General features: G+C 30.7%; 4 protein-coding genes, 2 long non-coding RNA genes and 3 pseudogenes across 7 annotated transcripts; 5 read left to right on the forward strand and 4 right to left on the reverse strand.

The window, feature by feature from the left end:
• The first annotated feature begins 23,343 nt into the window (after window positions 1-23,343).
• LOC114121141 (uncharacterized) lies at window positions 23,344-89,832 on the forward strand. Of its 2 annotated transcripts, XM_050199068.1 has the most exons (6): window positions 23,344-23,837; window positions 41,363-41,432; window positions 60,533-60,689; window positions 75,954-76,068; window positions 82,464-82,498; window positions 88,894-89,832. In XM_050199068.1, exons 2-6 carry the CDS (start codon window positions 41,385-41,387, stop codon window positions 89,694-89,696), a joined length of 1,158 nt encoding a protein of 385 aa, XP_050055025.1. In that variant the 5' UTR covers window positions 23,344-23,837; window positions 41,363-41,384; the 3' UTR covers window positions 89,697-89,832. The 2 variants fall into 2 exon arrangements, with proteins under 2 accessions (XP_050055025.1, XP_050055023.1); XM_050199066.1 differs by lacking the exons at window positions 23,344-23,837; window positions 41,363-41,432 and adding an exon at window positions 54,343-54,548.
• An 8,856-nt stretch (window positions 89,833-98,688) lies between these two features.
• LOC126549854 (uncharacterized) lies at window positions 98,689-101,497 on the reverse strand (annotated as a pseudogene).
• Window positions 101,498-103,352: 1,855 nt separating this feature from the next.
• On the forward strand, window positions 103,353-107,140 carry LOC126550416 (zinc finger BED domain-containing protein 4-like). The gene is made up of 3 exons (XM_050201904.1): window positions 103,353-103,661; window positions 103,782-104,150; window positions 104,210-107,140. Exons 1-3 carry the CDS (start codon window positions 103,442-103,444, stop codon window positions 104,419-104,421), a joined length of 801 nt encoding a protein of 266 aa, XP_050057861.1. The 5' UTR covers window positions 103,353-103,441; the 3' UTR covers window positions 104,422-107,140.
• On the forward strand, window positions 104,455-105,123 carry LOC126549855 (zinc finger BED domain-containing protein 4-like). The gene has a single exon (XM_050200246.1). It carries the CDS (start codon window positions 104,455-104,457, stop codon window positions 105,121-105,123), a length of 669 nt encoding a protein of 222 aa, XP_050056203.1.
• A 6,672-nt stretch (window positions 107,141-113,812) lies between the features above and the next one.
• On the reverse strand, window positions 113,813-115,250 carry LOC114132288 (uncharacterized). Its single transcript, XR_007604031.1, has 5 exons — window positions 114,891-115,250; window positions 114,765-114,821; window positions 114,602-114,661; window positions 114,434-114,505; window positions 113,813-114,352 (listed from the first exon to the last, which is right to left on the reverse strand). It is a non-coding gene; the product is annotated as an uncharacterized LOC114132288 (long non-coding RNA).
• Window positions 115,251-124,636: 9,386 nt separating this feature from the next.
• On the reverse strand, window positions 124,637-126,488 carry LOC126550234 (uncharacterized). The gene is made up of 4 exons (XR_007604270.1): window positions 126,389-126,488; window positions 126,150-126,308; window positions 125,775-126,060; window positions 124,637-124,726 (listed from the first exon to the last, which is right to left on the reverse strand). It is a non-coding gene; the product is annotated as an uncharacterized LOC126550234 (long non-coding RNA).
• Window positions 126,489-127,923: 1,435 nt separating this feature from the next.
• Window positions 127,924-128,672, forward strand: LOC126549856 (uncharacterized; annotated as a pseudogene).
• A 12,349-nt stretch (window positions 128,673-141,021) lies between these two features.
• On the forward strand, window positions 141,022-143,037 carry LOC114121168 (E3 SUMO-protein ligase ZBED1-like). The gene is made up of 3 exons (XM_027983390.2): window positions 141,022-141,214; window positions 141,275-141,488; window positions 141,558-143,037. Exons 1-3 carry the CDS (start codon window positions 141,022-141,024, stop codon window positions 143,035-143,037), a joined length of 1,887 nt encoding a protein of 628 aa, XP_027839191.2.
• Window positions 143,038-143,763: 726 nt separating this feature from the next.
• The window catches only part of LOC114121163 (uncharacterized), a 1,166-nt pseudogene continuing 750 nt past the window's right edge, over window positions 143,764-144,179 (reverse strand).

A 144,179-nucleotide genomic window follows, 5' to 3' on the forward strand; every position in this document is an offset into this window, starting at 1 on the left:
GTGAAGTCGACACAAAAAAAGTCAGTGAAATCGATATACGCCCCCTGCAGTATATGATGTATTATGTTATTATTATGACGAAGAAGATTTGACAAAACGTACAGAACAGTTTTCCAAATAACGTAATTAGGTAGGTACCAGCTATATACCTACGGCGTGATGGTATGCTTATATACCGCCTATAATTGTTACTAAGTCCGTACGGGTGGTGTTGAGTAGTACTACATAACGACTTGTCGTTATTATTACTCATTATATCGTACTGTCGATTATTATAATATCATGTCGTGCTCTAGTATATATTATATAATATATAATAATAATAATGACGTATATACAAAATAACGCTGTATAACGTAATAATGTAATAATGTAGCAAGTCGTCGTAGGTATAATAATATTATGTTTAAAACGTGAGATATATACATATTATGTATAGGAATAGCCGTATCATACTAATATAAGTTAATCCGTCACGGGCACACTGCAGTCGACACGCACTGCCCGACGGTATACTAGCACACAGATTCGGGGGTAGTTTATGTACGGCAGTGCAATGGCGACGGAGAGTGCGTGTGCAGCGAGCGGGTGACCGACGGCGCGGCGAGAGGGCGATCCGCGTATATACGTCACATATATATATATTATATTGTGTTTATATATACATACATACACGAGGGACTGGGGCAGTTGACTTTCGGATCGATCCGACGGCGGTGCGCAAACTTCCCCTCGCGTTCGTGCTAACTCGTATATGTAGGTATACATATATATAATATCGTACTCGCTGCACGAGAGCTGCTGCTCGGAAAATATGAACAATTAAAAAAATAAAAATAAAATAATAATAAATAAATGCCGCAATGACCTTTTGCCAGCAGACAACGGTGCAGACACCACACGACGACCCGCAACCCGTCGCCGACCCTATATATATATACATCCGCACCCAACCACCCACACTCGCCCGTCTCCGCGCGCAAAACCCTCGTTTCTGGTCGCGGTGCGGCGGGTCGCGCGCACACACATCGTGCATTATAATCCCGCGACCAGACGCGCGCGTACACATCGTATACACGCGTATTATGTATATATATATATAAAATAATATGCAGAGTATAATATGCATATATACAGGGCGTGCCTGTGCACTGCACGCACTACACGCCGCCGTCGTTATTCTGTATTATATATATAAATGTCCGGCGTATATATTTTATAATGTAAATCATGTATAACGCAGTATTTACATATTATACGCATATAATAATATATAATAGGTATATGCGCTACCGGAGTTTGTCCGTCCCGCGAGGTCCGTTAAAACAACGCGATAATATTAAATTTAAATTTATTTAATGTCGGAATTAAATGCTATAGGTATATAGGTACAATACTGTACGTCCACGATACGTATTACGACATACGACGCCAAATCTGCCGCATAAACCGTCATATACGCTCATCCTCCGTGCCAATCAGCGATATTTCAACCTACTGCAGTCTATTAAAATAATATTGTGTAATATGTATCTATACATTGTATACTACGTATATAGGTATATCGTAAACACATAACACCTGATTAATCGATTCGGACTCTATTTTTTTCAGTAGGTCAATTTGTTTTGAAAAATGTAGTATAGCTAGCGGTTGTATTTTGCAATCAAGTAAATGTTGAGATTTTTTTCTTAAGGATTACTCACTATGTGAATTGACAAATAAATGATATAAGTTGTATGGGGTTATATTGTTGTAGAACTTCTAAGTCCTTAACGCATCTAGATCGTCTTTTTCAGGTCTGATGTACAATAGTACAATATATTATACAGTTTTAACAAATTATTGGAAACAGACACATGGTTTTAAATTGTAATCGTTCAAAAATACGATTTGAAGGAATAAAGTTTATTTATTATAATATAATAATATTATTTTCTTTGTAATAGCCTACTACAAAAACCTGCGCAAATTATTATCTTTACCTAGTATATTAGCTGATCTTGCACAGTGTGTTGCCTGGGACAAATTAAATGTCAATGGACTAACGCTCTTTTATTTTACTATTTGTATTAAAAAGTATGTACCTATGTTACATTTCAAAAAAATCCAACCATTAACGTTGTCCATAATTTTCACCACTTTGTTTAACTTTAAACCCTCTATAAAGGGATGGGTTTTTGAAAATCGTTTCTTAGTGGGTCTCTACATCATAAAACTAAATTACTGACCAAATTTCTTACTCATAGCGGTTCCGGTTAGGCGATGAATCAGTGAGTGAGTGAGTCAGAACTTGCTGTATATATTATATAGATTTATGTAGTACCTAGGTAATAATAAATAGTAAGTATAAATATATCTTCACATTATATACACAATACGCATGTTTATGGGGGGAGTTAATACTGTATTACGACTAATAGTAATTAATAGTAATTTAATAGTACATAGAAAATATACAGATTTTTAAAATCCGGGAAAATTGTTTTTAAATAACTTAAAATAAAAAAACAGGAAACAATATGCGGACTCACCATGTGTGATATATTATATTATAGTATGTTAATGTAATAAAACGTATTACTATAATAATATGTTATTATATTATTTATTCCAAAATATAAGATCAAAAAATAAACAAAGAATAATTCACTTATAAAATTTAATAGATGATTACAAAACGACTCAATAGAATTAAAATTAAATAAATAAATTTTGAAACATTATAGCTAATCAGCTCTTAATTCTATTTACTGGAATATTCAAAACATTATTAGTTTCAAGTATTTATATATAAACAATATTAGTAGATCTATTTTGGTGAGAGACGTGAAAATTTAAATAGTTCAGTATATTTTGTGAATAGTCTACGTTTTCATTGAGTAATCTATGTAAGAATTTTAAAATAATTACCTACATATCTCAGACAGCAAAATTGCTCATATTTAGTATGTTTAAAAAAAGCTTATAATGTAAAGTGAACGAGATGAGTTATTTTCGATTTTTAAATTAATGTGTATTGCGATAGGGAGCTATTATTTTTAGTTTTTACAACGATTTTTATTCGATTAACGTTTTTAGATAAAGAATAAAAAGTTTAAAAAACTTTCATATTGTCCATTGATTGGAATATGATCGCAGGATGGTACTTTAAAAGATAATTTTGCCGGTATAAGCTTGCGAGACAGTATAACAATGATAAAGAAATTTAAGCAAGCACGCTGTTTTAACAAACTCAAATAAGCCAAAATTGCTTATCATTGAAATCTTCCATTTGTATTGTTTTCATATTATAATTTAAAAACATTAAAAAAGTTATATTATTTTTTGTTATGTAAGCGTGATGGGCATTCTTATGATTAAATTGATTTAAGTTAACGATACGGATTTCTATAACAGAGTAGAGTTTTGTTCTTAACTATATATTATAGGAAGATACTTCAAAAATGTATAGTATATTTATATTTACACCGTAAATTTGACGTTTGTAATCATTTGAGAAAATAAGTTAACTTGAATAATAATCTCGAAACTTTTAAAATTTAGTTTTGTATTATATTGTACAAAGGACAACACAATACTTATACGTATAATTAGCTTCAGGTCGCATAATTCAAGAAGAACTATTTGTAATTTTGCGTGTTATTGTGTATTACCCGATATCTTCAATTTTTAAAATAGTGACTAATGTCTGATAATCTGAAATGTATTTTTTTCAAGCATGACGAATGTAGTATGGTTTTGTGCAAAAGTCGATATATTTGCAGCCCCTTATTCTATTCTTAACATATTTATTATTTAACATACCTTAATGTGTATAGTATGTGTTCTTTTGTGATAAACCGTGTAAACTCATTCAATGCGATTTTGGACAATACTTAAACCCTTTATACACGCGTATTGGTTTGATACAATATGATTGAGATGTTATATTGTGCGTTGCTATATCGGTGCCTCCTATACATAGGTAAAAATACCGCTGAAAAGTAAAAATTACAGGTGATTATATTGTTACGGGGTGTGTAATAATAATAGCCATAATACAACAATGGATCGAGGGTGCCAAAGGACAGTTGATAATAATCTGTTGTGCAGGTCGGTCGCCACCGCAGGATCGTCGAGATCGTACATGGCTGGTAGGTAGACACAGGTATATATTATATAGAGGTACCTCTAACCGTAAATCGTAAATCACATTTTACGCGGGGGGCATGCGGCCCATAATAATGCGTGGCTGGCTGCACGCAGGGATCTTTGCCGTGTGGTTTTTCGACGATGATAATCTTATTATACAGAGAGAACCCCTTCTCAGAAAACAAAAAAAAAAAAAACGAACCCAACCGCGGATAAAAATCGAAAATAAATTTAGCCGTTCGTGTCGCCGACGGATTCAAATCGGAAACCCAATCATACCTATACACACCCACACTATATTATATAATATATTATCATTATTATTGTGTTTATCCGCATGTGTACACACCCGCCGTATACAGCACGTGTACCTATAATTTTCTCGTATATACGTTTCGGACACCGCGTCGTATATAGAAGTACACTGTACCCATCGTATATCGCGTTGTACGCGTACAAATTTATGTATATATATATATATATATATATAAATACAATATATATACGTATATGTAATTGCCGCTTCTTTACAGCGGTGGTAATTGCTGATGTCATTCAAACTAATTGTCTCCGTGGCTCGGGTACACATACGCACCTATTATAAGCATACACCAATATATATATATTATACAGTAGAGATGTCGGTGTAGAATTAGCGTGTAGACACCACTAGACGACGTATATTATTCTATTGCCGTGAATATTTCATTTCCGACCGACTTATAAATCTCTGTCGGCGTCCGCAGTGTACACGATTTCGTGTAGAAAACGCGTAGGTATATTAATATAATATAATATTATAACGTTATCATCGTCATCATCGTTATTATTTTTAACCTAACACCGCGTTGAATGTCGATCCGCAAAAATGTAAAACAAAATGTTTTCCATTGTGTTCGAGATCGGTCTGCAGCGCTATGAACATCGTAATACGAGCGGACATTATATTAGGTATATACTTATTAGGATTTAGGTAGGTACCTATATACGAGAGGAGCTGCGCCGAGTATTCGTGACGGAACACAGGAAATAAAAATATAATATACCGCGGTAGTTTTAAATTCTAATAGTTTTGTACAAAGTGATTATATCTGGAAGTTTCGAGTGTATAGAGTTTTATACAGCAAGTAAATTTATCGATCATTGAATAAAATAATATTATACTATAATGGGACATAACGTCATAAACTGTATTTATTTATACGTATTGACTTTAAGTTTTTAATTATTAAGCACATCTTAAGTGAAACTTATATGTAACAAACATCCGTTCAATAAAATACTACGAAATATACGAATATATTTGAAAATCATAGTCAAACAAGAATTAAATTTATAAACCGATAATATTATACTTGGCAAATTTCGATAAAAATACGATAAATATTTTTGCTACCCACGAGACTATACTACAATGTAGAAGTTTCACTTTGTACATGTATATTTATAAGTATAATAACTTATTATAACTAATAAGTAAATTCTCTAATGTATAACGTTTAAACTTAAATTATTATGTTTTGTAGTGCTTGTTAGTATGAAAGTGTTACTTGAAAACTATCCTACTTTGCATAAATGTTTACTAACTCTAATAATTATTAAAAGTTTTTATACAGGTACGGACTATTACAGTGTTATTGTGTTACGATATATGAATATTTAATGTTTGTAATATATTTGACCCGTGTATCTACTTTACTACTTACTATAATACGATACTTATAAATTTATATTTTTCATTCAAACAATGTCTTAGTAGGTACTTATAATCACATATAACCATATTATAGGTGCGTTTAATATTTTTGAAATTATTATACGTTTAAGTATTAGAAAACGAATTGGTAAACTAAAATTGTTGTAAATTAATTTTGTGAAGCGAAGTAAGTGCGAGGGGATGATTACAATCTAAATGAAAATTTTAGTCATAACTAATCATGTGAAGTTGATAGCTTATAATTTAAAACTAAATTGATTTAAATTTGATGCTATGCGATTGCGGGTAAAATAAAATTAAAACTTCATTATATTCTATAATAAATATAAAATGTCTCCACTAAAGTCCTCACGGGAAATAACTCTGAGTAATGTTGTTATTAAATAATCAATAAAATCCAAAAAGGAAATGTACCGACTACTAAGGGGAAAATATATTTTTCATTTAATAATTTGAAGTGTGATGGTGGCATAAGTTATAAAAACTCTAAAAGTACCTATTATGTCTATCGATTTTGCAGTTAATAGTTAATGTATTTATATTTTATATATTATATAATAATGTATGTACAAATTAAAATAATATAGAAATATCATTTTAAAATTAATTTTTAGCCTATATAGATAGGGTATATTAATAAAATTAAAGCTGATATTATCAATTGATAATGGATTACTCACAGTAAGTATTTATACAATATTATGCTTTTTTAGTTGTACGTTTCAATTTCGAATATTTATTAATTTATCATTAAAATTTGCATCAACAAGCTTAATACTAATTAAAATGTGCTTATGTGCTTATAATTGAAATGTTATGTCAATTAATTACATTTGCTAAACGTTGCAGCAAAAATATTTTTAAATAATGTTTGGACGTTATCGAAGTGATGTATTAATTTGAATTAATGGATATTTTAAAAACAAAATTATGTTTGCTAAAAACCACAAAAGTTAGTTTGGTGTCTTTAATAATAATTACCGTTTCTCATTAATTTCTTTTCAGCGCCATTCTTTTTGACACCTAGTCTGAGGCTAGCTGTTTTACACTATTCGTAATCCATCATTGAAATTTGAGATCCATTTATTATTTAAGGCTTTTTCGTGTTGACATAACATACAACCCTAATTAACGTCAGAGCTGTCGGGATTTCTTCTGAACACGAAGGGTGCCAAGATAAGTCTGCCGGGCATGTGTTTGTCAGAAAAAAAATATTAGGTATATAGAGAAGTATAATAACTGCGGTCGGTTTACACGATTTCACTGATGAGCCATGCATATTAACGTTTCAACGCCATATCGCTATAATATAGAACTACACTGATGTTGTAGACGTAATCTATACTATTATCTATTTATCTGTATAATTTTTATGCGCTACCGAAAATAAAAAAGAATGAAAACCATCCACTGAAATTGTCCAATGTTGAATATTATAATTATTACGTCCTGCATATAATACCACGAAAGTGCTCAAAAGAGGAAATCTCGTATTCTACAAATGTAATTTTGTACTATACAAATATCTGTAGGGAAAAATTATAAGTTAAAAATAATAATACATTATACAGTATATATATTGAAAAATTTTTATTTAATAAATTGTTACAATGATAAAAATTTCGTGAAAGAGTGATGGGTGTATTGTATAGGGCTGTTTGAATCCTCGAATTGTTTTTATAGCAAATTTAACCATATTCATCATAATGCGTATTATTATCTATTATTTGTTTTATTTTAACTGCTCAGACGCGGTACATATAGGTAATATACAATTTAATTTTACTAAATATATTTTATAATTACAATTTTTATTTGCTTAAAATTTTTAAGTTTTAATGTTATTTTACAGTTCATTAATTTTCACCTTAAATATAAGAACGATGGACATTCATTTATTTGTCCAAGAAATTATTCAGCAGTTAAAATTTTCAAGTATTATTCCATTTTATTATTTAGTATAGATCATACTACGTAACATCACTATCAGTGCTTATTATATTGAATTTAAATTTACATAATGCACCTTATACTCAATAAATCATAATATTTGACTTTTCAAAACTAAATTATTTCATTTAAAGCATTATGTTTTATTGGGAATGTAATTATTATTATTATTATTATTTTTTTAATCGCTTTATATTTGTATAATTTATTTCAATACACCTACGGCAAACGGAGATATTTAGGTATTTTTGTATTACAAACATATGGAAAATAACTTAAAATATTCCATTAGGGTATTTTTTTTAAATTACTAAACCAAATGTCTATATAAATAATAAATATTTTAGTCCCTTTTCTCTCTGTAGAAATAATAATAATAATAATAATAAAATAACAAATTTGAATTTTCTTCAAAACTTAAGTTAGTACTTAATACGATCCTTATTTAAACTGACATATTAATTTAAATATTCCCATCTTATCATATACTAAGTAGGTATCCATAAGGCATTATAATGGCTCGTATTTTTTAAAAATAACCTAGACTTGTTTTTACGAATTAATATATTTTATTCAAACGATAAGGAAAAAAAACGAATAAAACTTCGTTACAATACAAGCGCGGCATCCTGATCTCGCTGTCGGTGATCAACCGATAAGTTTAAAAATTATCGGTAACAACTAACAAGAAACATAGCATGGGAGTTATGCCTAAAGCACGATTTGTTAGGTTCTTAACGTCCTACGTGCATCGTGTACATACTTCAATCTTGATAAACTAATAGTTAACTACGAATTTATTGTTGCGCAATGATTCATTATACTAAGTTATTTTAAGTAATAATATTTAAAACAACATCGTGTTTGTGCACATTATTATAGATACTAGATATGTACTGTATGTCTTTTGAATTGAGTGGGTTCTAAACATTTCAATTCATGTTCATATGTAGGTTTGGACATAACTTGAAGCCGAGATTATTATTTTTAAGTAGGTATAACTATTAAACTATAACTATAAGCTATTTATTTTTTTTTAGATGTAGTAGCCTGAAAATGACCAAATCTAATTAACGATAAAATAGAATGTATATAATACGTATCGTAATATTATTAGTTTATAAATTCTATTAGGTATATAGTTGAATCTTAGCTTAAAAAACGAATATATTTTCTTTTAAATATTCATAATGAATGAAATAAAATATTAATTTATTTTAGATATAAGTATATTAATGATAACAGTTATACATAACTATACAGTGTATATAGTATACACACATGAAAACTTAATAATTTGTAATAAACAGGCATGTTATAATAATAATAGTTTCAACTAGTAAATTATATATTTTTATTGGTATTAATAATAATTTCATAATGTTTAAGTATTTGTGTTACTGATTAAGCTCAAATAGGGTTTATGGAAACAAAAACAGAAAATTGATCAAATTCTTTAAGGTAGCAAAAACAAATAAATTATTTATTTATAGAAATGATAGAAATATAAATTATCGGTAAACAAGTGCATTGTTTTCATGCTAGTCCATTGTCTATAATAAATTATGAATTTTTATTATTATTATTAACTATAGTCGTTTAAGTATTGTGAAATGTATTAAAAATATGATATATTTCTATAAACACCATAAATATAGGTATTATATAATAATTAGTATAGAAACATACCTATTTAGTATATTACTTTTAAATTAATAAACGATAAAAATAAAAATGAAAAGAAATCATTGTTATTATTTTATAGAGCCATGTTTTTTAATTAAATTTCATTCGTTAAAACAGCGTTTATTTGAAGCGTTCGTGCGCACCAATGGACATTCAGAAAACAAAGATACCCTATACTGGGTGTTACACAAAGAGGGGTTGACAAATTTTACCGCACCAACTTTTTTTTTAAGAAGAAAGGTATTGGGGTGTTTTGACACCTAAGACACCCTTCTACTTAACGCCTCTATCAAAACCACAAAACCCTCATTGTTAGATGGTTAGGAAAAAAGTACTCATATTTCTAGGGGAGTAATATATTTTTTTTCGAGAATGAAAATCTGTTAAGTGAGAAATAAAGTAGATGTTGACGATACTAAGTTAACGATTGTTGATAGTTGGTGAAACCAAACGCTTTCATTTGGTTAATATAGAAGTTTCAAACGCATCCTGCTGATAACTAAAAAATATTTTTACTAAAAAAAAATCTAATGTGCTCGCCAGCTGTCATATTGTTATAATATTTTTGTTGCTTTCTAACGCTTTTTTTAAAAAAAAAAAACTAACAAATCAAAAATTATTATGCGTGTATAATTATACGATATAATATATTAAATATGTAGTAAAGCTTTTAGACAGAGTAGACAGACCTATAAAAATGTGGTGTTGTTTATGTGTTTAATGAGCTCTAAGAGATGTGAATATTTAGCGCTTAGACACGACACGGCAGAGAGGTGCCATAAAAATGTCTTACTTAAAAAAACAGTTATTAATATGATATTAGTACAAAAATATCGCAAACAAAATATATATTATATGAGGTTTAGGTACTCTTATAAACATTTAACTCGGAATGTATTTTTTTGTTTTAATTGAATAATTTCGTTGTAAATTCATAATGTTGAAGATAATAATTGCATATAATTGGTTGAGTAAACTAATATAAAAAAAGATTGTAGTAATTAACATAAATAGTATGAAACACATGTAACCCATATGTAACAAAATTATCATGTGTTTCTTTATTTATTTGCTGAAATAAAAAAAAGGCATTTAATATGTTCATAAATATTGAACATAGGATAGGTACTAATAAATTATTCCAACCAAGAGAATTCAATATTTCATTTTTATTATTGTAGTGAAGACAATACCACTTATTTATTTATGCATGTTTTAAAAAATATGTTATATATATATACGGATAATACGGAGAGGGGTATATATTATTTTATTTCATTAAAATAATACTACATATTATAAAATGTTATATTTTATATAATTTTAATTTTAATTTTTATAAGCTTTTAACCAGAATATCAAACATATAGATACTTACTAATCTACATAATCTAGTAAGTTGTGTGAACTTATCATTAAGTAGAAAATAGCATAATATTATAGCATATAGGTACCCATGTAGTTAAATAATTAATTTATCATTTACTGATGTACTAAACTAGTACAATTTAAAGCTATAAAATAGCTTAAAAATACAATTGTAGAATGTAGATACTTACATGAAAAATACAACTCATTAAAATATAAGTAATACAAAGTAACACACTTTTTTATTGGTATATGGATGTACTTTCCTCATAAAGTCATAAAATATAAAGCCTTCCAAGCAATTATTATGGTTTAATAAAAATATCACGATGCATTTAATTGTACTTATAAATTAAATATACAGCCATATAAGCTATATATTTATGTACTATAAATATATATTGTATACTGTGCATAATATTTACCTCGATAAAATAATAATTTTAAATACTAAGTTAAAAAAGCGTTAAAAATCTGTTTAAAAATGATGTAGGTATCTACCTTAATTTTTAACTTTTATTACCAAATTATTTTATATTTATTTCTCATAACTTTATAAATTCATTATTATATTTCATAGCCATTCTAGACCGAGATTGAGTTGAAAATAATTATTTTATCTTTAAATATAGTTTATTTATTTTTATATTTATATTTATTAATTTCATAAATTAGTTAGATAATGAATATTTTTACACTACGTTTTCTTTTATGATTTTAAAACAATGTATTAAGTTGATTTTAATGGTATTATAATTCTTTTCATTATTCAACTATTTATTTATGTAGATAATAAAGTAGTTCCTATTTTTTTTTATTTATTATCTATATAGCTAGATACGTAATGACTAATGAATGATGAAAATCAAATTAAGAGTACAAGTATAAATTATGCCAATTATGGAATAACAATTGTTACATAACGGCTACTTTAATTGGAATAAAAAATATAAAATTTTTGTATAACATATTTAGGACTTATATAATGACGATTAATGGTCACTGTATACTGTATAGTGTATAATATATTGCAGCTCACTAAAATTTACATTCGTAATATTTTGTTAAGTAATCCAATTAATTCGGGTTTGCTTCCTGTTTATTTCATAAACAAATATTTGACTTTGCTGCCGTGTAAACGCTTCTACAGTTATAAGTTTTAAAAATATTTGATTTCAGTATTAACGAATGTTTATAATATCTTAAATGTCTTATGAGCACGCAATGCCTCAAGACTTTTAAATTTTAGAAGTGTTAATACCAAGGAAAAACTGTAATATACATTTACAATATTATTGTTATTAAGGTTTTTATTTTGTTTATTATGAGAACTAATATGTTTTTTTTTTTACAAATTTCTGTTCTCATTTTTTTTTTATATATATATATATTATTATATTATATATAGTGCAACGTCAGCTGTTTATATTTTTCAGTGTATGCGCAGCAGCCGCGTGCTCTAATAGAGCTGTTCGTCTGTTTAATTTGGGTTTAATCGAAAATGTAAACTCGCTGTCGACACGCTACGCCGGTATATAATATATACATACATACAGATATACCATATATAATGCAGTAGGCACACCGTGACGGACTTTCGAAATTACATATAAATATATATATATATATACGTATAAATTGGGGCGTACTACCCAGTCACCCAGATGGTACTGATACCCCGACAAGGGTGCTCGTTAAAAACATTCGATCCTTAATTATTATATATCAACCTAGCGCCCGGAGAGTATTTTTGCCGTCGGATCTAACGACTATATTATAGGTATACGGTGCGCACGACGAGTATAAAAACAAATGGCTTTATATAATATTATATATAATGCTATATGTGGTGGTGTTGTTGTTATTTCTTCTTTTTTTTTTTATCGAACACCTGGCGTATCAAAAATGGTCCGCAGGTATACGTATAATGATAATAATAATAATAATATATAAATACACGATTGGCCGGTCGGCCGTCAGGAACGTATTAATTTTTTAATCCGTAGTTTATTATGTACCTCAGGTTTCGTATTAATAATTGACCCATCGTTTAGGTGTCCGAAAAAAATAGGCGGTTTCCTCTTCTGCGTCTTCGTCTCGTTCTCTTTCCCTCTCTCGCTCACTCTCTGTCTATCTTCCCTTCCACCACTTTTTATTTTTCTATTTTCCTTTCTAAAATAAAATTTGGCTTCCGTCCCGACGCCTTCGGTTATTATTAATAGCTCGTGACAGTTAAACATGTGCTGGTAATAATTACTAATTAAAACTGAGATATCTCTATTAAAAATAGGACAAACGTAACCCCTTGAACTGGGTAATTTTTTCTTTCGTTTTTCTGTTATTTCGTTCTGCATAAACTTTTTAATGCAATGCGTGTACATACACTCTCGTATACCAACAAGTTTAGAGTTTTCTCCGTCATTAAGCCCTATTATATATGCCGGTACCGTGAAATGTGTATAGACAATGTACTATAATAATATGGTCGACATACACCATTCCCCGCTCAAATCGTATGTACAATTCGTTAATGTGTTTTTAAACATTATATCGATTGATACGCAGTATTGCAGTAGATTCAAAGTAGAATTTTTTTATGAAACAATTATGTTCGTTATCGATTTTGAGAGAAGCAATAGAGGTACAATTATATAACGATGCGTGGATACTTTTATTTTATTAACTAGGATTTGGGCGGATGAAATGTGCTTCACGCCACATACGATAAATTTAAATTTAAGTACACCGATAGTAACTTATTTAAATTATTTATTAATCACTAGTTAGATATTATAGGTATGGTTTTTTTCGGTATAATAATATATACCTTTATAATAGGAAATCATTCTGTTTTCTCTTAATAATTTGTTGTACACAACATGTATATACCCAACATCAATATGTCCATCAGTATAAATCGTTTTTACTTATAGCACAGTATTATATCATGATAAAATAGGGTTTTTATTTAACGCATATTTAATACGTTTATCGTATAGTACGAACGTTGTATTAAAATAGGTTATATCACATACCCATGACACCTATACGGAATACAAGACGTGCGTATTATTATGTGTGTTATTATAACCATCATATTAAATCAACATTTTATTTAGTTTGATGTAAGCGCTATAGGTATTTCTATAATCCAATATTAACATGATTTTTATTTGTATAAAACATAATGTTGTATAGGTACATAATATTACATATTATACCTGCAAGGCGGTCTGACCCGATGCCAGACTAAGATCTCCGGTTGGCTGCCGTCACCACTCACCTGCAATGTTGGAGTCGAATGGCTCATGGCCCGACACCTGAATTGTTAATATAATGAATAAATAATATGTAATCGTGTTGGTATTATTTTGAAATGTCTTAATGCGTCATATTCATTATGTGATAAAACGCTGACGATAGTCAATAATAATATGATTTGTCTTATATATATGATGTACTATACTGGATAATACAATAAATAAACATGATTATATTTCTTGTATAGTATACTTAGGTAGTTAGGTGTAGAGCTCATAGTGTTAAGTACCTATATACTCATATTGTCTATTTCTACCATTACTAAAAGTTATTTATTATAAATAATTTACTGGGTAGATAATCGATATTAAATTTTGAACGTGAAAATTATATCCACGGGCTTGGTATAGTTACTATACATGTATCACTTTTATAAAAAAAAATAGTAAATATTATATTTGTTTCTCGGCGAGTTTTATACATCACTATTGCAGTTTTTGTTTTTTTGTATATAAACCATAATATTTTATGATATAGTTTATCACCGTGTCAAATGTCAAAATAATATTATAATAGATAATATTATTACAGTAACCGTAAATTTATTCAAGTTGGTATGTATACACATTTATTACCGTGTTGTTATTTCTTATTTTCCGATTTAATTTGTTTTAATAATGTTTAGTTTATTTTTCTATTTATAGGTTATAAACTTTATAACCTTTATACGTTATAACATCCAAGCTTAACATATCGCATATCGTAAATATCTTGCGTTAAAAAAAGTTAAAACCACCAGCTGTAGATAATAATATAAAAATAAAAAAAAGTGGGCAAGTGAGTACCGCTCTGCTGTACATTAGGTGCCGTATGGATCATTATTAGGTATATATTATAGGAGTGTTAAATTTGAATCCAATGATAGTTATCATTGTATACGAAAAACGATTCTGAACGAAGATGATTTGTCAGCCTAGGATACAATTTCTAGTGGTTGGTAAAAAGGTGGTTTAAAAAAACAGCTTATATTAAAAAATATTTTGAAAATTAAATCACGTAAAGAAAACGCGAATCTTAATAACTGGTAAAATTTCAAGTATCTACGACTTATACTTTTTGAATAATAACAAATATTTTAAATCATTTGAGGATAAATCGTTATCGTTACGCTATTTCGTTAAAATTTAAATTCAAAAGCACTTAAAATTTTTCCTATATGATGCTTCGAGTTTTCTCTATAGATACTTGAAGGTAAACTTATGGAAAACTTAGTGTTGTATTTTTAATCCTTAGTTATAAACACAAAAAATTTTATGATTTTTCAACTTCAAATATTTCGCAAATATTCATAATTTTGACGAATTTTCGTCAAATTTGAACTTCAAATGCTAATAAAAAAAATTGTGCCTATGTATTCTTATAATTTTTTAATCACTATAAGAATAACATAGAGGAACTTTGTATTAAATTTTCAAGTATTTGATAGGGCCAAAATTTTTATCGACACTTCAAAAATATTTTTTCAGAAAAATTGAAAATTTCAGTTGTCTATAAATAGCTCAAAAAAAGTCAAAATATTTTGAAATTTAAATCACGTAAAGAAAACGCGAATCTAATAACTGGTAAAATTTCAAGTATCTACGACTTATACTTTTTGAATAATAACAAATATCAAAATCGTTTGAGGCTAAACTGTTATTTAACGCGGTTTTAGTAAAAATTTAATTTCAAACACTCATAAAAATTTTTTGTCTGAATCCGGTAGAGTTTTTTTTATAGATATTTGAAGAAAAATGTATGGAGAACCTTGTACCAAATTTTCAAAACTTAGTTATAAAGAAAAAATTTTATGATTTTTCAACTTCAAAATTACTTGCAAATTTTCGCGTTTTCGACAGATTTCGTAAAAATTTGAACTAAAAACGCTTATAAAAAAAAATTGTGACTAACGATTTTTAATTTTTTTTAGCTACATTAAAAACAACTCATAAGGAACCTTGTATTAAATTTTCAAAACTTTTTGGTCATCCAAAAATTTTTATCGACACTTTAAAAAAATTTCTCAAAAAAATAGAAAATTTCAGTGGTCTATAAATAACTCAAAAAAGTCAAAATTTTTTGAAAATTTAACTATATACGGATACCACTGACATTAACATTTGGTTAAAATTTCAAGTATTTTCAGTAATTAGTTTTTGAATTACAACCATAAAAAAAATCGATTTGGTCGAAAACTGGTTTTGCGTAAAAATTGCCGTTTTTTTCGTCATTTTTTTTTTGTTTTTCTCGATTTTTTTGAAAACTGTTTGAAAATGTTAACTTTTTACCTCTATAATGCACCAAGGATATTCACTTTTACATCGGAAACCACCCCCATTGTTTGAAATTGGAGCATTATTCGACTAGTTATGCTGTACACAGACACAAAAAAAAAAAAAAAAAAACACACATCATTGTAAAATCAATACATTCATCACTTCGTTCAGAATCTAAAATTAATGAATTATTATAACCAGCTATAGTGTTGATTATATTAAATTGAATATAAAAAAATTTATATTTTTATAGACGAATTAACTTAATATAATATTATACATTTTAATACATTTATATAGAAAATATCTAAAAAAAACCTAAAAGATTATTATTTTTTATGTTGACTATTGAGCTTATATTATAACGATTACCTAATGTATAATTAATACCTACCTATATACGTAGAGACTGCGCGTGTTAGAAATGCGTTAAAAGGAAGTTTAAAATCACATTGCCTTAATTTTTAATTTAAATTGTTATATTTTATTTATGTTTTTGATATCCATTGGAATAACGTTTGTTGTTTGTAAATCTACATTCTACTTCTACATTGTATGTAGAAACAGTTAATTATCATTATTATCAAGTTGTAAACATGAATGTATTTTATTCATAAGTTATGTCAAAATAATTGTCGATAAAATTTTATTTTAAATAGTTGAAAATAGTAAATATTATATTTAATGCAGAATCGCTAATTATATTTAGGTTTATAGTGCCTATAAAAATTAATTGTTTTTTAATCCAAAAGTGAGCATTGAGTTTTTTGTTGGATCAAATTAAATATTTGTACAACATTCAAAGGAAAATATGATAATTACTGAGAAAAAATAACATATAGGTAGGTACAAACTAAATTAAAATCGTAATTTATTTTGATTGGTATAATAATATGGTGAACAAATATTAAAAAAATATATATAATATGTATATTTATATTATTTTTTAATCTATGACCATTATAATAAGAAATATTTTACTAACTATAACATACTGCTGACAAGTGACATCATCAAAGAAGTAGTGTTAATACCTTTAAATACTTAAAAATGTTAAGCTATTGTTATTTTGTTTATACTTAGATTTTAGGTACTAAGTAAATATCTTCAAATTTTATTATTTTAATTTATTAATTAATTATTTCAGTTAGACAAGTAACATGATTTAAGTCTATTTAAAAATGTTCTATATACACTTTATAAATATATTATAAATTGTGTATATATTTCTTATACGTACAATATTACTAGGTGACTAGGTGACAATGGTCTAGAAAATAGAAGACAATTAGAAAATCATACTGAGTATAAATAGTTATTATTTCAAGAAAATTAACTACACCTATCGGCTATAGGAAATTGTAAAAATAAAACTGACTTAAACAAAAATAGGTCAAGTCATTCAATTGTATAAATAATACCTCAGTTATAAATATATTTAAAATTAAGTCGCACAATGTTTTTATACATACTATTAAACGCTTATTTTTAAAATGTGTTATTGTTTTTTAAGTAGATCAAGATTTCATAAATTGAGAAAATTATAAATTAGGCATAAAAGGTGAGAGACCTCTAGTGAGGTATTTTATGTGTTTGAGGTGTATAATAATAAGAAAATAATGCTAGTTGGTCTACGACCCGCCCCTGGTCTTTGTCGATTTTGCGTTTACGCCAAATTAAACCGGCTATACAAGACGTTCTTATACCGCCCCTTATCATTTAGAAATGATATATCTACAATAAAAACATTCTAGTGAACGGTAAATTTTACCATGAAGAAAAACATACTGTAGTTTATATTAATTTTTATGAACGTTGATTTAAAAACATCTTTTTATAATCTCCTTATAATAATTATCATCTGCAGGCTGTAACCGACAGTATTATTGAATTGGTTACTAAATTAAAAGTTAAAACTAATATTTGTTATTGACAAAGTGAAATGAATTCTTGCAGTATACAAGTTTTGACTGTAGTCGTGAAATATTATTTACAATTAGTTTTATTCTTAATATAAATATATGTAATATTTTTATTAATTATTATTATTTACTGATAAATTACAAGCACTTATATTATATTATTATTATAAGCCCTGGGTAGTTATATCGACATAAAGTATCAGTATTATATTAACAAAAATGTAAAGGTATACGCGCTTATTATCAATAAAAGTTTTCACGTTCAGTTTGTTTATAAACTTAACAGTTAATTACAATAACAAGATGATTTTAATTAGGTAATATGCTATGTAAACTGTAAAATAAAGTTAGTAATAAACGTATTACCTATAAGGTACAGTATTATAAAAAAAAAAATCGTGTATGGCAGCTATAATTGTTAATGCACGACTGCACAATAAACAACAATTATTATTTAAAAGTATTAAAAAATGATAAGACTAAATTACTATATTAAGTAGGTACCCTGCACATAAATCTGAAAGATATATAATACACTAAATGTGTCATAAATTGCATTACCATTACTGAAGGAAACCCATTAAAAATCATACATACATATTCGACGAACACGGTGCTATATTTATAATATATTGCAGTGAATCGTAATAACGGAAAACGGCCGGAAAGTAAAATAATTCATTTTTAAATTTGCATAATATTATAATGATAATGATTTTCAGCACAAGTCTGTTGGTTAATCCAATTACTGCAGGAACTTCTACTGTTTTAATCGCGATACATGCACTGCAGTTAACCAGCTCACGACCACTATATTATAATCACAATCCAACTATCTGTATAAGTGCACATTATACATGCTATTCACTACTACGACATAGATTCCTGAGATATTTGTATATAAATCGCATAAAACGTCACAGACAGCAATTTGTCAGTTTAAACGCTGTCAAGTGTATGTTTTTATAAATGCATACATTCAAGATCATAAAAATTGTATTTTTGAAATTCCACGGCGACGCTCGCGTGATAACTTCGATGTATACAATGAAATAATTTTTTCAAGACGATTTCGCGAACAACACGCCATTTTCGGGAATTCCTACTTCTTTTAAACTTTTGGCGACAATGTGTGTGTTTGTTTTTTTAAGGACGAATTGTGTTGGTTAAATCAACTGCTGTATGAACTTATATTGTTTTAAACACACATACTGCAGTTAACGGCTAACGAACACTATATAATCGTAACAAACTAACTATCTACAAAAGTCACACATCACATATTATTTGCTATATGACATTTATACTTATAAAGTTAGGTATAAGGCGTACGAAACGTTAAAGTAATTTGTCCGTTTTAACACTGCAGTGCGAGTGTGCGTTTAGACCATTGATATTAAATATATGCTGATACGGCTTTCCTATCTTCACTAAACATTCGCTTTTTGACCAATATAAAGGACAGAGAAACGATGGTTTTCATTCGTACTGCAAAAGCTTCTGAGCGATAAAGAAACTAACTGCGTTTAAACAAGAGTGAAAAGAGATGAAACTATGTTGCGGTTAATAATGGTAAGTACGTATATGTGTATCGGTATCTGTAATGTTAGCTAACAGACTTTTTTGGAATATCGTTTCCATAAAGTTTTACGTACATATAAATATAAATGGTCCATAGACATTCTTTTAAAATCACAAAACTCGTATTCTCTAAATTATGCGGCTATAAGAGCTTATTGGACTCGTTTAGGGACCAGATAGTATTTGAGTCCACCAACCGAACAAGTCAATGAGGTAAAAGGTTCAAGAATAAAAATGAATTCATACAATCATATCTAATGCATTGTAATAAAAATAAATAAATTTGGCCATTCGAACTTGTAAAAATTGATGATTATGTATTTAAAATGCATTTTGTCATTTGAAAAAGAAAAAAAAATAATTGACAACGATAGAAAAAGAAAATATTTTATTTTTCAAAATGTTATTTTGTTATGACTTCAAATTGTGTATAAGTATAGACAAATAAATATTTTCAAAATTATTAATACTATTTGTAGTGATCGGTCAATAAAATAGTATAAATGCGATAAGATGGGGAAAATTGAAAAGTAAAAAAAAAAAATGGAAGTATACCCTTAACAATACACATCGACTACGTTGACTCATACTTCATAGTGTATACAGCAAGGTGATGAATTTTTTTCTCACGTGTTAAAATAATATAATATAGCATTTATACTAAACTGTAATAGCACTTATCTACATTTTCATCATTTTTCAGGAGAACGTTTAAACTATTTAAATTTTACATTACTCATATGATACGTGATATCACTCATTTTAGTTTTGGAAGGAAAGTAATAATTTTTTGGTTATCGTGTATATGAACAAAAGAAAGCACAAGAAGATTAATATACATAATAACGTATTTACATAATGTAACCTTAATTTGTCCCAAAATGTAGATAGGTACTCTAACGGTTTACCTAACGATATATTATGGACTACCAGCCTATATGAGTGTAATATGGTCAACGTGCGATTGCAAGTCCTAACCGCGAGTCCGCAATAAGCGACGACTACTGCGATGATTATAGTACAAATCGAGCACACTATACATATGCTACACGACTATATATATTATATATATACATATATATATATATATATATATATATATAGTGAATAACACGTTGTTTTCGAGCATCTCATAAACTTTTGACGACGTACGGTGTGTGTTCTTTACCGGACGACCGCGACGGCGGCATAAAATAACATTATTATGTTTGTCCATAAAAATCGTTACGGCTGTCGTCGTCGGCGACCGTATATACATATAATATATACAAATGATATACATATAGGCACACATAAACATACCTACCTGCAGCCCGACTACCTACCGCCGAACTGACGATTTCTATATACGTCCGCCACCACCGCCGAAACCGGGAAGCTGGCCACACATGCGATACGAGTCGGTCGTGTTATAATATGTATATATTATAAATATATATAAAATATATATTGTACCTATACATATATTGTATGTAGCGAGACGATACTGAGTGCGCGAGATGGGCACGCTGTAGGTACGCACGCAAGCATACTTCCGGCGACCGGAACCAGCGAATAACGACAATCGTGCACCGCGCGCGATTTATATATTACATCGCATTATATTTTGTGCGACTAAATATTATATTGATTGATGAACTGATATGCGGGGTTGATAAAATAGAAAATAATTTTAATTCTCGCGTACTTGACGGTTTAATTCGAGGGAGAAGGGTACCTACACACTTCTCGGTGACGTGTGGAAATTAAGAGGATGTATCCGTACGTTGAATCCGTCTTATTATTATACAAACGTTTATAACTGTAACATTTATATAGATGTATGTACCATGTATATCTACCTACATCGGTAAACGCAGGTTCAGCCGGAACCGTTACGTAGTTTTATTAGCTGTTAATTAATTAAGCAAAACTAAACAACGAGTTAATTAATCTTTTATCAAATATATTCGGGAGTAAGAACATTAAGAACTAATAATTATCCGTGACTCGTGTACCCGAGTAAAATTGTTTGATATTTTATTCTTTTAAGCAAGTTATAACTTCAAAATATTTTTAAATTCTTTATTGTAGGTAATTATAATAATTATACGTACTATTTTACTACTAAGTATAATATTTAAGAATTGTGAACCATCAGTTTTACAGACAGACATTGCCAACTAATAACAGATTGTAAAAATAAAAAATATATTTTTAATTTAAATATAGGTTGTTACTTGTTTCACTTCAAATTAAAGTATAAAAAAACTGACCAGGGACCATATCAATTATAGCACGTATAATACATTATTATTACTTTTGAATTTAATTATTATATTATTACATTAAAAATTCAAACTATAAGTATCTATGAACTATGATAATATTAAAATATGAACCTAAACTTATACCTACTTTATGTACTATACTATACTTATATGTATATTGTATATAAAGCTGATGTTTGGGGAGAGGTGCTTTTTGAGTGTTTGTAGCAGTAATATTTTTTTCTTTCTTTTTATACTGAAGGCAATAATGTAAGAAAGGTATAGCACAGAATTATATTAAATATTTAATTTTTATGTACAACATATAGGCGTACAGGTACTTTTTCTACGTCTCTGCAGCAGACGGATACTACCCATTTCGTGTTGACTGCGATGAATAACCTCCCGACAATATAAAATATTAATAAAAGAATAAAAATAAAAAATAAAATAAAAAATAAAATAATAACGATTTTTGACGAGGAGCGAGATAAACGGTGCTGACAACGGCCAGTTCGATTTCGTCGATTTTTTTTTTTTTGTTGCTTAACATTAGCCCTCATCAATATAATATTACGTACCTATATAATATTAATGCCGAATAATATAACGAGTGAAAATCATTGCCAAGTCTATCCTCTGAAAACAATTTCATATAATTATTATAACATATTAATTTATATTATACCTTTCCGCTCGCGTCTCGCCCGCGCTGTCGCCGCCACCGCGCGCGCGCGCGAGTATACGGACGGCGGAGCGCGTATCGCGTTATCGCGTAAAGTGTCGACGACGGTCATCGCGAGATGAAGATGCGAACTTGTGGCGGGCATGAGAGAGCGGTTCGTGTGTGCGCGCGTATAGTGTTGGTGTGCGTATGTGTGTCGGGCCCGAGATACCGCGGCGGCGGTTGTGTCTCGCAGGCGCCTTTACAACACGCCGCGGCTTGGGAGGTAGCCCGCGCACCAGTCCGTGTGACCACCGCGAAGAAACCGGTTTAATCCCGGGCGGCCGCCGATACATCCGTATAGAGTGGTCCTCCGCGCGCGCAGTCATCGTGCACGTTCGTCCCGCCGCCGCCGCCGCCGTCGCTTATAATATTATTATTATATAGACGCATGACCGCCGTCGCCGCCGCCGCCGCCGCCACCGCCGCGCTCTCTCTCGCACCGTACCCGGTGCCGCCGGAGTCGCACTTCGCAGTCAGTACTCAGTACGCCGTCAACCGCACCGAACGTCGCAACCCGCGGTCGACTGTCATCACGCACCGGTGTAGTTTTATTCGTCGTCGTCGCCACCGTGCTTTTTTGTTGTAGCTTTTATTTTCGTTCCCCGCCGCACACACCCCCGATCGATAATGCCGTACGCCGTTACCGCGATCGTTTCGACGATGTCGTCCGGATAGAGGTGTGATCGGCCCTCTTTTAGACTCTTCCGACGAAACGATACTATTGCAATATAATTGCACTATTGTACCTCATCAACACGCCTACTGTTTACTTCCCGATCCGCTGTAAATCCATCGCCGCCGCGTGTGCGTTCGTGTAAATGTTTGTGAATCGTCGGCAGAACCAGCTCGGTAGCGCAGTCGTGACCGCCGTCGTCGGACGTACCTGCAGGAGGCCCAGAACGATCCCGCCGGGATACTCATTCTAAGGTAAATGCCGAACGATCACAATAATACTCGTAATTAGATAATATAATGTAGAGGATAAAAATACGTCCTGACTGCCCTAAGAATCGTCACGATGACTTTCCGCGTCGACGATGGCGGGATTATGACGCGTCGTAATACTCGACTCGTAAAAGTGCCGATTACCGACACCGTTATACCCGTGTACATAAAAAGCACTCAATCAGAGTGTCCGACGACACTCGGATTGAGACAATATATTATTGCGGGTGTGAATTTTCCGTCCCTTCTCTCAAACGTCCACAAAGGTATGATTCTTTCAATTTTTATTCTTTGAATAATTTGTCGAAAACACATATAGGTAGACAGTAGGCACACTGTAGAGTCCTCTATATATTTATATAATCCACAATATGCCTACAATAATCGGGGCAGTTCTTCTGTAATATAACCCGAAACCTAACCTATATAATTCGTCAACTTCCGAGATCTGATATTATTCTCGATTAAAAAGTGTTTAAGACCGGAGGCTTGGTCCAAAACGGATTATAAAAATTGGCGCGTATTTCTTTACTGTGAAATTCACCGCTGCAGGAGACGCGTGCAAGACATTCTACTGCTGAAAACTATCGCTCGCCGTGATCGCCGATCGAATATGATTTTTTTTTTCTATCGTGTCTACCTAAGTAATGGATTACCGCACCGCAGCTTCCGTATCTACCATGTGTACGTGATAATGTGATATGATATTATACCCTCAGGGATAATCAACACTTAAGTTCTTGCGGGCAGTATATCATGACTGTTTGCTTTTTTTCTTGCACATCCGTCAATTATGCCTTAATAGTAAACTATTTCGTTAAGTAATTTGACATTTTCGCCACCGTTTTCTCGGACGCGCATATACGTGGTATTTCCAACTACGCAGGCGTTTCTAAATGTCATATCACTCGCGAAGTTTAGTTCATGTTTCATTTTTATATATACATATATATATATATATATATATATTATGGATTACTTTAACATTATTTTCCGACCAATATCTGGTGATATTATAATGTCAATGTATAATATAACCACTCTAAAATCGAATTTCATTTATTTGTTTATTTTTATACTTGTTACGATCACTATCTATGTGATCTGTGTCTAATTTACAGTTTAATAAATTTTTTTTTTTTTTTTTAATTACGATTATTACCGACGAGGTGTATAGACTGTAGGCACTGTCTTACACTCTTATGTTAATTTCATCTCCGTTTAGATTTTTTAAACGCTGCTGTTATTAGGTTTTAACGTAATTAAATATTTAGGTACTGTCATTATATCGGTAAATGTTTTTATCTACTTAAAATAATAAGATTTTGATTAAATTCGTGACGGTTTTAAACAATTACATTAATCGAATGATGTACCTAAATTATAATATACATTCATGTAAAATATAATATCATATAACTGGTTCATAGTTATTTAAAAAAAAATTCATTAATTATAGGTTTATGCTCTTTTACACTAAACTATGATAATCCCAAAATAATTTGAAATTTGAATACATATTGTGTTTAACTATTGGTATGGCTTATGAAAGTTATTTTAATGGTTTAAATTTTCGATCGCAAACGAACTATAGGTATAATAAATATGTTCGTACTTCGTTCGGTATTCTGAGTTAAAAAGGAATTTCAAGAATGTAAATTTGTTCAACGATTACCTAAAGGTATATTATATAATATAATATGACTCAATATTAGTGGCTTGATGAACAACGTTAGCCTAATGCAATTACTCGGTCTTAGAAATTCATCTTGAATTTAAAAATTAAAGTTTTTGTTGAAGGTATAATTAATTATCATGATTATTCTTTAAATTATTGATAACTATTATATCCAGTTATAGTTTTAAACAACATATTATGTTATAGGGGGTAGTGGGTGGGTCATCGTTTAAATACTTTGTTTAGGATTTGAAATATACTTTGCACGCTACTGTTTACTATGAATTAATATATATACAATAATATATAATATGTATGTATAATCTTAAAGTTTTATTAAAATGATGTATATAGAACAATCGATATTATACAAAACATATTTATTAAACCTTAGCTATGTGTAGAACCTATATGCGATGTTATATAGTAGTTAATGCATTATATCGATTTATGTGCTAGGTCATCTTTTCCTTATACATAATATCTCAATTGTCTATGAGTACAAAAATTTTTTAACACTCTCTTAACAATGCATCCGCCGTGAGATAATATCGAAACAACGCTGAATCGCGGACACTATTTATATACTATATTCTTGCCGGACGATATAGAACCTCAAACTCCAGTGTCTAAAAAGCAAGTTTAAAATAATAAAAATAACAGCTACGGAGCTGACTGTTTACATTTTACTCATTCGTAATTTGGTGGAACATAAGTATAATAAATAATAATGTATAATATGCATGCATATTCGTAGGTACTATTTTAAATATATCCACATCGTGTGACATGTAATATTATGGACATTTTGTCTCATCTCGTGTTAAATATCAAAGTAATTGTGAGTATAAGTCATATTGAAGTGAGTTCAGGCCATTTAAGGAACTTGAATAATTTTGATTAGGACAAGAAGTTGTTGTAATCGTTCGTATGTAGACATTATTATTTGACGGCGTATTATCAATGAATATATTATAAATTCGAATTTGAATACATGTATAGTTATGATTGTGTAGGTTTATGTATACACATACATCACTAATAGTAATTAATAGGTTATATCTATTCTTGGTTCGGTTGAACGTATTGTTTATATTATAATTATAATAATTGTGTCGTTTTGGTTTAACGGTTGGTATAATTATATGGTCCGCAAGTACAGCGGCGGTGGCCAACCCCAAATTTTTTTCGTTAACCACGGCGGGCGCTGCCGAATGGAAATAATAATCACAATAAGCGCACGCTAATTTGCGAATATGTTAAGTACTTGAACACGTGAGTTTGTAATGTTTTCAAAAAACATGAACAATATTATCATATTTCTTTCCCTCCATAGTCCATACTCGTTAGTAATATAGGTACCTATATAATAAGTATAAATGTATAGTGCCGCCGCTGCCATTCCGGTTTGGTTTTAAATAAAGTCATTAAAAACAATAAAGCCATTATTTATACAAAAAAAAAAAAACCAGTTTACCCAGACCCGGTAGTTCGCAACCCCTCAATTGTTCGATACCTGTCTTCTTGTTACAGTCTATATTATTACATACACCTAGAAAACAATAATTAAGTGGTATACCTACTGGTAGGTATACTCTTCATTTTTCACCAAATGGTGTTTTGAAGCGTTAATTTTTAAATATCCATGCGATTCATTTGTAAATTTAAAATTTTTAAAATTTTTCACACTTGTTTGTTATCACTAGGGCTGGGATGTTAATGCCCTAAAAATTTCAAAAAATGCAAAAATGACTGAAAAATCTAAAAATGCATTTATATTTATTATGGCTTAATAAAAAAATTTAAAAAAAATGTATAATTAATTTTTTGTTATTTTACGTTGTTACTTGTTTTGTTTTGTTGTATTTCTGTTTTCTTAATCATTCATTTTAATCATTCATTATAAAATAATAAAATAGTTTAATATTTTAACTTGTTTTTGCTAGTACATGTATTAGCCAATAGGACGTATATAACGGCGATAATTTAAGTGGAAAGTCCTAGCTGTGATAAAATTGTTATCGACGATAATCGATTGTCGTGCTATATAAGTTATAAATCGTTCCGACACCCGTCGATAGTTTGCCGAAAATATCTTGTTAATCGCAACAATTTTCGTTCATTTTATGAACAAGTTGTGAAAAATGCTCTGAAAACTAAGAAAATGCCCTATAAATGCATTTAAGGTTAACTTTGACAAAAAATGCAAAATAAAAATTAGGTACTTTAAATTAATTAGCATCACCCAAAACACATTTTATATTTACGGAGCAACGTCTTGAAACACAAGAAAAAAAGATGCATTTACATCAAAATCTCAGCCCTAGTTATTAGTTATTACTGTGTATGGTACATTTCAATTGTTTTATTAATTATAGATTTTGGGTTGTTGAAATATATCATTTAACAAATTACTTGTATAATTAATATACGTACTTTATTCATACAAAAAGTATTGTTGCAATTGTGTAATTCTGGATTTTACGATGAGCTACGAAAAAAAAATACATACAAGTATACAATTCTTAATATTACTACTGCAATGATATTAAAAAATTTTAATGAATTTCTTTCTATAGATATTTCACTGCAGTTTACATTCTCTTCGATATTTTCATAGTGTAAAGAATTTTACACATATTATACATTTATAATTTTTTGAATTCTTAATTCATTTCCACTGAGTTTTATTAATCGCATATTATACAACCATTGTTCTTAGTTACGTCATTCTCTTGTTTTCATTTGGATTGACACGAGAATAATTAAATTTATAATTTGTGCATTTCCTTATTAAACTTGGAAAGTTTCTTGACGTGTTGTGGTTGTGAGGTGTCAAACGCCGTATTCTATACTAAGGTATAGTGTTCGTTACAGCATCACTTCTGAATTTAAATTAATTATATATATATATTTCAGTAGATATACCTACTTCATTAACAAATATAATAGTATATATAATTATATATAGGTATATCTTGGTCATACACCATTCGGTGATTCTGGTAATACATTTAAGTATGGTTATTTGTTGAACATACTATAGCTATTTATATGTGTATGCACATTGTACAATCTATATACATTATAATAATGGTATTGTAAAAAAGTGCTAATATATTCTTGAACATTTTCACGTCGTCATTTCGCCATTTCGGTGCGTGTTTGGCGAGTTAAGCTCCAATATAATCGTCTTATATTATATTTTATACCTTGGTATACTCGTCTGGAAATCCTGTTTTTGTCATTTAACACGTCGGACATTAAAAACCAATAAAGGAGCCGAATAAATCTGGTTTTAGCACGTAGATAAATACTATATATTATAAATTTTAATAGGTATATTCTTATACACATACACACACATAATATTTTGTATTAGCTGTAATACGGTTATTTTAGAGAGACGTCTACTATGCCGAGCGGGTAACTAATAATCATATGCCAATATTGCCAATTTAAAACAATGTATATTACGACATAAAATGTATTTGCCTTGATCCAAAAATAGAGCTTGAATTCAACATATTCTAGGTTTTAGTGTTAAATCTCATCCCTATTAAAAAATGCATAATATAAAATAACAAAAATAGAAATAAAAATTAATTGACACCAAATCATATAAAATATGTTATATCATTTATATCTTATGTATGGCCTGAACAATGACGCATTCGCATCTTTAGTCTTCGAAAATTCTACAGGCTATAATAGGTACGACATATCACATATGTGCACGATGGAGAATAGAGATAAACTTAACGGATAATTCGCGCCAATATTAAAACAAATTGTGGTAAAAATCGAATCGTTTTGACGACATTATCATCGCAACGGGTGGTTTTCAATGTACTTACTTTTTAAAATGTCAGAATTCTATACGTGACCGTATACCAGCCATTATTGTGATGTATATGGTGTACTATAATATTATATGGACGCAGACACGCAGTAGTCATAAATGTTGCACAGTCGGCGTGCATGTAGCTTACACACAGAGGTTTTGTGTGGAATAATACGTGGATCGGATATTTCGTAATTTGCCATGTGTCCGACCCATGCGGTGGTCGGGTACGTTATTGTAATGTAAGAACGCCGAGCTCGAATTCGAAAAATGATTTTTCTGCGTGAATCGAACAAAAACGCGTAGTTGGTGCCTACCAGAAAAAAAAATGAAACGAAACGATTGTCGGTTAAACGCTTTACAATGGTAATCGCCGCAGTGGGCTGGTCGTGTACGACGTATGTATAGGTAAAACGTTTGAACTGTTGAAGGGAAAATCTCTTTTTTTATTGTAATAGAATTGTAACTATTATATATATATATAAAAAAAAAATGTTCGTAGGTACGTATATAATATAATGTATAACATAGCCACTCATTAATCTAACAATGATGTTTCTGATCAATTGTCGACAATTCAATGGGGTGGTTTTCATAGTTAACACATGTACTATAAATTCTTTTGAATTCATATATATATAAATATATATATTATTTTAAATAACAAAATAAAAATTATTGGAACAGTAATTTACAAAAACTGCACGTGTTCAACAGGGCGGATAGTTTTTGGCTGTCGAAAATGTGAATTATTGTATTATATTTTATACATTTTCTCTTTAAGCCCCTATTGGTGCTGCTAACGAATATTAGATATAAGTATTTATCAGAGTTAATCGTTTTTTGAGTACAATAACAATATTATATATTTAAACGGTAAATACAATTTTTTAAATATCATTCAGTTCATCTGACAAATTAACAACGGGTTTTTATTATCTTGATATAATAGGTACTACATTGTTTTGATTATTTTAGTTTAACATATTTGTTGTATGATGAAATAATTGTAATTTTGAATGTTGGCTTGATCACATAAATGTATTTTTTTCGATAGTTATCATAATAATAGAGTGGTACACAGAATGAAAATGTATGTTAGCTATATCTTACTATACTTTGCAGATATTTTAAATTGCACCATTCCAGTTCAGTGTTCACTTTATATTATAACGGTTCTTGGGTAATGTCCGTCATTTCTGTAATATTAAATGTATAAAAATTTATAGTATAGACGTATTGTGTATAATGTACCTATATACTTAGTATACATACATTGATATATTAAAATATTATATATATTATATATTTACAAAACAATATTGTATAGCATTGTATACAATTTTTGATTTTGATCACAACAGTCAACAGTATATACATAAAAGTCAAAAATTCTTTTACGTTTCATATAATTGAATTATTTCAAATGTGAAATTTAATTTAATTCTTAGGTACTATTATTATATAATGATCGACATCATATTTTACATGCATGATAATATGATAAAAATAAAACATCTTGAGTGCGATGTTGGTAGCAATAGATCATATTTTAGTCGTCTCATTATTACGAATATTTCTCTATTAACAATTAATTCAACATTTGAAGCCTTATATACCTACTTATATGGTGAAATTAAATACGTGGTTATTAAAATGACTTTTTTTTATCAATTGGATGCCACAGCGTTGCTAAAAATATGATACTGAAATAAAATAATTTTTTTTCGAATGAGAGCTAACCTAATGAGAGAGTTAGGCGATCGAATTTCCCGTGATTTACATACTATAAGTGTAATCCATACCATGTAGAGTGTAGACGTGTAGTTTGTTAGGTACGACATAGTTTTACAGTCGAATGACCAATATTCACAATAGACATGCTTAGAAATATTGTGATGTACACATGAATGTTTGCACTGATAAAAATAATATTTGCATAACGTGTATTTTATCGTCAAATAATCTACTTTATTCGTTCCACATCCCGAGTTTTCTATAATAAATAATCGCAACTATATATTTGGATGCTGAGATTTATTACGCTTTTCATTAAATCCGTACGGGTTAAGTATACATAAATTATTATTTTTATTGGTAATTTACTGTACGAACGAAATAGGAATTAAAACAAAATGTACCTATGTAACATTATATATTTTGTAACATCACGATGAATGTTAAATATTAATCAACACGCGTCAGATGCGAGAGCGATTTCTCTTTATAACTTAACGTCATCATGTGCGTATATGTGATGTGTATATTATGTATATACACTTTAATACTTTATTGTATGTATAATACATACATGCACATAAAACGAGTGGTTAATTTAACACGTGTAGTACCTATCGTTTTCCAATGGAAACTGCTCTATAGATTTCACACGTAAATTATTGTTCGAAATTTTAATATTATATAGGTAGGTATGTCGCGTGCAGTTGTGTGCATTAGATTCCCTAGGCCTAGTTAGGTTGAATATTTAAACCAGTTAACAGTTACATACCCTAAGATTGCATTTAAAGCTTCCTATAGGCTATAACGATAAACTGTTTGTATAATATTATAATAGGCATAACATATCTATATCAACCAAGTAAATTATAATTTTCTGTTTACGCTTTAGCAGAGTTCTTTGGAATTATGTTTAGAATATATTTTACAGGGCACATATATTTATAAATGTGTTGAAAAGCTTAAAGATTATAAGAAACATTCAATATTATATTATAGTTATTGACTGTATAAGTAAATACAAGATTCAAATATTTTTTTTCATTATAAATTCACTGTAAACATACGAAATTACGAATTCATCGTTAATCTGTGTGCATGTTAATATGCAAATGGTTTTTTTGTTTTAATGCTATAATATTAATACAATTAAAAAAAATAATCTATTATTGAAAAAATAAAACTAAAAAGTTGTTGTTTTAAAATCATCTGATTTTGATTTGAATTACAAATGCTAAATTTAATGGCAGCGACAACATGCTCGCCCTAGTTGGAACCATTGTTATTTTAATTTAATCCCGCATGGGTTTAAAATAACATTTGAACAAAGCGAGGTTTGAAAAAATACTTAAATCGAGATTTGTTAGAAAAAAAATGTTAAAATGCATTAGCTTTTACGTTTAATTTATTATAATATATATTATACAGTATACACCCTCGCGAAACACTAAAAAATCATTACATTAATAAATTGAAACGAAACAAGTCGTAAAAATCGATCGATAATATAATAACAACTAACTAACAAATTATTTCTGCTATATTTTGTATGAATATTAATTATTATATAAACTTCATACTATAGTCCATAATAGGACATATGATATAGGTACATCCTTAACATTTAAACATTACTAATCCGGAATTTGACAGTGTATTGTAGGCGATACAACCAATAACCAGAGGTGGTATTAAGAAATTTCGCAAGCGGTTAGAACTCGTTCGAAATAAAAAAAACTACAACCGATTTGATAAATTTCATCAATTTTAGACCCAAAATTTTATGTGACTTTTCTATAGTTATGATTTTAATAGTATCCAACTAGCAAACACGATAATTATAATATTATTATAATTAACAACTAGTGGATAATACCTTATTGCTTTGTAAATATTAAATAATATTCTTTGAACAATTTGTACTTGGGTACCTATTACGAGTATACGATCTTAAATCACAATCATAATATCATACCTTATAATTCATATTTTATAATTAATAAATAAATAATACGATTATATATTGTGTACAGTATAAAAATCATAAAATTGTGTATAGACGTATAGTAAATAGTAAAATAGATAATCGATAATTTAGCATAAATTATCCTACTTTTTGTACATAGGTTAATAAATACAAATATATTTCAATTAATTATTGATAAAAATCTATTAGACTCAGTATGTATGGAGTTTTCCGTGCATCTGTGTGTGATGGATACACTTGAGCAATAATCAATGATTTAAACTTCCTTTGGTGTTCATAATAATATGAGAATACCAATAACTACAGATCGGCTGTACAACAAACCAAATAATCCAAGTATATTAGTTACACTTGCGCATTCCAGTTAAGTACATTATACACCGAATTCCAATGTATCGCCGACTTTGACGATGAAATTTGGTATATCTGGTATAGACTATAACTATATTGGTGTATATAGGTAGACAATTTCCATGTAATACATGTAGTAAAAGTCCTCATTGGTTTTTCCAAACCTATCTACTCGTATCGTAATATTTAAATAATATAATCAATTCCAATTAGCGAAGTAGAGACATATTATTATGATTGTATTCGACTATTTAATTCTATTTACAAGTAATTCCAGTAAATAATATCGGTAACTATTTGTATCTTATCTTAACGCATCATAAGACGCGTAATTTTATTTTTAGAAAACGAGTTCATCGAACTATAAGTGATTATGTGTAGGTATAAGATTTTATTTTTTTCATGAAAATTATATAAACATTTTTGTTTTGGTTTAAGACTTTAAGTAAAGTACCTAAGTAAAATAAGTAAATATGGTAACATTATATTAGGCTATGCCATTTAAATACTTTGTTAAACTTTCAGTGTTCTCATAATAATGGATAATCAACAGAATATTTTATTGATTTTTTATTCAATCCCTTTTTAGTTTTCTCAAATTCAGGAATATTTAAAAAGGTTTTCTCAGTAGCTTAATAGTAGATTATAAAAGTATTTACTTTAAAAACAATGATGAATTTATTGTAATAATAATAATAATAATATACCTATATATTATATTATATTATGAAACATGACCAAATTAAAATGTTTAAGGGCAGACCAGTAGTAGGGCCATGGCTCTATTTGGCTCGCCACTGCATCTAGAACATACTACAGTTGAACTTTCATGTCCACACGATTCTGTTCGTGACCAATTTTTTAATACTTATGTGAGTCTTTATAAACACGTAGTAATCTTAGTGAAGATACCCATATACTATGGTATATTTGTGGCGAGTGCATGACCACGACTTTTTTGTTGGTCATCAATGATCCATTTTTTGATAACCGTCGTCGTCGATGAGTTGATAATCTATATATTATATTATAAATGTTATACAGTTTGTCAGTTCAAGTCAGGAATTCAATCTAAGTAATTAGTTTTAAGATCTTCTTTAATAGTATATTAGGTATACTCGAGTGCGATAAGATTTTGGCGAAATAAGTCTTATACGAGCTTCCATCTCATCACTTATGCCTCTACTACACTTATTTAGAATTATTTGGATTTTGAGCTTATTGATATAATTTAAATCTTAAGTAGAGTTGAAATTCATATCAAATATTTATATGAGTCGAATGTTTGATCAGGATCATTTAAAAACATATATATTTAATTTTCCTAGTATATGTATTGAAAATGTCACAAACAACAAGTAAGTAGCTCTTTCTGCAGTAGCTACTCGATAGTTTTTTGCTCTGATTCTGTTATAAACTTACTGTTATACTTAGTGAGGTTTTTGAAAAGTAATATTTTCGAGTCTACATCGGTTAATAAATCTCCGAGTTGTATACGATAACTACGGACGATATACGATTTCTGCGGTTTATACCTATTATTATTACAGCCGGTGATTGAACTCGCGACGCGTAAACCCTCTTTGCGTGTACGTAACAATAACGATAACGCGTGAAATGTCATATGTGATATTATTATATTTTATAGTCATACGCAACATATATCATTTTTTTTATACATTTATAATGTGCCATTTACAGCCAACATGTAGGCGTACGAAATATTGTAAGACGAATGAAATGTGCTGGTCAGCCTCAATCTCGTCGCATATTTTTAAAATATCGCAATACACCTATATAATAGCTATACCAACTATCGAAGTTACTTGTAGGTATAGGTATAATATAAATATTGGCTTTTCGCGTTGTTGTATAGGTATATTTAAAACGTGTAGGAAAAAAACGCGACGGCGGTGGAAAAAAAGAGAGAAACGCGCGTGGGGAAGCTGAGTAAAAAAAGTCGTTCCGTGGGGGCATTGTGATGAAAGCCGTTTGTTTGGTAAAGAACAGGCTACCGTCGGGTGAAAAAAAAAATAAGAAAAAGCAAAACAAAACAAAACTGGCGCGATGACACTCGACGGCGGCAGCGGCGGCGGCGTCATGATTTAAGACTCGGCAGCGCCGCTGCGCAAGTGCGTATAGCGTTAATATTTATAATACGCGTTCGAACGTCACACAAAGGGCGATTGTGCGTGTGTGTATAAGTCTCCATGTGTATTACAATAATATATAATATACGCTGGTACGTGCGGAGAAAAACACGGGAGACGATTAAAATCTTTCTCCCGGTTTGTTTTATATTATATCTACTAATATTATTGGCTCTCGTAACCCGGTATAGCGGCGGCAGCATCATCAGCATATATAGCACCCTGCCAACACACACACACATAATATACACACATGCGATGGTATCGCAGTCGGCTACAAACGCGTATAAATATAATAATATATAATATTTTTTTAATACGCGCACACTGCACGGGGGCGAGAGCGTACCTACCTATATAGAAAAGATTCCTCTCCGGTACATATATATAATGATAATAATAATAATAATAATAATAATAATACTGTTAAAGTGTCTCGTATATGCAGGGAAACTCGTTGCCTGGTTGAATTATTATAGGTTCGCGGGCAGGTAAGTAGGTAGGTATATACTCGAACGCTGTGAAAATGAGTTTAAGCAAACGATGACGACGACGACGACGCACTAATGACTTCATGCCTGTACATAACCATCGCCACCGTCGTTACAGTATGCGGTAAAGCGGTATATACCCGGTAGTTTAAACCTACGACAATGATAAGTTAAGACCAGTACACTTTTTCGATTGTTGTTTATTTTATTTTATTTTTTATACGTTAACAAAATGAACAAAACTATTATCCAAAGTTTTTTTTCTCGCTAAACGGATATTTTTTCTCGTTGTTCGCCATTGTACAGAGGTACCTCTTACCTATCGTGCGAAGTTGTGTGGTAATGACAACGGGATTTGTACAAACTGTTATTTCTTTACTAATTTAATTGTTTCAAAATGCAATGAATAGCTGCAGAAAATTATCGCGTGCACAGTTACTTACAAAAATAACTAATAACCCACACGTAACCACTAACTACGCATATCGATGTTCGAGTACATAATGTAATAATAAGGACGTTATGAAATATGATGAAGATTTTACGTTGACACAAAATTAATTACATTACAAAGTTAAATTATAACACGAAACCACGAAGGCAAGTTTTTTTAATGGCTTTAGTAGTTTTAGACTGGCATTATTAATGTCACGTCGGGCTAAGTATCAAAACATATAAAATTAAGTTTTGTTATTATTTAAGGAAAGATTTATCGTTTCAGATTGAAAAGATAAAAAACTCATCCGAAAATTAAACAGAAACTATTTATTTTACATTCTATATCGGTCTTATTATTTATAATAATCTGTATGGAATTCTGCATTATTTGACCTCGGGGCTGTGTATAACTGAGATTAAAATATAAATATATATTATGTTAGTGTGAAATAGTAGTTGCTTATTTTAAACCGACGTTTGTTTAAATTTATAACTCTGATTGTCATACACGGGCTACACATATCTTACGAGTTACGATACATAGATTCATTGTAGGTACGTACTATGTAAATATAGGTATGTTTAAAATAATATTTAAGCAATTTATTTTATTTCTTCATGGGCGTGTGTTGTGAACTCGTGCGAATTCACCTATAACTTAACCTATAACTATCGCACCTATTACACAATCCAACCAACCATCGTGTAGTTCGTAAAATATAAGCTACCTACCTATCTATTATAATATGCGATTGAAACGGCGCGATAATAATAAACATTTTCATATATCTATTATATTATCCACAAATCATATCATATTAATCAATTACCCAAAGTATTGTATAAGAATCATTTGTGTAAGAATATGCAATTGTGATGAGAAATATTAAATTATACGATTAAAATCAATGGATATGGAAAGATAGCGTGCATAATATAATCCGCTGTGTTGCACCGGGTCTTCGGTCTGACGACATTGGTGGACGTTGACGTGTATAATAATCCTCACAGTTTTTGTCACACGAAATTTGAAACACCCTTTACGACCGCCACGGGAATATACGAACGAGCGGGAAATCGTCGTCACTATACATAATAATATGTAGGTATATAGTATAATATACAGAATACAGATGTTATATTATGTATCGTATAAATAGGTACCAGGAGTGTCGTAATATAAGTATATTATATTTCTAGTTTGGCTACTGCACATTATATTATATTGTAATAAGGATTAATAAGGGACACTGTCGACGAAATATACTTTTAATAACTTAATATTACACTTATCTCTTTAATAATATTACCTATACATAGAATACGTATATTTAACTTGATTTAATGCGTTTTAAAAAAAGTACCAGAAATATAATATCATGTCGTCATCAATAACTTTGTCTATTGTCTTAACAAATATCTACATAATGGTTGTCGGTTGATATGTAATAATAAATTAATAAATAATAATAATATTACACAATAACATAACATCTGTAATATCTGTAACGACTTTATATTTATTATTTTGCAGTCTATATTGTAACAAGAACACAGTAATAATCACATGGGCGTAGGTAGGGAATATTTTCGGAGGGGGTTCTGGTTTTGGTTTTGGTTTGGATAATATACATTAAGTTTAATTCACAATATTTATTTTAAAATTGTTTTATCTTTAATTTCAGGGGTTGTTTGAATATCCAAAACCCCCCTTACCTTCGCCAATGAATAATTGAGTATTTTGGTAAAATAATAGACTGTACTGTAAGACGCACATCGTCGTCGTGAAACAATAATTTATTATATACTTATTTCTTAGCACTATCAATCAAAAGATTAATATTTAATTTAATGATTTAGCATATTCGTATATTCGATGTAGTAAAATCGAATTAAAAGAGTACATATAAGGTATAACAACCATAAAGGAGTGCAAGCAGTTGCCAGTTTATTACAGTGCTTAAAGGAACTCATAAATATAATGACGAGCGAGCATAGAGATCAACGGAAAGTCTTCCTGCTTTCTTCAACGTACTGCTCTCTCTCTCTCTCTTTCTCCCTCACACACATATATATATATACACACACATTGCCGTAATCGCAATTTTTATTATTTTAAAAAATTACTATTAGATGTTTTCAAAAATGTATTAAAATTAGTCCCATCTGATCTTAAATTGAAATTTTTAATTTTTTTGATTAAAGCCATTACAAATGAGTTTAGAGTAATAAATATAATTCTTTATCATATTATTATGCAAAAATACCTGATATAAAATAATCGACTACCGAAATTGTTTTTATAATAATTTTTTCCGGAAAGTGATGCGTCACTCATACACTTGCCACTTACACCCCTTCCCAAACCACGCGTCTTTGGGTACACCCCATCTAAGGGAGTAAGACGTCAGCTGTGCACGATGTCGCACTATATATATTATACGACATATAATATACATACAACATATATATAGTGAGATGTATTTTATCCGTTACCTACCTACGCATATTGTTCATGTCGAGTAGACGTCGCACGCGACCGTTTTCTTTTTATTTCCGTTTCCTGCCCGCTGTACATAATACATATATACGTAAAGTATATATATGGTGCGACGCGAGCGAACGGATCTAGCTGCGTGATTTATGTGAATTTGCTCGGATTTCCCAGTATTTTCTTCTGTATAAATCGAGATAGAGAATGAGGAGGAAAGAGCATTAGACTTCGTGTATTATGCGATTCGTTACCCGCCGTCTTACGGTCGCGTGCGTTCTGTTGTCGACGTGCCTCGCAGCTGTGGTAATTGCGCTACGTCGGCCGAAATATCAGAGCTTCTTTGCGGTTTTCTTAGAGCAGCCTAAATGTGTCTACGGTTAGTAAGCAGTACAGTATACGAACCGATTATTTTGTTTACGGCGTTATAATATATTATATAGGAAATGGCTGAAAGTGACTTGCACAAGTCGAAAAGCTTTATTTTTCCAAGAAGAACAAGCACAGCGATGTTTCGCAGTATGCCAGTATATTTTATTACGCGGAATACTGTTTATTATACGGCCAGGATAATTCCCTGTGGCCTAGTGCAGCATATTGAGGTAACTTTAAATCGACAAATATTTATTGCCGTGATAGCTTACAATATTATAGGACAGTACTATACACAGTCCAAATTACAGACTCTGTAGTAAAGTAGATTCGGTTATAAAAATTTTAAACGCTATGCAAACTATTTTTATTTTAGATAAAGATGAGTGGTGCGATGAATATATTAGTTTTACAATGATATGTTGTTTTTTGTGTTTGAAGGTAACTTTTTTATCAGAAAAAATTGTTTCGATATTTTATAATGCTATCTTCTGATAGTAAATTGGATTTGGATTTATCCAGGGGAAATCAATACTAAAAAAATGTCTAATTTACTTTTCGAAATAATCGAGAAAAATAAAAACACAAAGACTACAGGAAGCAAAGTATAGTTGTAGTAGTAGTAGCAGTAATACTAGATTTATTTGTTTTGTATTCCTACTTATTGAGTTTATAATACAATATAACAATATAGGTATATATATATACATTATACACGAGGCAATCAATAAATTACTGTAATGGTAATAGGTAGTAAAGTATTTACGCCAACATATACTATATAACTTACTATATTCGCATATTATCGTTTCATGACGAGATTTTTAGACGATGTCGATGAAATCGAGGAAAATACGGCGATTAGCCCGAGACGGATTAACACGGTGGCACGCGTGCGACGTAAATAAAATAAGCGCTCGCGCTCGCGGTTGTCACGAGTGAAACCGATGTACGACGCGGAGAGAAAAATATCTCATTTTCTTATCCGCGGGGTTCCAATTCATTACACAGTACATACACACATATACAGTATACGTGCGTGTGTTCTCGTTATTATTGTTGTGTTACAACAACCTTCGGACCGGTTGATATCTTGATTGCCGCGTAAATTTATTTTCTTTGTACACGGGTACGTATATTATATGCGCGCTCGTTCGTCATTTTAATTCTCGCGCGGGCCCGGCGAAAGGACTCGATATGTCATAAAGTATACTCACAATAATATTATGTAAACACGAAAATGCACAACACATACATTTTAAAGACATATTTACATAAGGAGGGGCAAGACCGTTACTTCAGGGGAGTCCATGGGTCCGGACCCCACCATTTTTTTTTTCAGTTACGGCCATGGGGAAAAGTTACTTTTTTGGTTTCAGAGTTTCTGTCCCAATGGCATATAAATATATAATACATACGTTTTGAAAAAATGATTATTATACCTAATACAATTATTAATAATATGATAGAATATGTACTATCAATTATTGCTTGATTAAAATTGTAAAAAAACATTTCGTACAACATTTGTTTGTGAAATAATAACTGTGTTTGACACTCTAAGAATTTGTATTGAATTATATAACTTTTATGGATTTGAAGTAAACTTATAAATAATCCAAATTTGAAATTTTAAGTTAACTGTTATTTTTTAAGTATCTACTCGTTCAGCATTCTAAATACACTCAACTGACACACATGGGTTATAGGTACTTATAATATTAGTAAACTAGCTAATTAGTATACCACCAATTTGCTAAAGCAAACACTGTACATTTCAGGGCTCTGGTCATCTCATCTACTACGGTGTTGTTTATACTTTATACATATAATCGTTATATTATACACACTGCACGATGAATTTTTCTATATAAGAGTATAGACTATAGACATTATACTTTTCTGACATATTGTACGCTATTGTTTTTCATTTTTTCTCATACTCACGATTTCTTTTTTCTTTTTTAGGCTCTGGGATCGAAATCGTCTGATGCTTCTGCCAACAAATGTTTTAGCCGATGAAAATTATGTAACCGAGGTAAGTTGACTATATATTTAAATATTTTGATTATGTTACGAAAATATGATATAGGTACACATACTCGTGGGTTTACCTTATATAGAGTAATTTCAAAATCTTGTGCTGTCGAAGTATCAATGCGTTACATATTATACGAGAAATAATTTTAATTAGCGTGAGTCATAAATGTATTATACATTTGTAATCGATAATTATCATTAAATATGTCTGTTGTCGTTTATAAAACGCATAGAGTAAAAGACGTACAACATATCATTGATTTTAAAATCAATGACAATATTAAACTGAGCTGCGGAAAGGACGTCGCAATTAAGGCATGTTTGTACTCGGTATGCCGCTGGTTTTAAATTCTAGGAATAGACGTTAAGACAAATACAAATCCGCACTGTGTCCATAATGGTCATTCGTGATGAATATTAAATGAGCTGTCTATTGGCGGTTTCCAATGACATTATTAGTTTATAAACGTCCTTGGATCTTGACGAAGGTTGAACAAATACACGCGGGAGAAACGTCGGGAGCAATTTCAAACGTTTGCCCTGTGCAAGACATCGTTCAATGTTTTAATTAGAAATTATTTTTTGACAGTTGATTTAAATTAAACAGCTGGGACAGTGCCAATATTTAGTAGGTTAAATGCGACACTAATAGGGGCGTGGTTGTACTTTTTCATATATCCATATGCATGCTCCCCAAACCCCAACATGAAGGTACAATGCACATAATATTGTAATATTATGTTTAGTTGCGTGATAGATATATAATGAAGTTATGCTCGTGTATCGGCACCAGGTGAAAACAATATAATATAAATATATACTAAAACGGCATTTTTTTCCGTTACGTAATAAAAATAATAATAATAATGCAAGAATATAATATAATAATATGTATTTAATAGTTGTACCATGTGTATTATTCTTATGTGCGCCGTTGCGCACGCAATATCTAAAAAATATTACTTGTCGTTTTCTACAGTCACCTGGGTTCAGGTAGTTGAATTTATAATTCGGATAAATTTGCCTTCTTCTGCTGCAGCTACATCGACAACATCACGATCATGTTTTTTTAATAGTCGTCACTGGAGTATATAACATTATATATATTATTATGTGCTTACCGCCGTTACCGAAGAATCATTAATCATGTAATAATATCTTCGTTCTATTGAGTGAGTTTAACCTGCAGTAGTATGACACTACAATCGCTCAAAATAGGGATTAATCAAATACCTAACCTTATATGTGCATTATATATAATACTATGGGCTATAGTATAGTGATACGTGGCGGGGGATTATTTTGAGACAACGGCCTGTAAATACTGTCAATTGTCATGGCTAATCTCTTTACAATACTGATTCACTTAGGATAGTTAAATTAAAACAGTCAGAAACCCACCCATCCACCCACCAATCAAAGAATGTCTGCATGTCCAGAAATCTTTTCAGAATAATCGTTGACATACTTTTTTTTTTTTGTAATTATTTATATTTCTATTTCTCATAGATGTATACTACAAAGGTACATTTAACAATTTTTCAGTTTTTTTTTTTTATACAACGTAATAGGTATATCTCAAAATTAACTTGGCAAAAAAGTAATTGGAAAGATATTGTATTTTCCAGTAAGGGATGTTTCTAATAAATATTTTATTAATTAAAATAATATACAAATATGTAATAAAAATATATTCTATTCACGTAGGTTATATTTATCGACGGTATCCTAATGGAAATTTTTCTTGAATACTTCGTATATTGTACTTATTTTGTAGTAGTAAAACCTTGATTTTGATTTTTCGAACTCATTCATTCGATATCTGTTGAAAGGACCAGAACCATAGGGGACATGACCCCGGTCCGAAGTGTTAATTCATGGTTAAAAATATTATATTTGTTTTTTCAAATTTATATCCTAAGGTTTTAATATTTTAACCATATACGTTATGTATATTTAATAAATATTATTTATATATTGTTAACGTTAATGATAACAAAAAAATAGTCTATTGTAATTCATATATACTTGGTTACTTGTATATGATGGCCAACCATACAATGATAAGTGTCACTAGGATGATTGGCACAAAAAAAAAAAAAAATAACTAATAAAAAAACCTTTACCATTATAATAATTACATTGTTATCGTATAGTAGAACTAGTAGAAGAATAGGATAATCTACGGAGAGTTTGTTTTTCGTTATATTATTATATTATGCAGACGTCGGACAAGTGTGCCTAAAGAAATTCTAGACGGGTGTATTATTTTTCTCTCATTATAATAATTACTAAAACACTGTAGGTATACATATTATATACAAATCAAATTGTCTTCAACAATTTTTAATTTTCAAATACATATTTAGTTCAACTTATAATTAGATATTTTCTTTGAATACACCATTTAAGACGGTAACTTTAAATCCAAGCATCGATCGACGTATAATATAATATATTTATTACGTATATAAATAATATTATATTAAATTACGTATATTTTTAATGCTGTTAAAAAAAGAGCGAGATGGTTTTAAATATCTTCTAAAATTCCTATGTAATAAGTGATCAAGTTTCTCGCAGCGGATATTGATGTATACTAACACATACTTTTTATATGAGACCACTTTATGAACAAAAACCTGCAGTGTGTTTGCGTTTGTAACAAAATTCGCCTTAGGTTCCGACGAGTGTGTATTTATGTAACCTCCCCTCGTTTAAACTCGACCGCAGTATCACGCGTATATAATATATATATATACTTATATTTAAATATATTACATTGTATGTATATACTTACAGAGTGATCCATTTAACTTTGGCTACACTAAATTTTCAAGTCAAATTTAGTATTTTCGAAAACAATGGTTTTATATAGTAAGAATTCTTAAAATAATTATAACACTGTAGGCACTATTTTAGTTTTTTTAAACCAATTAATTTTTTTAAATTTTATAATCAGAAATATAATACTACATTATTTAAAGGTTTGATTTAATAATAATAATAAATATTTTTATGAAGAGTGGATTTTAATATAACTGCGAAGTTTTCAGATGGTGATGCTGTTTTTTATTTTATTCAATTCGATTATAAACTTAGTACTAAGGTAATTATTAATAAATGATTTTTTTTTTTTTTAGTGCTATGGTTTCGGTTATAAAATTTAAAATATAGTTTGTATACAATTAAAAAAAAAAAAAAATAATAACACTGAAAAAATAGTGAAAATAAACAGTTTTATAAATACTAATAAAAAAGAACAATTTTCAAGTGTAACAAGTTAAACGGATCACCCTGTGCATGGTACCATATACTCGACTGCTGTAAACGTTTTGGCTGAGCATAATTCAAAATCGCGATTCCCGAGTGCGTTGTGTGTTTACCATGATGCACATCACTCGAGTGGGGACGTGACGCCACGACGACGACGGGGTCGCACATCACTTGGGGGAATTATAGCGATCCGACGTTTTATCCCAATCGATATCAAACAACCGCGGCGGCGAAGGCAATGGTCGGGCACATAATATAGTAATATACAACGTTATAATAATAATAATAATACCGACGAGGGTCTCAATCGAGTGTGTGTAGTGTGTACCTATGTGTGTTATTTCTTTTGTCCGACATAACAAAATTTCCTGCCGTTATGACCCGCAGGTAAATCGTGTGTAGATACATATGCGGTATACACTACAAATATTATACCATACATAGTATATAATATGTAGTATTTTATTATTATTATTATAGGTATGGCAACAGTTCTTCGTTTATTCCAAAGCATGTGTACTACAGTAATACAACTATAACGTATAGGTATAATAAGTATACACTTGTGGCGCGCATCACACAATCTTACGCGCGAGGCCAACGAGCCAATGAGCTGCGCGTTCTCATATAATTTATATACACACTAGACGGATTACTTTATTATTATTATTATTGTGATACGTACGCGATGTTTCAAACGCGTGCACTATGCTGTGGCGTGCATTTCTCAGTCGATTTTTGTTAGTATTATATTCGGTGTTGTTGTTTCGTCTCGTTATTCTGACATGTATAATGTATATATATATATATATAATGTATATAATAGAACCAGCATTGGGAAGTATATAGGAAAATATAAAACCGCGTAGTAGACATTATATTATGTCCATGGCCACATAATGGTTGTCGTAATTATATATTTTATAATATTATAAATTGCAGAAATCACCTAATACCTATAATAACTTATACTTATATTATTTATTATTATTTATCAATATTCAAATTTTGGACGATTTAATAGAAAAAAATTCCTATATATGTGAATATCTATTAACGTGAGTTTATATTTTTCGTTGTATTATAGTATTTACAACCCATATACTCCGCCGTGATGCCCAAGTTGTGCGCAGGGGGAGCGTTCAAGTCTCCGCGGGATAATTTAATGGTCGGCGGTGTTCCATTTTGTAGTACAAATAATTATAATAACACTCGTGGTAGATATGTAGTACACCTATATATATTGTTATATACAATATGTATACCTATTATACACGCGCGGGACACAATGCTTGTCGTATATACATACACGAAACGTTATTTATTTTTTGACCGACAACGGGGGCGCAGTCATATAGACGTCCATGTTTTGCGCCCCCCGCGTGCCGCGTGACCGGATCGGCGCGAGACACGACCTGTTAATTAAGACATCATTCACACGTGACACATATATAATATACATATACGTATAAAACCCTCCCCCGGCAACTAATTAATCACGGAAAAGAAAAAAACCGTATTTCGAATAATATATTACATAATAAGGTAGTAAGGGCGACACGTCTTCTTCGTATACTTACCATAATAATATAATATACATAGTTTAAGCGCGTCGACATATTTCCGTCCGTTTTTGTCGGTTATATCACACTCGTGGTAATATTATAACGAACATGTCCGGCCACTAATAACGCGACCCGGTGTACACGTATACTTATATATATATGTACCTATATGCACTGGCAGTCGTCGTCGTTGGGTTTTCAACACATAATATTACCATAATCTCGTGACACGACACTCTTCTTTTGTGCAGGCGCGCGCGCGCACACACTAGAGAGCTCCCGTCTGCCGCCGTTTGTACATTATTATTATTATCATCATTATTAATATTCCGACCATAGTGTAATATTATAATATTATGTACATACTCTGCCGCGTCGGTGTATGTACCGAGAAGTGTTTGGTCCATGGGCCGCCGGACAGAAAATGAAGACGTGTCGGTCTCGATGATACATCATATTATTATTTTTCTATTCGTCGGTTGTCGAATAATAATGTAATATATATAATAGCGATTATTGCTGTAACATACTAGGTAGTGTTCTCTTCGTACATTATGCACCGTGTCCGAATGAATATAAAATAATATAATGTTATATATTATTGTCGTACAGCGTTGCGCAGGTGATCCGACGACAATGCGCGCCGTCGTATATTATACATGGATGCTGGATGAGGTATATAATACACGCGTAGGTACCAATCGAACACGCGAGTACCGTTTCTGTGGCACGCAAAGAGAAATAATGTATTATTAATATATATATATATACATATATGTCAGCGTGATTTATATGTACGAATTGTGTTCGCATTGTGCGAGTGTAACGTATAGGTATGCGAGAGTCGCGCGTTCCAGTCGAATCGTTTCCACCCGAGAAGAATCTCAAAGTATACGTCTTATACCAAAAGCGGGATACTATTATAATATTATATTATAGGCGTTTTAATACCAGTTGTTACGTATTTGTTTATTTATTGTCGTCGGTTTTTGAACATATTGTTCGATCGTATATGTATATTGTATACAAATACGGCCGGTGCACCATGATGCGGCCGGCATTACGGTGAATAACGGCTCGCGTGTGATCTATTTGCAATATTGTAGGAGCATATGAGTCACGAGTGTGTATCGGAATTGGAAATTTTCACGTTTTACGTACAGAATTTAAACCCTTAAAGGACGATTATATTATTATGACGTGTCTACATGTTTATGTATCCTACATTGTCGCGTTCTCGGTGATTATTCTGTTCGATTCCTCATATGAATATACTTTATTGTTTTTTACTCTGTTCTATTCTTGGGAACCATTCGCTAATAATAATATACGCGATACTTGTAAGAAAAATACACCTCGTTACTGTATATACGTATACCATATCATGCCTATGTATAAATACATATATTGCCATATCGGTGCACAGAAAGTACCTATATTATACATTTATACACATCAATTTATCATGTGTTATCCGGTTAAAACAACGTGTCATCAGCGATTGGTACGCCTGGTGAAGATTTAGCGACTAAGCAATACATTTTACTTGTTTACCATGCTGTACCTATATAGCATTATATTATATCGACATTACTGTACATACATATATATATATATGTATAAAAACACTGCTATATATAAAAGTAGTTTATTGGACGTCTCTTTGTGGTCGATAGATCAAATCTGCAGTATCACCGTATAGACTTTTTAAACTCTAAGAGCTATGGAACAGGAAGCACTCGAATCGGGCATAAACAGTAATAAATTTACCGGCGACGTCCTAAGTCCACTGTCTGCAGCGGAGACTGGTCAAACGAAGGAGTATTAGCTAAAGAATAGGAAAAAAACAGTGAAGACGTTAAAGTGGAAATTTATGACTCCGAGCTATTGAGTTTTCTCGGTTGCACAATTATACAGTTATAATTAACTTTTGTACAAAATGTGAAATGTTTGACAAAAGTTTCAAAGTGCCAACGGTGATACAGAATAACATGTAGAACTAACCAGGTTCTATTTAAAATAAACAGTCTCGTGGGATGCATTCCTCGAGCAATTTTTGCGAATGTCAAGTATAATTTGATCGTTATTTTATTTTAAATTCGTCATAGAGTATAATTTACGACAAACTTTCGGACGTTGCTTCAAGTATTATAGTAGCGTGGCGTAACAAATCACATCAAACAATAAACACTGCGCAGGCAACACCACTGAACAATAGTATACAATTCATATAATATATTATAGGTTTTATAATAATACTGGTATAATATTACGATGAATTTTACCTAGATGCTTGTAGTCGGCAAAATTATAGTAAATATAAATAACGAGTTAACTTAATAAACAAAATAAAACTGATCCCGGAAAGCTATTATAATAATATATAGGGCACTCGTCGTAGTACCTACTTTGTATTCTTCAGTATCAAAGGCTTCGTCGAATTGTTTCACTTTTTTTAATTTAATGAATAATGATATACGGTAGTATAGGTACGTCTCGAGTATTGCAATGGCTTAATTAGAGCTAAGTTAAGTGGAGGTCAATATCGTCTTGTCACAAGGATAATGGTATAAATAAAGTAAACATATAAAAATAATAATATAAGAATACTTTATAGTTTAAACTGTATTAACTTCGAGAGAAAACTATTATAAAAAATAATACTGTCATCATAATACTTTATTTTCTTGGATTTAGAATAATTGTTTCATGTAGTGAATATTTTAGAATCAAATATAGGAATTTATAACAGTAGGTAATGATACTAGAGTTGGCGCGGTAACGAGAAAACTCTTGAAATTATAATTGCACTCTATTTGAAATTTGGTAGTTCTATATTAACGTGATTTATGAATATTTTGTCTTGCAATAACTAATAGTTATGAAAAAAAAATACATAAAAAATATTTAAGTTTTCTCAGATAATGATAATATATTGTTAAAATAATCAATATAAATAAATGTACACGAGATTTCCCGTCGGACCTCCCCTTCATTCGTGATTACACCACTGAAGTGAATATGCACAATACGCATGTCTATTAATTATACATACAGTTATTTTGAAGTTATATCGGATCATTCGGACCTGATAATTTGTACACGTGGGGAGCGGGGTGGAATGAAAAGAAACGGAATAATCAAGTGGAAACTCGTTATTGGACCGCGTCAGGTGTTACCTATACTACGATATAGATGAAGTTGATTGCAAGCATACAGCCTATATTATATTATATAATATATATAATAAGCATATGAGATGTAGACATCTCGGAAACACGTTTATTTGTCATTATAATCACAAGAGATACTATTGCGGTTTTTTTTTTTATATTTATTATAATAATATATTATATACATCTGCTGTAATTTTCTTTGGGACGATGATGCAGGGTACTGCCGAAAACTCCGCAATAGTGTTACAGTTATTGCACCTACCTGTACAAAGCGAAGTCGGTCGTAAATTGGACCGCGGACAAAATATATACACATAATATTATAGAGGAACAATAACGTCGGTGGTTTAGCGCTGCCGGCACCCTGCAGTACGTCGCGGCGACTGCGGTACTAGGAATGCCACCTGGGAGGCGAACAGGCCGACCTTCGACAGGCAGTAGACCGCCGCCGCGGCTGCCGCCGCCATCGCCATCGCAGCAGCCGCCGCCGCCGAGTGATGTCTTCATCAGCGCTCATCGAGAGCGCACGCCCGATCATTATTATATTATTATTATGTGTACCTATAGGAATACGATCCCATCCGACATTTGGGTTATCTCTCAATGTACCTGTGAGTACAACAACAACAATAAATATAAGTGTTAAACATATTATATTATATTACACATCGACGGTTTTAATATATTATAATAATATATGTGCATTGTTGCACCTTTAAATATAATCGGCAATCGTTCTGCGTGGAATAAGTAAGTGCGTGTGTTGCACGCGACGTGGTGTTTTTAATTGAAACACTTAACTTATTGTTGTATATTTACCACATACGGTGTGTATAGACGCGGCGTTGTCTGAGGGGAACGAGTAATAATAATAATTGTCCTCGCCAATCGGAACCGAAGATGTCGCGCGCGATAAGTTAATTTATATAAGTATATATTGTACGTTATACGTACAAATTGTGACTATTTAATGAATAATACGCACGTATATACCTTAAGACTACTAATACGCCAAACTAATTATTACTGACTGGTGCTGTTGATCAAACACTGCAGGTGGAAGGCAACAGACGAAAATAATAGGAATGGAAAAAAACGGCGATGGAGCGTGTATACGAATGCGTCGCCGTCGTTACAATTATTATATGCCGAAAGGTCTTTTTTTTTTTGTTTTTGGATTTATTATACTCTTACAGAGAAAAAAAATGTACACAAACCGGCCGGACACCGCCGCCGCCAACGGGCTCTGTCGCGATGTCCTTTTCGGGCACACAATGAGAGATAGATGAGATTTCGCCGGTTAATTAGTCGAGTTCACTTTCCGGCGGCGGCACCCGTCGTCATCGATATACGACAACTATTTAATATATTAATATATCTATACATGTACATACACGCGTATATACTATACAATACTGCAGCTGCACTCTTCTATTTCTGGGCTGTCTGAGGAATCCGGAAATTTGCATTCGCTAATTAAACCGCGTCGACCGCATGCCGAAGCGTATACTGCAGCGTATATACATATAGTAATACATATTATATATAAAGACATAAATGATCGAAGCGGTTTGCCAAGAGTCAACCAGAGGGGCGGCCAAGGAGATATTGAGATGGAGAGAGACAGACTATACATAGAGACGCGGACAGTGCGTCGTATTATAATAGATAAAAACGTATTGTATGTAAAGAAAGAGGAGATAGATGTGAACGCCCGCGTGTCGCGTCTGGGCGGCCAAAACGAGGGGATTAAAATAATCCGCCGCCGCATAGCTCGTGACACTGTTGTTAACAGGCTTTCTCGATTTTTGTCCGGCGACCCGAGTTACGCGCGCACTGCACACGATCTACTTGCGCACAAATTGTCTTTTGTCTGCGCGTTGTGATATATAAATATAATAATAATTATCGTTGCATCTCCGCCTCACACGTATATTTCATGTACTTATACAATATACTACTCGCCGTTCTATATATAAAGACCCGCCTTTACTCGATTCAGATTCCAAAACATATTGTGTTCGCGATAAAGCTCGTTTTCCGATCTTCGTTTGCTGCGCCACTATATTATACAGGTTTACCTTATGTATAAAGATTCTATATTACCACTATAACGGTCACTGATTGTGTATATAACGCAATATTGTATAATCATAATAATATATTGTACCTACATTACTTTGTGCATTATAACATTTATAACATATTATATTATATTATTGTATAGTGTATATATATATATATATATATATATGTATAATCGGTATTATAGGCGTTGAAAAACGACGACGGCCGAAATAAAATTTGAGATATTTCTTTAATTTATATACCCCTGACCCGTGTCTGTTCACATAGATTTATTTTAATTGAAATAATGAATGAATTTCGGTCGGCTTGGAGTTGTGCCCAAAACGTAAATTACATACAGCGTCTGGGGAAAACAAATCTAATAAAATATGTCATCTTTCAAAGAGCGAGTAGATTATAATAATTCATAATAATATTTGTACCACGGTAATAAACACCAATTGATTATTATTCACGCGCAACAAACCAGTATTTTGACGGTTTTCAACAAATTTCGAATAATAATTTGTTGTCTTTGCTATTTATTCACAGGTAACTGGATAAATGTCGAAACCAATACAACCATTATAATAATATAATAATATTCTTGTACCTACGTTAATAACACTTTTGGAGCTGAGTTACGGCGTGTGGGTAAATAATAATGTAATACTGTATTCCCGGTCTTCAACGTTTACCGCGAATTTGGGGAGACAGGTGATGTCATAATTTACATTGTTATATACGTAACATGTCTTGTTTAGCCATCGTTATTATCGTCGATGTATAATTAAACCGCGTAGTTCAATGGTTTAACCGTGTTTGAAAAAAATGTTAAATGCTTCTAAACACGATACCCATAACAATTTACATCCTGTATACTTACAGCGATAAACCCATCAGTCTGGCGTTGATTGGATTATTAAAAAAAAAAAAATGTTATTATTTATTACTATATACCTAGGCGCTTCACTGGGGAGTCAAACACTTTCATTTGGGGGTTTGGCCTTTCGATTTTTGGGCATCACACGTGCGTGATCGTATGGTACTTTAGCAGTAAAGTTTTCGTATTATTTCTTATTTGAATTATTACTCGTACGATATTAAACAGTGTATAAGTTATGACTTATGAGATTTTAGTTGAAATTACCGTCGGCGGCGTCGTCGCAATGTATATACATATATAATTGCAGCGACAGCAGCAGACACCGAATCAAAAGAGAGAAAAATATAATAATATTATAACGATTGCTGCCGACTGCGTATATTATAACTACGGGGGTGAACAGCAGGTGTTAGATATACGCGAAGAAAATAAAATATGTTGTTAACCATTATAAGGATACATTTTTTTTCTTCCCGAGCGAGAGTGTGTTTATTATAATTGAGTTGTTCGGCATGCCGCAGTCAATTTCCACAAGATATATTATCTTGTATTTTACGACGCGCGTATTACTGCACTGAGGTGGTATAATAAGAATTAAATAAAAAAAAATTCTAACCGCACGGATTAAAATATTATTATTATTACGCGTACCGACTAAATTATACGCGTTATGTACCGACGAATTTGAAATTATTTTTCGTCTATATCGCCGTACCTATGTATGTAATTTATATTGTTGGTGTAGGTACCTATATAATACCCGCGTCGCGTATAACACCTATATGCACGAAGGCGGCGCACACCTTTATAGCGCGATGGCGGCGCGACTACCATATACTTTACGAACACGTCGTTCGCAAAACGATTATGAAAAATCACGCAACTGTGAATATCTACGTTTGATCGTCGGGGGTGCACGGTGAGGTGTGTCGTATACATCATGTATATAACGTATACGGGGTGGATATTATTATTATCGTGTACCTTCGCGTGGGACAACTAAATTGTAATATCTATATGCGCATACGTTTCCTGCTGCTCGCCGTGTATTATATTATATTATAACATAACGTATATATTATATGCTGCTGCCGTATACCGCGTGCGTATGATATAGCGATGACGACGGTGCACAATGCCGCGCGTGAAGAGGATGTGCGCGCGTGGTCTTGGCGTGTACACGTTTAACGACAAGGCGTGTATACACCGTGTTCCTTTTGGTAATATATATAATACCTATAATATGTCGTCGTCGTCGACCGTCTGCAGTGGTGATCGTCGAGAGGGGTTCATTGTGTGCCACTATGTACGTATATTATAGTATATATATATGTATTATAAATGCGAGAACGGTTGTCGCCGACGATCGTCACGACAGGGCGTCTTTTGATGGGTACACGCAGCACATATTATATTATTATATTATATATATTATGGCCATTGGACATTTATATATATAGTATAGGTATATTATACACACGCCGGTGCGCACAATGTGCGGAGGCTGCTGCTGTATGGCACAGCGACGACGACGATTTTTTTCTTCGGGGGTAGCCTACCCTCTTGGGTCAACCCCGTCGTAAATCGGATTACGCCGCCGCATTGTCCGAATATAACCGATGTACCGCGGTTTTATTGACCGAAATCGTTCACCGCAGCACAGTTTCTGACATTATTTTTACGCTTTCGTGTATACCGATTTATTCCACGACGATAGAGTTGAAGAGAAAAAAGAGACGACCAGGTCCTCCGCAGACGCGTTCCTTTTGTCTTGTTTCACTTCTTAACCACCCCGAAGCGTGGACCGCAAACGGCAATCGCTCTTCTCTCACACAATGAACATAATATACACGTGTATAACATATTTATATTTTATTGTATACAATATATATATATTATATACATACTATATATACCTCTACACCTAGCATCGAATCTGCAGTAGCCGACTGGCGATCGCCGAGACAAGACGTAACTGTGCCGCCTCCGCTGCGGTCGCCCTTTACATTTATTGCTTATACGTACATATAAATTCTATTCTGTCGCCGATGTTGTTGTTCGTCGTGTCGTTTTTGAAAAAGTTTTCCGGTTTAAGACACTATAATAGTTTGTTATCGCGCGACACATGGACGCTCATATTTATGGTAAGTGAAAAATAATAAAAACAATTTAATTATATTATATTATACTATAGGTACCTACCCATTATATGGCGTCTGGCTAAACAGATAGATTTTACCTATACGATTAAAGCAATAATTATTATACGATTGTGTTTTATAACATTTTTTTCGATGCGCTTTCGGCTATTCACATTTTTCTTATTTGCTATAACATATTATTCACATAGGTATTATAAGTATAAAAATAAATAAATTTAATATTTATAGGTACCTACTCTATATTATACTCGTACGTTTTACTTCAAAGCGAATTGTTTGATATTTTATTATACCTACCTAGTCCCGATCTAATTATTATCAAACTGGGTTCGAATAAATCCATTAAACTACCCACATTTGGATAGACTGTTTTTTTATTATTATTATATTATTGATGGAGTCGTTGGATTTGAATTTGCTCGGAGTCGTTAAATTCGGTACATTTTATATTGCACTACTACAGTATATATAAACTAATAGTGATAAAGGTTTGACGATAAATCTGTCATGTATGATAATTTACCTGCTGAATATTTATCGAAATCTAATTTAAAGATACCTCCATGTATAATAGTACCTATGTATATATAATATATATGATTATTATAACTAATATATAGGAATAATTTCAGTTAGTAATATAATAATAATAATAAAAAAATTGATAAAAAATACAAATATTTTATTTTTTTTAAACATTTTTTCCCAACCCACTGTGCACCGGTTACAAGCAATATAAATTATCGAACTTGTTTTTTCTTCTTTTCTTCTGAAACCGTCCGGAGCTCACACACACATACTTAGGTACGTTGTTTGTTGAAGAACGGGAAAGAATCGGTTAGGACCGCGAAACAAGGTCGCGTGACAGTGCACGTATATATAATAATGTTCACAGGAAAATATGGCCTACACGACTTGTATTTTGTTTTTTTCAACTATATATATAATTTAATTTTTTTCTATCACTGGTATGACCGGTCGAATAAATCACTATATTTGTGCTTTGGTGCCCACTGATTGCGCCTTATGTACGCGCGCGCGCGCGCCCGCGCGTGTGTGTGTATGTACTTCGATTGCGAGCTCTATTACAAGTGATTTATTGAACGAAATAATAGTAACACGAAAGGTATATATCTCACGAAATTTCCTCAACCGCGTACACGCCTTGTAGGTTGTTTTTACTCCTCGGGTATTATATGTACACCATACATATATTATGTATTGTGTATATATTATATACGATATAGTCGTTGGCTCGCGCAATCGCGTTTTATTATCTCTCGTTTAATTTATTATTGTTTGAAAAAAAAACCTTCTTTAATTGGCGGATCTCTCATCCCATGACTCCGGCGGCGTGACGAGTGTATACATTATATACGTATAATATACTTACATATACATGCTTACATGTTATACACGTTGGACGGCGGTTAATTGGTCCGTTATACGTCGGTGTGCGCGCGTCTGTGCAGTTCGTGTGTGCACTGTGCTCAGTGACTTGAATACGTCACCAAATTATCATGTTCGTAAAGACTTCACTATATAGAGGTACACCCATATTAATAATATTATGTAACAATAATATATACCTGTATTATAATATAAATACATGATGTCTGTCGGTAAATGTTGTATGGCATATCATGGCATCATACGATGACGGAGACGACTATATAATATTATCGCGGTGAGATGATGCTTGAGGGGAACCACTGGACCGACGAAGTTAATGATGACATTACCGCGCGCCGAATCGTGACTGTATACAAGAAGAATATATCGTATCTCGGGCGTACCGTATATATATAATATATAATATAATATTGTAGAGGTGGTTTGGGGCCGAACCGATACTCTGTGTTCTTCTTCTCCTCTAGTGCAGCTGCAACAATTCGTGGTGGAATGGCCCCGCCGCCGGTCTATTGAGATTGCTATATACCTACGTGTTCCTTTCAACGTTGTAACACCAATTTTCTCGTTTAATATAACCGCGCGAGAGCATGATCTCCCCCTCCCCCTCCCTGTGTATAACGCGCGCGGGCGTGTGCGTGTGTACGTATATACATATATATATATATACACTCCTCCCGAACGCTGACCGTTTGGGGGAGGGTGAAGGTGGCTTAAGATACTATGTATATGTATTTTGTTTTTATTTATTTTTTTTTACGCGTGTAAGTATATATATTATACTTCCAAACAAAAGGCCGCCTCCGGTCGTCCGCCCGCTCCACCGACTGGTGAGGGGCGGGGGATCGAGGAACGATGAAGACATTAAAAAACCATCAGACCGCGAAGCGCGCACCGAAAATCCGTTTTTATCGGGTTGATTACACAAACACAATATAAATTGTGAGGAACTGCGGCTGCGGCGGCGGCATAATTACTTGTTTGGTGCGCAGTGTTTATACCCCACGGTACGCGCTCCGCCGCGCACAATATATAATATATAATAAAATAATGTATAAATATTACATACACTGCAAGTTACATAGTACCTATATATAATATATTATATTGTACACCGTGAATACCAAATCATACAATAATATGTACATGCAAGAGAGATGCACGTCGATACCCGCCGAGAGTGTTTACGGAAGCGTAACCCCGAACAGTATACTGTTATCGTGTATATTATATTATATACTTGTCGGGGTCTTTACGAGAGCCGCCGCCGCAGAAAACGCTACCGGCATTTATAGAAATTGGTACCGGCTTACATGTTATATTATATGTGTATACAATAGATATGAGGTACCCATAATACATACTTGAAACAAGCATTTTCTTTGCGTGACATGGACCGCAACGTCGCGTTTCCCGCTCGCACACAAACACGTTAAATATAATAATATAAGGTATATGGTGCATCTATGCGTGTGTACTATACGTCGAGCTCTCTGCAGTCCTATATTACATCGTACACTGCAGCAGCTGGCCCTTTCCCCCATAGTTGCGGTCGCGGCGCTCTCTTTTTTACGGTCTTCTCATCGTGTCTTACCCTCAATTAAAGGCATTATCCGTGCACGACGTTTGTGCGTACTTATTTATATATATACCTATGTATAACGTACTGGTTTCAAAAATGTATCTTATACCTATGTATTACAACGTGCGGCCATTATTATCTATATAGGTACTTGCGGCGATCATAATATTATTATTATTACCGTCGTAGTTGTTGTTGATGTTGTGGCAATGTATATTATATCCTCCATCTTTACCGGATAATTTCTTCCCACCGCCGATGTAATAATAATACCATATAATCCTTATACGTCATAGCGTTTCGATACGTATTTCGATATCGTATATTTTCTCCCCTTACCTCATCTCCACATATCATCTTAACACCGGCGTACCATACAGTTCTATTTACGAGTATAATATATTTATGGGTATTTGGTAAGACGTAAGTATACCTACTATACGGCGAAGTGAACTAAAAATAAAATCGCTGCTAGGGATTGCTCATTGTAGATTTTAATAATTAGGTAATATTAATTAAGAGCTTGTCAAGAATAATAAAAACTAAACCATTGTGATTATTTCAAATGTACGAAATCTGATTTGTATGAACTAACTGAAATACGCTGACAGGACAGAATTTTATCAGTGATGCAGTATTGCAGTTTCTATTTTTTCGATGACTAAACTAAATTATTTACATATACTTATAAATCATAATTAAGTAAAATCAAACAGTTGTAAAGACTACCAAATTATTATATTTACCTTGGTAACAGATACCGGCAACAATAAAATTGGTGTGATTGGTTTATGTATTGAATATTCTTTAACACAATCATAATCATCGTTTATAGAAAGGTATCGTTGTAGGTCGTTTAATATTTAATCTTTGAAAAAATGCTGTACCAATATAATATTATACCATATACATCCCAAAAATCTGTTTTATCCCAAACGGATATAGTCGCGTGCGTTCAAACCTTGATGAATAGTTTGTATAAGTACAGACAGTATTGAGTATACAGTTATATAATGTGTAAGTATATACTCACCTAAGTACCTAACCCAATAATTCGCGTGAACACGTGCGAATGGCCGCGGACATTGAGTTAGCCCGGGGCACCTCGTCGTACATATTAATGTTATAATATAATAATGTTTTATCGAAACGTTTGTTCGCGTTCGTACGTTTACCGCCATTTTGTTTTTTTTTCGTTTGCTTCTATTAATGAATTAATGTGTACGCGCACACCCGCTATCCATCCGCAACGTATTAAAATGAGGTCGGATTTTAACCCGACGTTCATTGTGTTGTGTAATAGGTATATATACTCTGTGGAAGCACTGTTAAGTAATGCGATATTAAAGACGCAAAAATAATACACAGCATGGTATATATAGTCTATATAATTATATGTGTTTAAAACATAATGCGTTTTAATACACATATATAATGTGTGTATATATATACCTGCTATGTTTATATAATAGTAATAAATTAACAAAACCGTCAAAATTGATTAAAAATGTCTCGGTGTTTGCTCTAATGTTTTTAATGAGATCCGTATAGCAAGACGTATTTAAAGCCACATATATATATATATATATATATATATTATATATAGTAAGAGAGTATTCCCGTTTATAATAATATGCTTTTATTAAGTTTGTTGATGTAGACGTAAATTGTCTCGCACTGGTTGTTGTAAGGAACGCATATTTTTATTTAAATAATGCTTTATTTTTGACACTATTAACCCCTAAATTGTAAATCGTATTAAGTCATATATATAATGTGTTGTGATTTTAAACGATCTTGCATTGGACATTGTACGTTTATATAATTATGTATATATTATAGTATTATATTATACAATCTATGTTATATTGTTATTTATATACTGGAGTTTGACGTTACAATCGTTGAGTAAACATTCAGTTTCGTATATTTTTATGTACTATAATAACATAATAATCGCACTACAATAATAATTTATAATTATAATTATTATAGTGTGGGTCGCCAAATTTTAAATAATTCCCAAAATGGGTTGTACAATAAAAAGTTTGGGAACCTCTGGTATAGAGTATAATTATAGGTATTTTTGATTGAAATGGGTATAGTTTTTTGTAAAATCTAATCGAATGTCATTGGAAATGCACGTCAAGATCGACAATTTCGACCTCGAATCACAATACAATCTGTGGTAGATATAGGTACGATGCACGTGAATTATCGTTTGAAGGACATAATAATATATCTATACGTCGGTTTGATATATGGTCATGTTATACCTAGGGTATTAGCGGTATTGCATACACGTCGAATTTTCCGTCGAGTCGTTTCACGAAAATTGACTTATTATATGATAGGTTATTATGAACAACGTCCTACAGCAGTATGTACCTAATACCTATATAATTTATGTATAATATATTTTCATATTATATTATATTAATGTTTATACTGCGTGCACTGCGCATCAGCAAGCAAAGATGGAGAAGGTGCAGCGTTTCGCACTATCGCGCTGGTATACGGCATATATATCATGTTGCAGTATACCTACGATAGAATGACGGCGATTTAAATGCCGCCGCTTGCATTATATACTATTATTTAATAAGAATTGCGTCGCTCGTTTACTAAATAGTCATTTTGACGATTTATACGTGCCCTCCGGGGTCTCTCCGAGTTCTGTGTATATATACCTACTACATTACTATATTATATACACCTATATATATTACTTACATAAATGTATAATATATCTGCTTGTGCATGTCCGCGAGATCCGCCGACTTAGCATAAGTGCGTAGGCTAAAAAGGAGAAAAAAAAAATAAAACAAAACGATAAACACGAAACCGCAACGTGTTAAACACAAACAATGGGACTATATATACACTGCTGCAGCGTGCGCGCGCTTAAATTTTTCGTTGTTTTTAAATCATGATAAATTGACCTTTTGTTTTTTGGTATTTTGTGCGCATGTAGGAAGAAGACGATTATCAGTGGTGGACCGAGGAGGACCTGTGGAAGTTTCCCCCGCCGCCTCCCCGTCCACCGTTCCTGGAGCCCCCTTATCCGGACGGCCTGACCACTTGCGACCTGTGCACATGGGCCCTACAACCTCTAGACGGCACTGACAACGGTGAGTGTTTTAAACGGCCATTGTGTCGCTCATTGTATTATTTTAACGTTCTTTTGTTTTGTTTTAACCGAGTCTGCTGTGTATATAAATATATAATATAATAATATAATATATACTTATAAATTGTTTATCATAGGTACCCCCCTTCCTCCCGCCATTATATGACCACCGACCGAGACTCTCCTCTCCCCTCACACTCTAACACTTCGTACACCGACGGGCGATGGTTCGAGTGCACACTGCACTGTCGTTCGGTAATGATTTTCGTTTTCACGCGTCCGATTGCAATCGAAATAATGTAGTAAGTTTTTGCCTTGCGTTCCGCGCATTATACGCCCCGCGTTCGTGCTGTCGTCTCTGCGGCCTGACCGAGCACCTCCTCTTTAACGACGACGTCCAAATCACGAATGTTTTATTTATTTATCTACTTTTATTTTTCTCTGCCTCCGTTGTATGCATCTCTCTCGCCGCTGCCGCCGACGTGCGCATCTGAAATAGTTTTCAGCCGGGCCTAGCCGTACAGAAATATACGTTTAAGGGATATACGCCCAACAGGAAATTGCTCGTTGGCCGCAATCCAATTCCGATAAATTAAACGATGACAATTGGCTCGTATCACCAAAGTTTTCATTATGTTTGCCCTCTCGACGACTCGACGTGATCTTAAGTGGAGTACTGATCTATTTGGATATTTTTAGACGATAATAATAACATTTCCGCACCAAAGTCAACGGCTGTTAAAACGGCTAATTAGACGTGTAAATGTGTAATATAATTTTTTTTTTTTGGAATTTGGTTACATCGTTCTCAACAAAGTATGATATTATAATAAACATATATTACCTATACATTAATATTATTATGAGTTACGGCAATGATTACATTTTACTCTATAACATATATAATCTTAATTCTTGCTTTAATATTTTAAGATTTCGATCATAATATTACTAATGTTGAGTTGTGATACTTAAACTCGAATAATGTTTTGATTATATACGTTATATATTTTGGTATGTACATACTTATTAAAACTTCCTAATTTTAGTAGGCTTAAAATTTTTTTATCATGTTCCTTCCATTTGTAAATCGATCGTTATATATCATTAATTATTATTAATATATATATTTATAATGTACTTTTTACCTATATGAATATTTAAAGTAAAATTAAGTGTTCATTTAATGGTTTCTCCAATTAAAATCTTTTAAGCCATGTGAAAATCTCATGTTTATATTGTAGGTATGTACCTACCTACTCTTATATTGTAAAAGTTAATAAGTAATTATAGATTGTGTATTCTTTGATAAATATAAAAAATTAAAATATCGGTAATCGAGCTTATGGAAAAGTGATACGACAGTATCTATTGGTTATTTATAATATATGAATAATACATAAATGATTTACCTACTAGGCGAAATCACACTATTGTAAACAAAAATAAAAATACAAAAAAATTGAAATTGAAATTATAAATTTTAGCTTGAGTGTAATTTTATCGATACATTTTCGTACACTATAATAATACATCGTCGAAACACAATGCACAAAAGCGATTTAGCGAGCTCTTTGCGTGCCTTCGTGCACACACACATTTATATTAGATTAACTGCAGTAGTGGTGGCTGTGCTTAAACGTACAACTCACACATACATGTATATTATATAGAGTTATACTAAACTAATGGTTTCATTCAACGGTGCTTTTGTGCGTATACGCATATATATATATATACACGTGATATCGTTCGCGGCTTGGGCGATTTTGCATTCCATCGACACGTGCCATTAAAACGGCAACAAATCACCGTCCTAATGACTTTCTAGTCGACGTCAAAGTGTAGTACATATATATATAATAGACAGTACATGTATACGGAGAGCATGTATATCGTACGCATATAATATACTGCCGCAGAGAGAGTCCTGACTGCAGAACATTGATTGCAACCAACACGATATTATTACGTATACGTCCATAGAGACATACGAATGTACGACCGACAGGACAACGGGAGGTATTCCGCTGAAAGCTATTCCCATACGAATCACTAATACACACCATAATAATGTAATAATAATAATAATAATAACACCTAATATATTAGGTAAATTCGTAGTAACAAGCAACTAATGTGTGTAGTGTATACAAACTTAAATTATTCATTACACGATTTGTATATTATTATGTATACTTATGAATTTATGATTATTTACTACATTGACATATAGTCGAATGTCTAATACATAGGTATAACGAATAACGATAATATGTTTCTACAATGATTTTTCTCGATAATCTCTGTACGATTGAATAAAAAAATAATCTATAGGTGTACTTAATTTTTACTTGATAGGTATCTATAAGAAGGTACCTACTATAAAATTTGCTTCGGGGTGGCAAATTTGCTAACACGACAATGAGTAAATCCTATATATGTTTTTCGGACCGTCCAGCGATCGGTATCTCGTTAAAATGTAATAGTGTATATTATTATAAAATATACATGTTATATTGTTATATATTATATGCGTATACGTCAGGGCATTATATCGTTTGCAGCACGCCGCAGACTTTTACGTCTCGGCCCACACGACAACGGCGCAAACGAAATAATTAAATTTTCGTGTTGAAAAAATAAACATACACTGGTCAAACCCACTCGCGTACAAATTTTCGAAACGAAAACATTTCGGATGTCGACGACGATCTAAGCATCTATCTCTTTCTCTGTATACATATATAATATATATTCGACTACCTGCAGAAGTTGTGTCCAAGTAATTTGTATTCAACTACCATAAACTTGTTCTCGTATTATTATTATAGATTATACTTCGACGGATGCGTTAGAAACATGTATATCCGAGAATAGATTACAACGATATAATAGATTTAACTATACATAATAACACGTATATAGATAATATGTACACCTATAGCGTTTATTATAATATAATAAAGGCTGCAATGTGGCCCACGTTTAAAAACTTTGAAATCAATGAAATTTCGTAGATATATTATATGGTTGAAAATGTGTACAGCGCGAATAGCAGTATAATATAATATTATATAATATATAATATATACATGCATATTATGTGCTCGACCTCTGTCCATTAATATCGATTATGTGGAAACACAAGAAACACCTCGTTTAAGTAATTCGAATTTAATGTTTATTTTATTTGAAATAACGACTAGGTTTTCGTTTTTATATCTCAATTTCGTCGGGTATTTGAATAAATTCTCGTTTTCATTTGCATTAAATAAAATATGCGACTTTTGATATAGCTGCCAACAGCAGTTATTATTATTATTATTATAAGTACCCATAATATATTAATACCCGTACATATATTACATACAGTTGCGATTTAATTTGAATTTTCAGTTCTATCGGCGTACATTATAGCCGTTAGCTGCAGATATATTATATATTATATAATATACACGCGCATACACTTAACATTTACGTGTTTGAGACAGTTTGGCTACGGTGGGTTTTTCGTTTCTGGGAATCGCTCGACATCAGAACAAAACCGGGACCAAGTCATACGTCCAAACTCTAATGCTTTATAGGTGTATGTACACGAACATAGCACATGAATCCGGACGTTTGGGAATATCGGACTGCGTTATTATATAGTTATTTTAGTATATTTTATAGTTAACGACTCGGCGAGAATCATGCAGAAAACCTGGATTTTGGCATAAAAACCAGACCACTATAATATATATCTCTGGTCCCGCTCCCGATTACAGGGTGCGAGCACTCGGGTACACACACACACACCGAACGAGGATGAGGTGAGCAAGAGAGGAAAACATTAATCACGTCACTTTTAACACGTTTCCCGCGGTATATATATATAATATATACTTATATTATGTATCTATATAATATCGCGTCTGCTGTGTAATTTTTTTGTTTGCCGAAAACCAGAATGGCGTTATACGTTTATATATTATATATATATATATATATATATGTATATATAATGTACGCCGACACAGCCCAAAGGAGCTTATGATTTGTGTATGTTATGCTCAGCAGACGTTTAACACCGACGACAAAATGAGTTGTTACAATCAGAGCCGCCGGAAAGAGGTGTAACTCCATATTATTATATATACGCGTGGTCCGCGCGCAACATATTATATATACATAGGTACTGCTAGTGTAATACGTCCTTACGGTTATTATTATTTTTTTCCTCCGTCGCGTTCCAAACCGGACCCGCTCCTGGATTGGATAATGACGGTTCGGAAACGATCGTAATGAATGGGTTCTTATCACCGTCATGGGCGAAAATATCACGTTCCCCCGGAACGCTGCAACGATGGCGGCGTCGGATCTAAACGTATTACATAGGTAATAATATGTACACCCAATAATACATGTATTATGTTCTATAGCCGTATAGATGTACGTGTAATACATCTGCACGTCACGTTTGTTATAATATGCACGCGGACGTCCGGGGGCGGCGGGGGAGTGGTCATGGCTGGTTGGGGGGGGGAAGAGAGGCAACGAGAAAAAATATATAACCGACGAACGGATTTTTAATTTAGCTATCAGTTGATACAATATCTTTGACAGGTATAATTATGGATAGCCGACAGAGACGGGTTTATGTGTCTGCGTGAGTATGTGTGTGCGTATGTATAGGTGTGTGTGTGTGGATCCATGACATTTAATTAAAATATATATCAGCAGTGTTAGTTACATATGGAGAGAAGTATTATGTACACTAGTACACTGTCTAGGTATATAGCTGTTATATAGCCCGCAGGTCTTATGGGCGCGGGATGTGTTTTGTTCGGGCCGAACCGCTCGGGAACAAAGACCCGAAAAAAGGATGTCATTTTTATTTTTTTTTCTTACACTCGCGTCAGCATAACGTTATTATCATTATTTTTACTATGATGACGACGATGATGCGGTCCACGCGATGAAAAAACTCGCACGTCGATCAAGGTATCCGTTCCCGACTTGTCATCATCGGCGCCGCGCATTCCAATCGGAGAAGACGACGAAATATTACCGTATAGTCACAAGAATTTATCATTATATATGACCCTGTCAGTATTATACAACCGTTTATACTCCGATTTTTGTTTTAAATTGTAATTGTTATTCTGCGGACACAATAATATTACTTACGTGGCTACGTAACAAGAAAGACGATTTTTCCAAGATATAAATATGTACAGGACACCGAACACCGTTTAATATAAGAAAAAAAATATGAATACTAATTATTCGGGGAAGATTCCGTACGCGTGCGTGAAAAAATATACCGAATGAACGATGACAGCAGTTTTTTCTCTTATCCGTGAACGATTTCTTGTCGATCTCGTTCTTCTTCTCCGTTCACAAGAAATGATGGTAATTTGAAACTCACCTGAGATATACGCTCAGCAGCTGAATTCCGTTGTGTGCGTGTTGTGCTTACCGCCAATATTTACATATTTACGGTCCGAAAACCTTTTCAACTGTACAAACAAGACGACGTATACCGAGGCACTCTCCAAAATCTCGTGTGTATTGGTTTACCTGCAGCAGTTCATTGAAGCCGTATAGGAAAAAATAAATAAAAATAAGCGAGCAAAACGAGTGGAAACAAGTGTCTCCCTGTGCGTAAAACCCGAATCCACGGGGAGAGCTCGTTAGAGATCACACAAATGGCGGCGGCTGCAGTGGCGGTGATGAAAAACCGGCTTCGGAAATATTATAATTTACGGTCTTCTCCGATTCTATACCGCCGAAAAATGAAAAAAAAAATAAAACGACTCGAACAATGTTTAAATAAAAACAAATACAAAACACACAAAAGGTCATCGAATATGGACACGTATAAATCGTCAACGAATTCATGAAATGTTTTATTCCTCGTAGCCGCCTCATCGGCCAGTATAGGTCTTATACATACATCGTATATTGTAAATATATATATTTGTATGTATACAGACATAAAGAGTACGAGAGTACGCGCGATTATAGACCGTGATAATCGCTGGGAAAACAAAATGCGTATACAATACATAATTTATAGCATTAATAATAATAGTGTTTCTTATTTTTCATCAAACGATCTAAAGATTTATAATACTAAAAAGTAGTTTGTATAAGAATTATTCATTTTTTTTATACATCCCTTCAATAATTAATGTGAAAATTTTAAAATATGTTTTTATAAAAATTTTAAGTAAACACACGTAGTTTAAATTTAAATTTATAAACTGCAGAATATTAGTGTTGTCTAGCTCTTTGCTAGACATTTTATTAACGTTTTAATTTTTATTTTTTAGTATGTTTTATCATTAAATAAATAATTAATTATTTCTCATTCATATAAATCTGCAAGTTATCGATTGTTGTCTTTTCAGTTAATGTGTTATTATTTTCACGTTATACACATTATATATTCTACTCTGTATGTACGCGTGAGAATAATACAAGCTCAAGATTTATGTGAAACGGAATAGCTTACGTTTGTATATTATGAAACTATTATACATTATGTGGTTGTTTGCAGTATTAGTGTTGAAATTGAATTTCAAGAAAAAAATAACAACTTGCAAACTTCCATATTTTGCTGGTATTATAGTCATTGTGTAGCTCAAATCAGACAATTATAATGTTTTTATACTCAAGACCTCATAGAAGACACGCCGTATACATGATTTAATGATAATATAGTTTCCCAGGAAGTACATAATTGCTTTAACAACAGTCGGCGGATTGCTTTGTCGAAATATTATTAAAAGCGTGGCATTAATTACGCAAAAACTCGCTGCTATTATTGAGTATAGGTAGATACGCTGGTATTATACACACGCTAAATACGCATTTGATGTGTTTATAGAAATATGTTTCTATAAAGTAATTAATTATGTAAAAATATTCAACGCGAGCTTCATTCAGTGGCGTATTTTATACCAAATTAAATCGAGTGCAATTTCGCCTAGGCATATTTGCGATTATCGATTATTCCAATCAAATATGCAAATTTATAAATTACGGGTTCCAAATAATCGTAAACATTAAACATAGTTTAGGACTTAAATATTTGCATAACTGTTCGCATGGTCGTGGCAGGCTTATCGGTTTATGTATACCACCTACCTATATGACTATATACTACAAATAACAGCACCTTTCGCAACATAATAGAGCGTACATACTACAGTAATATTTTAGCATATTATTATTATTGTATATCATAACCACGATATTTGTATTTGGAGCATGTGATTTCGATACGCTTCAGCTGGAAAATTTAATTACTCTTCGCATTCGTTGACGTTACTTGAAAATGAATATTTTATCATTTAATTGAATAATATATAATTTTGAAGTGACTGGAGTCTGTCGTGAAATGATTTGTTTGTTTTTAATTCCGTAAGATTATAAAATAAAACAAGAAACTATTATACACAAAGATGACGACAGTTGAGGCGGGGAGACTAATTATATTCCGTCGTTAAGGCCGATAAAGTTTCCAAACAAAGTTTTTGGTGCACTTCAGTTAAGATCGTTAATCCGTCTCAGAAATATCTTCAGTTGATTTTAAATCACTGTATATACATATAATCTTATGGATAAATACAGTGAACGGGATGCTCGCTGTATGTTTAATAAAATTATAAATACAATGCGTTTTGAGATGACAGTTGATCGACGTGTAACGTATTATTATGGCGCGTGCATTATAATATCCATCAACTAGAAATAATAAGTAATAATTATTACCACATATTATTATCGCGCTATATAGCCGCGGTAGAACTCGAAATGAAAACAAACCCGCCATACATCATAATATTATATATTTTTGCACGAGTTTATACTTAAACTATTTAAATTTCGGCGGTTAATGATTATAATAAGTTATATTAAGTATAATATATAATACTAGTTTATCGTATTTCTACGCGTAGCTATAATAATATCAAAATGTCGGTTGATGAACTTTGGTACAATTTCCTTCGGTATGGATTTATATATATATTAATAAACATTAACCGTTTCGCCGTCATTGCGGTCGTATGTATACACTTGCGCATGTGGCAATAATCGGACGATTCCACAGCCTTCAACGAGTGTCAGCAAATAAATTACGTTTTTAATTCGTTTTGAAAGTTGCCAGCCGCGTATACGTGTGTCGGCCGCAACGGCAGCAGTGACCGCGTGTAATCATTAAATGAAATATATAAACCAACGTGTGCACATCATATTATATACATGCTCGGTGTAATATTAATTATTATGTTATATAGGTATTAGGGACTAACGTCGTTGTCGTGTTTTTATACATGTAAATCTGTCGGGAGAGAGAAACAGATAGAAATTCGTTCGTCGTCGTTGTCGTCGACGACTCCTACGTATAGTATATTTGCACTTAAATATATAACCATTATGGTATTATACGCTGCGATGGATTTGCGGAATACCAATAGTAATAGTAATAATAATAACACGATCACGATCGGCCGAGCGTAATCGAAGAAACGTTCATCGATAAAATATTATGTAGTTTCGTGTAGGTATATACATGCACACAGGATTGCTCACCATCATTGCATCACCTCTCTGCACTTCAATTACATTTATTATTCTTATGGTTAATCATGTTTAAGTTATATATTATAGTTCACTTCAAAATCTGAGATATCGAATTTTTTATCATTTTCAAATTGAATTGCTTGTTTTTTTTTATCACAAGCGTTCAAATAAATACATAACTTTTATAGTTTAGGCAAGAATTGGGTGATAGAAGAATGTAATATGGAGTTTGTGATAGACAGTAGTGTATAGTTGATGATGGCTGGACAGTAGGTATATTATTATATTAAATTATAGATGAGGATAAACATGGTGAGACGCTCTGTACACTGTAAACATATAGAAAAATAAAAAAAAACATTAACACAATTTTTTGCGAATAATAATACATGTCGATTGAAAGACATCGATACAAATCGTGTTTAGTCGTAATAACAATACGATATTTTCTGGGGCCTGTGCCGATCGTATCTCTGATTATATATAATAATATTCACTCTGGTAAAGTTACCAACGCGGCATTGGTATTTGGGTGTGTATAAAATATAGGTGTACGTAGTGTTTCGTATAGAATTGTCTACGTATATCGTTAAATTCTCCAAAAACAAACCGTGAACAACTCATATTCGTACACAGGATGATTCATCAACTGTATGTATACTTTTATCTTATAATAATTCATTTTTAAAAATTCTTTATTGGAGTTTCTATTTTTAGGTACTGATAGAAACTAGTGTTTTTACTATAATTATTATATAATATTGGTAATTAGTTTAGTATTTTTATAGCATAGTATATCTTCTAAATCTAAATTATTAAATTATTATTATTTACCATTATTATAATAAATTTGTTTCTATTATGTATGTGTTGATCGAGCGATCTGGGGGTAGTCGTCATGGTTCATGAATATGTCATACATATATTATCAACATTCTATGACGTTTGTTTTATATCCTCCAATGTAGCTTGGTACTTTAATATTGCACAGCAAACGGCCATGTTTATTATCACGCTAATAACAAGAAGTGATTCCTTTCTGTCTAAAATACGATAAACATAATGACTTTTCGAGTTAATAGCATTGTCTAGAACTTTTTGCTGATGGGAATGAGAACGTCACATCAATTGCATCTACTGTTTTTCCTTTTCCGTGTTGAGTACTATATAAATCTAATTCTTGCACACTCCATTATTATATAGAGTCTAAAAATAATGACTCACCTAATTCTTCAAAATGCTTTTTGTGTTTTATACCACGATGACCAGTTCATAAAAAATTTAAACTTTATCTGTACATTTTAAATAAATAACCGTTCTTGTAAAACATTTTTAAAATACAAAATCCTGATATCAAGGATATATTTAAAAATTTAAAAAATCTATTGACCGACAAACTAACTCTTATATTATACCGCATATATCGTGTGATTGGTGTAAAATAAACGCTTTTGATAACCATGAGGACTTGGGTGGGTATCGTGATGCTAATTGCTAAGTACATATCCTATAGTACAAATATAAAAAAAAGTCTATTTTGGACGGTTGACAGAAAACGGGTCAAACTGTGGTGACATTAAAGTCGTAGGTGCGTTATAATTTATAGTATTATAATTATCATGTCGACGTTCGCTCGCTACGTGGTCCTTATACAGTCTCAGATGACAGACGTCGTGTCGTTATGACGAGATATAATATGACGTTTGAACTGTTTGAAGACTTCATTATTTGATACGATCATGACGATTATTGGCTAAATATAGGCGATCGTGAATTTAACCAAACTCGTGCATATTTACTCGTATAATTTTGTGATGACGTTGTGAAAATCGCGGATGACACGTTTTCGTATAGACAGAAAAAAAACAGTATGTTGTAATTTAGGCTGTCACGCTTATCCACCGCCGTAGCCGCTGCACTTTCTCATTTTACAAGTCAATAAAATAAAATAAGAAGAGAATATAAACACTAAACACTGGAGTAGCCCGCAACCGGTTATCCGTCGCGTACACCTATTATATACATATAGATGTATTATAGGCACCTATATAATACTGAGTAACTTGTCAAGTCGCTAATTAGTCAACCAGGGTGATTAGTAACCCGCCCGGTGAAACCAGTTGAAATTTACTGGCGAACTCAATAAAAATCGTAAACGTATATTATAATGATAATAATAATAACATCACTACCCGAACACATAAATCCACTCTGCCGCCGGTCGTCTTCGGATCAAGAATATTGCGCCGTATATTGTGTCTTATATTTATTTATGTAGGCATGTACCAATAAGTATAATAAGCGCGAGCGATTCGTAAAACACGCGACGAGGAATGTTTACAACCATTTGAACATTATAAATTTATCGAGAAAATTTTTTTTTATAAAAATTTCTTTCGTCAATATGCACGTGTCACTAGGCGGTCCAGTCAGCGTCTCATTTTCTTCGCATTCTTTTTTTTTTCACGCTAGCACGTCAAATATTCGAATTTGTTACTCAGATTTATGATTGTGCGTGGGCGTCTCATCACGTAGACCATTCATCGTACCTATACATAATATATGTGTGCACTGCAGACTGTTTTAATATACCGGTGTAGTACTGGTGTACAATTCGTTTTGGCAAATAGGATTTTGAAAAAAAATTATATTATAATATATACGTTTACGTCGCGTTCACGACGCGCGGTTATGGCGGCGGCGGGTGACCGATGCGGTTCGGTGAAAAACATGATTTATTCCACCGAGTTTTCATTGCGCGCGCTTGTCTTATTATTATTAACATATATTATTTTTTTCGACTGCATACCGGTCGATAAATATATATATATTTTTTTAAAACGATTTACACTATAATCAAGTTGTTATTCCGTGTCAGTCTTCATATACTTATCATCAACTATCTCACCTCCGCGAGCGAAACGACTACATTTGCAGATGAATTATCTATAAATTAAAAATGAATGTTATTATAATATTATTACCTATACTATTATCATATGCGTTATTCGGTTATATTTTATTGTTTGGCGCAACGTAATTTACCAAATGATTCGAAAGCGATTTCTGTGTTGGCGTGTATTTCATTTATGAATATATAAAATAATATAAGTGCATACACTATAATATGTTATAATGTATAATAATTGTTTATCTCGTTAACTATCTATAATTAATAAACAATAATAATAATAATAATATATTATACTAGACAAAATTGAAGTATAGAATTGGGTACCTACTTTACTTCTTATATTGTAAATATATCTATATATAAGACAATTTTTATTAATTAAAACGTTCGTTTTGAAAAACTGGTTGTGTTCAAATTAACTCGTTAAAACACATTCGTGACACGTTATGTTATAGCTGAAATGTACTTACCTATCGGAAGTAATAAACAAAGTATATGTTAATTATAAAATTTATATTCTTGAAATATTCAATGCGTGAAAATATGCCTTTATTGCCAATTAGTTAAATGTACATGTATTCATTTTATAACTACCTACATATTATAAACAATAATATTATATTACAGTTTTGAGCATAGATATTGTTTCATTGTTATTATAATTAAAAAATAAAGTATATAGATTGACTGCATACGGTTCAATTAAAATAAATCACGATTTTTATTTTCGTCAGGTTAGAAATAGAGTATTAAAAATATCAAAATAAAATAAATTATCTATCTGACATAATATTATAATTAATAATGTCTATTTTATCTGCAAAGTTCAAAAAGTAATTATTCATTTACATAATAAACCTTAATATTTTGAATAATATTATATCGTCGATACATTGTAAATATTATAGCTAACTTGTAATGTTAAAAATCTGTAGTATCGTTTACTAATAACCTTAGTTATTGAAACCTCTAAAACATTTTTTTTAAAAAGGTTATTATTATAAATCGTTAATTAGTGATTTTGCAGTTCATAACAAACTTGCTAACAATAATTTTTAATTTTACTATTTTCATTTTTTACGGGTTATTTATACGTTGTTGTATTTTAGATAAAAGTAACCTTTTAGGAATAACGAAATAATTTTACCTTGTCTCTGAAATTTACATGTCGATAAATAATAATAATAATACTCGTGTTGATGAAAATTTAATTTTTCATTTCTCTGTCGGGAATATAGATAAACAATTAAACTATCACACTGCAGAGAAATACAAATTCGCTGCAAAGTTATTTTTGTATACCAGATTTAATAAATTGTTTTAGTAAGTTTTAGTAAATTGTGTTATAAAATTACTAGTTAGTATTGTTATAACTTATAAATTATATCGTTTAAATTTTTGCAGATTATTACTAATCAATTTATTTTTTGAATAGTTAAAACAAATATTACGTTATTTAATTAAATAAAGAATATCGCTATCTAATGTGTTTTAAACACATATTTTCGAGGATAAGCAACCTTAAAGTGAAGCTATAGTGTATACTTATATCACCATAATCGAGGGCTAACTATATATTGACGAGGTGTGCATGTATTATTTTACAATTTACTATACGAAATTTATAATGTAGCTTTCAAGCGGCGTATAGTTTTAAGCGGTATATTATCCTAGTTTACTTTCGCCAGAAACGGATTAAAAATCAAAACAACTAAATTGCGTGTGAGGTTAATTAATAGTGTAGGTATATCCGAGTTGCGTGCGAAATTAATAGGAGGTAGGTACGATATTCTAAGTATGCAGCATGCAATGTTATTAGACAATTATTATTTGTACCGAATAATAATATACATACATTCATATAATTAATCGCTGCTATTAGCCAATGTAAATAACACTGTATGTTTTTATTATTTAATATAATTTTAAGATTTAACTCGAAGACTGTGTGTTTGACAGTCTCCTGAATGAAAAATTAAGATATCTCTTAACAACGTTTGCTTCCGTGGAAACTCTAATTTTCTTATAATCATTATTGTGTTTAATGTTGTATAAATTAATATAATGATTATCTTTTCATTTGCTTTGAGTTTACAATAATCGAGGATCTATATGCGTTTGTTATTTTTGACTATTGAATTAAAACATGTTTATAGATGGCTGTATATTATAATATCTATATAATAATTATAATATACAGTGTTTACTGTTCGTTTTGCGCATTATAATTATTATTTATTTCAAATAGTATTATTTAAACTTAAAACGTAAACAATACGCAACCGCTATGTTTATAAAAGTAAAATCTTATATAGCTCTTAAACTTTACCCGAAGACCGAAACCAGCAATAATCTCACTAACGCAGGATTCATATACATTCATGGACTTAACTATAAAGTTATTAAGTAGATATATATATATATACAGCTGTAGTATAACAAGTTTTAATTGAATTTAAAAATTAATATAAACAAGTAGTGTATACATAAATATATTTAGGGATATAAATCTTTTTAGTTTTTCAACCGACCAAATATTTAATGACATGGAGATTGAAATCCAGTATATTATATAAAGATAATTTTTTTCTATAATCGACTCGTTACATATAATATTATAATAAGAGCGTCACTTTATTGTGTAGGTACGATGGGTATAAAACAGTCGCGTGGCTATTGAATCTGTAAAGGTATGTATATAAGTACTTATAAATCGAACACTGTCGAACGATTGAAAACACTTAAGACTATAGTACTATGCTATAGAATGTGTCAACAATAAAATAAAATATTCGTTTGGGACGCGTCGCAGCAGAAGAAACCCGAACACGTTGCTGTCGCCTGTCAGGGTAGTGGTATCACGGCGGTGGCGGTGTCGTGTATAATAGTCGTTTCGGCCGCCTGCGATCAATTGCTGTAGGTATATCGCTGTAACCCGACTACTATATTATAATAATGATAATAATAATAATGTACTCGACAACATGTCATACGAACTCAATCAAACCGTCAGCGTTTTCCCGCCAGTGTTTTGGTGCGTACGTACGCGTGTGATTTTGTACGCGCAGAGCATAATAATATCTTACAAAGCGGGAAGATTTGTCGAATGACAAAATATATAAAAAAGAAAAATTAAACAAAACGACGGAGACGATACGCGCGCCACTCGAATCCGATGCGGGTGCGGCGGCGTTAACGTGATAAATAATAATAATAAAATGTCGACCAAAACGAAATTACACATTTTTCACAGTCTCGTTCCCACGGCGCGGCAGCAGAGGTGTGACAATGATATTATACTATATAGGTGTCGTGTTGTATTATGTATTACGGTGTTATTGTGAAAAAAAAATTCAAAATGAAGACGTTACTCCGTATAATAATCGAGACATCACCGCGCGCATATTAGGTACGGCTGTATGTTGTAGGTATAATATTATTATCGTCGCACCCCGCCCTCCAGACTTCGCGGTGGTAGTTATCAAACATTATCCGCGTTATATATACTATTTTATTGTGTATCTTTTATATTATTATACTTTATTATATTATGTATGTGTATATCACGCCGCCGTCGTATAATAGATCGCATACTATATATATGTATAGTATTCGGTCAACTATAATATAATAATATTATATATATTGTGTATTTGTTTCGTACCAACAATTTATAATCCAATAAATAATAGAGTGATTATTATATCGTTATACTACGACACGTGTAAAAAATAAAAAAAAAAATATATAACCATCATTGTCGTGTTTTGACAGGTATGTTGACAGTTCCCATTGCCGAGGTGACGTGGCCCATGATATTGGTCCTGGTGTCGTTGCTGTCCGCTGCCATCGGCGCCCTCTTCATGGTCGTCTTCCTACACCTAAAACTGTGAGTTTCCGTCTACTGTTTATACTTACCTATTATTATTATTATTATTATTATTATTATTATACATTATAATGGGTGTCTTTTTTTTATTGTTGGGTTTTTATTTGATTTTTGTCAACGCGCGTTCTTCGTATTATATATTGTTTCCTCCCCATCTTGTGTGTGTATCCTGCATCACCCCTACCGCCGTCATATTATGCCATCACGTCGTATCAGGTACCTATATAATATATTATTACGATGACGGACGACGTATACGATCGTATTATGACGGTGTGTAAAGCGTGATGGTTTACGAGCAGACTTTAATATTTTTACGACGGTGTCAGCGTTTTATAAATATTATCGCCGAGCTAAAATATACATCGATAATAATAACGATTTTGTAATATTATTATGTGCGTGTACATAATAATATTACATGTAGGTAGGTACCTGTATGTGTATAATAATATAATATATACACGTAAACCCAGAGAGATAATATACGACCGCTCGGTGACAATAATAATCATTACAAGCCTTTTTACGATCGAATATAATATATATACGCATAGGTAGATACGCACACGCATTATATGCACGCGCTGCTGCAGCACTGCAGTGTATATAATAATGTAATATGCAACGAAATATATGTATACGTATGAAATTAAAATAATAATAAACATAAAATATATTAGCGAAATTTTTTTTCTCCACATACCTACCGTCACAGCACTGCGTCTCGAGTACACACACAACTGCGATATTATAATATTATACAATATATTATATTATCGTGTATGTATGTATATATAGTATATACATATATACTTCTCGTCTATAACTAACACACACACACACACATTGTCGAGCTTACGTGTACGCGTTGAGCGTATATGTCGTGCGATTATATTACGAGTGTGTGTGTATATATAATATGCGCTATACTTGCCCACACGCGACACACGTGGCACACGTACCTACCCGTGTACAATATAATAATAATAATATATATTACCGTAATATTGTAAGACGTCAGTGCGCGCTAATGCGACTTCGCCTACGCGCGTAATATATAAAATAATGCGCTCGTATTATACGCCGAGCGGTCTCCGGCGCGTTCGCGATAAACGAAACACACCGCTCTTACACGCGTGCTCAGCAGCGGTCATAGACGGCGTACCCGTCGTCATGACATTCATTACTTAAACTGACGCGCACACTTACAGCGAGTACTACGCACTCACTTACACGCCGTCCCCCGTGTCCGGGGTATAGGACGTACTATATAGGTATAGATTGTACGGTATATAGGTATAGTACCTTTGTGTACGCATATTATAATAAAGGTAATATAAATCGTAAGGCAATGTGCGACGTGTTCGCGTGTATAATTACACGACGCGGAAACATCGTTTCGAACGCGCTCGCCAGCAGTCCGAGACGTCCGATGTACTCTTGTACGCGTCGTCGTAGTTATGTATAGGTACGTGCGACATTACGCACTCGTAAACCTATCGCGCCCGGTCGGTGTATAATATACCTACATCGCGTCTCGTGTCCGACCGGCGGGTATAATATTCGCGACTTGGGCCGGGGGATTCGTTTATTTTTGTTTTTAAATAATATTTCGCCCGTCGGTCGATTCTGCCCGAAAAACTACAATGGTCGCGGCGTATCTGCTTGTACATTATCCCGCAGTACAATATTATAATATACGTTAACAATATAATATACACGTCTCGCAGTATGATATTAGACGATAGCCGTCGTACTGCCGGTACACATGCGCGCGCAAAACACCACGTCGTCGACGTTTATAACAGGTGGCAGGTCCGTTTTTATTATATTATTATATTTTTTTTTTATTTCGTATATTATTATATATAGATGTACGGAGGTACGCCCACATTTCACTCGAGGGCTTTATAATAATAATAATCGTTATATTATATATTATACATATTAAATAGATACGCGCGCGCGTTTCGTACTCGATCGGCACATAAATAATAATAAAAATATAATATACGTGTATAGTATGGCGCGTTTTGTAGTAATTATCCCGGCCGAAAAAACGAGATTATGACGATATTATTATACACATATACATTCCTATAGGTAACGAACCCATCGATTTTTAACTATTCGATTCCCGTTGCAGCAACACTACAATCTGCGTCCGGCTATATTCGGCTATTCGTATATGTATATACGCATCATGTACAAACATCTATATAGGTATTACGATAGTAATAATAATGAGCAATATATACGTATTATACGTGGTTATTATATTATCAGATTTGACTTGGTAATTTGACTTGGTTCCGTATAAAACATATATTTATATAAGTATATGTGCATACATTTTTTTTCATTTATTTACGCGCTCGGCGTGTATATAATACGTTTATAGTGCTTCAATAAATACATAATATAGGTATATGTAGGGATGAAATTTAACGACATCTGTGATTCATCATGATCATTCGATTTCACATAATTATTTATGTAATAGGTATAGTTCATATTATACGTTAAAACGAAATTATTAATTAGGTACGCGTTTAATGTGAATACGAAATAGGGCTATATATTATGATAGATATTTTATACTAGTATATTCTCAACTTGGAGATGGACAACGAATTTTTCAATGTTGTCAAACATAAAAAACATGTTGCTAATATTTTTTTTGCATAATTATCATCATGGTATAATCATTCCTGAGACGAGCGATAAAAACGTATAGTTTATACAGAAAATTCGGGGAAAATACTTCTAAATATATATTTTAAGATAGCTAATTACTCGCCTGACACATCACACATCCAGAGTTTTTTTTTATCGGTGTTACGTAAATTGTACATGGTGCATCAGGCAAAGTAAATTATATGCTTGAATTATTAAACATTTACGTAGCGTTCAACGATCAGTCATATAATCGTGTTAAAATTAGCATACAAATTTTTTTTTAAAACAAGAACACCACCATTCAGCATTATTTAATTCGTCTTCAGCAATTTTAAATGACCTCTGATATTGAAAGATAAAAAATCACCAATTTGGTTATTTTTTTAAAAATATATAATATATAGTTAGTAAAGTCAGCTTATCTTTCTGATATATTTTCTAAATTAATTATCTCAATATTTAAGTATATGAAAATAACTATACATACTGATGTTTTTACATCATACAATAAAATAGAAGCATTTCTTAACAAAATTGAACTTTGGTAATTATGGATTATATACGTATATTATACATATCATATTCGTATGATATAAATTCGAAGAATAAAAATGAATATATTAAATCAATTAGTGATTTCTTATATGATTTTTGATTCCTATATGTTATGTAGTATAGGGTTAAAAATTATAATTCTGCATATTATTGATTCACATAACACAACGGAAATAATGACTAACTGCTGAAATTAAGTGTAATTTAACTCATCATAACGAAATCAAATCAAAAATTTAAATAGTCGAGAAAACTTTAAAATAAAAAAGATTATAATTTACTTATACATGCAATGATGTAAGAGAACGGGTTGAAACATGTTAGAGCGATGTATATAAAATATATGACACGTACCTATAATATCAAAGACGGTAAGAAAAGTTCAAAAACCTCTTTAGTAGGTATATATATAGAGTACATGTGAGAAAAGCCCACGCGCGTATAGTAGCGTTGGCCCTCGAGGAAAACGATGTTGAAAACGTCAATAGCGTTTTTTACGACATTGCAGCAAACCATTAGCGATAAAATTTATTCGTACGTACATCCTATAACTTATAAAGGATAAAATTGTAAAAATGTATTTATCTAAAGGCCAATATATACCGTTGTCAGTTCGTACCTACAGGCAGGAGGTACTTTTATATTTATACAAAACGTCACTCCCGACACGCGGCAGTCTGTAGATCTGTATAAGTATATCAATATATAACTGTCCGATCTTATAATAGCGAGGTAAACAATTTTGAAAACGATTAGCGTGTATGAGAATTAAAAACAACCTATATACACACAAGAAACACGCGGTCGAGCAAATCGTATATAAAATCCAAAACGAAGGTCACAAAAAAATACCGACTTCATGGGTGGTTGAGAATAAAAAAAAAATCAAGGTTTATCGCGAAAAAAATCCTTCGCATTGTTGTGCCAAATGGCATATGTGCAGTGTGCACGTCAGATATAAAACATGTATCAAGCCCCTTCGCGGTTAATGCCTCATTGGCTGAGTGAACAATATTTTTAAGTCCAAACATACGTGGAATTATAATATGTAAATATTTTTCCGTTTTATTAAACATTTCAAAACAACAAAATGTTAATTCATACATTAAATACGTTGTAGCTGAAGCAGTAACACCAAGTGCCGTTCGTTAAAATAACTTTAATAAATTTTAAAACATAATAATTTTATAAAAACGCCATTTGACATCATTAAATATTATACCTACCGTTTAATGCATAAAGTCATAAACTAATATTTACTAATGCCGGGTTTAACAGCAGGTCCTTAAATCTTTTAACGTTCGCAGCATAAACATCAAATATATAGTGTAATACAAGTGATTCGTGATTTCATGAAGTATAGGAGGGGTGGATTACATTTTAATTAGCTGTTAAATCTTCTTGCCATCTGACACATAAAGATTTAAAATGTTATGTTAAAATTATTTAAAAACCAACGATTTGTTATTAAACATATTATTAATTATTATTAAATATGCCTATATACTACAGTATTATCTACACGCAGGTAAATTGACGAGTACATATTGATCTGATAGAATTAAAATAGACAATTTTGTTGTTTGTTTCTAAAATAAATGCAACATTTATAAGATCGAGAGATTATTTTTTTTTTTAAGTTCGTTTATATTTTTTATCACGACAGAACAAGCTTCAGATTTTCAAATATACAATATAACAATTTTTAACGAAGACTACAAAATGATGAACCGTGCCGTAGTTCGGACCACATAAAAAAATCATGTTGTCATGCCCCACAGAAATATACATTTATTATATAATAAATGTATATAGTTAAGCTACTACTACCTATAGCTGATAGTTGTCTGTCGCATTCTGCAACGTTTTTTTTTTTACTCTCCCGGCGCGCGTTATATCATTTTAATATACCGGCGCAAGATTATGTTTTTAACGTTTATCAAATTTTATGGAGGTAAAACGTCAACTCTACCGCCCAGGCATTAATTAAACTCTACCAGACATCTCGTAAAAAAATAAACGCGCGAATGTATTAGAGGATTTAGTACATAAACTTTTGCAGTAAAAATAAAATTTCGCGCGTTTTACGCTTATCGCGAGCTCTGCACAAACATATTTTTAACAATTCGTTGTGATTTTAATGCGTGGAGTAGTGCGATGTTCGTGGTGTACACTGCTGCTACAGTTGTTTCGAATAAAAATGTCACGATACACGTCTGTTGTACATATAAAAGTAGTATTATAACTAATATAACTTATGTATTATAGTCGCTCGCAAACTTGGCTAATTATTTTTTTTTTTATTTTGAAACGTCGTAATAAAAACACCAACGATTACCGCGGAAGCGCGGGGTGTGGTCGTAACTTACATGACGCATTTAATAATATAATACAACCAGACGAAAAAGCTCGTTTGGGGCTAACTGACTTTTAAAAAACATTTTATAAAATCGGTCGAAAACGTCAAAGGCGGGAAATTTAACTTTTTAAAAAAATCTCGATGCAGCCGAACGAAATTATAAAAAAAAAAACACGATTGCTGCAGCTTGCCGGACGCTTTTAATAATAATAATAATAATAATAATTGCTCGCCGACTGATGACGAACGGTAATGTTTTTATAATGATGCGGGACCGTCGTCGGCGTTTCACTGAACGAATGCATATATTATTATAATATACAGCAGAAATGGGTTTTTAAAAGACTAGCGTACAGACCAGATATATTAAATCATTCGTCGAGATCTAACACACACACGTACACTCAACCAATTAAAACGACGTTAACCCATCGGGCTTAGGACATAATAAATCCGTCGTCGAATGATCTATACTATTATAATATTCGTGTATAGAATATACACGAACGACGATTGCGATGCATCCTCCTCCGTAAAACGCTGCTGAGACGGTACCGATATGCTATATGTACATAATATTATTAATAATTAATAATATATTATAAGAAACCGACACGTTAAATACTCGATTGCGATCGCTGATCTGAGGTCCAACTCCCACGCAAAAGCAAAATCGTTCATCACCGAGTGTCTCGTGATCGTATAATATGGCGATAAACTTAAAATTATGTTGTGATAGTCAAAAAAAATGTTTGTATAGATATCTTAAAAATAATACAATTTTTTTTTTTTGTTTCAGACGACTTTCCGGACGCACAGCGCCATCTCGGCCAGGTGAGTTAGACTCCTATTATTAGGTGTATATAACATTTATAAATAATATATTTATAAATTATAATACGATAATAATATTTATGTCTTCCCCAACTTGTTTGTATACGTATATTCACACGTGCGCACCCTTTGAATTTTCTTTGAAATTTATTTTGAGTTTATAAGTTCCACCAGTTTATTTTTTTGCTTAACTTGTTTATTTATTTGTGTAGGTACCTACTTGAACTTAATAAACTACACACAGCAGTATTAATACGATTTAAAAACGGGTTAAAAAGTATAATAATAATACATAATAAATAAGAAAATTATTAAAAATACCTCTTTTATATATTACATCTGAATATTAATATTTTAAAAATTGCATATTATGAAGTGTATGATTTTTTTTTATTAATTAAAGTACTTAAAATGAATCCTTTGATGTAACTGAACGTGTCGGTGTGAATTTCTGTTCCAAGCAGTTGGCGAGGGATATATTATATTGGATTATATTATAATAAAAAAAACTTGTATTTATGCCCCGTCTATGCACTTCGGCATTTCTAGCCAGGCTACATACACTGCAGCTGCAGGACAAAGTTAACTTTATGTATAGTTTTTCAGTTTTCTCTTTGAATTAAATATTACTGTAAAATAAATTGAGAGTTTGTGGGTAGCTAAATATTTATTTTATAATATCGCAGTATAGCACTAAATCGTACCCTGTGACTACCACTTTGAAAAGTCTTTATAAGTACTTTATAAATCCCGAATAAATAAAAATACTTTATAACCGTACACGGTTGGTACATCGTGTTGGATGTTTTAATTAGAAGTTATAACACGGTCGACCCGGTATTATATCCTTTGAACACCGTTCGCCGCGATGCCGCCCGCCGTTCGAGGAAAACGTGGGGTCGTCTTATATATTTTTTTTTCCCAGAATATGTACACACGATGGGAGGGAACATCTGGTGAAATTATGGTTTTTATTATTGACACTGCGTTTTTTTCTTTAATTTACTCCATCTGCGAGGTAAAAATTCCATGATGTGTGTGCAGTACCGAGCAATGCGTTGTTTATAGTGTGTTTGTATAACCTCGACGTGCACATAAGCTCGCAAAGAAAATAATAATAACGATTCGAGTTCATAACATATTCCTTCTGTATAATAGTTTTTAAAAAATCGCTTCCACTACAAAATATAAAATATTGTCCGTATACACGTGTGTCGTATATGTATAGTAGGTTAGGTTAGGTTAGTAAGTATTAGTACGTATTTATATAATTTATAATATAATATGACATAACTTTCGATGGTAAAATAACGCACGTAAGCTGTAACTAAAAAATTGTTGTTGACTGCGTTGTGGTGTTTATACCTATAATGAAGTATAAAAAACAATATAATAACATATATACACAGGTAGAAACTTACATTTATTTTATACTCAGCGCCTCGGCAGACTCGAACAAACTGCAGAATATACGATTATATTGGCTATAAAACAACAAACATAACAACAACAACAGCAAAAAAGAGGAAACTAATACATTTATATTATACGCGATCGTCAAATTTTAACTAACCCAAACAAGGTTTTATGTAGTACATTTTTACGATTTCCAACTGTAATAATAATAATAATAATAATATTATAATATATTATGTAAAAAAAAAAAAAAAAACTATTGTGTTAGCGTGTGATGTTATGCAACGCGCGCGCTGGCGAGTGGAAACGAAATAAAAAAACACGTTTGGGATCAACACGCCATCACGCGTTATAATAACACATCGTGATGCGGGGTAAAGGGAGAAAAAATTATCAGAATTATTTCGTTTACGTTTCGTGTATATCATATTATAATATATTATATTATATTATATGTGTACACTATCGCGGTATGAACGCACGTGTATCCACAACTATATATACCTACACACAATATATAATAATAAATATTAAATAACGATAGGTATATACCCGTGTACGAGTATAGTATACCTACATGGGTAATATTATATATACGGCTGCGGTATAATTTATATTCCGTTCGGTGGCGGTGGTGGCGGCGTCGGCGGCGGACGCATAAAACTTTTGTCCGATGCGTATAATATTATATATATATATAAATAATATTTTCCAGCTCCTCGTCGTATATTATAATATCTGTTCTCCGCGCCGATAGGTCGTGTGAGAAAATTTTGAAGAACTCGCGTCGCGCACACTATATTATAATATATATGTGTGTGTGTGTGTGTGTGTGTGTGTGTGTGTGGCAGAGTTGTGCGTACCTATACGGATATACGTTTATTAAGTATATTATTATAACATGATCTATCGCTGCGAGTTAAATATCACGCACGTCATTTAACAGATATACCTACCTATACCCAAGGTATATTATATGTGTGTATAATATAATACACAGCGCTTGGAACGCGCTCGCACATTATAATAATATTATCATTATCATAATATATATATATATATATATATATATATTATTATATTATAATATGTATAACGAGGTCGCGTGATGATATATTTTAATATACGCGCGAGCGTACGGGCAGAGTCGCGGTGGCGCGACAACACTGGAACGCGTCCACCCGGTTAAAACGCATAATAATATTATATATACGCCGACTCGGTGGTGCACAGACGTCGTGTCGTATAGGTAAGTATGTATATACACACACACACGCGTATATATAAGGATATATGTATTATATACATAAGTATATCGTGTGTGCAACTGCAGCATATACGATTCAAATATATAATATATATATATATATATATATATATATCGGTACATATGCGAGTGTGTAGGTATCCCAAACACATTTTTTATTTAGTCCGCTGACAGAACAATACCAACTCGAGTATAAATTAATACGTTAGCTAGCTGCTGCGCGTATCGCCGCGATGGAGAGATAATAATGGACAGTATATTATATTCCATCTGCAGCGGCGCAACGCTCGGTCCGTTTCCTTTTTTTCGCTCATTCTAAATTTATGTTCTCGATCGGACGTCAGACGGACGTTTCCAAGGCGCACTTCTGCCGCTGCTATATACTACTAATAATATACGTTCTTCCTTTTCACAATACAGACGACAGTCTTTCCGCTCGAGCCTATATATCTATACGCATAGGTATCTATATAGTACACCTGTATATGTATTATTATATTATGTATCCTCCGTGTGCATTGTTATAACACTCGTTTTATTTATCTTCATAATATACAGAGTGATTCTTTTATCGCCAAACTGCTGTCATTTTCTCGGTAAGTTTATATATGTGTTTTCAAAAACATTTTTTTGTTTTTTTTTCTGTTTTCTTGTTTTCGTTTTATCATATTTTAAATTTTCATATTATTCCAAAGCTGAACACTATATCGATGTATAATAACCGAATTACGAACCTGCAGTAGTCAATAAATTATAACTTATAAGCATTCCACCATTAATGGGGCAAAAACATGTTTTTTGAAAACAATTATCGAGAAAAAGACTGTTAACTGTTGAAAGATTCACCTTTTATAATGATAGGTACCTACGTATTATAATTTATAAGCGTCCGTCCGGATAACAACAATATCACGAAAACAATTTCCGTTTCCTTATTTATAATGCTGTGCATATGATGGTATATGATATTACAACGTCTACATTATTATACGCGTGTAAAATATTACGGTCGTAAACTTTCAGTCGTCTAATATTAATATATTTCAAAATTACTATGTGTGTTAAACTGAAGCCAAAAAACTCGGGATTTATTCGATCGAAATTTGGAACGCTAACAACTTTTCACGGTATATAAACTATATCGACTTGATTTTTCTACAACAGCTATCGTAGTTTTAATATCATGTATGCCTGTAACTCGCATAACCCATACAATATATATATAGTTCGTAACGATATTTGTAACAAAATTCCATCTAGTAAGTAATAGCCGTAGGGCTAGGGACTTCATTCCCTAAAAAACCTTAAAATATATGTATGCATTTATGCCTTTACAAATTACCAAATATGCTATTAAAATATGCACTAAAAAAAATAAATAACAGTATTTAATAAAAACCTTTTTATTTTAATATGTAGACATAATTAATAAGATTTTAATTTAGAGTAAAAAAACTTGTCATAATAAATAATTGATTTTCTTCTAACACCCGAGTTCTAGTCTAAAATAAGAAAAATATTTTTTAAAAAACATTTTTAAATTGAATATATTTTTATATTATTTAATAATTATTATAATATATTTAATATTGTTTGTATAAAATATTTAGGTATTTAATTATAAAACTACTATTTTCATATTAAAAATGCTCAAATATGCACTTATAATTAAAAAATGGTCAAATATGCAAAATATGCATATAAATTTTAAATATGAACTCGTATTTCCATGAAACAAATTTCTATATCACTTAGCTATGTTTTGAATGATTATTGAAAAACATGCAAACTCCTAGAAGTCCCTAGCCCTAGACTAATAGGTATATACGTGATACGTCTAATACAATATTATATTATAACCCGCGAGTACCATCATCTACGACCAGCTCGTTAAATAATATCATAACGACTAATACGGTTCGCGTGTGCCGAACAATAACCTTAAGCTATATTAGTAATAATGCGTATACTTACTCGAAAATATATTAGTTACATAAAAAGCTTTTTCATTAACTCGAAAAATAATTTATGTAAAACGCGTTCCAGTATATTATATGTTCTAATTTTTTATTTGCACGTTCATAATAGGTATTATAATATTATATGGGCAATGCAAATGTTTTTCTATATAGTCATTTACTCTACAAATTTAAAAGTATTTTTTTTCAACTTATATATATATATATATAATATATTCATTAATATCCACGGATAATACCTAATGAACGTGTAATAATATTGACATTAATTAATTCGTTGTTAATACATTTTATATAGGTACGTTGTATTATTTAACGCCGTTATTTCATTAAATAATTAATTACAACCGAGTATAAATCATTTTTTTTTCTGTTTTGGAAATATTTTAATTTACACCTCATTAAATATTACGATCGTAAAAGAAAAGTAATTTTGTGTGTAACTTACATCGCTTTAGAAATAAAAACGTGTTTTGATGGGAATAATATAATCATTCTACTTAAAATGAATTAAGACTTAACAGTCTTAATAAAATAAATCGAATTTATTATTTAAGTAGGTACCTAAAGATTATTTAAATATTGGTTCTTTTCCAATATTATACGTTCGTATGTTAACTTGTTGATTGCAGTTGTCTGTAGTATGTATTTGGATTTATTCGTTTTTGTTTTATTAGGACGGCGTATATATAATGTACCGTGTATGGGGAATAAAGCGATATAATAATATAATCGTTACATTATTATATACATTTTAATGTGCGAACATTATTCCTTGAAAAAATACTCCAAAGTAAACTCTATATAAAATATATTATTTTAATAAATACCTTTTGTGAGCAAATAAAATGACGCATCGCCGACTTTTCTACCTCAGTCTTATATATATATATATATGTTCAGACATATAGTATACACGGATGCGACTAAAATAGAGAGAATTTCGAAAAGTAAAGACGTCATAAATATAAAACGATATCACAATATTATACGAATGTATTATATATCTATAATACGACTATACATATTATGACATTGCAGGATTGCTGCAGCAATCACTTATATATATATATATATATATATGCGTATTTGCGTACAATGTATATACATTGTTTAAATATAAATATATTATATATATATAGTGTGTTGTAAAAAATAAAAATACAAGCATAAACACTACCGTAAAAACGAAACAAATATAATCGTAAAACAAGACTATATATAGTATTATAGGATATGTGTAGTAACGCATTTTCGTTAAGTATAAAAACGTAATAAAACGTTAATTTGCAGGTCGCGGGGCTGTACACGTGTAAGCGAGGTGGTCTGAGGGGGGGGGGGGGCTTAAGAATAATTTCGTATGGATATAAAGCATAACATTATAGGCGGTTAGGCTTGGCTCTTACGTTAATATTGCTTTTTGACAAATATTAAATAAATATTATACAACTATTATTAATGCTGATAGTGCAGTGTTGATGATTTTTTCGCGTTATTACTCTTACCCATCTACATAAACAATTAATATTTCATCGTATAGAGCTAAGCTAAACGAGCAAACGACCTTACATTTTTATTATAGAACGAGTTTTATTTAAGTCGTAAATGGGTTTGTTCGAAATTCGGAGGTGTATCATAATATTCTGTTTGGACTGTTATACCCAATAATAACATCAGGTGTACCTGAACGAGGCACGTAATAATTATATGTTGTTGTTTTGTTGTGTGCGCAGAGTGTTTGGTGTCGTTCGATCCGCCCACGGACCGAGTTCACCACCATCACCACCATCAGCAGTTGCACCACCACCAGCGGCAGATCGCCCAGATAGCGGCGGGGGACCACCACCACCTGAACCACCTGAACCACCTGAACCATCTGAACAACCTGAACAACCGCCGCGCCGGCCCAATCGTCCGGCGGTCCGGCGGCCCGGACGGCACGTCGTCCATCAAGCACACCGGACCGGGACGGCCGTCGGGCGGCGGCGGTGCCCGTAACGGCGGCATCGGCGTCGGCGGGGGCGGGGGAGTCGGCGGCGTCATCGGGAGCCTGATCGGCGGGGGCGACGACGGCGGTGTCGGCGGCGGCGGCGGTGGCGGCGTCGGCGGTCATCAGCTGTCCGTGAACCCGGGCGATTGGTTCCGGTGGTTCCGGCGGAAACGCGGCGCCGTGCTGCCGCCGGACGGCGTGCCGTCCAATCAGAACGTGGTCCGGGCCAACCATTACACGGTCGAGGAAGCGGCGGCCGCCATACCGGTGATGGTGTACGCGTCCGTCATCGGCGGCCAAGACGACGGGCCGCACAACATGTCGCCGCCGCCGCCGCCGCCGCCGCTGTCCCTGTCCTCGGCCGCGGACGACGTGCTGTACACCGAGCTGGACCGGGTGCCGACGCCGGCTTACCACAACGCCGGTTACGCGTTCGACCAGCACAGCAGCGCATATTACTCGGACATGTACGAGCCGATCGACCCATACCATCACAACCATCACAACCATCAGCGGCAGAACTCGCTGCCGTCCGACTACGTCTGATATTACGCCCGACACGCGCCGCCCGCGAATCGCCGCCGCCGCCGCAGCCGACGACGACGCCGATCGCAAGCCGCCGCCGCCGCCGCACCGCCGGTGCCGATGACGGTCTCGCGCGTGTATCGTGAAATATTCAAATAGGTGAGTTAATATAATAATATCGTGTTGTATTATAATACCTATAGTACCTATACTTACGCGTGATATTTTCTACACTGCAGTTTTTAAATCCGATTTAAATTCGGGTTGTACTTGATTACATCAACGCGCAGAGTGTTGGCTTTCCTAATTTTTTATTTTTTTTTCATATATTATATAATATATGATAGGTCGTGGGTTCGGTACTCCTAAATATAATATGAAATAATATAATACTCGCACAAAGGTCACCTGCAGCTTTATGGTTTTTTATTCTACCTTTGGAAGTTTTAAATTAAAAAAAATAATCATAATCGTTTAGGACGTCGTGTTATCCATTCCACGCATCTCGGGCTGCAGTAAACGTCTATTTTTTTTTCTGTATAAATATCGTTATCTGAGTTTGGAAAAAAACAAACACTTGGGGGGGCAAACGGGAATTTTCGACTTATGACTTTTTTTTCCTCGCCGTAATATATATATATATAATCGACTCCGACACGTGAAAATTGAAAAAAATAAAACTACACAATATTAAAATATTTTGTATGCTCTTATAATATGTGTTATTATTGTACTGAATAGTGAATACCTACCGACGCTGGCAACGATGAGAGAATTGATTGCGTGTGTGTATACATTAGAGGTGTACCTACATAATATATATATGTGTGTATAAATTACATACGTGGTTTTTGTTTGAAAGGATTAATCGGGATAAACATTGACGTTATACAACGGGAGTAAGAGCGGGATAGATAACGACTGCGATTGATATAATATCTACCTACTATAATATGTAAGGCCTCGGCGGTTGCTGTTATGTATAAAAATGAAAAAAAAAACTTTAGACGTTTTATTTTCCATATATACTTGTTAATGTGTTACACACGGTACTTCTCGTGGAATACATACTACATACCTATAGTATACATTAAGTTCGCGTAGGATTATTAGAATAATACTTTACTTTTTATTACTCTATCAAAATATACCTGTATTTCACGATATCATTGATTGCGATATTATGATAATAATTTTGTTAAGATAATAATGTACCTATCGAGCGCAAATTAATAGTATACAATACACGACGTATTAACACATAATGAAAAAAGTAAATTACAGGAGTTGGGTCAGCTATAATAGAATGTTCTTAAAAAAACGGTTAAAATTTTGTTAAATTTTTTTATTTTGTAAAAATTTCAAAACCATTATGATAATTTAAAAATTTAAAAATATTAACTATTTTAAATAATAAAATTTCTAAAAACGTAACACTAAATAAGAAATTAGGTTACACAGTATAATAATAGTTATTGATATATATATATACCTATATAGGCTATATTTGAGACACAATTTTTATTTAAATTATTTAAAAATTCTTCATATTTTAGTAAAGAGATTTTAAAATATTAGGTGCAGTTTCATTATAATTTGATTTTGCAATATTGTTTGTATAAAATAAAATAAAATAAGAATATTATTGATTTAAATTTTAATAATAATTACATTGATGATATAATAAATCGCAACTTTTGAGAAACATAATAGTTTTTTTGGAATACCTACTTACCTTAAATGTTTTATTTGAAAATAAAAATGTGAAATACATGTTTATATAATCATAATGTTTTATTTTGTACTATGAAAGCAACATAATATATTACTAAAAAAAATCTTTGAATTTCGATTTTTACTATGTATACCGAAAATATGACTGAAGTGAAAAAAATATATTATTTTGTATACCCCGTCGTGTATATTTTCTAAGAAAGATAACTAAAAACACATAATAGAGTGACAAAATTCAATAATAAATATTGCGTATCGATTGGGGTAAAAAATAAAAGTAATTGTGACGTGTTTTTTGACAAAGTCAAATTGAAAAGACTAGAAAATAATGCTTACAATATAAATACTTTTATATGTTGTATTGCAATTCAAACATATTATATAAGATACCATACTACCATTTCAATTCTTTTTTGTAAGCTTTTTAAAGTTAGGTTAATATTATAGATATTATGACTTCAAGCACTTGAAAAAAATTGTATTGGTATATTATTAAAATAATATACACTTTTATATAAATATAATATTTTATGACCGTTGAGCAATGTGAGTTTTGTAACAATGTATGAAAAAATTAAATTATTTAAAAAGGGGGTCGTAGATCTTATATTTATTGGAACACCCTGCGAATATTCCCTTCGACGTGTTGCAGTCCTACTAGAGCAGTTACCGCTCGACCATAGTAATACGATATTAATTTAAACGGTATCAAGTACTCGCAGCACACGCGTGACACACACACATTATATATAATAATAATTATTGTCGAGCGTTTTTGATGCTTTTCGGTCGCCCGCATATTACCTAAGCACATTTTTCAATTGAACGCCGTCCAAAATATTGTACATTAAAATATTATATTATATTATATAGAGTGTTATTAACGGTGTCAATTAAAAAAAAAAAAACGTCTGCGTGAGGGTCATCGAAGCCTGCAGCAAATGTTAGCATTGTCTGTAGGTTTTTTTTTAAATCTAAATTTGATACTTTAGGGGTGATTTAAGAAAATATTTAATATACACTCGTGACTATCGTTTATTTATAGACTTTAATCAGGTTAATGGTATCATTACTTAGTACTTACTACTTAATAATATTTGATACACGCGTAAAGCCGGGCCTATATATACGGCATTTTCCGTCGAATTCAAAATAGGTTATTATTAGCCATTTAGGGAATAGCTATTATACACGATGGAAAACGTTGAGAAACTTGCGTTTTGGCGGACGAACGCCGAAATAATAAAAACGCGAACTCTTAATTTTACGTCGATCTAAATTAGAACGAGCTATACCGGTGACAAAAAACACTATGTAATATAATATGTAGGTATAATGCGTATTGCATTTATACATAGTTGTTGAATATTATGGTAAATACAATACGCCGTTGATAAACGGTTTGATAAATGTAAGCATTTATAAAATATTTGGTAACTTTGTCACCTAAATTTTCAACTGTTCGTTTTTAAAGGTCGTAAACGCATTGCCGACACTGTGCTCGATTGAATCGTACATTTAATATTGTGTATCTACATATTATTATACATTTATACCTCATATTATATTATATTTATATAGTCGAAAAGGTGTAACGCGCGATCCCGATCGTATTACACCGATTATTATCATTATACAGACATCGCTCGCGAAAAGTAAAAGCTCGCGTCAGAAAACGAATTAAAGAAAAATATTTGAATTTACATAATATAATATTTTAATACCTATATAACAGCTATATACCTATATTATGTACATACGTTTCACGCCCGACGGATACGTGTGGGAACAGTCGCCGGTCGGCCGTTTATATGCTTATACTATCTGCAGTACGCGCACACAGTCGGCTGTATATATCGCGTTTCGTCTGCGCTTGTACACCATATTCGAGAGATTAATTACCCGAAATTATTCACCTAGTCACACGACCGACGTTAAATTTTATTTATTTTTTAATTAAAAAAAAAAAAAAAAAACGCAAGACACTGCGGGTCGCCTTGTATAGAACAAAACATATTAATTTTCCACCGCTTTATATATATTATACGCATAATATGCTTATCGGAAAGATACCATATGCGAGGAAAATATGTAAATTTCCTGGCAATATTTCGTCGGATATAATATGATATATACACTCGCGCCAGACACGCCGTCACTATAATATTATATATTACTACAGAATTGGTCGTATATATATCACATTATACATTGTATAACACGTACCTATATTATTAAATTATAAACGTACGTATAGCCCGTAGGGAAAAGTTTAGAATGCCATTTTCCCAAAAACGAAAAACAATAATCACGATTATTAAAAAAATCGATGATTAGATTGCACTGGCTTTCGAAATGAAAAATAAGATACTAAACAAAAATAATATATTTGTATATTTGTGGTAATTTAATTTTCTAGGAAACTACCTATTAAATTTTAGTTTATTTACAATATTTATTTAATGATGAATGATGGCTGTTGGCAATTGGCAGATTTTGTATCGTGGCAAGAGATGAATTTATTTTAAAATTTTTTTTCAAAACCATAATTTTTATAACCATATACCTAATAAATATAATTTTTATAAGCCATCATATTTAACCTTGATAAAATTAAATTTAAAATCAAAAAGTATAATATTATAGTAAAATATTATCTTGTGGGCTTTTTCTATAAAGAAAAAGGTAGTAAAGTACCTAAGATTCGTCTTTTCTCACAACACGTTTCTGCAAGCGGGACAATATAGAAACTACATTTATTTATTTTTGGGTGAAATATATTATGTACCTGAGTTAGTGCGTAAGTATGTTGCGATATTGTCAATATAAGTTTTTTCCTGTTATTTCCTTAGGCGATTTTTCATTATAAGTGAAGGAAAATTTTAGATTTGTGGGGCGATGGAAAGCGAATGCTTGCTGATCTGTTGAAAAGTGAAGCGAGTAATATTTACCAGAAAAATTATAACCTACGCGAAATACATTTTGATTTTTTATGCATATCTAACTAACGCAATCGTATTTATCGTAATATACACGCGATAATATCTGGTAACATCACATAGAAAATCAATGGTGTCCTTGCGTAGTCGTAGTTAATAAAACACGCGCAATGTGTAATAGAGTATGGTAATATTCAAAAAAAAATAAATAATAATAATAAACACATTTTCATATTCTACATATTTTGGAAGGGACTTCCGGTAATCATATAATATAATTACATCATAAAAAAAAAAATCAAGATAACAAGAAACTGTCTGGATATAGTGTGATATATTAGGTTTGTACCTGAGTACATAATAATATGATATGGTAGGCATAGAAAAACAAACGTGCACAGCGTGCGTATAATACAAACGCGATTAGTAGGTATACGGATCAACGATTTAAAAATATTTACGTACGCTTGGTAAAAAACTAGGTAGTGAATTAAATCCAAACGGACGAACGTCTGTGCCCCACTTCCCTATGTATACAATATGATTTTGTGCTATGTAAATGAATTTAAAATTAACATCGGTATTTATAATTTTTTCAGATCTAGTCGCTGTACGCTGCACGTCCACAGAAAATGCTGTTTTGCGGTCATGCACTCCGATGATGCACTAATGCACTATTTGCGCTACGTTATCGTGACTTCGGCCCTAGACTCCGATGATCATTTCGTTGCATATGGACAGATCGATCGATTCCGGCCGCCGTTCTCACATTAATAATCGTCACACCTGCAACGACGCGGCGAATCTCTAAACTAACGTCCATCCACTCGCTGATGACGATCACATGCACCGCGATCTACTACCCCCAAAAAAAAAGAAAAGCAAACAAATTACACAGCTGACGAGTATATCACTTTTAGCGAATATCACAATATGTCGGACGTTACGATGGTTATTATTATTATTATTATTATTATTGTTTAGTGCAAATCTTAAGTTATTATTATTTTTTGTAATTTTACTTTTAAGTGTAATTATAGACTTTTTTTATATAAGTGTTTTAATTAGTTGTTGATTGTTTATATATACCTACATAATATTATTTCCAGTGATAATAATTAAGTGTATATAGTACCTAGTATACCTACCTATATTATATTATATATTATTATAATATTATTGTTTAATAACGAACACAGTGGAGCGCCCGCGACTTAAATGCTAATAACATAATGTGTATAATATAATGATACGTTTGCGTTCAACTCTCAGCGAACGACGATCTTTAATGTAATGTATTAAAATGTATATAATATAAAATTATATCGTCGTACGCGCATAATTAGTCACGAATGTTATTTTTTTACGTGCATATATTTATTAAAAAATAATATGTGTATAGATCATGTACAAAAACGCAATATCGTTAGTCTTTATTTTATCTCTTTTTATCTTAGCTATATTATTTATTTCTATCTTTCAGTCTCTCTCAAAAAATTCTTTCTTCTCCTCTCTTTTCACTCTCTCTCTCTCTCTCTCTCTATAACTATTTCTTTATTCTCATCCTTTCATATTATTTTGTTTATGCGATTTTTTGTGTTATTAAACATGTTATTTTATGAACAACATAATATTTGTGTACATTGCAGAAAAATAAAACAATTAATATTATATGCTCTCCTAGTGAAGAATTTTTTTAAAAATATTTTAATGTCTGTCTTAGTTTATCCACAACGGCTACATAGCCTGTATTAGTTATAAAACAATATGCGGAATCGTTTTTTACTTAAACTTTTGCACACTCTAGGAAGGAAGGGTAGGATTAGAATTGATTTTTGCCAAAAATTCAATTTCCAAACATTTTTTGGACTTTTTTTGAATTTATATAGGTAGTACATATTATTCTTAGACATCGCAACACCTCGTAGTAATACTTTGACTATATGAGATTACAATCAAAATTGTTTAACGAATAATTGGTTGGAGTGTTGAATCTACATTTAATCCCACTTCTGTTTCGACAATCCGCCAATGTACCTACAGTATAATATATAATTGTATTATTGCAATTTCAGTGGCAAGTATTATACTGCAATCATGGTGACATTAACGGCACTAATTTAGCGCTTCGGGGTTTTTCATATACAGGTATACACTTAGAGTAGAATTATCTCACATTAGAGAGTGGTTTCATGACTATTATGATTTGCATTTCGCGGACGCGAGATATTTAAAGACACTAACGATAGCTATTTCGTTACACTTTAAACGTAGTACTATATGGTAATACTAAATAAAATAGTATATTTGTACCTATAGGTGCTATAGGCCGTTACAATTTTTTTTAATGTTTAAATTTATATAACTATAATACACTGAACTTTTGATGTAAGGAACACTACGAACATTAAATCAATTTCTCAAGATTTTTAACAAGCAAAATAATTGTACTACATAAATCGAATAATAAATAATATCTATAAATGTAATTCAAAAAAATAATATGGAAAATATTTTGAAAATTATCCCATGTATAGGAAATGCTAATAAGTCTTCTGTAAAATTTCAACTTAACCCTCGATTATTCATTTCTGAATTATTACGATAAAAACAAATTAGATTTTTTTTAAATCCATGTTGCATAAATATTTCAGTTTTTCCATAAGTTGTTGTTAGTTTTTCATAGTTATTCAAAAAAAAGTAACGAAAAGTTTATAAAATGATCGTGTCAATGCACTATCTAAAATTATACTAAAACTAACCTAAAAAATCGTAATTAGTTCATCTTCTGGTTAAAATTGTGCAATAACAGACAGGTACAAAAATATAGAACAGTATTATCAATTCAGTTTTAATTACTGAACTATTACTGCCTTAGAATATTTGAACTGTTATAAATATTACATTATTAGTGTTTGATAAAAATAATAATATTTATTTAATTTTTAGAAATAATAGTATTATTGGCTAGCTGAATCAATTGCTTTTTATACTACATCAATATAATACCACTGTTTCATTTTGATAATTTGATATAAATTCAAACAAAAAATATTCATCACCAATTATAAAATTGTAATTATAATTTATTTTGTATTCATTGAAATATCATCTATCTACTTCTGCGTGTTTTTCATTAATAATAATTTACACAATTGAAAAAAATTTATTATTTATTATTTAAAAATAATAATTATTATTTTATTATTTATTATTATTATTCTTAAATATTTACTGCAGGCGCTTGAAAAATATTGTCAATAGTAATATTTCCTTATAAATATATATCATTGCAATGAGTAAAAAACTTAATTGTGTTTTAAATTGACAAATGATTATAAAAATCACATTAAATTAAAATAAATATTTATAATTTATTGCATTAGGCCTTAAATAGTACATATTTTATACTACAATAATATAAAATATAAACTATATAACACACTACACAAGTATAATACAGTAGATGCCGCTTATAAGACTCACTTTGGGCACAAATCTTCAATTAAAAGAAATATAAACTATAAACTTAATAAATTTAGGACATAAATTTTCCAAATAGAGCTAGATTTAGTTTAGTTAAAGGTGCTATTCCTCAACTTCTTTAGCAAAATGTTGAAAAACATAATGAATGTGACTTTTTATCTCAAAGTGGCCACTTAATTTCATTCCCATGCTTGGAACACAGAACTGATATACTAACATATATTATAAGTTACTATATTACCATGAGAACGAGGCAACATACTGCTCTCCGCAATAGAGATCTAAAAAAGAAAAGCTCACATTAAAAAAAACATTCTAAATTAGTAAAACATTGATTACTTATTTTAAATTAATACAAAATATGACACTAGGTATACTCACCTTATTCTTCTTTATGTTTAGTCTTTATTTGTACAAAACCATCTACTATCCTCTCATCTTGATAATATTAGGTATATAAATACTTACACTTTACATTATTTGAATTCACATTCAATTTACTAATTCAGAAATAAAAACATTAAAATAATTATAATCAATAATTCAAATAAATTTAAAAATTTTAATTTTATTTTGTCGGTTTGTCCATATCTTTTTTCTGCACATATTTAAAATTACCATAATTTCCAATTATTATTTATATACTATGGTTTTCAGCAATAAAGTACTCATTACAAATTACTAACCATGTATAATAAATAATAATATAACAATATAAATTTAATTTTCAACAATATAACACTTAGGTTTCTCAGGTCCTCCATACACATTAATAGCTTATGATAATCCAGGGTTGCCAGATAGATAATACAACGTACCGCCATTAGAGAGTGCTAAAATCGCCCAAAATAGCCAATACTCCAAACCATCGACATAGCCCAAATAAAAATATAAACTACACAGATAGAGATAATAATTATTATCTATATTTGTGAAATTCATAGTAACTAGTAACATTAGTAACAATAATAATATAAGTTAATACAATTCATAATGGTTACATGTATAGTTAGTAATATTTTGTTGTAAAATAAGATATAATAAAAAGTATAATTTTGTGAGTATAATTGTAAATATCATTAAAATTTATAGTAACAATAATTATATTAGTTAATAAAATTCATTATAGTTACCTAGTTAAAAATAATTTGTTGTTAAATAAGATATAATTATAAAAAAATAATGTTGTGAAACGCCAGTACAATAGTCAATATGATAATAATTAATAAATTAATAAAATGCATGCTATAAATTTCTTAATTTCATTTGTATAAATGGATTTCCGGGGAATCTTCACTTTCAAAAATATCCATCACTTCATCAAAAGCTGTCACAGGATCGACACTATCTGATGTCTTCATTTGTGAATCGTACATATCAGATGTGAATTTAGTATACATTGTTTCTGTTGGTTTAAAATCTTGACAGCATATTTTACGGGCCTTATAGAGTATAATTAAATAAAACATAACTTAAATATAACAATTTTAATGAAATAATTAATTACTTACATTAAGGTTAAGTCTAATTCTAAGAATTGCTTCCAACATATCAACCTGCATACGGTTTCTCGACTTACACTTAATTGAATTCATCACACTAAATACACGTTCAACAATAGCATTTGATAATGGCAAGGACAGTATTTGCAAAACAAAAAGAGCCAAGTCTTCAAACTTTTTTTCCTCCTGTTTCTCTAATATTTAAAACATCTATCCAAAACTCTTGGGTGCTTTTTTCGTCAATTGGAGTAGAAGACTCACAAATATCAGCGTAAGTTAAAGTTGTTAAATTTCTCCACTGTATTTCTAAATCCTCTAAGTCTGTACTGCATCCTACAAAATATCATATAATAATAGTTGTTTAATATAAATAATTATATTGATTTTTATTACTTAAAAACTCAAGCGGTAGATCACTAAATTTTGGTGGAAAATGTGACAGAACCATTTTTGGATCAAAAAAACCGAAGTTTTTGAATAGTTTTAATATTATGTGGCAGTCGTTTTAGAAGTTCTTCGCAAGCCTTAACAAAAATTCAAAACAACAATTTTGTACTGCTTTAAGAGTCTCCGGTGGAACAATGTTTTTGTTAGCAAGCTCATTAAATGCAAAGCCAAAATTTACAGCATCTAAAGGTAAGCGTGCAAGAGGGTTTTTCAGTGCTTTTGATATCCTTTCAATTTCTTCAATAATTAAAGCACCTGGATACATCTCATCACGAAGAAAAACTGACTTTATGATTCTTTTAACTACTGACATAAAAAGCAATTTTAAATCACTGTATACTTTTGTTATATCTAAATTATTGCTTTGAAATTGCAAGTTGACATCAGTTATTTCTTTTAAAATCTGTTTCAAAACGTTAAAATATAATAAATTAGAAGTATCTTTATACATTTCATATAATGTTCTTGCACTATAACATTTTTCTTTTTGTGCTGCTTGCTATTTGAAAACAGGTTTTCAGTTCAAGCCATTGGTGAAGAACAACTTTAATACAATTATAAAAAGCCAACCATCGAGTAGCACAAAGTTTGACCAAACGCCTTTGTTTACATTCTGCACCGTTTATTGTCGCATAAAGTCTACTGTATTCTATTTGACGAAGAGGGCTGTGCGAAAACCAAGAAACAGATTCTCTTAGCATAAATTCAATGTGACCAGGTAGACCTTCAGATGCCTTAGATGAACAAGTATTTAGAGAATGACAAACACATTTAATTAATTGAAGTTTTGGTGATTTTTCTCATAGAAGTATAAAAAGTGAATGATTCATACCACAGAGATAACTAGCGCCATCAACACCTAACCCAATTCAATGTATGGGATTCAGCTTTAAGAGCTTCAAAAATTCAATTCTTCCATCATATAATGCTACAGCAGTAGCACGTTCAACTACAACCAAGCCCAAAAACTCATTTTGTATTTGGTTTGTTGATTTACTAAAATACCTAATACAATATGCCATATACTTCATAACAGAAACATCAGTTGATTCATCTACTATCAAGGAGTATCCAATTTCCCCAATGTCTGTTATTAGATCTTCAATTATAGCTGGTGATAATACATTCAATATTAGCTTTGATCATTTAGTTCTATGCATTTTCAAATTTTCTAGTTTCGAGCCTTTCCCAAATACTTTTAAGATCTCATCAAGATGATCAATACTACGAATTGATGAATGGGTAGCAATGTGAACAGCAAGCATTATATCTATATGTTTATTTTTCTGGATGCATTAGTTACTCCTATAATAAATATGTACATACATAAAATTCATGCAATCAATATAAAAACAAAATTCTTACTATAAGTAGTTAACTTTGGTTGTGTTTTAACAACTAAAGATTTCATTTTAAGAACATGTTTTGCAGTATTACTATGGCTTATTAAATCACCATGGTGTGCTCTCAACACTGTATTACAAACAGAACAATAAGCTTCTTTAAAATCATTGTTCGCTGATTGTTCATCTGTTGCCTTCTTGAGCCATCCTAAATTAAATTCATTAAAATGATTAAATTAATTAATATTAAAGTAATTAGTTATTAAAATCTATACTACACTTTACTTGAGTTATAGGTACCTACCTTTAAACTCTGTTTTATTTTCCCACTCTTTGACAAACTTTCTGCTGTACTTTGCCCACTTAGGCATGATTTAAAATATGATCAGACAAAATATTAAATATTATATTGTATGTTTTATAAATATTTTCACCAAAAAATACTAATTGTTATAATAATATAATATTGCTTACAATTTAAAATGTGAACATATAAAGCATCACTATGGCTATATCCACTGTGAATAAAAACTGTTAACAACAATTTATCTTCTACAGATAAATAAAATGTACCTTTGAAATATAAATATTACTGCAAACTGGCAATTCCAATACAATATTAATAATACATATAGGTACTATATTATTATAGAAAATATATTACCATTACTGATCATTTTATATAAATCTCTAATTCAAATGGTACAAAAACAACAAAGATTTTCATACTATACAGTCAATCTATAACATTTGGGACCAATGATTATTTACAATAAATAATAATTATAATATTATTTAAATTTATGAGGGAAATATTAGTATATTATCATATTAATTGAAATGTAAATGTTATCAATAGAAACTGAATTATCGTACTTTCAGTGTACGATCTCATGACGTCACGACTGTCTACCATACACACAGATATATATATATATATATATATATGTTTTATATATCTGTGACCATACATCGTACAAATGGCTAAATAATCGTATAAGTACGATCTATATCGTACGTCTGGCAACACTGCTGTGAGATAACCATGGTTTAAATATAATATTTTTGACTTTTGTTAAAAATAAAAAAATAACAAGTCAAAAATATTCATTGTACAATTGTTTAAATCTAAAAGCCCAAACATAGGGATGCCCAAATAATATCGATATATCTATATATCGATATTTTAGAGTAAAATATCGATATAAAAATATCGATATTTATAATTCGATATATCAATTCTGTCGATATATTAGTCTCAATATATCATAAAACCCGTTTTTCCGTAATTCTTTTTTTTTTTTTTGTAAATGCCATAATACGTCAGAAAAATAGTAGATTTAGAAGAATTGAAAAAACATAGATATATTGGGACTTAAAATTGGGAAAAAATTACCTGGTTCAGGTGTATCTATTGTTCTGTGGGTGTATCAATACACCTTGACCTGGATAATATACACGATAAGATAATATAAGATATAAATTTAAGATAATTTCTTGGAAAAAACCAGCGTTGTGAAACATTGTATTATGGCGGCAATCTCTTTTCAAATTATTTTTAGTTTTTAGATTATAAAAATGATTGATAGAGAGAGGACTTTTCGACTGACATTGACTAACATTTGACTAACCTTGTCAATTAGTATTTATATTTTATATTTTTTGTGCTTTTAAGTTTTTATAATAATGTCAGCGAATTTAACTAAGCAGGAGTTGTTGGTTTATTTTAATAAAATTGACCAATATAATTATATATGCAAAAAATGTAATAAACCATACAAAACACCTAATGGAGGTATTGGTAACTTAAAAACGCACTTAGCTACACATGCGAAAGACAAAGAAGTACCAGGAAAAATAATTTCGCAGACAATTTTGAAAGTCAACAAAAGAGCACGCACAGATAACGAGGATAACGAGGATGATCCTCAAGATATTGACACTGTAATTGATTAAAAAACATAAAATACCTAATAAATTATTAAAAATAGCATTTATATTAATATTTATTTAAAGGAATCTAACTGTAGCAAACGTTCAAAAACTCAACCAACTGTACCTGAAATTTTTACGCAAATGACGTCTATGATAAGTAAGTGAAAAATATTTTTATTTTAGTATTATTTTGATATTATATTGATTAGTAAAAAAATAGTTTAAACAGTTTTTCTTATGTATTACTATTTTTTAAATATTAAGTTAATTGTTTTTCTTTAGGTGGTTCAAAATCAGAAAAAGTTACAAATAGCATAATATATTATATTTGTAAAGATAATGTTCCATTTAAAACAGTGGAAAATGAAGGGTTCAAGAATATGATCAAGACAATATGTCCATTATATAAACTTCCTAGTCGCAATACAATCGAAAGAAGAATTGATGATATATATGATGTAATTGCTGGTGATTTTCGAAAAACATTGTCCACAGTACAATATGTTGCTGTAACTACCGATGCATGGACTGAAACAATGCAAATGAAAAGCTTCCTTAGTATTACATTACATATAATTGTAGAAGCTCATCTGGAATCAAGTAATGTTTTTCATTTATATTTTATATACATTCAAGTGTTAAATAAAATATTTATATAATATAATAATAATAATATATTATATATATTTATATTTAACAACATTTTTAATTAATTTTTAGAGACAATTGGCACTGTGGAACTATTCCAAAGTCACACAGCCGAATACATTGGGAAAACATTGGTAGAAACATTGTCAAACTGGAGTGTGCAAAAAGAAAATGTTGTTGCGGTTGTGACAGATAGTGGTGCTAATTTTAAAAAAGCAATAATTAATGAATTTACTGCCAACAAACATATTCCTTGTGTGGCCCATACTATAAACTTAGTGGTAGAAAAAGCAATTGAAAAAACACAGGAACTTAATGTCCAGACAAAAGTTAAAAGTGGAGGTGTCCCAGCAATTATGTCCAAAATACGAGAAATAGTAAAGTTTGTAAAAAGAAGTTCCAAGGCAAGTGATTCCTTAAGAAAATGTCAAAAATTACAAGGTAAATAAAAATATTATATTTTAAAAAAATTTACTAATAAGCATAAATATTTTGTTCAGGTACGATTGAAGGTAAATACTTAAAACCAATTTTGGATGTTAGTACGAGATGGAACAGTTCATTTTATATGATTGAAAGGTTTTCAACATTGGCTATTTATTTATCTCAAGTGCTTCTCGAGTTTAATGGTACTGATATACCAGAGATGGTAGCTGTCTCTGAGTTAAACTGTTTAAAAGAAATGTGTGCTTTATTACGACCTTTTGAATAGTTAACCAGAGAACTTTCGACAGAAAAAACAGTTATGTCCAGCAAAGTCATTCCATTAATTGTATGTACGAAAAATGAATTAATAAAGCAAGGCCCTACCATTACCATAGCAATACAACTAAAAATAAAGCTGATCGAAGAACTGGATTTCAGGTGTGGAGCTTATGAGCAAGGTCCAATACTTCCGATTTGTACGATATTAGATCCGCGTTTTAAGGATATGCATTTCAGGAATCCTTTAATAAATGCTAAAGTTCAAAAAAACATAATTAAAATGATGGATAATGATTATGATGAAATGATTAATCTCACAGTACCAGAGGAAACAGTGAACCCTCCAAGTAATCACAACCAATATGATTTATGGGGTCTTCATAAAACATTGGAACAAAAGCGATCAGATACGAGTTTAACTCATAATAATTCAAGAGGTGAGTTAAATCAATACCTGCACAGAAATGTCATCAAATTAAATGAAGATCCTTTGGTTGAATGGGAAAACACAAAGGTAATATATCCCAAGTTGTACAAGTTGGCAATGAAATATTTACTGATTCCGGCAACATCTGTACCATCCGAGCGTTTGTTTAGTAAAGCTGGAGCAACTATCAGTAAAACCAGAAACCGATTGACGGGCAAAAATTTGTCAAAGCTTCTGTTCTTGCAGTCTTCCGATAAAAATCAATGGGCTGATATTTTGTAAATTATTTTAATTTTTACTAATTTTTACTCGTATTATGTAAAATGTGACTGACTTAGGTAACTTAAGTAACTACTTAGAAAATAATATTGTAAATAATTATATGTGGAAACTGGAAAGTAAATAATGAAATAAATTAACTGTTATCACTTATCAGTTATCAGTCTATATTTTTATATCGATATTTCGATATATCGATAATTATCTAGTGATATATATCATATAACGATATTGGTTGTTGTGATATATCGCTACATCGATATATCGAAATTAAATTCAGTTTGGGCATCCCTACCCAAACACTCCAATAGGGAATTGTCAAATCGCCCAATTGGCCGTAACCCACCAATCCATTATTTTTGGCGGTATTTGGTCATTAAAGATAGCCCAATTGGCGATAAACCGCCCAATCTGGTAGCCCTGTGATAATCACCACCAGTCCAGACTACAACAGCACAATCGGTTAATTTCCCCCACCAAAAAAAGTCCGTAACAAAACTGGGCCGTTGTTTTGATTTTTGTTTTCAGTCCATAGTATCTTAGTTCGTGGCACAAACACAATATATAAATACACATAATACAAACATATTAAAATAATTGAAACTGCGCATGCGCACCACTCGAACGGAGGCAATGATTCTACTAATTTCCGCTGCACTATGCAGCGCTCGGCAGTCGGCATCCATCGCCGTTGAAGTTAATATTAGAAAATATTGTATTTTAATTCGCAGTCAATTATTATAATATGGTCATTATTCCTACATAATTGCTATTATCAGTTAATAATTAATATTTATCAAAAGATAATATGCTAATTATCACTAAATATTTCGAATTTATTATCTATATTATTGTGTATCACCACATTATTGTACGGTATTATCACCACTACACCGCGTACGCAGTGTCGCGGTATTTGTCGTCGCCGCGTTGGCGTACAATTATTGTATTATGTGTCTTGTGTGTTGTATCTATGTATGTGTATTGTAACGACGTCTCGATCTCGCGCTACCCCCCGCCAGCCCGCGCGAGCGACCGATCCGCGCTCCTCGGTTCGTTACGACCGTTACGCTCGGTTCGCGTTTCCCTTTTTGGCATTCTTAATTTCTTAAATTCTTTTCTCGACGTCCGAACCGTCAAGTGACTAAGCATCCTAGCCGTACCCTTTTCTTTTAGTCGTCGCGACCCGAAGCGGCTTTTTCTCTGTCCGCTCGTCCAAAAAACCTTTGTTCCGTCACGCGACTTCTTGTTTCCGCAACGTTGTTAAAACACGTCCCGCATATTTTTCGCCTCCGCGATTATTATTACTTTTTACTTCTGTAATTATTTGTTTGTTTCAAATATATTTACATCGTTTTTCTACACATTAAAAAGTGTTTGTTCGTCAAGTTTTTCTTTTTTTTATATAAACCTTTTCTCGCTTCGAGACAGAACGAAGCGCATAAATTGCTGGCTGATAGTGTGTCAACAAAAGCCACTATCTCCACATTATTCTAAACTCTATACCTGAGCAGCAGCTGCAAGCAGCAAGCTGTCGAGCGCTGTAGTATTGTAGCGAGTATTGTAGTTATATTTCTTAATATGTGATTATATTGGTTTTATATTTTTGGTAAAATGAATCCTTTGTGTGATCCGGTTGTCTTGTTACAAGAAACTCCATACTATAGGCGTTGGAATACTGTCGATAAAAATGATTTACTTAGGCAAGGTAAATTAACTCCTCATCTTACATGTTTGTCCACTAATTAGATAAGTACTAAGGTATTTAGTAGATCATTTAATTGTAATGTATATAATAAACATTCATGGTTGTATGGCAGTTATTATCTACAAAAGTTATTTTGTTGGCCATGTTTATTGTTGGATCAAACAAAATCTGTTTGGGTTACAGAAGGCTATAATGACTTAAAAACTTTATCCAGAAGCATTGGAAGACACGAATCTTCAAAAGATCATGTCCATAATCATTTCAGCTTAAAAAATTTAGAAAACAATACAGTCACTATTATAGATACACTTAAGGAACACGGTAAATTATTTAAGTAAAATTACAATGAAAATGTAAGACTAAATTGGTTATTTATGGAGTATTTGATTGATATAGTATTATATCTGTTCAAACAAGAACTATCATTTCGTGGGCATGATTAAAGTAATAGTTCATTAAACAAGGGTAATTACAAAGAGTTATTTGAAATGCTTTTTAGTAGATGCTCATTAGAAATTCAAAATCATTATAAAACTATTCAAGGTAAGTTTTCTGGTACATCAAAAATCATTCAAAATGATATAATTTTTTGTATATCTAAGTTAAAGATTGTAAGTTTTATTCTGTTCAAGTTGATGACACAACTGATATTACCCAAAAAACACAGTGTTCTGTTATTTTAAGATATGTCACTAAAAAGTCAGAATTAGTTGAGCGTTTTTTTGTATTTCATAATGTTAGTGAAGATAGGACTGCAGAAGGACTGTTTAATTTAATTAATCTTATTTTACAAGAATTTAATATTGAACAAAAGTTAGTTGGCCAATGTTATGATGGTGCTAGTGTCATGGTTGGGAACATAACAGGATTACAAGCCAGGATAAAAACTATTGTACTGAATGCATTATTCACTCATTGTTTAGCACATCGTTTAAATTTGGTTTTGCAACACGGGTGTAGTTTAAATGAAAAATGTCACATATTTTTTGCTAATATGACTGGTATATCTGCCTACTTCCACAATTCAACATGCCGTTCTAAAGTAACTGATGAACTAATTGGAAAACGCATTCTCCAATTTGTTCAAACTAGGTAGTCATCAAGGTCAAAAATTTTACATTTATTGGTTAACGAGTGGTCCAAATTTCAAACAGTTTTTTAAACTATAATTAATAATCCTAATTCATCTTCAGAATCTATTTGTGGTGCAATTGGACATTCTAAGAATTTAAAATCTTTTGAATTTGCCTTCCTAGCACTTATATTTAGTGACATATTTTTAATTACTGATAATTTGTATAACACATTACAGAATAAATCATTTGATATTGAATATTGTTTAAGAAAAATTAATACAATGAATCCTAACAAAATATCCAAAAGCTAAAAGAATAATTCAAACACTGAAATAAATTTTAAAATTTTGAAATAATTGATAGTATTCTTATGCAATTGAGCACAAGATTTAATGACACTGATAGATTATTATTCTTACAATTTGCTGATGTATCAAAATTCAAAGAATATTCTAACCAATTTCCTATTAGTGCTTTTAATAATTTAAAAGACATATTCTAATATATTCCATGATGAAAAAAAATTGAAAGTAGAATTAGAAGTTTTATTTAATGAGGACAAGTATCAAAATCTAAAACATATTTGTGACTCGGTTATATTTGAAAAAAATGGTATTTAAAGATATTATGCCAGAAGCACATTATAAAATATTTGTGTTAATTTTGACTATTCCTTCAACAAGTGTTTCTTTTGAAAGAAGCTTTTCTTGCTTAAAAAGGATTAAATCTTATTTAAGATATAGTACCTTACAACAACGTTTGAGCTGCCTTTCTACTATATTTATTGAAAAATTATTAATTCAGCAACTTAAAGAAAATGAAACATTTTATGATGAAATTATAAATATTCATGCTCTAGTCAAAAAGACAAAACTATTAATTTAATATACAAAACATAATAAAAACACTATTAACTGTTTATATTCCTGCTCATTACACATTTTGTTATTATATTATATCATTTATTTTTATTATTCCTATTTGTTATTATGTATTATAAATATTTTTTTTTTTTCATTATGATGTATAATATGTATGTTATTTATACTTTATATAGGTAGCTTATTATTAAGTTTATTTTCTATGATTTGTATTTATTTGTATACTATTACTAGAAAAAGTAGAAACTGTAGAAAGAATAAAACGAAACTAGTTAGTTCAAAAATGTTTTTTTACCTATAATTATCGTTATTATTAATGTTTGTGTTAATTATGTAAGGTTAATCCTTTTAAATTTTCGTTGATAAGGTTGGGGATGTGGGGAGCGAAGCCCCCCACGGATAGGCTGTGTTACAACATGTTGACTCCTTAAAAATTGAATTCCAGATACGCTTCTGGTTCTCACAATATAACAATATTGATAATTGAGATAAAATTTGTTGTATCTACATATACACATTATAAAACATGAATCGAAACCAGTAATAACAACCAAAAATGTTTATTTGCTGCCATTTTGTTTATAAAATTTAAGTCTTATAACCAAATTGTTTAAAATATATTTAAAAATAAATTAAATTTAAATTTAAAAATGAATCGGTTTGAATTTTGTACTCTCTTAGATTGACGCCTATACCATATAGGTACGCTTCTTATATCTTCTTATTCTCGCTATAACTTATATTTGCAGTACCTATACCCTCCCTAACGAGTCGCATAAGAAATCAGATGATTTCAATATCAAACATTTCTGCTGGGCAAATAGACAATCCATATTTTCAGTAAAACAACAAATATTTAACATTTCATTACGTGAGACGACTAATCAATGAATAAGAAATTAATACATTAATTTAAGCTACTTGCCTATACTTAATGAACTACCCGTAATTATCGCATTCGCTAAATACAAAAATTGGATTAACGACTTCATTAAATATGTCTTATACGATGTGATATTGTGATAAGCCTCGACGTTCGTACACGGAAACCCCGGAAACAAGGTCCTTGTCGCTAGCATCCCCAATTTTAAATTTCGGGTCCAAACCCGGGACGATTGTTTGTGCTTCGTTAGTGCTTTATCCTTACCAACGTTATACGCATATCGTAAGGGGAGGGGAGTGCTGGGCAGGTATTGATTTGAGTCCAGCCCCAAAGTTTTGTCTAAAACTCTTTAATACGATGAGGTAAAGATGATATTTGGGTTAATTCCAGTTTAATCTTGTAGTTTTTGGGTTAAATTACTTAAATCTGAGTTTTATATTTTTTAAATTATTACGTAAAAAATGTATTTTTTTTTAAATTTCATGTTTATGTTAATTTTCGCCAAAAGCTTTGTATCTCAACTTAAATTTGTCCCTGCATATGATTACCGATTTGGAAAAACATCATTAAAGTCGGTAAACCACTGATAGATGATCAAATTTTCACTTGTATCTACATTTTAACTATAATATTATAGCTCATAGCAACTAAAGACATTAATTTATATTGTTATTATTATATATGATTGACTATTTTTAAACGCAACTTAAATGTATATTAAATTTATTTTATGATTTTTACTAAACCCGGGAGAGTTTACATGTTTCCGTCAGGTAGTACAGGAATAAATCCAGGAGAGTTTACACGTTTTCGTTAGGTAGTACTGGAGTAAACCCGGAAGAGTTTTCAATCACCCGTTTTGAAGTATTTATCTTGTGAATTTGAAAATAAATAAATTTAAATTTCGAGAATTGTTTAGGGCATTTTTTATTATTAAGTTGGTACCACTGTGGCAGTTGGATGGATGGTTCTCCTCATAGGACATAGATAATATATAGAGGATAGGCCATTCAACAAATATTCGCGTGTCCAGAGAGCACCCAAGAAACACCTGTAAATTCTCAAGATATTTTTAACAAAATAGATACACAACATTCCAAATCAATAGAAGAAAACCTTGATTTGGAAAACAATTTGTTACGTCATATTGAATCTGACACAGATATTCAACTTCAACATTTAACTACAACCAGCACCACTTCTAGCAACATTCAAGAAATGTTTAATGAAACAAACAAAATACATTATGAATATCAAGAGTCCTCCACTTCTACAAATATTCAAGAGGTTTCACAGTCGCATACAGATAGTTCACCAGACTCACTATGGAATAAACATTGCAGCTGGCCGAAAGAAAACAAAATGAATCCAAATTTAAAAAGAAAAAGACCTATAGTTCCATACGCAATAACAAGCAAAACATGGAAAGATATGCAGGTTGAAAAAGAAAATCTGAAGAATGAAAAAGAAAGTCTTGTAGAAGAAAAACGCAATGCACGAATATTAAAAAAAATTGAGATTGAAAACATAAAAAAATTAAAGAAAAAAAAAGTGGTTGTAAAAAATAAAAAATCTGACTCTCCTATTAATGATACAAGCTCTGAAGATGATTTATCTTTTAGTAATGTTGAAATCAAAAGTGTCTATCCAGTATTGCATACAGACAAATTTGATATTGGAAATTATGTAATTGTTATATATGAAGATGAATATTTTCCTGGTATGATAGTAGGATTATTTATAAAATAATAAAAAATTTTTAATGAAATATACACATATGCACATGTATGAAAGCGTAATTTTACGAACTATAAAATTTATAATAAGTCATGGTTCGAAATATTGCATATATTTTACAAAAAACGTAAAAAACATGAATAATCCCTATACTACGCGGGTTAAAGTAGCAACCTTAGTGTACGCAGTGCCGCCTGTGGCGGTTTAATCGTGCGACTCATCGTTTCGGTACGTTTTTTCATTCGGGCGGCCGTACTAGTTTGGTCTCCTTATTCTAGTCTTCATGCGTATAACACAGTAAGTGACATTCTTATCAAATTACGTTTTATTGGCCTAGATTGTTTGAAATTTTGTGCTGCGTTTATTATACTCACTCTTGTTACTAACATCCAGTTTATCACTAAGATAAAATAATGTATCTCCACTTTTTATTCTATGTTTATCAAAAACAAATTATATAACACAGTAAGTATGTTTAGTGTACTTGCTGTGTTTTATCATTGTTATCTGATTTTCTAACAAATTATCTTACAGATTAAATAATATATACTTTAAAATGTTACATACTACCATAGAATTAAATAAAAGTTGCATGATTGATAATAGATTTTAAAATATTTAATTATATAGTTATATTTAGCCTACTAAAATTAGAACAAAACAGAAAATGCGTAACAACTACTACACGTCTCATAATATTGTTAATAATTGCTACATGTTTTATTATTTTCAATTATTAATAATTATTATTTACAATTTATTATGGCAGACCATACTTATTCGTTGACGTCAAGACCAGCCGCGTCTACTGGTCTTGTGACTGATGATTCAACTTCTTCAATTAGTAATTTAGGTAATATTTTATTTTAGTTAAAAATGTTGTTATAAGTACCCAAATCATTTTAATTGATATAGATGATTCAACTTCATTTAACACTAACAATTTGTTTGGGAATTTTGAAAAAGAAAATGAACATGAAAACATATTATATTCAGATTGTGACGATTCAATTAAGGATCCTGATTATGTCCCTCCATTTCAAACTTTAGATGTTTCTTGTACTGGCCAGGATTCTTATGAAGGTAAACAAACATGATAGTTGATATAAATGTATTTTCAACTAACAATAGGATATTACACATGTAGATTTTATTGACACACCAAATTGTTTAAATGATAATAAAGATATCCGTGTACCTAATGTTGATGAAGATTTTCTAGTGGAAGGGGGGATTGCAGGGATGAGAAAACGCAGATTGACAGGCAATGAAAAACACAATCATAATATTAAACTGTCAGAAATCAAAAATCAAAACCAAATGGATAAACATCCTCTTATCCTAAAAACGTGTACTGGTAAGTGTAAAAGGCAGTGTCATTTATTAAGTCATGAAAATCAAGCTTCTATTTGGTCTGAATTTTGGAAATTAAATTATACTGACAGACGAAAATATATGTCAAAATATATTAATTTGGTATCCGTTAAAAGAAGTAAGGTTAATGGTTAATGTTGATGAAAATAATAGTTTAAAAAAAATAAAAGCAGAGTATACACACTTACCCATTCAGAATTTAAAATTGAAACAGCAATTTGCAAATCTACATTTTTACAAACATTAGTCTATTAAAATGATTCTGTTGTCGCTGAATTGGTGACTGTTATGAAAAAGGACTTGTGTGGACAATTTATTTAAGAAAACCAAGGTAGGACACGAATTGATGTATTGATAGACAAGTTATTATAGACCACATAAACTCATATCATCCCTGTGTAACTCATTATAGAAGGCATAATGCACCTAACATACAACACACAGGCAAAGCATGGCGTAGAAAACGACAACATTTCATTTTTCTTTTTTTTTTCCAACTTTTTCACACCCCTCTGAAATTTTGTCACGCCTCCCTAGAGAGGTGCGCCCCCAGGTTGAGAACCCATGGCATAAGGCATTTGGTTTTAATTGAGCAAATGTTTCATTAAATACCACTAGTGGTGAAAAAAGATGATTTAGTATCTGGCATATTAGGAATTAATATAACTTTTTGTAAGTCCATTAAGTAGATACAAGTTGACTCGATACTCAGTTTAGAATCTTCTTTAAATTTCAACGTTGCTGTTAAAGCCGTGGGTTTTCCAAAAGTGTAATATTATCTCTAATTTCATTCTCATCAGTAGAATTTTCAATTATATTTTGATAGGTAGAGCAATCTTCACATTTAGCAATTGTGGGATTTCTTAAAGATATGTTTAAATCCTTTATGATTTGCTTATAAAACTCTTGAGAACAATAGTTTTTATGTTGAGAGCAAAAATCATCATACATGGCTTTTACTGTTAGTCCAAAAGGCAAGTTCATAATTTTTGGTGCATTAAGTCGCCGATAATGACTTACAGATGGCTTGTACAGCCGTATATGATCAGCTACAATATCCTTGAGTATACATTTTTAAATTTTTTTCTATCCTCTATTTTCAGTAACAGATGACATACAAAAATTACTGTTCATGTTTTTTACTAGTTCTGTTAAAACAGAATCATTTTTATAGCCAAGAACATTTAGAAAAGTAGTCTTACATGCCTGTACTTCATTTTTTTTGGAGTCTAGAAGCTTATAAACCCTGGATTGTGACTTTTTAAAGCTATCAACAGAACCCTCCACTGTTTTTCAACGTTTTACAGATGTAATTGTTAAACATTTTGCTAAAAATTGTTTCCTCTGGACATACGTTGTTAGAGACCAATAAGTTTTCCATAAAAACTTTTGATGATTAGTGGATAGATTGTCTCTACACTTATTTTTACACTTTACATGACATGTAAAAGAACGGTTTAGATGTTTTGTCTTGGCATTGACATTCTTTAATTCCCTTTTTTCTTTTAGTACTGCTTTCTTATCTGTCGGACTAAACTTCTTTTTTTCCTTGCAGCTCCAATAAGTTGATTATCTGGAATATGTTGAATATTTATATACATGTAAATATGATGTAGTAACAACTGCATTGTTTTATACATAAATTATTTAGTACCTTGATGTTCAGTAATTGGGGTTAAATCAGGATCAAAGTTACTGTCATCCAAATCCTCTTCAACTTCTTCAACTAAAAAATATAAATATTAGTATACAATATGATGTGACATATAAATATGTTTTATTAATAAATAAATTTATTGTATATATATAAATTATTCAGTACCTTGATCTTCAGTAATTGGAACAAAATCACTGTCATCAAAAACATTTACAACTTCTTCAACTAAAAAATATAATAAATACTATAAAAAAATAATATAAAATATTACATGACATGTTAATATGTTGTGCAACTAAAGACTATGTGTGTATAAAACATTTAGTACCTTCATTAACAGTAATAGGAATAAAATCAAGATCTCAATTATCTTCAACGTTGTCAACTAAAAATAGAATTACATTTTAATGTAAATACATAATATAATAATAAGTAATTACTTAAGAGAACTTACGTATGCGTCTTGGTAATGCATAATTGTGATCCCAGTTCATAATTATTTTTTCAATTAGTTATTTAATATAAACATTTTAGAATTAAAAAAAAATCGTTGCTAGTAGTTACTGTGTTTCGAGTTTGAATTTTACTAGGTTTGAAATATATTTTTGGCAGATAACAATCATAACAAATTCAAAACAGTAGGTTTTGTTATTGTTTTTTTTTTTTATTTATCAGAATAAAGACGGGTTCACAACTTCCCGTGTCGTGTCGTGTAGTGTGAAATTGTAATATAAATTCGTTCCCGAATCAGGACAATACCAACTTGATAACCATAAATTCTACCGTGGTATCATGGTACCACGGTTATCAAATTTTACGCGGGTTTTTTTAGAATAAACAACTTCGTATTAAATTACAAAAAAATAGTAAATACAATATTTATATATTTATATTAATTTAAAAATCACTATTCACTAAATACTAAATAATCATTAGTCATTAATCAGTTGTTCTTTGTTGATAACTGTCAGTTTATGAGTAGTGTTAATTCATAGATGTATACGTACATGAGACATGACACATGTATTTTTCATACTTAATAATCTGTAATATTTAATTTTTGAGTTTTTTCTTATTTTGAATACATTTTAAAATGAAATGAAACTACAATGAGTAAAATGTACTATAAAGAAGAATATAAACGCAAGGTGTATGAATATAATATTGAAGTTCACAGGCGAAAAGTCCTTATAGTTTCATATACAATGTATCTTACTGATTCTCATAAACTTTGTTCGTCTAGGTAATATTATATAATTTAGTTTTACATTTCATATTCAATTTTACCTTAATAATGAGTGTCGATCTGGCCTGCCCCACGATTACCGAGGTCTTTCTTGTACTTTTTTGTAAATATAAAATAACTTATATCTTTTAATATCTAACTAATGGGGTCGTGTTATTACTTATTAGTCAGATCAATACTTGAAGTATAGAAATAATTATCTCCACTTGTAATTATTTTGTTTAGTCCTAGAAGATGGCACGTGAGACCTGTTTTTAAAGAACGTAGTATCTATAGTCATTACAATACATTAATAAGAGAACAACGTCTAGTTCACTCTTCGTTGTATTTTAATTTTACACGCATGTCTCCCACAACTTTCGAGGAACTTGCCCAATTGGTCGGTCCCAGATTGGTGCGTAAAGGTTTTAGGCACGACGTTCTTTCTGTTGATGAAATTTTAGGGGCTACGTTAAGGTATATATTGTGTAATGATTATCTATAATATATTATGTTTATCCATCCCATACCAATAAAGCTATAAGCTATATACAATATACTATATTACCATACTATGTGTGATATGTAAGTAATAATTATAATAGTTTATTGTTTTTATTTTAATGGTTATTAAATATGTAGTTTCTTTCAAATTTGAACATAAAATAAATATAAAAAAAATTGTGTTTTATATTTTTCGATTACAGAATAAGTTACTTATGTCTTTGTTTATGTGGAACTATGTTTAAAATGTTCAATCTTCAGATATAAAAGTTGAACATTTTATACATTTTTAAATTTGATAAATTTTCTCAAAATTCACACCATAAATGCTTATAAAAAAAATGTTAAACTGCTATTGTAACAATATATTAGAAGTCTTGTATTAATTTTCACGCTTTATGATCCAACAAATAAAATTTTGTTTTTATTTTCTGTGTTATTTATTATTAGAACCTTAGTACGAATGGAAATAATATAATACTATATAACATATTTTTTACTATTATGTAGTTTACATTAGTCCTTTTATAGATATTTAGCTACAGGTGAAAGTATGACGGATATTATGTATGCTTTTCGAATGGGTAAATCGACAGTATCTAAAATAATTGTAGAATGTTGTAATGCTATATGGGACATATTAAAAGACAAAGTAATAATTTATTTTTTTAAAACAATAATTGAATAAAAAAATATTAAAACTAAGCACTATTTTTGAATTAGGTGTTAATTGAACAAAACACAAATGGATGGATGAAAATTTCAAAAGATTTTGAAAGGAAATGGCAAATGCCTCATTGTGTCGGTGCTCTAGACGGCAAACATGTTATACATCAAGTTGGTTTATGATAATAAAATAATTAAAAAAAATTCCTATTTAAAAAAAAAAAAGATAAAATATGCAGTGTAAATTTTAAAAAATATGCATGTATAGGAAAAAGTTGGAAATAGGTAGGTATGCTTAAATATGTGCAAAAAACTTTTAAATTTCAAATCCAGACACCAAAAAACAAATTTATAATGAATCAGATTTTTTCTATTTGCTTTCTGAACAAATGTTTTGCGAATTTGAAATTTGCAAATGCAAAATTCCGAGCCCTAATAATTATGTTACAGCATTAATATCTTAATAATATAAATAAATAAACATATGTTATGTTATCAGAAATGACAACACTGCTAAGAGGATAGCCATGACCGCACCACCCAACCCCGCCAACCAGTGATGCTCCGTCTATGAGTATAAGGTCTATGATTGAAACCAACATATGTGCGAGAGAGACAAGACTCATACATTACTTTTTCAAGGAGGTTGTAAATAATTTTATAATAATCCTTGATAATAATTAAAAGTTAAATAAAATAATTAGTTAAAAAAGTTAAAACGTCAAGTATTACTTTTCAACAAAACTGTAGTTAAATTTAAAAAGTGAAAATGGGTCTTAAATATTGTGTCGATTCATTTAATTCGGTGGCGAACTCTTCAACTGTTCATAGGTATGTTATTGAAAATATTTAATTTATATTGGTATATTCAATTAATAGTTTTCCAAAAGATATGGTGTAATGTGAAAAATGGGCTGTATCACTACAAAAAGACTATAACTTTGAAGTGAAGAAAAGTCATCGTATATGTAGTTAACATTTTGAAGAGGAGCATTTTATTAAAAGTTCTTTTGGTAATCTTGCACTGAAATCAAGAGCTATTCCAACAATAATTGTTAAAGTACAACGTTCATTATTTAAAAGTAAGCTAATTAAATAAAAATAATTTTTGTATTGTATAAATTATATTATGTAATTTCTTAACTAAAAATGTTCCAAATATGATGAATGATTTTGGTGATATACATATTACGATCATTGAATACAGTTCAGATTCAAACAACAGTATTGTATTTGAATCTCAAAATATAGATAATGAAAACCAAATTTTATCTCCGCGCCTCAAAAAGATTCTTCTAAGAAGTATTTATTTATTTTTAATTGTTACATATTTTTAAAAACGCAAATTGTTAAGATATTGTGGTAACTTTTGCGAACACAATCTTGAAACACCTCGCAAAAGAAAACTGCTTTGGGATGCTTTTCAAAAATCGCGCTAAGAAAAAAATATGCGTATTCGACACTTGGTCAAAAAAACACGCTTTGAGATTTAAAATCTCAAATTGATAACTTTAAATGTTAAAAATAAATATTTAATTAATTTGATGCAGAGCGATGAATGTGTTGATTTTACAATTAAGTTTTTTTAGCCTTTTTGTAAAATAAATTACATATATACATAAATTACAAATGTAATACTTATACTTATAATGCTAAGTTGCTTTTTATATAATTCTATTCAAAATGTTGTATGACGTATATTTAATAAAAAATTAATGATTTTTAATAAATTCATATATATTTTTGTATTTTTTACCTATCTTCTTCTTCGAAGTGGTCTTGTTTAGACGACGACGTCGTCACACACTGTAATCACGGTTTGATAGGGCTTCCGAGTTCCGATAGTCGCCGTAACACATACTCTCTCTCACAATTTTTCTGTACCGCGTATTTTGTGTGCCGCGAACAACGGACGCGACCAAGTCCGCGATCGAATACCGAATGTACCGAATACCGACCTAATAGTAGATCCATTTTTTGACCGTGGCACCGAGTACCCGATCTTTGTGTAGTGCGTTACCGACACCGTCACCCCGTGGAACACTTCACCGTCTTGTTCAACAACCCTGTTCAGCGTCCAAAACCAGCAGTCGCCATCACGGTTTATATATACAATTTTTATACATATTTATATTTTCCTATGTTTGTTTTATCTTATTATTGTTAGTATTAATTTTGTGTTAGTTATTTATTATAATTTCCACTTGCTGGCCAGCACTATTTTTGTGCCCCCATACCATTTACTTAACTGATTTTGTTAATAGTAGTCCGTCGATTCATATCACGGCAAACTTAAGTACCGGTTGTTATTTTATTTTCGTTAAAAACCTATAGAGAACATTTTATACAGTCCACTTATACCAAACACCCAAACAGGTCTATTTAGGACCATTGCCGCTACTGAAATGCTTTCCACCTTTTTATCCAACTCCACTCCTATATCTAGCAATGGATTGACTTTTTTTTTATCTTCATTCTTATATTTATTTAATATAGTATTATTAACATGTAATTTATATTCTTAGAGCATAGGGTCCGAAGAAGAAAAACATTTATTGATGCGACAACTTAATTTAACACATGGACAATCAATAACACTTGAATTAAGAAAGTTTGCCTTAACACTACATTTCTACTCGCCATCAGCATACCGTAATATATTTTCAAAAAGTTTGCGCTATGTTAGCACATTGAGGAAATTGTATTCTACAATTAATAGTTTTCCAAGATTCTCTTCGGAGTCATTTAAAGCTATATCCATTAAAGTTGAAAAAATGAGTATTAAGCAGCATGTAAATTGGACAGGTACTCGACATCAAGGGTATGTAGATTATGGTCTTGGTAATACAGCAAGACAAGCTGATAATCTTCCATTTGCCAAGGATGCCTTTGTCATAATTGAAGTTGGCATGAACATTTGGAAAATTCCTGTTGCATATTATTTATTAGCTGGAATCACAGCAGGAGAAAAAGCAAATATTGTTTTGTCCTGCTTAGAAGAGTTGTATAAAATAGGAATAAAAATAGAGACACTTACGTTTGATGGTGCTGCAAATAATCTTGCAATGTCAAATGTTTTGGGAGCAAAGTTACAGTACCCTAAAGCCATCCTTTTAACTATCACCATCTAAAGAAAACTTCCATATAATTTAAAACCCTTGTCATATGGCAAAATTAGTGAAGTATAGATAAGGAGATTGAGGTACTTTGTTTGATAATAATAATCAACCTATAAAATGAATGTATTTTAAAAAACTTGTAAACTTGCAAAATCAAAGCCTACTGCATGCTGCCACGAAATTAAGATCACGACATATTCAATATTTTAAAGCAAAAATGAAAGTAAATTTGGAGGTACAATTATTCAGCAAAAGTGTATGTGATGCATTAATGTTTTGTAATGAAGACCTCAAGTTATCCCAATTTCAAGGATGCAAGCCAACAATAGAATTCAGCCAAAGAATAAACAACATATTTGACATTCTAAACACTAAACATTTACTATCCAAAAATCCTTATTGTAATGCAATTGACAATAAAACAAAAGAAACAATTTATATCTATATATCTGAATCTATAGAATACTTAAAAGGTCTACAGTACAGAAATAAAAATGGTATTTTATAACCCATTACAAATTCAATTAGAAAAATTGGATTTTTGGGTCTCATATCCAGTCTTACAAGTCTGCATAATCTTGCAACTGAAATCATTGAAACCAAACAACTACAGTTCATTTTATCGTATAAATTTAGTTAAGATCATATTGAAATGTTTTTTCAGCTATTCGTGCTGTAACGACTGTTACATAATTATATATATATATATATGGGTATACACCAACATGTAAAATATATTATGCTGAACATACATTAAGCCTCTTTTGTGATGTCTCATATTTAACTATTGTAAAGCTACGGCTAAATACGAATATAATATGTAAGAGACAGGCAGTTCCCCGTGATTATCACCAGCGAACATGAACTCCGAGACTTCCCCACAGCTTGTAAACGTTTTTAGTAGGTAAGAATAAACTATGTATTAATAAGTATTTGGATCAATTCACATTTATGCTCCCGAGTTACGGTTAAATTATATTCATAAGAAACCAACTTTTTCCCTGAATATACTATATTTAACTGGTCATCTCCGACCACGTTACAGTGCTAAAGGAGGATTCAACAACAATCCTGCGGTAACTCAGTTTGAAGCAGCATACAAATCAATTATAGTGCATGCTGAAGTAAAATCGCCATCAAGTGCTAACTGTATGGCTTTGGATGATACCTCAATTCAAATAGTTTCAAGTACAATGAATAAAACTGATAATTCTCAATCAGAATTATTAAACTTACTTTGCTCAGCTGGTACAGACATTGAAGAAGATGACGACATTATTACTCTTTACCTACATGGTAAATTTATTGATGATATTGTTTCGTATATTGCTGGATTTGTTGTTAGAAAAATGACTAGAGTGCTACTTTGTGAAATCTGCTTAAAGCAACTAACATCCGATAAATCAGCTTCTATGCTATTGGACAAAAAAACCGTGGAGGTTTAATTAAGCCTAGTAATGATGTAATTAGTCTATTTAAAATAGCTGAAAAAGTGATTAGTAATTATCAAGGAATATGTCAAAATAATGTTGTAAATAAAATAAAATTAATATCAATGACAAGTGTAAATATAGAAAAATATTTTCAAAATTTATCGTGTCATATTCTAGATCAAAAATCTCTCAACAATCACTTACTATAACTTATTAAATTAATTTTCAATTATTATATTATACTTCGATTACACCACTTAAACTCCAGCAAAAACGAAATAGTTGTAAAAATTAGAAACTATTATACAAAATTAATATTGTTTAAACATCAATAATTTAGATAAGTAAGTTTAACAATATTGAATGTTTATTGTTTATAGTTATTAGTTATTCACTATATTGAATATTTGTAATTTAATTTGTAATAAAAAGTTTTTAAATACATTTTTTTTTTTGTATATTAAAATCATTGTAATATAAATGTTTATAATATCAAAGACATTATATAAATTGTTTATTAAGTCCTTGAAAAAGTAATGTCAGCATTTTTCTCTCTCATATACATTATTATTTCAATGGTCTCTCTCGCACATATGTTGGCTTCAAACCATAAACATATTAATAAATGGACTGATTTTAGAAATAGAGGTCGTTGCCAACATTGTTAGAAAGAGATAGCATACAACTTAAGACAGCGGCCATAAGAGAACAAATTACATTTCATGGAGTAAAAAACATTGTAATCAATTTGAATCCATTTAGGTAGTTAGGTAGATAACAAAAATTGAAAATTTGAAAATAACAATAAATTTGGATTTTGACTTCAGTTTTTTAAAATATTTTAGGTACGTGAAGGTTTAATATTTTAATTTTTGATTTAAAATGGTTCTTCAGTGTGAAATTAAAACCTGCAAAGAAAAGTTTTTAGGAAAAATGAAGATGCATGGGTAAATATTTTTATTTTCATTAGGTACTCATCAACTTTATTAACATAACCTATTAAATAAATATTTTATTTGTCTCAACAGTATACCTTCATCAATTGATCGAAAATAAAATCCCGAGTAACATTTATTACAAAAACTTTTTATAAGTCTTGGAAACGATAATTTGATACGTCACAGGCAAAAATAATCTTTCCTGTCGTCTTTTTTGTTTTTCAAGAAGTCCAAAATTCCTATCACACGGTAGGAAACTATGTCCTGGTTCTGGATAGCGATGTATGATTGTTGAAATTCCATAATCCTTTTTTTTTGCCACAGTATATAAATATTTAAGCAATAATTTTTGTTTTGGACACTGCAATTATCAGAAAAAATATAAACTGTATCAACTCCTCGATCCAAGTAATTGCTAAAAAAGTGGTTTATGAAGCTTATTACTTCATTTTTGCCTTTTTTAGCCACTACTTCATTATATACATAAAATTAAGATTTCCCAGTTCTATATTATATTTATAATACATTTATATATATTAATTTAACTAGGTACGTGTTTAAGTACTTAACCACTAATATAATTAACTATATTTATAAATTAAAATAAATTAATAATTTTGCATTCCTAATTTTACTAATTATATTTTCCGTTTAATATATAGTGCGAAATGAAACCAATCATGAAGTGATTGAGATTGGAGCGACCGGTGGTATACTATTAAAAAAAATATCTTAAAAGGTAATATTCATTTATAGAAAAAATTAATTATTTTACAGACAATGTACAGTTTTGCCCAGTGGGTGAACAGCCACAATCATATAGTTTGGTACTAGGTGTTCATCAACATCAACATATTATTAGAGACAACCTCGGTTTCTTTACTTTAAAAGTAAAAAAACAGAAGAAAAAGTGTAAGTAATAATATCTTTTATTCTATTTTTTAAACTTTTTTGTGTTATTATTTGAAATTCAGAGTTAAATTATTAAATTATAAAACACTAATAATATAATAGTTACAATTTGAACTTATTTATGTAGTATACAAATCTTTTAATTTAGGTACTTACAATGTGAAGAAATCACAAGTAAATGCTCAGCAATTGGATCAATTTCTTCTGATACAAATAATAAACATTTTCAACTGCGGAGGTTACATAACCATGAAGTGAGACCATCAAATATAGAAATGAGAGAACTTCGAAGTTCAATTGGACACCAATGTGTTCAACAAATTGCTCGGCCATACTCAGCACGATCTTTATATGTAGAAGCAATTGTTAGGTAACTTTAAAAATAAAATAGACTTTAAAATAACTATCACATACCTATACAAAATAAATGTTTAATACAACAGCCATCCCGAAGGAGCTGAAAATTATACATTTTTTGCAAGCAACTGAAAGGATGCGGCAAATACGAAAATCAGTGTTACCTCCAACACCGAAGAACCTGCAACATTTTAATAATTTATTTTTGAGCTTCTTCCATCTTTTTATGGTGTTGATACTCAAGTCATGAATAGTCATAACCTGATTCATTTGGCAGATTACATAGAATATACAAAAACATATTTATCTAACATTTCTGCATGTTCATTCGAAAACTGTTTAGGTAAAATCAAACGAATGATTACAGGGAGAAAAAATCCTTTGGTTAGGTAATTGTCAAAAGTTTCAAATATTGGTTAATACTTTAACCACAAAATTCAAAATACAGGTAAATTATATATTTTCCATATACATTTATTTTTCAACATTTTACTTTAGTTAAAATAAGTGTTGTGTATAGACAGTGAGATACTAAATGTATAGTACCAAGTCAAAAAAATACTATGTATATAAAAAATAAATTTAATTATTAGGTCCCTAACTATAATTAACATATTATAGTACGTACATAATTTTTTTAGTTAAATATCAAAAAAAAAATAATAAGTTTTTATTTAAATTTAGCTTAATGGCCACTCAACGGGCTAAGACAAGTGAGGTGTGGAATCATTTCACTGAAATAGAACATGAGAAGGCACAGTGTGGATATTGCTCAGCTAAAATCAGTACTGCACGTGGATCTTTAAATAATTTAAGATGGCACATGAAGTCAAAGCATGCATTAATTCCGTTAAATACAAATACAAGAAATGCAACAGAAGGTTTGTGCATTAAAAAATATATTATTTTATTAAGTATTTTTGTAATGTAGAAAAACAATATTTTTTTTAGAAATTTCTGAAGATCCAATTATGCCCGGATGTGAATTGACTCAAGGTTCATCTACATCACAATCAACTCAAGGTCCATTTACATCTGAGACTGTTCCTCAAACCACTGCTGGACCATCAGGAACATCACGGCATTGTACAAATGGACAGACCACACTATCAGGTTATTTCAATCAATCAAAACCACTAAATGTCAATCATCAAAAAAGAATTGATCATCAATTGGTGAAAATGATTGTTAAGGGGTAAGTACAATAATTATAATAATAATATGACATTTCTATACACTAAAAAGTAACTATAAATTTTAAATAAAAATAACTGAAACAATGTTTTATTTTATAGATATTATTCATTTGACATTGTTGAAGATCCAGAGTTTCAATGTCTTTTGAAGATGCTGAATGGTGGTTATAAATTGCTTTCGAGGAAAACTGTGTCCAACAGCATGATACCTCTCTTTTATCACCAGACTCATGAGAAAATACAAGTTCTCATGACCAATTGTTTTGCGGTGTGTTTGACAACAAATGGATGGACATCAATAAAAAATGAGAGCTATATTGGAGTTACTGCTCACTTCATTGATGAAAATGCATCACTTGAATCTGTGTGTCTTGATTGTGAGAAATTTGAAGAAAGGCATACTTCTGAAAATTTGGCTTCGTTTTTAAAAAATATTTTCCGATAGTGGAATATTGAAAACGAAGTGGCTGCAGTTGTAAGTGATAATGCTCCAAATATTGTAGGAGCCATTAGAGACTGCAAATTTCGGCATGTACCTTGTTTTGCTCATTGTATAAATTTAGTTGTCCAGCAAGGTCTCAAGAACATCAGCCATGTACAAAAAAGGTTAAATCTATTGTGGAGCATTTTAAACGGAGTTCACATGCCCAGTCCAAACTCCAGGAAATTCAACAATAAATGGGTTTTCCACTATTGAAGTTAAAGCAAGATGTGGTCACAAGATGGAACAGTACACATGACATGTTTAAACAGATTATTGAAATCAAAGATGCTGTTGTTTCCACTTTGGCTATTCTTCAATGTGATGTGGAACAATTGACGGCGGTAGAGTGGCAAATTGTTGAATGGTCAACTAATATTCTACAAGTATTTGCAGAAGTGACTTAAGAAATAAGCAGCGAACGATATGTAAGCATGTCTAAAGTACTAATTTTTATACGAGCAATGAATGACACTATGAAGAGCTTTCAAAACAACACAGCCTTACCAAATGAAGCTCAAGATTTGGTCACGATATTATTGGAAAAATTAAATTCCAGATTTTCAAGCTACGAAGATAATGAAATTGTGACATAGGTAGCTCTTCTTGTTCCAAGGTTTAAAAAGATGGCATTTAATGGATTTAACCAACGGAAATTGGAGTTAGCAATTGATCAGTTGAAGAGGTAAGTCTGTCAAGTGACTTTGCCTGGTACAGCTAATCCAACTACATCAACCATAGTTGAAAATCCATCTACTTCTGTTTCTTCTTTTACTCCTTCTACATCATTGCTCTGGAAAATATTTGATGAACAGTACGAAACTTGTCTAACTTCAATTAATCCAACAGCAGCTGGAATTATTGAATTAGAAAGGTACTTACAGGAGCCACTTATAAACAGATTTGAAGATCCCTTGAAATGGTGGACTGTATACAAAGCATTATATCCACGTCTGTTTATATTGGTAAGAAAACGCCTATATGTAACAGCTACCTCAGTTCCATGCGAAAGATTGTTCAGTAAAGTAGGTATGGTCATAACTGAAAAAAGATCACGGATGTTAGCCACTAAGTCTTCACAAGTTTTATTTTTAAATCAAAATTTATAACAAATTTATTACTTTTAATTTTTATGTTTTTAAATTTTTGTATTTTTTAATTTATTGACCACAGTTGTTCTGTTATAGTTGTGTTTTTATATTTTACATTTTAATTTTTAATTTTTGCATGTTTTTAAGTTCCTATAGCAACATTTATCTCAATATAATATTATTATAGTTTTGTTTTATTACTATTTTTTTCATTTCTTTTAAATATTTTTGAAAATGTTGATTATTATTATATTTGTTTATTTTTCAGTTTTGACTACAGACATTCTGTTATAATTTTGTTGTTTATATTTTGCATTTTTAATATTTTACTTTTGTTAGTTTTTACGTTTTTAGTAGTTATTTTGTTCCAATTTTTATTTGTTCTTACCTATATTTGACATTTTGGTTATTATTTTATGATTTGTTTTTATGTATTTAAAAATGTTCAATATTATTATTCTATTTGATTGTTTACAAGTGTTGAGTTATTATTTTATCCTTCATATAAGTTTTTAAAAATGTTATAAAATATATAATAATTATTTTGTAATTTTGATTTTATTTATATTGTCTAAACTATTATTAGTTATAACTTATTGATAATAAAAGTAAGTATCATACCTGTAATGAGTATGAAAGGTTATTTAGGAATTTAGGATCATTGGCTTCACAGTTCACAGCTTACATAGTGTGCTTTTGTTTTTTCTTCTTGCGGTACACTTATAAGTTATAATATCTAATAGTTAAAAAAAATTAATGAATTTATTAAATATTATTAGTAGAATTAACAAAAAATAATTAACACTTACTTATTAGCCATTAGGTAGTACGAAAAATCGGTACTGACAATCTAAAATCTACATAGGGTCATAAGGGTAGATTTAGGATTACCCATACTTATTAGTTTTGAAATTAACACTGAAGTTTCGACTCATTCATATATGACATAACTTATATTAAATATTGTTAAGAAGTTTGTTTTAAGTTGGGTAGTCGGTATTCCGTTAATAATATAAAGTATAAACCTTGACTCGTTATGATAATATGTTTAATGTTACATTCGTTTATATTCATCGCTGGGCATACATAATAATATAGTTTATACGCTGTAGACGGTATTGGTATATCTTAGTCCGTGGTATTGGCTAATGGCTGGTAGTTTACATTATAGTGATAAAGGAATGATAACACAGTAAAATAATCAGAGTTCCTAACCTTAAATCGTTCTAGTAGTGAACGATGAATTGGTGAACGAAAAACGGTAAATCGTTCATTACGAATCGTTCCGTTCGTTTAACGTCTTAGTAGTTCGTAGTAGAAAACGACAAAGTATATTATGTACCCGGTATACAGTATACAGTGTAAAATGAACGTTGAACGACGTCGTTCTTCTAATGGTGAACTAGTTCGAATCGTTCACTTCGGTGAATAGTTCAATTGAACTAGGTCGTTCACGAACGACACATCTCTATTTAAAAGGTGTACAACCGACTGACTACCTATACATTCAGTGTTTTGGCCATAGGCCTTACAATTATATATATGTATGTGTGTATGTGTTAATAATGTATTGGTCAGCAGTAGCGTTCGTACATATACATAAGTGTTATGTAACATATTTATATTTACAATTGTTACATCATCTTGAGTCAATGCGTAGAAGTATTGATTACTGCATAAAAGAAGAGGCCAAAATAACAAGAGCGTTATTTACCGCAAGTAGTAGTCATGTTGATGTGGAAAAAATATTATAAGAACAAACTATAACTGATTTGCCATAAATGGATCTATCAAGTTTTATACATTTTGATGATGGATTGAAAAATGACATTGAATTATTCAAAAAAATGGTAAATATAGATTCTTAATAATATGTAGAATTTTCTTTTATTATATTCTATTTTTGTTTTTTTAGAAATGTTTCATGGTATTGAACGTAAAAGGTACTATGGAATTATCTGAAAACCTAACAGCTGTAATTACGAAAATAATAATATCTAACGCTGTGCAACTTCAATATAGTGCATTCGGCAGAGAATGTAACGGTGTCAAGAAATTAAATTTCTCGGAGACTTAAACATACAAATTGTTATTAGGTATAATAATCTTAAAGGCTACTCTTAGATTCATAATATACATATTTCTGTCTTATTTTATGAATAATATATTTTTTCATTTAGCAGTGCTTTATACAAAGTTTCCTGATACCAATAACAAAGAGATATCAAGCGTAATTAGTCGTTGGTTTTCCGGTGCGAAAGATAGAGATGGTGGTAAGAAGGAGCGTAGTTTAAAAAAAAATGAAGTTGAATGAAAAAGATGATGTTGTCCTTGATTGATAATTTATATTGAAACAATAATTGTTCAATTTTTTTTTTATTTTAATACAGTTTGTAATTTTTAAGTTGAATACAGTTTGTCATTTTTAATTTTAAAATATTATGACTATTTTTTTATGTTATTAAGTTTTTTATGAATACAGTTAAATAATAAAGTTTTATTTAAAGACTTAAAGTAATCTGTAATCCTACATTTTAACATTTTAAATATTAGTATACTCAAGAGTAGACAAAGATCCAACAAAAAGGGGGGGGGGGTTTATGAGATAAAGATATTTTATAAAGTATATAAAAAAAAAAAAGGTTTTATTATCGACTATTAGCTATTACAAAAAAAGAAGATTTTTTTATGAACAGTTGTGGGGGGATATGCAATTCCCTTCCCTTATATCTTGAGTACGGTATAAGCACTAATACCAGTATTGTAACAGCAATGTATGTCAGTACTGACACGGTACTGCGCCTTTACTGAATATCAGTACTAGAAATACAGTACAGAAAAGCGTAATCATCCCAGATATATGCCAGAACAGGCGCCAATACTGGCTGCTAGTAGCGCGCCGGTATAAGCCAGTACTAGGGCAGTGTTACGCCCGTTGTGAATTTCCGATTGGAAATAGAGCGCGGATTTCTATGCAATTGCATATTTTTCTCCTTTTAATATTTTTGGATTTTTGTCAGTTATCTCCACGAATCATCATAATTTGAAGCTATAATGGTGCAATTTTTTTTTGCGTATTTCTGCATATTTAAAGGTTATTGCATATTTTGGCAAAATTCAAAATTTATAGCATATTGAAGCGAAAATTTAAAAGAATGTATAAAATAATATTTTGTCAAGTAGAAAAATTAAAATTAAATTTCATAGTAACTAAATAATGATTTATATAATATATATTTAGTTATAATATAAATAATCGATTACGACGTAAACTTAATCACTCTTGCTGTGTCAGTCGGTTATCGACATACCACATGCGCAAAGCATTAGAAAAGTTTTGAATATAATTGAAGATGGTACTGTTTGGTACTCATTTGGCATTTTTAGTGATAGTCATAAAAAAACTGGAAACTCAAAGTATGACTTTACATGAAAGCTTTTCAATAATTGACGAAGCGAAAGAAAAAATTCATTCTATTCCTGAATAGAAAGGTGCAACACTTACAACAAAATTAAACGAGCTTTCCAACAAAAATGAAGGTCTGAAAATTCTACGAAAAATTAATTCAGTGTTATTAGGCGAAAACGTTAAGCTCGAAGATCTTTATCAAGACCCGACAATACTAAGTTGCTTCAAATATGCCCCAATAACTTCGGTTGACGTCGAACGTTCGTTCTTAGTCTTTAAAAATATGTTAACCGATAACGACACAGCTTCACAGAAGAAAAACTTGAAATGCATATGATTATTCATTTTAAAAATAAATTAAGTTTAGAAAATTCCTTAAATTTTTTTTTTATTAAGTGCAAGTTTTATTGTACATTTTAAATAAATAAAAAATGCTTGCATATTTTTTACATATTTTCATAATTTTGACTGCACATTTTTTACATATTTTCATGATTTTGACTGCATATTATATGGCATATTTCGATACTTTTAAGTGAATAAAAATCCGCGCTCTAGTTATCACCTATTATCTATGATTAAACCACAGAATTAAAGGCGTGTTATGTGAATCCAAGGTTTATAGATAATATTTATAAACCTTGATGGCTGGCTTGACGTGTATCTAGTATCATCTACGGAGTACGGACTAACATATTAGTCCGTAATATTATTGTACGATAATTTTGTTAAAAATACGAGAGTTTTAACTTCAACTGTACGTTATTTAATTTTGTAAAGGGTGGCAACAGTACTCAGATCAGTCAGATCAGTGTATTTATCGCGTGCAGACCATCGTTGTTCATCCAACGTTCATCCATGTTCAATTCTCCGCGCCGCAGTTTTTCATACTAACCGGCAATTGAACATTAATGGTATGTACCTACTTAATCTAATTTTATTAATATTTTTGATTTATTTGTTTATAATATTATTGATCTATAATTATTTTTTGTTAAAATTCTAGTAGGTATTCCGTTTTCGTCTCTCTTTACACATTCCATTCCATTAACCTCATTCGTGATTGACTTGGGCGTTTTTCTCATTTAGTCGCATTTAAGCCTTAGATTCTACAGAAATTGGTTATTTACATTATTATTTATTAACTATTATATATTGGAATATTATTCAAAAGAAATAAGTGGTACAAATGGGTACAAATTATGGTACAATTAATGGTGCGGGGAAAATGTGGATTTTTAGACATTGTGGTGCCAGGGAACTGATTTAATAATCCAAAAATTTACTGCGCAAATGTATGATAATAACGAGGAAAATAATGATCAAAGTTCAGCATTAGATGAAATACTTGAACTAGAGTTATTTAATGATAATGAATACCAAATTAACATATGTGAATCGTTATAACTTATTACAAAGTAATAATTAACTGTTTTATTATTATTTATTATATTTTATTTTTATGTTATATTAGTCAGAAGCATAGCAATTTGAAAGACTTAAGTTATTAATTTTATCTATGTTATTTATTTTATTTGTATGTACGTTATCACTTTATTTTGTTATGATGTTGTTTAAGTTAAAAAAGTAGCTACTTATGACAATTTTGAAAGTATATACATTTTTATTAATTTTACAAAACATAAATATCCCTATAACAATGATAGCAATTAATCTTCTAGATTATCATAGTAAGTATGACTAAACTAGACATATCTAGTATCTCGGTAATTGGTACTCACCTTCAGCAAACTATACCAGCAACTAGTACATTATAAAACATTTAGTACAAAAAAGTTTCTTTTACTAATTGTGTTGTGTTACTCTGTTACATATTATTATTTTATCATGTAGTATACACTATAAATACTATGTAATGGTATAATTAATATATAATATTGTATATATTATACATTATAATATGTATTACACTTTTACAATATAGTAATACTATAACATTTACATTGATAAAAAAAGTTAACGTTTTAATGTTATCACTTGTCGCTACGTTTATGTTGATATTGTATTTGATAAAATTATAAATGAAATAATTATATTTTATATAATAATAATTATAATTTCATGTTAAATGAAATTGTCAAGCAATTAAAAAAGGAAAATTTTATTAATGATGATGTAAATGATATGTTATTGAAATCTTTTGGAAAACATAAAAACTTAATTACCAATTGGTCAAAAAAAAACTTAGAGAAAAAAGTACCAAAGAAGTATTCTCCGGAAGTTCGACAGTTTGCATTATCACTCCATTTTTTCTCTGCTAAGGCATATGATTATGTTCGAAAACAATTCAACACGATACTTCCACACTCACGTACCCTGGGAAAATGGTATTCCCATGTCAACGCTGAACCTGGATTTACAGAAAAATCCATCAAAATTTTGACATTAAAAGTAAAAAATAGTAACCAACCTGTGTATTGTTCTCTAATGTTTGATGAAATGTTAATCCGTCAGCATTTAGAAAGTGATGGAATAAAATATTATGGTCATGTTGATCTTGGTAATGGTCTAAACTCTGATAGTTTAGATATTGCAAAAGAAAGCTTAGTTTTTATGTTAGTATCTGTAAATGAAAATTGGAAACTCCCAATAGGATATTTTTTAACAGCAGGTTTAAATAGTTCCCAGAAGGTTGAGCTCACTCAACATGCGTTAAATATAATCAAAAATACTGGTGTGATAGTGATAAGTTTAACATTTGATGGATGTGCCACTAATGTCACTATGGCACGATTCATAGGATGCAATTTAAATTTAAAGAATTTTAAAAGTAACTTTACTAATGATGAGCCTGAGGTAGCTGTATTTTTAGACCCAGCTCACATGATTAAATTGATACGCAATGCTTTTTCGGAAAAAAAAAAACAATTTCTTGACGGTAATAATAAAATAATTGATTTTGACTATGTGCTAAAATTATTTTTATTACAAAAAAAATAGGGTAGTCATTTGGCTAATAAATTAAGAAAACACCACATATTCTTTTATAAACAAAAGATGAAAGTGAAATTAGCTACAAAACTTCTTAATCAATCAATGGCGGACGCTTTAAAATTTTGCAAAAATTCATTGCATTTAAAAGAATTTTATAAAGCTGATCCAACTATTAAATTTATTGAAATATTTGAAGTCAATAATGAGTTTGTTCCAGTTTTAGAATCTTCTAGGAAAACAGGCTTCTTGGGATTTATCATGGGTTTTGAATCTTTGTCACATTTGTATAATAATTTAATATTAACAAGTAAATTAAACTACTTAAAATTATACAAAATAAGTCAAGATCACTTAGAGTTGTTTTTAGGAAACATCAGATCATTAGGAGGGCATAACAATAACCCAACAACACGACAATTTCAGTCAGCATACAAAAAATTAGTTATTCGAATAAATGATATTCAAAGTTTTAATTCTGGTAATTGTATCTCATTGGAAGATATTTTGATGTTTTGACATTTTGCACTATTCAAGTGCTGATCCTATTAAAACCATTAATAGTTCTTCATCAAATCCCAATTCAGATATAATTATATCTGAGGAAAACATAAATCATGTAAATGAATTTATTAATGATCATGATTATTTGATATGTACACAAAATCCATATACCTTTAGTAGTTTTTCAAATGAAATAATTATTTATACTGCAGGATTTGTTGTTCACAAGTTAACATCTACTCTTCATTGTGATATATGTTTGAAATCTTTATGTAGCGTTGACAAAGATTCGTTTTTGAATTCTTTAATAACCTTAAAGAATAGAGGTGGTAGCAGAGGAGGACTTACATATCAAAGTGAGGATGTAATACTAATCTGTTTATATACTGAAAAAATACTTAGAAGTGAAAACTACCAAAATAAAGCAATAAACACTCTTAAAGTACAAACCATAGTTCTTAATCATTTTTTGTTTAACCAGACTTTGTTTAAATCAATAAAATCACATAGTGCAGATGCCACGAGTCCTTTATCAGACCATGTTACTTTACTAATAAAGTCAATTTCTTTCACGTATATTAAACTTAAAATTAATTATAGTCTTAAAAACCAAAACGAGCAACCATCTTTGAGGACATGGTACAATAAACTAATCTTATTCAGAGGTCAATAGAAAATAACATGAATGTATTAAATTTGTAATTTTTAAATATTAATATATTATATTAAGTTTTTTGACAAGTATACTATTATTTTATTTTATAAATTGTTATGATTTATTAATTATTGTGTACCTATTGTCATGATTAAATAATCTTTGTAAAAATTTATCATGCCTATTGTAATATTATTCAACATTTATTCTATTATTTCTATTATTATTTATTATATTTATTATTTAAATATTTTGTTCTTTTGTAATATAAATAAATTTACGGTATTAAACATTGTGCACACTATTTTTACCCATTTAAAGTGGTAGCACTGGTCCATGTCGTCGATCCTCACCTCAACGTCAATCCAGTATCGCCGCCTCTATGTTACTCTATGATGTCGATGATTTGGAGTGTTGGCTATTTTGGGCGATTTTAGCGCTCTCTAATGGCGGTACGTTGTATTATCTATCTGGCAACCCTGCGAAAAACAGTAAATCGTTCACTACGAATCGTTCCGTTCGTTAACGTCGTAGTAGTTCGTAGTAATGAACGACGAACGTATATTATATACCTGGTATACTGTATACAGTGTTACAGTGTAAAATGAACGATGAACGACGTCGTTCTTCTAACGGTGAACTAGTTCGAATCGTTCACTTCGGTGAATAGTTCAATTGAACTAGGTCGTTCACGAACGACACATCTCTAATAGAGATGGGATTTATCGTTCACTTAGGTGAACTAGTTCATTGAAAAAGTACGTACATAACCTATACAAATAGCAATGGGGGGCAAGTTAATGAAAATAATTAACTGTTTAAAGTTAAGTTAATTCAATTAAATTGCCTTTAGTTAAGATTAAAAGTTAACAAATACAAAACATTAAACTAGATAAGTTTTAAGTTAAGATAGAAAATAAAATTAACTTATCTCAGTTAAAAAAAAAGTTAATTTTCTGAAGGTACAATATTTTTAAGTCATAAACCACCATGGTTCATGGTATTTTGGACGTATCACCACCGTCAAAAAAGCGAGTCCACGGACGTACGGACGCTTCGTCCCCGTCTATTATTGAGACAGTACATTTGGTCCCCGGGAGTTATAATGTTTCAATTTCAAACTTTGGGGGTGGTTTCCGATGGCAAAGTGATTATCCTTGGTGCATTATAGAGGTCAAAAGTGAACATTTTCCAACAGTTTTCAAAAAAATCGAGAAAAACAAAAGAAAAGTGACAGCATTTTTACGCAAAACCAGTTTTTGGCCAAATCGATTTTTTTATATGGTTATAATTCAAAAACTAATCATTGTAAATGTTTGAAATTTTCACCAAATGTTTAAGTTAGTGTTATCTGTATACAGTTAAATTTTCAAGAAATGTTGACTTTGTTTGAGTTATTTATAGACTATTGAAATTTTCGATTTTTATCAGAATTTTTTTTTGAAGTGTCGGTAAAATTTTTTCGGCGGAGTCAAAATATTTGAAAAATTGATACAAAGTTCTTCATAAGTTATTCTTATGGCAATAAAAAAATTATAAGAATTTTTAGGCACAATTTTTTTTTTTATTATTATTTAAAGTTCAAATATTGACAAAAATTTGTCAAAATCATGAATATTTTTAACTATTTGGTAGTTAAAAATTTATAAATATTTTACTATCAAAAGCTAAGAATTGAAAATTTAATACTATGCTGTCCATAAGTTAATCTTAGAATAATTATAAAAAAGTTTGAGGACTATTCAATTTAAAAAATTTTACGAGTGTTTAAAGTTTTAATTTTAATTTGAAATCAAAAAACACGTGTAAAATAACGTTTTACTACTAAATAATTTTCGATTTTTGTTATTTTTAAAAAATTACCAAACGTAGGATCTTGAAACTTTTACTTAAATGTTTGAATTTGTTTCAAAATAGAATATATGACAATATTTAAATATAATATAATCCTAGACTGACAAATCATCCGTTCAGAATTGTTTTTCGTTTAATTTATTCTCAGTTATTTCAACTAGGTATTGTCTTTATGTGTTGAATAAACGATAATTTTAGTCTTTCTTTGTACTCTTACCTTTTCTCCTTTGGGATTTTACATATATTTATTTATTTAATAAATATTGTATTATTATTATAATAATTGGTACTATTAATAGCCATATAACAATGGTACCTGACACCTGTGGACAGTGTGGACATTGGACTGTGCCAGTCCCTTATATATCGGCTCTATTTGTTAAAAAAATAAAATCCAAGATTAGGGTAAAGGTTCATAGGGTGTTTTATTCTATATTCTTAATTAATATTATTACATTTTATTAAGTGGGGTAAAACATTTAATAATTAATTGATATTGAAATAAAAAAATTTTTTCACTGTTCAGTGTTCAGTTCAGTACCTAATTCAGTATGTTTATCAGATTTATGCAGTGAAAAACATATTATTGTTATTTATATTGATTTGTGTTAATTGTAAAATATTTAATATTTGTTGTTTTACTGATTGAGATTCAATTATTGTTTATTATTTCATATTTTAAATTTTAATTCATCGAAGTCACCAAAGAATACGCTGCAAATCGGTAAGTTAATTTAATATAAAAAAATTATAAAAGTATACACACTGAATCATTTAATACGTCTTAAGGGGATTCGATACTGTGAATTTCTTTTTTTGTCTAACACACGCGCAACATAGTATTTTACTATTTTAGACGTATTTTTTGCCAAACATACCAATTGATCTAATTGTAATATATAAATATCACAGTGTTATATTATAATAAATGTATAAAGTAGATTTCCAATTATAGGCGTACTTAGACAATGTGGAACCAAATGCAAGTAACCAAATTAAGTGTAAATGTCACTATCATTAAATGATAAGAAGATGATGACATAGCAATTGGATAAATTAATATGAGTATTATCTTATGTCATCCAATTATAACAAAACAATAAAATAACAATTAATAAATTAAAATTAATACTACAATAATTAAAAGATGAAGAAATAGCGATTGATCAAATTAAAATAAATACCAAGATTATTATATTATAAGAAAACAATTGTACAACAATCAAATTTAAAACTAAATACCAATCCAAATACCAAAATTACGCAATAAACACGCGGGTCACATTAGCGACCTGACCTCACCAGATGACCTAATGTAGTGGGAAAAGTGTATAAAAACAACAACACCCACACAGTATCCTGGTAGTGTACAAGATCGCAGTGTACAAGAGCGCAATACTGAAGATTCCAGGAGGATTGGACAAGATACTAACCAACTACAGGTAGCATTATTATTACGATTGCATTATATAAAATACTTTTCACACACATATGTACAACTAATTTCTCAAACATTAAATTTTCCATCAAATGAATACAGTACAAAAAATCTAATAAATCTAAACATTATTCAAAAATAAGCATAATATTACTATTAAAACAGTGCATTAAAATAATAATATTTACAAAACAACTCGATACAAAAATTAATCTCTCAACCCAATACACACAAATAGTCAAACAAATAACCAAAATTGCTGCATTTCGAACAGAAATTAGTAACAATAGGCTTAAAAAAATATTTTCAATATTTTATTTTTTTTTAAATTACAATTTACAACACGTTGTTACACATTTTCACCAACTTTTGAATCACTTTTAATAGAATTTATACAAATCTTAGAATACTCTTGTGTATTAATTCTCAAACAAACCAGCCTTTAACAATATTAAACATATGTCCATACACGAAACTAATATTCTATCACCAAACGAAAACTTAATAGACGAAAATACTAATGAATTAACTGTCTCATTAACATCTTGGGAAGATGTTGTCAAATTAAACCAGCATAAAATAATACTAGAACTTGAAAAATGAAAATTAAAAACAGTAGGAAAATTTGCAGAATTAAGGTCCAGACTATTTAGATATATAAAAGGGGATTGGTCACCATCAGGTTTTATTAACGACAATATCAATATGACAGATAAAACACCATTTTATAAACCTAACAAATTTTCTGGGGCAATTCACGAAAATGTAAATTAATTTATTAAAATATACAATAAAGTAAGTGCAACAAATGGGTGGTCTTCAGAACAAAAAAAATTTTTTCTACCTATATATCTCGAAAACACAGGCGCGACTTTTCTTGATAATTTTGAAAATAGTAATCCAACCACCACATGGGAACAAATAGAACAAGCACTTCGTTTAGAATTTGAACCTACAGCCCAAAGTCACATGCTAAGAACTATGTTAGAGAAAAGAAAACAATTACCCGACGAAACTACCGCCTCATATATAATTGACGCAGAAAACTTATGTAAAAGAATAGATCCTAATATGCCTCAATCGGAAATAACCCACACAATAATGAAAGGGCTTAAACCATAAATCACTAGATACGTAGGAATATTAGATAATTCTAATTTAGATGAATTAAAAAAGAATATAAGAAAATATGAATCGATAGAATTTATGATTAACGGGAATACGACTCAATCTCATGATGACATAAGAGATCAAATTACTAAAGAACACATGAATATCATAGAAGACACAAAAACCAAAAAACAGATAGATTTATTAACAGCACAAATGTCAAAGTTAGAATCAGTAATTAATAATTTTATTAATAATACCAATAATGTCAACCAATATACAAATCATGCCACATAAAATCATACAAATCGGCCAAATTATAACAGAAACAATAATTACGAATATCAAAATGACAACAAATATAACTATCGCCCTAACTATAATAGATCAATCAAAAATTATAATAATCGCAATAATTATTCGCCAACTCCAAATAATAATTATAATAAATATCAGAACAATTATCGATCATTTCCCAATAATAATAATAATCGTAAAAGTTACTCACTAAACCCGAATAACAAGATCAATCATAATAATGACTATACTCAAAATAATATCAATAAAAAGATTCAATGTGAACATTGTAACAATATCACAATGGCTCCGAATGTAAATGGAAACTAATATGCACAATATGTAATAAAAGATACCATACAGCTGAAACTTGACTTCAAGAACGAAAATTCCGATCAAAAAAACTAATAAATAGGTCAAATGCGCAATCTGGAAAGTCACATTACCCTTTACTTCCAGAAAACCCGTTCGATAAATCACCGATAATTATAAACAACCTAATAAACACAGATATCATAAATACCATAATTAACAAAGATAGAAAACCCAACGCATTATATATAATAGTCAATTTAAATAACGAGGACATCGAAGTAACCATAGATTCGGGAGCTAACATAAATTGCATTCGACCAGACTTGATAGATAAAAGAACAATAAATACCAATTATCAGGTCCAGATAAAACACCACTACTATTCTTTGGAACTACAACAATTAATCTCAAAATTGAGAATGTGACATTCCCAATATCTGTTTGCGTAATAAAAAACCTAAGCAGTACGATAATACTAGGAAGCGAATTCTTAGAAATTAACAAAGCAAAAATCGATTACACTAAGAAATTAATAACGCTAAATAAAACAATTAAAACTAAAATAATGAACAGTAAATTTTATCAAATCGAAAACCATATCGAAAACATAGAACATAATATAATTACACCATCACCCAACATAATTGAAGCTGATATAGACATATTAAACACCCCATCACAATATTCTATAGCACACACAATCTCAGCTGACCTCCAACACAATACAGATTTATCTAACAGACTTACCCAAAAATACCGTAACATGTCCTACATAGGTACTTGATGTTTTAGAATTAATACCAGGGGAAATAACTACCATTGATATAGAACATAGGTCTATACATTATCTAATATCAAAAGAAAAATATAATATACCCACATCTTATATAGATGTTTTTGATAATTTATATAATCTAAAAAACTTCGCGATAAAAAAAAAAATACGAACACATAGCATTATGTGTAGAAAATTTGACTAACAATGAACTTAAATGGGAAATAATTAAAAAAATGATATTTGAAATATTCAATGAAACAGAAATACACTTATTACTATGTTACACCCCCACCATAATAAAAAATAAAAAAACTAACATAATATCAAGTATAAAAAACACATACAACACCATTGACAACACTAACAATTCTATAAAGGGCGACTATCCTCAATTTAATAAAATTTTCTATGAATATCAAATAGGGGAAAATGTAAAATCCGATGGAAATTGCGGATTATAAGCACTAATTAACGCAATTAATGATAACAAACAAAAGAAAATAATCACTCTAGCTGACATATTAAACATATTAGAATTATCAGACTATCAGAGTTACCTAATTACTGGTGGCACGATGACCAGCTCAGTAGTATCGCTAATCACTTCGGTTTCGACACATACATATATTCTTATTCAACCAAACACGGATATGTATACGGATCAGAATTTAGACCTCCTATAATGCTATACAATTTAAATAATGGAACACACTGGTGTCCCGGCACATTGATAAAGAACAATAGCAAATTAAATAAAATACCACAAAAAATTATTTACACAAACAATTATATCTCCTTAGAAAAGATAAAAAACAATATCAAATTAGAAACAAATATAAATAATAAAATAAAACATAATGAAGAAATTCAAATAGTAAATACAATTATAACCGATGATAAAGAAAAAATATACGATAAAGAAGAAACTCAAATTAAAATATCTAATAACTTAACGACAGATCAACATAATCAAACAATAAAATTACTAAAACAATTTATACATATATTTTCTACCAACACAATAAATATAAAACCAGCTAATGTACAACCATGTCAAATACAAATAAAACCAAATTCAAAAGAACCAAAATTTAATCCACCACATAGAATTTCACCTTCACCTTCACAAGGCATTCAATTACTATTATTTAATAACTTATCTAATTTAAATCACACTCATATGACCCATATGACCTATTTACTTTACCAATCACCAATTTACTACCACCCCCCTATACCGTGCCAATATTTTACTTATTTTAATCTACTACAAATGGCACCCAATTAATAGCTTTGTTTTACCTATTTTATTTTACTACATGATAAAGCGATAGGAACTTACCAAAGCAGTATGGCGCCACATCGCGTTAAAAGTAGTGAAGTGTGGAATCATTTCACTCAGAATGAATACCAAAAGGCAAAATGTGATTACTGTAGTTCTATCTTAAGTACATCTGGAGGATCAATGAATAATTTTTTGCGACACTTGAAAACTGTGCATTCTACGATTCCATTAAACAGAAATCAGAGAAATCTTACAGTTGGTCAGTATTAAGATATAAGATTTTAATAATTTATAATAATTTATTTTTATTTGTATATAGAAAATATTGAAGAGCTAGCTGAATCATCAATTAGTCAACCTAGTACATCCAATAATGGTGCAGCAGCTAGTACTGCTTCCAGACCACAAGGTTTATCTCGTCGTTCTCAAGAAGGACAGTCCTCAATATCAACTTATTTTAACCAAACAACGCCATTGAATGTTAACAACCAAAAACCTATTGACCATCAACTAACGAAAATGATTGTTAAAGGGTAAGTATATAATATTATATAGCTATTTAGTTTAGTTATAAAAAACAATAAAATTATGTTTACTTTTAGTTACTATCCATTTGACATTGTGGAAGACGAAGAGTTCAAAAGTTTGTTAAAAATGTTGAACGGTGGTTATTCATTACCATCCAGAAAAACCATCTCCAACACCTTGATACCTAACCTCTACCACCAGACATATGAGCAAGTTAAAACTTTAATGACTGACTCTTTTGCTGTGTGCTTGACAACGGATGGTTGGACGTCAGTCAAAAATGAAAGTTTCATGGGCATAACTGCACATTTCATTAATGAAGATGCTTTGCTTCAGTCCGTTAGTCTAGGATGTGAGATGTTTGATGACAAGCATACAACGAATAACTTGTCCACATATTTGAAGAATACTGTTAAAGAGTGGAACATCCAATATAAAATCACAGCCGTTGTGAGCGATAATGCACCTAATATTGTAGGAGCTATAAAAAAATGTAATTTTCGGCATGTACCCTGTTTTGCCCATAGCATTAATTTAGTTGTACAAAGTGGGTTAAAAGAAATGAGTGGAGTCCAGAAAAAAGTGAAGTCAATCGTGGAATATTTTAAAAGAAGTTCACATGCTTTATCAAAACTTCAGTCAACACAAAATCAAATGGGCTTGATTCCATTAAAGTTGAAGCAAGATGTTGTCACACGGTGGAACAGTACACAAGATATGTTTCAACGTATTATCCAAATAAAAAATGCTGTTATTTCAACAATGGCTCTACTCCAGTGTGATGTTGAACCACTCACTGCATCGGAGTGGATGATTGTTGAAAATGCCTCAGAGGTACTTAAAATATTTTCTGAAATAACAATGGAAATGAGCAGTGAAAAATATGTTAGTATGTCCAAAGTTTTAATTTTTATAAGAGTAATGGTTGGAACTATGGAGTCATTTGAGAAGAACATGGCCTTGCCTGATATGACAAAAAAAATGGTCACTACTCTTTTAGAAAAATTAAATTCTAGATTCAAAGGCTATGAAGACAATGAAATAATAACTCAAGCAGCTCTTCTAGATCCAAGATTTAAGAAGTTGGCTTTTGATGGATACCATGACCGAAAATTAGAAATTGCCATGGATCAGCTTAAAGCAAAAGTCTGCCAAGTGACAATAACTGAAACAGAAAACCCCACGACAGTTTTAGGTACAAATAATAATTCTGTTGCTTCCACTTCCACATCATTGGTTTGGAAAATGTTTGATGATCAATATTCACAAAATAATGTAAGAGTCAATCCAACAGCAGCAGGCATCATCGAGTTGGACAAATATATGAATGAACCACCTATAAATCGACATGAAGATCCATTAAAATGGTGGACAGCCCACAAATTATTATATCCACATTTATTTATTATAGTAAAAAAACGGTTGTGCATACTTGCTACCTCCGTGCCATGCGAAAGGCTTTTTAGCAAAGCAGGTTTAGTGATAACAGAGAGGAGAAATCGAATGCTAGCCTCAAAATCTTCCAAGGTATTATTTTTAAACCAAAATCTTTAATAGAATGTATACATTTTTTTAAATATTTTAATTGCACTTAACTATTTACTAATTACTTTACTCAAGTCAAGCTTATTACTAGTTGTTTTATTTGTATATGTTAATATTAATATTTTGTTATATTTTAATTATTTTAAATTGTATTGTTTATGAAGGTATTACCTAATTTTTACCTATGTTAAACCCTATAAAGTTTTACCCAAGTTTAATGTTTTTATACACAGTTTTATCTATTTTTTGTTTTAATTTATAACTGTTTGTTTTATACTTACAAGAATCCTATTTATTATTATATAAAACTACTACTAAGTTACAAATTACAAAATATAAATACCTGTTATAATTACCTAACATTTAGAATAATAGATTAATAGTATCTGTATTGTTATAATATATTTAATACTATTATTATATATTATTATTCAATACATGGAATATGATTTAATTTATCAAGTTTTTGAAAAAAGGCGCGAGAAATGTGATAAATTATCACGGCTTGTTCATAATGTACACGAGATCGCGCTAGCAGTCTTGCCGTAACGTAAGAAGTTAGTACGTCAAAATATGAGTTGATAAGGCACTTCGTTCCATATCCAGTGACCAGTATAACTTAATTCGTGGCCTAGTGGGTGGTACCTAGGTTGTAGGTATGTTAGCCGTTTACTCCACCAGTGACTGTATTCAAAGCCAGCGTGGCAGTATACATATTATTATAATATTGGCCAACTAATTGTCTTCTCAAAGAAAATATAGTATAATAGGTATTAATACTAACACATAGGTAACTTAAAGAAGTGTTAAATTTTCTTAAGTTAATACGAATTGAAATATTTTTCGAATTATCATTTAAAATTAATTATAATAATACCGAGTATATTATTTTCTTTGTCCATTGTACGACTCAATGGTTTTGAAGATCTCTCTTTACCAACTGCTGCAGGTATTAAACCATTTTGTTTCATAGACCTTATGGTATTATAATATTTGGCATATAATTTGCCTTTAGGTGAACTATTTTTGGCATATTTTAGAAAATAAGCAATAAGCATCCTATAACAAATTACAAACAAATTAAATTACATCAATTTTATCAATTCTTAGGATAAATAATAAACTAGATACCTACTTTGATTTCTGTGGAA

Source organism: Aphis gossypii, chromosome 2 (genome assembly GCF_020184175.1).
Source record: "Aphis gossypii isolate Hap1 chromosome 2, ASM2018417v2, whole genome shotgun sequence".
NCBI lineage: Eukaryota > Metazoa > Arthropoda > Insecta > Hemiptera > Aphididae > Aphis > Aphis gossypii.

Bases quoted from the DNA above. Each gene is read 5' to 3' on its own strand.
- LOC114121141 (XM_050199066.1), top strand. From the start codon at position 54,453: ATGTTGTTGTTCGTCGTGTCGTTTTTGAAAAAGTTTTCCGGTTTAAGA. The intron at 60,690-75,953 runs GTGAGTGTTTTA...GTGTTTTGACAG, and splicing joins TCTAGACGGCACTGACAACG to GTATGTTGACAGTTCCCATT. The intron at 76,069-82,463 runs GTGAGTTTCCGT...TTTTTGTTTCAG, and splicing joins GTCTTCCTACACCTAAAACT to ACGACTTTCCGGACGCACAG.
- LOC126550416 (XM_050201904.1), top strand. From the start codon at position 103,442: ATGATCAAGACAATATGTCCATTATATAAACTTCCTAGTCGCAATACA. The intron at 103,662-103,781 runs GTAATGTTTTTC...ATTAATTTTTAG, and splicing joins AGAAGCTCATCTGGAATCAA to AGACAATTGGCACTGTGGAA. The intron at 104,151-104,209 runs GTAAATAAAAAT...TATTTTGTTCAG, and splicing joins AAAATGTCAAAAATTACAAG to GTACGATTGAAGGTAAATAC.
- LOC126549855 (XM_050200246.1), top strand. From the start codon at position 104,455: ATGTCCAGCAAAGTCATTCCATTAATTGTATGTACGAAAAATGAATTA.
- LOC114121168 (XM_027983390.2), top strand. From the start codon at position 141,022: ATGGCGCCACATCGCGTTAAAAGTAGTGAAGTGTGGAATCATTTCACT. The intron at 141,215-141,274 runs GTCAGTATTAAG...ATTTGTATATAG, and splicing joins TCAGAGAAATCTTACAGTTG to AAAATATTGAAGAGCTAGCT. The intron at 141,489-141,557 runs GTAAGTATATAA...GTTTACTTTTAG, and splicing joins ACGAAAATGATTGTTAAAGG to TTACTATCCATTTGACATTG.